Source organism: Coregonus lavaretus (assembly GCF_964263955.1).
Source record: "Coregonus lavaretus genome assembly, chromosome: 17".
Taxonomy (NCBI): Eukaryota; Metazoa; Chordata; class Actinopteri; order Salmoniformes; family Salmonidae; genus Coregonus; species Coregonus lavaretus.
The window spans coordinates 9769811-9885239 of NC_140004.1; the positions used below are offsets into that span (position 1 = coordinate 9769811).

The 115429-nt window shown below is 42.8% G+C and overlaps 3 protein-coding genes across 4 annotated transcripts; all 3 read left to right on the top strand.

Annotated features, from left to right (window-relative positions):
• Positions 1 to 2397: 2397 nt before the first annotated feature.
• On the top strand, positions 2398 to 59839 carry LOC311144657 (rap guanine nucleotide exchange factor 1-like). Its single transcript, XM_084180708.1, has 24 exons — positions 2398 to 2535; positions 29727 to 29869; positions 30082 to 30260; positions 30473 to 30629; positions 30825 to 30913; positions 31038 to 31193; positions 37835 to 37961; positions 38088 to 38265; positions 39256 to 39816; positions 42769 to 42971; positions 46692 to 46784; positions 50387 to 50469; positions 50657 to 50762; positions 51279 to 51354; positions 51715 to 51799; positions 52868 to 52960; positions 53228 to 53413; positions 53640 to 53724; positions 53813 to 53907; positions 54026 to 54104; positions 54227 to 54328; positions 54496 to 54593; positions 54749 to 54877; positions 56270 to 59839. Exons 1-24 carry the CDS (start codon positions 2508 to 2510, stop codon positions 56418 to 56420), a joined length of 3282 nt encoding a protein of 1093 aa, XP_084036834.1. The 5' UTR covers positions 2398 to 2507; the 3' UTR covers positions 56421 to 59839.
• On the top strand, positions 36419 to 37175 carry LOC311144658 (large ribosomal subunit protein bL35m-like). The gene has a single exon (XM_084180709.1). The coding sequence runs from the start codon at positions 36429 to 36431 to the stop codon at positions 36954 to 36956; it is 528 nt and encodes a 175-aa protein (XP_084036835.1). The 5' UTR covers positions 36419 to 36428; the 3' UTR covers positions 36957 to 37175.
• A 24961-nt stretch (positions 59840 to 84800) lies between the features above and the next one.
• pomt1 (protein-O-mannosyltransferase 1) lies at positions 84801 to 97431 on the top strand. 2 transcript variants are annotated; one of them, XM_084180521.1, is made up of 20 exons: positions 84801 to 84991; positions 85440 to 85598; positions 86147 to 86253; positions 87728 to 87778; positions 87897 to 88043; positions 88190 to 88298; positions 88508 to 88567; positions 88772 to 88865; positions 88984 to 89139; positions 89301 to 89431; positions 89583 to 89678; positions 89935 to 90027; positions 90200 to 90296; positions 95326 to 95418; positions 95518 to 95638; positions 95878 to 95975; positions 96074 to 96187; positions 96369 to 96495; positions 96605 to 96782; positions 96892 to 97431. In XM_084180521.1, the coding sequence occupies exons 2-20, from the start codon at positions 85477 to 85479 to the stop codon at positions 97064 to 97066; spliced, it is 2169 nt and encodes a 722-aa protein (XP_084036647.1). In that variant the 5' UTR covers positions 84801 to 84991; positions 85440 to 85476; the 3' UTR covers positions 97067 to 97431. The 2 variants fall into 2 exon arrangements, with proteins under 2 accessions (XP_084036647.1, XP_084036648.1); XM_084180522.1 differs by having other exon boundaries at positions 84914 to 84991; positions 85472 to 85598.
• The last annotated feature ends 17998 nt before the right edge of the window (positions 97432 to 115429 follow it).

Below are 115429 nucleotides of genomic sequence, written 5' to 3' on the forward strand. Positions count from 1 at the left end.
ATGTCTCAAGGCTTAAAAATCCATCTTTAACCTGTCTCCTCCCCTTCATCTACAATGATTGAAGCAGATTTAACAGGTGACATCAACAAGGGATTCACCTGGTCAATCTACTGTATGTCATGGAAAGATCAGTTCCTAATGTTTTGTAAAGTCAGTGTATGTTCGCTACATACTTCATTGAGGAGGTAAGGGGTCCACTGCAACAATTAGTCAGTAGCAGTGCATGGGTAAAATCACTGGGGAAGCCAGAAAAAAAGCCAAATAATAATAATTAATTGCATTGTTTGCTCTATAACCTGTTAATTCATGTGACCGTGATATATAGGCCTAAGGCCGAGACAATAAAAAGATAGTGGCAGAATAAATTCAACCACATTAATTTTGTTTCATCACAAAACCGGAGTGCAACGTCTGTCCGATGAAGTCCACGAGGCATATTGCATGTAACAAACAGTTACATGACCTACAGTCAAGCAAGTTAAAGTTTCCGACATTTTCGGACTACTAAAGAGTTACCGTATGTCGCAAAGAAAACAGGAACTGCCTCCACTATTCCAACTAAATTTAAACTTCAACATTTCAACATCATCAAATCACCTATGCTTAGTCTAATACAGTTACAACTAAAAGATACCAAAAACAATTTAGTCCAATCAACGTAGAAAAAACATGTTGACTCACCCTCACATATGCACATATGACTGTAAGTTGCTTTGGATAAAAGCATCTGCTAAATGACTAAAATGTCAAATTAAACGGTCTATGACTGTCATACAGTACACGCTTTTATTTTTTGTTGTCCTAGGCTACCTTGCTAAAATGCTTGCTCGCTAGCCTAAATTCCTTTCATGGGCAACGTTAGCTAGTTAACATTAGACTTCAACATCTAGCTACATATTGAACTTCCAGCATCTCAGTCCAGGGGCACAAAGTATGAATGTATGGTTGGATCAGAATCACCGTTATAATCATTGGCCAGGGTTAAAACCACAAGTCCCTATAATGTCTCCAAAGCCCCATACACTACCCACCACTGTGACCTGTACGCTCTTGCTGGCTGGTCCTCACTACATGTTCGTCGTCAAACCCACTGGCTCCAGGCCATCTATAAAACACTGCTAGGCAAATCCCCGCCTTATCTTAGCTCATTGGTCACCATAGCAGCACCCACCCGTAGTCTGCGCTCCAGCAGGTATATCTCACTGGTCATCCGCAAAGCCAACACCTCCTTTGGCCGCCATTCCTTCCAGTTCTCTGCTGCCAATGACTGGAACGAATTGCAAAAATCTCTGAAGCTGGAGACTCTTATCTCCCTCACTAACTTTAAGCATCAGTTGTCAGAGCACCTTACCGATCACTGCACCTGTACACAGCCCATCTGCAATTAGCCCACCCAACTACCTCATCCCTATATTGTTATTTATTTTGCTCTTTTGCACCCCAGTATCTCTATTTGCACATAATCTCTTGCACATATAGCATTTCAGTGTTAATACTAATTGTAATTATTTTGCACTATAGCCTATTTATTGCCTTACCTCCATAACTTGCTACATTTGCACACACTGTATATATATTTTCTGTTGTATTTTTTGACTTTATGTTTTGTTACCCCATATGTAACTCTGTTGTTGTTTTTATCGCACTGCTTTGCTTTATCTTGGTCAGGTCGCAGTTGTAAATGAGAACTTGTTCTCAACTGGCTTACCTGGTTAAATAAATGTGAAATAAAAAATAAAATAAAATAAAATCTCCATCCATGGCTAATTTAGGAAAGGGCCAATTTTAGCTAGCTAGTTAGCCACCGTAGGACAACAACACAACAAGATGCAACAATTCAAGTTGTTTCTGTCAATGACATATTCCTCTTGATGTGATGGAGTGAAGCCAAATCCAAACTGGCTTCCCTTTACACGTTTTTTTGGTGCGCCAGGACCATTCACAGTTGAGCTGAATCATTTTAGCTCAATGCTGATTGGCTATTATTTTATACTTTTTTTCTCAAGGGAGGCCAAACGCTCGCTGGCTTCCCTTACATTCAATGCTATGGGTGGCAACAATGTCATACTGTTTATGACCAGACGGTATCAGATAGATGGCCTACACATACAGAGACAAGACGGGCTCTATATATTTTCTCTCCTATACTGAACCATGTATGATTACAAAAGAGAGTCAATAACGTCTCTCCATCTCTCTTTTGAATCTGACTAGTCTAGCTAAATCCATCACCTGAGGGCACAAAAAAAAAACTGTTTTCGTCGCGTGCACTCACATTTTAATTCCAGCCGCAAGGGGGAGGTGTTGATTGTGATACAGAACCGAGTTGTCTGCTGCTAGTCTGCCCATCATCATCATCATCATCGGGGTCTGGCTGGCTGTTGTATTTGCGTCGGAACGGTCCGAGCTAAAGTGCTTTGGTTAAAGGATGTGGGATTAAAAGAGAATAAAAGGACAACATACCTCCCTGGAATTCATTTGTTTAACGTTACCGTCTCTGCTTCGAAATGTCGGGGAAAATAGAGAGTAAGCAAGGTAAGCTCGTCTAGACTAGCTAGCTAAATAGCTAACTGTTAGTTTGGGGTTTGTCTGCCTCTTGTAGCCAGAAATGCGGCCAGCCAGTGTGGTTTGGTCTAGCTGTGGATCCAAGGCCGATTCTCACACCAAACTTCTGCATTTTTGCCTTAACGTTAGCTAACGGTAGTTAGCTATCTACTACCTAGTCAATATTTGCGAAACATTCAATCAGTGTTTAACTACATAGAGCTGTTATTGTTGTTGATAGGTAGCTAGCCAGATCATGTTGGATTGCTAGAATTTGATAAATCTGCTATCTACATGCTAGGCTAACTAGCTAACGTTATTGAAATGGAAAACATTAGGTAGCTGTTATCTAGCTATTTTCGTATATTGTGTTTTAGCTAGCAACAATGTTGCAATATAGCTAGCTATATTAGGGTTACATTAGTCAAGCTAGCTAGCTAACGTTAGCTGCCTTTTTTCTGAAAAGATGGTGACGAATTTAACGTTATAGAATGTGACTAGTTAGCTACTGAACTAAGATAACTAGTTACTGTAGGTGGCTAATGTACCTACATCCTAAACTAGTTTGCTAATCCATGTGACTTTTAAGATGCACAGTGACAGTAGTCGTCATTCATTTATTCATTCTAGGATACATGGTAGAGTCTAGCTAGGTAGCGGGCTAACGTTAGTACAGTAAATTTAGTGTTTTCTCCATCCCTACGATTTATAGCCCATAATGGTACTAATCTGGGTTGGTAATATTACAGTACCATCCACACCACCTGCACTGACCTTCCTGATCAGGCACTAACGTTAGTTATTCGAGGAGAATAACAAGTACTTTGTCTAATTCAGTGTTTGAGTCTTGCCGTTCACTTGGGTTCTCGAGAACTATTGTGAGTCATGGCTAGTTCTCTATATCACGGTGCACTGAACCTCCGTTGACTGGAGAGAGTCTCTTCCTCTTCAGTCAAGTGTGTGTTCTAGCTATGTATTTTGTGAGTTGTCACTAGAGAGCTAGTTCAGACTGCTAAGGAATGGAGTCAAGTCAACCCATATTTTTGAATTCGGTATGTTTATGTCACTCATATCTAACTGTAAGTCGCTCTGGATAAGAGCGTCTGCTAAATGACTAAAATGTAAATGTGATACCTGATTTGTCCAAGTACAATGCCTTCGGAAAGTTTTCAGACCCCTTGACTTTTTCCGCATTTTGTTAAGTTACAGCCTTATTCTAAAATAGATTGTTTTTTCCCCTCATCAATCTACACACAATACCCCATAATGACAAAGCAAAAACAGTTTTTAAATAGATTTTATCAAATTTATCAAAAATGTAACTGAAATATCACATTTACATAAGTGTTCAGACCCTTTACTCAGTACTTTGTTGAAGCACCTTTGGCAGCAATTACAGCCTCGAGTCTTCTTGAGTATGACGCTACAAGCTTGGCACATCTGTATTTGGGGAGTTTCTCACATTCTTCTCTGCAGATCCTCTCAAGCTCTGTCAGGTTGGAGGGGAGCGTTGCTGCACAGCTATTTTCAGGTCTCTCCAGAGATGTTTGATCGGGTTCAAGTCCGGGCTCTGGCTCGGCCACTCAAGGACATTCAGAGACTTGTCCCGAAGCCACTCCTGCGTTGTCTTGGCTGTGTACTTAGGGTCGTTGTCCTGTTAGAAGGTGAACCTTGGCCCCAGTCTGAGGTCCTGAGCGCTTTGGAGCAGGTTTTCATCAAGGATCTCTCTGTACTTTGCTCCGTTCATCTTTCCCTCTATCCTGACTAGTCTCCCAGTCCCTGCCGCTGAAAAACATCCCCACAACATGATGCTGCCACCACAATGCTTCACGGTAGGGATGGTGCCAGGTTTCCTCCAGACGTGACGCTTGACATTCACACCAAAGAGTTCAATCTTGGTTTCATCAGACCAGAGAATCTTGTTTCTCATGGTCTGAGTCCTTTAGGTGCCTTTTGGCAAACTCCAAGCAGGCTGTCATGTGCCTTTTACTGCTTCCGTCTGGCCACTCTTCCATAAAGGCCTGATTGGAGAGATGGTTGTCCTTCTGGAAGGTTCTCCCATCTCCACAGAGGAACTCTGGAGCTCTGTCAGAGCCTGACCAAGGCCCTTCTCCCCCGATTGCTCAGTTTGGCCGGGTGGCCAGCTCTAGGAAGAGTCTTGGTGGTTCCAAACTTCTTCCATTTAAGAATGATTGAGGCCACTGTGTTCTTGGGGACCTTCAATGCTGCAGACATTTTCTGGTACCTTTTCCAAGATCTGTGTCTTTGAGCTCTACGGACAATTCCTTCGACCTCGTGGCTTGGTTTTTGCTCTGTGTGCCTTTCCAAATCATGTCCAATCATTTAATTGACCACAGGTGGACTCCAAACAAGTTGTAGAAACATCTCAAGGATGATCAATGGAAACATGATGCACCTGAGCTCAATTTCCAGTCTCATAGCAAAGGGTCTGAATACTTATGTAAATAAGTACGATTTTTATTTGTAATCTATTTGACCAAGAAGGAGAGTGATGGAGTGCTGCATCAGATGACCTGGCCTCCACAATCCCCCGACCTCAACCCAATTGAGATGGTTTGGGATGAGTCAGACGGCAGAGTGAAGGAAAAGCAGCCAACAAGTGCTCAGCATATGTGGGAACTCCTTCAAGACTGTTGGAAAAGCATTCCAGGTGAAGCTGGTTGAGAGAATGCCAAGAGTGTGCAAAGCTGTCATCAAGGCAAAGGGTGGCTTTTGAAGAATCTCACATTTTAAAATATATTTTGATTTGTTTAACACTTTTGATTACTATATGATTCCATATGTGTTATTTCATAGTTTTGATGTCTTCACTATTATTCTACAATGTAGAAAATAGTAAAAAATAAAACCCTTGAATGAGTAGGTATGTCCAAACCTTTGACTGGTAGTGTATGTCTAACTCCTACAGTTGAAGCCAAATACATTTAAACTCAGTGTTTCACAATTCCTGACATTTAATCCTAGTAAACATTCCCTGTCTTAGGTCAGTTAGGATCACCACTTTAGTTTAAGAATGTGAAATGTCAGAATAATAGTAGAGAAAATGATTTATTTCAGCTTTTATTTATTTCATCACATTCCCAGTTGGTCAGAAGTTTACATACACTCAATTAGTATTTGGTAGCTTTGCCTTTAAATTGTTTAACTTGAGTCAAACGTTTTGGGTAGCCTTCCACAAGCTTCCCACAATAAGTTGGGTGAATTTTGGACCATTCCTCCTGACAGAGCTGGTGTAACTGAGTCAGGTTTGTAGGTCTCCTTGCTCGCACACACTTTTTCAGTTCTGCCCACAAACTTTCTATAGGATTGAGGTCAGGGCTTTGTGATGGCCATTCCAATACCTTGACTTTGTTGTCCTTAAGCCATTTTGCCACAACTTTGGAAGTATGCTTGGGGTCATTGTCCATTTTGAAGACCCATTTGTGACCAAGCTTTAACTTCCTGACTGATGTCTTGAGATGTTCCTTCAATATATCCACATAATTTTCCTTCCTCATAATGCCATCTATTTTGTGAAATGCACCAGTCCCTCCTGCAGCAAAGCACCCCCACAGCATGATGCTGCCACCCCTGTGCTTCACGGTTGGGATGGTGTTCCTCGGCTTGCAAGGCACCGCCTTTTTCCTCCAAACATAACGATGGTCATTATGGCCAAACAGTTCTATTTTTGTTTCATCAGACCAGAGGACATTTCTCCAAAAAGCACAATCTTTGTCCCCATGTGCAGTTGCAAACCATAGTCTAGGCTTTTTCATGGCAGTTTAGGAGCAGTGGCTTCTTCCTTGCTGAGAAGCCTTTCAGGTTATGTCGATATAGGACTCGTTTTACTGTGGCTATAGATACTTTTGTACCTATTTCCTCCAGCATCTTCACAAGGTCCTTTGCTGTTGTTCTGGGATTGATTTGGACTTTTCGCACCAAAGTACGTTCATCTCTAGGAGCCAGAAGGCGTCTCCTTCCTGAGCGGTATGACGGCTACGTGGCCCATGGTGTTTATACTTGCGTACTATTGTTTGTACAGATGAACGTGGTACCTTCAGGCGTTTGGAAATTGCTCCCAAGGATTAACCAGACATGTGGAGGTCTACAATGTTTTGTCTGAGGTCTTGGCTGATTTATTTTGATTTTCCCATGATGTCAAGCAAAGAGGCACTGAGTTTGAAGGTAGGCATTGAAATACATCCAGTGGTACACCTCCAATTGACTCAAATGATGTCAATTAGCCTATCAGAAGCTTCTAAAGCCATGACATCATTTTCTGGAATTTTCCAAGCTGTTTAAAGGCACAGTCAACTTAGTGTATGTAAACTTCTGACCCACTGGAATTGTGATACAGTGAATGATACGTGAAATAATCTGACTGTAAACAATTGTTGGAAAAATTATTTGTGTCATGCACAAAGTAGATGTCCTAACCGACTTGCCAGAACTATAGTTTGTTAACAAGAAATGTGTGGAGTGGTTGGAAAACGAGTTTTAATGACTCCAACCTAAGTGTATGTAAACTTCCGACTTCAACTGTAAGTATGTCCAACTTACAGTATGCCCTACTCCTCAGTCTATTTCCCTGGTTTGTTTTTGCACTCAAATGTCTGTCTCTGGTTATGAATGGATTGAAAATGTGCTCCTGGTGTATCTTTTCCATAATTGTTTAGTAGTGAGTGAGAAGTCTTCATGCAGCAATATGCCCAAGTCGAGCCGTGGCCTCCCAATCAAAAGAGATTCTGCTACTACTGTCATTGGAAGCTCAGTTTCCACACTATGCTATAATTTGTGGTTTTGTGGAAACAAGCAAGTAGCATCATGGAATTCTAGAGACATGTTGTCCCAAAATGAGTTTCAAAGGTGCTGTAGCCTAATTAAAATAAACTCTGTGGTGTAGCCTACAGATGGAGTCTGGTTTAGAGAGCTCTGAGGGTTTGGCCAATGGAGGTCGTAACTCATGAGCCATGGGAAAAGGTTTAGGCTAGTGTAAGCAAGTGGAGCAGCAAGTGTCTTTTCTCCCCTATAAGTATCCAGCAGATCCGACCCGCTTGCTTACAGCTGCACTACGGTCGGACAGGCTTCCTGTGAAGTTTAAGACGCCCCCGGAGCCAGCCTGAGATATGGCTCGGAAAACATACCTGTATCCAGGGAGGAGAAATGTTCATTCATTCTCATGCTAGGTAGCAGAAGCCACAATAGCCATTTTGGAATGGCCAAAAGATCATTAGTGAGGTCAAGCACTGATGTTGGTGATTAGGCCTGGCTAGCAGTCAACATTCCAATTCATCCCAAAGGTGTTCGATTGGGGTTGAGGTCAGGGCTCTGTGCAGGCCAGTCAAGTTGTTCCACAAATAATTTCTATATGGACCTCGCTTTGTGCACGGGGGCATTGTCATGCTGAATCACGAAAGGGCCTTTGCCAAACTGTTGCCACAAAGTTGGAAGCACAGAATCATCTACAATGTCATTGTATGCTGTGTTATGTTGAAAGTCACTGAGCTCTTCAGTAAGGCCATTCTACTACCAATGTTTGTCAATGGAGTTTGTGTGGCTGTGTGCTCGATTTTATACACCTGTCCGCAACGGGTGTGGCTGATATATACATTTGTGTATATATAGTGTATCTGCTCCAAATTAAGATTCAAAGATGTCTGCAGAAATAATGACTTGTCAGCTATTACATGGCACCTTGAGTTTGTAAAACAAATATTTTGGTTATTGAACTACACAATCTACACACAATACCCCATAATGACAAAGCGAAAACAGGTTTTTAGAAATGTTTGCAAAAAAGGTATTCAGACCCTTTGCTATGAGACTCGAAATTGAGCTCGGATGCATCCTGTTTCCATTGATCATCCTTAAGATGTTTCTACAACTTGATTTGAGTCCACCTGTGGTAAATTCAATTGATTGGACATAATTTGGGCACACACCTATCTATATAAGGTCCCACAGTTGGCAGTGCATGTCAGAGCAAAAACCAAGCCATGAGGTCGAAGGCATTGTCCATAGAGCTCCGAGACAGGATTGTGTTGAGGCACAGATCTGGGAATGGTACCAAAAAATGTCTGCAGCATTGAAGGTCCCCAAGAACACCGTGGCCTCCATCATTCTTAAATGGAAGAAGTTTGGAACCACCAAGACTCTTCCTAGAGCTGGCCGCCCGGCCAAACTGAGCAATCGGGGGAGAAGGGCCTTGGTCAGGGAGGTAACCAAGAACCCGATGGTCACTCTGACAGAGCTCTAGAGTTCCTCTGTGGAGATGGGAGGACCTTCCAGAGGACAACCATCTCTGCAGCACTCCACCAATCAGGCCTTTATGGTAGAGTGGCCAGATGGAAGCCACTCCTCAGTAAAAGGCACATGACATGACGCTTTGAGTTTGCCAAAAGGCACCTAAAGACTCTCAGACCATGAGAAACAAGATTCTCTGGTCTGATGAAACCAAGATTGAACTCTTTGGCCTGAATGCCAAGCGTCACGTCTTGAGGAAACCTGGCACCATCCCTACGGTGAAGCATGGTGGTGGCAGCATCATGCTGTAGGGTGTTTTTCAGCGGCAGGGACTGGGAGATTAGTCAGTATCGAGGCAAAGATGAATGGAGCAAGTACAGCTTCCAACAGGACAACGACCCTAAGCACACATCCAAGACAACGCAGGAGTGGCTTCGAGACAAGTCTCTGAATGTCCTTCAGTGGACCAGCCAGAGCCCGGACTTGAACCCCATCAAACATCTCTGGTGAGACCTGAAAATAGCTGTGCAGCAACGCTCCCCATCCAACCTGACAGAGCTTGAGAGGATCTGCGGAGAAGAATGGGAGAAATTCCCCAAATACAGGTGTGGCAAGCTTGTAGCGTCATACCCAAGAAGACTCAAGGCTGTAATTGCTGTCAAAGGTGCTTCAACAAAGTACTGAGTAAAGGGTGTGAATACTTATGTAAATGTGATATGTCTGTTTTTGCTTTGTCATTATGGGGTATTGGGTGTAGATTGATGAGGAAAAAATACAATTTAATCAATTTTAGAATAAGGCTGTAACGTAACAATATGGAAAAAGTCAAGGGGTCTGAATACTTTCCAAAGACACTGTATATCATGGGTCCCTGATCTGTACTACACAGAAATGCATGATTATGAATGTTAAGTAAGCGCAACACAGGGTGCATTGGCCAATTCTTTGAAATCTTCGGTTTTGGTTTACTTATATAGAGCGGGTACTACCTTTTTGCTGAAATGGGTGCAAGACTGAAGTTCGTAACATCGCTCGAGCACCTTCTCGAGGCCCAAATGTTCCCAAACGATGATTGAGGATCCTCCAATTCTGGTTTATCGACCCCAGCACTCGGCATGGTACAGAACTAGTTCCCGGCTGTGTCTTACAAAAGGACAGTTTGAAATGCAGCAATTAAGATTAGAATTTTGATTACAATGTGCCCATACGCTCTAATTGTTTTCACGGAATAGGCTGAAATGTTTTTTTTCAGTTCAGATTTACTCAAGAGGCATAGGCCTAGTGTTTTTATTTTGTAAATATACATTTTTTATGTATTCATTCGGGTTCACAGTGCGGACTGAACCGGTATGAATATGTTACACGGTCCTCCCTTCCACTGGCATACTGTTATGATTAGCTCATAACTGTTTTCTTTGTCTTTCTGTGGTCTGGTTGTCAAACCAAGAGTGTTAAAACGCCTCCCTCTCTCTCCATCTCTCTCTCTCTCTCCAGTTAATGTCACCTCTCCCAGCTCTTATTGACACCTACCCATGAGCCCTCTCTCGTTCCATTTACTGTAACCAGCATCCTCACCCACTGAGCGCCGACCAACACCGGATGTCCATGGACGTTGAAAAGTAGTTGAAATTTGGTCAGTCCACCCTGGACTTGGATGTTAACGTCCACAGATAGGTTCAGATTTGGTCCAGTCCATCATAGATGTGTGTTTCAGAAGTTTGGATAGCACAGTAGAGTACAGTACAATACAGTAAAGAAAAGTATAGTACAGTAGATTACAGTATATTGTACTGTACTATACTCTACCATACGCTACTAGACTGTACTAAACACTACCCTACTCTGCTCTTCTTTGCTGTGCATTACAGTGACAGCCCATCACATTGCTCCAGAGTGGGAGATGTACCGTGCTCCAGACACGCCCCCTTTATGAAAGTCACAAGTGCACATCTGGCACTGAAGGAGGCAGTGTCATGCTGTGTTCGTAACCAAGTGGGAAGTGGGAATTTAACATACGACTGGGAAAAATCCACCTGAATGGCCCTCAAACTGGTAATTACTAGTGGGATACTTGTCTATCATCCTGAGCACCCACTTCTCCCACATGGTGACCTCTGACGTCACCTACTAAAGAAATGTCCTCTATAACAGAATTTTCGGCAGTTAAATGCAACAACAAAACATTATTTATTAAAAGCAATCTATTAATGTGCTTTTTGAACTGTAGAATTTGTTTACAAACATGCTGTGCTTTTAGTTTATAGTTGACACAGCTTGTTGGCCATTAGCCAATCAGTGTTTCTCAAAGAGTTAAAATCAATATGAATACATGAATACATCCAACTGGTATTTGCGACTTCACAACTGGTAAATTCCCACCTCCCACATGGTTACAAATGCAGCATCAGAGTGGAAATTTGAGAGCCCCAACATAACAATCATTTACATTTACATTTACATTTTAGTCATTTAGCAGACGCTCTTATCCAGAACAATCTGGTCACAACCGACAATGCAAGGAACATTGTGAATGCTGAACATTGTGAATGACATTACATTTTACCGCTGTACTGAAACCGAACCGTGACCCAAAAAACAATACATACCGAACGTGGGTTTGTTGAACTGTTATACCCCTAGAGGACAGTAGCAGGTGACCCAACTGTGATTTGTGACTATTATGATTTCCCATTGTAGCCAATTCAGTTGCAGTAACTCTGTTACAGATTTTTGGGTAAGAATTACGAGTTTTAATCAGTTAATAATTCATAAACAAAATTGATATCAGTAAATCACTATAACTAATTGGTAGGTATACCATTTACCTGTTACTTCTGTGACCTTTCCTTATTCTCCCTCCTCATGAGGGAGAGAAATTAGAAAATATCTTAAAAGATATGTGGGGTGTTTGGTACCGGAATGACAAGGCAATATTTCTTAAACTTACAGAAGGTAAACCATTTCTCCAAAATGAACTATAAAAGTGTTGACATTAGTTGGCAGGGGTCTTCATGTCAACATTATTGTTTTGATGTATTTCTGATACCTTTTAAAGACTTTTTCTGGTAGATGTTTTCTAAGGTGGTTGAACTGTATCTATGCCTTCATTTCCCAAAAATATAGACTCTTAGCTTTCATTTAACACCCAATTTGATATGTTCTTATGAACTACACATGTTGATGCTCATGGGTCCTTTTAGATGGAAATGCTCTACTACTGCTGTTTCAGGAATAATCAGATTAAAGTTTCAATGTTTCAGAGAAGGTTTAGGGCCTATTGATTTCTTGTCTGTTAGAAATGAGTGTCATGGAAAGCTAACTACATCTGGAATTTGATATGGCAGGGCCAGCGCTGATCTCAGGAGGTGTTGTTCATTGCTAGTGCATGGAGAACTAGAAGTGGTAGGATCAGGATGTCCTTGTGGATTGTGTGCTGTGATTCCCATCTGTGGCAGCTGGTTGGTGTAGGCTGAATGACTGTGGACAAGCTAACTCTTTAATTACAATGTTGATTCATTGGATGTGTAATTAATTACAGTGGTGTTAAAATGAGCTGATTTAGATATAATCTCTTTAAGTCTTTAGCTGCCATTGGAAACACATTCCTTTTAGATTTATACAAAATGAGTGTTTGCTATCTAGCAGTGCTCGTTAGGAGCTTCCAGGGACCAGTGATCTTCTGCACAGCAACAATTTGCAGTCATGATGCATCATTACCTACCATTCCACAAAAGCCATGGCCCTTTGTGGAGCAAGGGAAACAACTAGCCTACTTCATGTCTCAAGGGGAGTGGTGTCACTTGCACAAGGGATGCTACTAGCGCACTGCTAACTAGCTAGCGATTCCACATCAGCTAGGCTACACATTTACATATTAGTCATTTAGCAGACGCTCTTATCCAGATCTACTTACAGTTAATGAGTGCATACATTTTCATACTGGCCCCCCGTGGGAAACGAACCCATAACCCTGGCGTTGCAAGCGCTACACAGTTGGGGGAAATTGGATTTACTGTACTAGGGGGTATACTGTATTTTACTATATACCAGTATTGATGCACGGACCAGTTTGGGTTTTTACTTTACCTTCTATAACGGTATTTCAATGTTTGGTTTGTTAAGTGTGATCCACCGTGTGTAACGTCCATTTTTATAGTTTACTCCACTACTTGAGTCATCTCTCTCCATGCCGCTTTCAACACAGGCCTAGCCCCGCCCCCGTCACCGTCACCGATGGAGCGCATTTGTTGTTGCTTGACCACGAGACACTTGCGTTCGGTCTGCATGGTCATGCAACAATGTTGATGATGACAATGCTATTTCCGCTTTGCTTCTTAATATAAATCCACAAGCGCTCTATAATTACACTATTGGTTTGTTTCTTACATCTGCAAACATCTCGTTTGTCTTTTAAATGGTGTTAGCGCTAATGCTAATCGCTAGTTCATGGTGTCCGCTAATGCTAATTAGCTGGCTAGCTAGCTAATAAATGTACTGAGTCAGAGCAAACGTAGCTAGCTATACAGCCTCATACCAGTGGTGTAGGCCTAAATCAGCATGTTGTTTGTGCAACAGTATCTTCTAAATCAAAGAGGAATAGGCAAAGCATGAATATGTTAGCTACATGAAGTAACTAAGAGAGAACATGTAATGTAGTCAAAGATTATAGGGTCCCCTAGGAAACACTGACCAACACTTAATTAATCCTCCCTGGTATTTCATTAATGGTAATGTCAAACACTGTATTCAGAATTTTTGACCATATCGTGCAGCCCTACGTGGCAGTGTGTTAATGATCTCAAATGAGTGTGTCACGCTCTGGCTCCGGGACTTTGTATGTTGAGCCAGGGTGTGTTCGTTTCGTTGTGTTCTGTTTGGTTGGGTTGTTCTATGTGGTTGTATTTCTTTGTTTGGATGAGTGACTCCCAATCAGAGGTAACGAGTGTCAGCTGTTTGGCTCGTTGTCTCTGATTGGGAGCCATATTTATACTGTCTGTTTTCACCTTGTGTTTGTGGGTTTTTGTTCCTTGTCAGTCATTGTCTGAGGACGTTACGTATCGTTTATTGTTTTGTATTCGTGTGTGCACTTTACTATTAAAGTATGTTCGCTCAACACGCTGCGCCTTGGTCCTCTCTAACCAACGATCGTGACAGAAAAACCCACCTTAACCAGATCAAGCAGCGTGACGAGGAGAGAGGATGGACGTGGGAGGAGATGATTGCGAGTCTGGCAAGAGGGAGAGAGGCCTGGGCCACGGGGAGGAGAGACCCCCAGGAAATTTTTAGGGGGGGGCTCACAACGTCGGGGCAGCAGGTGTACGGGTTAGAGCGGTGCAAAGCGTTGGCAGAGAAGGCCGCCAGGTTAGGGGGGCCACTGGGCACAGAGGAGAGGGAAAGTGTGGAGGCACGGCGAGAGGTACTGGGGTGTGTTACCAGTCCGGTCCGGCCCGTTCCTGATCCCTGCGTGGGGCCAGTGGTGTGTGTCCCCAGTACGGTCCGGCCTGTTCCTGCCATTCCCACCAAGGCAGTGGTGCGTGTCGTCAGCCCAGCCCGGCCTGTTCCTGCCATTCCCACCAAGTCTGTGGTGTGCGTCGACAGCCCGGCCCGGCCTGTTCCTGCCATTCCCACCAAGTCAGTGGTGCGCGTCGTCAGCCCAGCCCGGCCTGTTCCTGCCATTCCCACCAAGTCAGTGGTGCACGTCGTCAGCCCAGCCCGGCCGGTTCCTGCCATTCCCACCAAGTCAGTGGTGTGCGTCGACAGCCCAGCCCGGCCTGTCCCTGCTCCACGCACCAAGCCTACGAGGTGCGTCGCCAGTCCAGCCCGGCCTGTCCCTGCTCCACGCACAAAGCCTACGGTGTGCGTTGCCAGTCCAGCCCGGCCTGTTCCTGCTCCACGCACAAAGCCTACGGTGTGCGTCGCCAGCCCAGCCCGGCCTGTTCCTGCTCCACGCACAAAGCCTACGGTGTGCGTCGCCAGCCCAGCCCGGCCTGTCCCTGCTCCACGCACAAAGCCTACGGTGTGCGTCGCCAGCCCGACCCGGCCTGTTCCTGCCACTCGCACCAAACCAGGGTTGCGAGTCGCCAGCCTGGTCCAACCCGTTCCTGCTACTCGCACCAAGCCAGGGGTGCGAGGCGTCAGCCTGGTCCAGCCCGTTCCTGCTACTCGCACCAAACCAGGGATGCGAGTCGTCAGCCTGGTCCAGCTCGTTCCTGCTACTCGCACCAAACCAGGGAATGGAGTCGTCAGTCCGGTGAGGCCCGTTCCTGTTCCACGCACCAAGCCAGGGGCGCGTGTCGTCAGTCCGGCTCCGACCAGCGGGGCTAGACAGGACCAGGGGTACTTTGGGGGGTTGGAGAGGAGGTGGGGATCAGGGCCGGAGCCAGAACCACCGCCGAGGAGGTATGCCCACCCAGCCCTCCCTTGTTTAGCCCTTATTGAGGCGCGGTCGCAGTCCGCGCCTTTAGGGGGGGGTACTGTCACGCTCTGGCTCCGGGACTTTGTATGTTGAGCCAGGGTGTGTTCGTTTCGTTGTGTTCTGTTTGGTTGGGTTGTTCTATGTGGTTGTATTTCTTTGTTTGGATGAGTGACTCCCAATCAGAGGTAACGAGTGTCAGCTGTTTGGCTCGTTGTCTCTGATTGGGAGCCATATTTATACTGTCTGTTTTCACCTTGTGTTTGTGGGTTTTTGTTCCTTGTCAGTCATTGTCTGAGGACGTTACGTATCGTTTATTGTTTTGTATTCGTGTGTGCACTTTACTATTAAAGTATGTTCGCTCAACACGCTGCGCCTTGGTCCTCTCTAACCAACGATCGTGACAGAGTGCAGGAAAGGCAAAAATTGATGAAAATGTAGACTTTTTTGGGGGGGGATTGAAGTTTTAATTGAACAGTATAAAACAATCAGAATGGAGAAAGACCCATTGAAATCACTTAGAATGTATGTGTTGCCACCCTATGGTTACGCACTACTAAAGCAAATTTTGAACTTTTATTATTCAAAAACATAAAATACCGTCAAAATCTTGAAAAATATAGTAATATGATATTTTGGCCATGTCGCCCCGCTCTACACCTTTACTGTGTTTTATTTTAAAGTAACTGTCCATTGTTTCCCGATTTTCTATTAAATATGACCGATAATTACTTACAATATGAGTTAAATCGTTTTCTTTCCAAAAATAGTAATTAAGTATGTTAAAAAACAGGTTCTGTGTTGGAATGGTGTGGGTGTATACCGGTCATTCAAAATATGCATGCGAGTAGAACGCTGATTGGCCAGCTCACAACATACTCCATGAGGAAATGGCAAGCATTTTTGAAAGCGTCTTTTTGAGTTACAAGTCTGAGGTAAAAAAAAATAATTAACCCCCCCCCCCCTCTTCACAATTTATGCTTTGGCCACAAATACAAGTATAGGAAGTCAACAACATTATTTGGGTGTGAGTGTTACGAAACCCGTGGCTTTAAACGTCTAGGGTGGATGGAGAAGAGACCCGTAACATAATTCATGCAAATTATAAGCGTGACATGGAACAGTGAGAACAAAAACTACACAACAACCATAAACTACCGTCAAACATAAAAGGTTTATTTTTAAACACACGGTAAAGGTTTGGGGAAAAAGGGCTGAGCAGGACCCAAGAAATGAAACAATACTGTAAAACACCCCTAAACTGATCTTGCCTGCCTCAAGAACCGCTAAGCTACTGCTAATCATACAAAAGTACAGTGGGTGGTCCGCTCAGGTCTAACTAGTGTTTTTAGACAGATTTCTTCCTACGGGTAATGTACGCCCAAGGGCAACTTGCTTAAACTCCCCTTTTCCCAGAAACAAACAAATTGACCAAACAGAGTAACCAGCAAATGAGTGAGTACACAAAAACACAGGACACCACAGTATCCATACTCACATACGAAAAGTAGTCTAACAAAGTTACCAAACAGAGTAACCAGCAACTTAGTGAGTAAACAAAACACAGGACACCACAGTATCCATACTCACATACGGAAAATCTCTCTAACAACAAACACAACTGACCGGCTTTTAAACAATGGGATGTGTGATTGAAAAACCAGCAACAGGTGGTGCAATGCAGAGGAATGTTCACTGATTGGTCCAACTTAGCAATCAGCAGACACCTCAACGACCACCAATCAGGAACATACAGGACACCTGTGATTAGGGCAGAAGGAGAGGAAAACACAAAAAGACCCAGGATACCTGTATACGTAACAGTGAGTTCAAAAAATATGTGAGATTTTCACTGGACAGTTACTTTAAGTATGTCTATGTTTTGCAGACAAAATCTTACCAGAGCTGGCAGATCAGTATTGAACACCGTCTGAGGCCCTACATTTCATTGTATGTGTTTTCTCTTGTAGCAGTGTTGCTTGATACTAGCAGTAGGCATATTTTAGGCAGACACTTCTCCCACGGAGCAAGAACTATAGAGGCTATGTCTGTTGTGGCTGCATCTCTAAAATGAACCTTCATCTTCAGTAGTCCTCCCACTAGTTCTCTGCAGTTGGTCTTGGTCAAGAGACCAGATATGTTTTTTTATGCGTGACCTACTTCTGTGGTTGTTTTGGGGTTTATTTAATTGTGAAAAGAGGCTGAGACCTACTAACATAGTGAGAACACTGCTTCAGTCATGGCTGTTCTGGCCTCTCCTTTGTTTACAACCATGGTGGAGAACCTCCCTCTCGGTGGAGAGATTTCCACCCTCACACAGAGACCGAGTAAACAGGCGAGTTTACTGTACCCTCTTCTTGTCAAAAGAGTCATTGAAGAACTAAGTCAACTTCCAGTAGCACTGTGTTTTAGTTCAATTCGTTTTGAAATGGAAAAGGAAGTAGTGAGGAGGACCCTGACTTTATAAAACAGGCTATGTAGGCTGATGTCTGAATGTATCTATTACAGGAAGGGAAATGGTTCAGGCCTGACACAATGTTGGAGACTGATGCCTCAGCCATTTTAGTTTATATTTTGGTTTAATAGTCAGTGTGCATGTTGACCTGAGAGCAAAGTGACTCTTCATAGCTTGCGGAGCAGGGGGAAATAGCCCGTCATCCACACTAGCCAGCTGTTAACATCCTATTCAACGGCAACAGCCAGCTTCCAGGAAGGAGAGCAGTCAGAACACCCACACACACACAGCCTCATTTATTGTTCAATGTCTAGGCCTAGAATGATTAATTCTGTCGCACATGATCGATGTAGACTTAACATTTTTCTCAACTTTAGCACTGCTCAATAGCGGAGGTGCATAAAGATAGCGGCCCCCACGCACTTACCACAAATTCCTTGTTTTGCTAAGTTCACCGTATTGTACATTGCTCTCCATTACTCTTTTCTTGTATGGTCATTAGCAAAGTATACATGATCCCAATTTTAGCTTCAAGACACCAGAAATTTGAAAAACCCAAAAAGTAGATTGTGCTGATTTATTGCCACATTGAACCATATCGCGCCGCATAGTTAAAAAACTATAGTGCTAAAAGAGTGATGTCATATCTGAATTCTGCCATCTTTATGCACGTTCGCCATTGTTTTTGTGCCCTGCTTGCTGTTTAATGACTTGGACTATTGAATTGGAGCAGAGTGTTTCTTACAACTCTTTGTAATAGCCTCTCTGTATTATTTGACCTCTGGGTGTGCCGTGCCGTCACAATGCTGGCAGTAGCTTAGATATGAGCCGCAAACATAGGCTTTTTTGTTTTGCTTCAACCTGTCTACACCACTGAATTCACTGAGCAAGTCAGTGTTTATGCTAGGTGTATAAGCCTATGTGTGAAGATATATCTATTGAAAGTCTTGACTGAAGTAATAGTGGACAGTTTAGTGCTGAGTAATTAGTGTTTTTTGATGTTGGTTCGGTTTCAGGTCGGATTTCAATTCTATAAATGCATTATGTGGGTTCAATGCGGTAACAACACAGAATAAAACAATTGATGGTAGTGACTGCCCATTACTATCACTTATTAGACTCTAACCATCATTTATTCATATTACCTAATTCAAATATTTCAGTTGTTGTGTATATTACATAGGGCTGACCCCAATTAGTCTACTGGTCAACTGTTTGGTCGATAGGCTGTTGGTCGACCAATACTTTTTTTGTCGAACAGTAGCATATACTCTACCAGTCAGAAGTGTGGAAACACCTACTCATTCAAGTGTTTTTCTTTATTTTTACTATTTTTTACATTATAGAATAATAGTGAAGACATCAAAACTATGAAATAACACATATGGAATCATGTAGTAAACAAAAGTGTTAAACAAATATATTTTATATTTGAGATTCTTCAAATAGCCACCCTTTGCCTTGATGACAGCTTTGTACACTCTTGGCATTCTCTCAACCAGCTTCACCTGGAATGCTTTTCCAACGGTCTTGAAGGAGTTCCCACATGCTGAGCACTTGTTGGCTGCTTTTCCTTCAATCTGCGGTCCGACTCGTCCCAAACCATCTCAATTGGGTTGTGGTCGGGGGATTGTGGAGGCCAGGTCATCTGATGCAGCACTCCATAACTCTCCTTCTTGGTCAAAGAGCCCTTACACAGCCTGGAGGTGTGTTGGGTCATTGTCCTGTTGAAAAACAAATTATAGTCCCACTAAGCCCAAACCAGATGGGATGGCGTATCGCTGCAAAATGCTGTGGTAGCCATGCTGGTTAAGTGTGCCTTGAATCCTAAATAAATCACAGACCGTGTCACCAGCAAAGCACCTCCACACCATAACACGTCCTCCTCCATACACATGCATAGATAATCCATCCAGACCAAAGGACACATTTCCACTGGTCTAATGTCCATTGCTCGTGTTTCTTGGCACAAGCAGGTCTCTTCTTATTATTGGTGTCCTTTAGTAGTGGTTTCTTTGCAGCAATTCGACCATGAAGGCCTGATTCACACAGTCCCCTCTGAACAGTTGATGTTGAGATGTGTCTGTTACTTGAACTCTGTGAAGCATTTATTTGTGCTGCAATTTCTGAGGCTGGTAACTCTAATGAACTTATTCTCTGTAGCAGAGATAACTCTGGGTCTTCCATTCCTGTGGCGATCCTCGTGAGAGCCAGTTTCATCATAGGTTTTTGTGACTGCACTTGAAGAAACTTTCAAAGTTCTTGAAATGTTCCATATTGACTGACCATGTCTTAAAGTAATGATGGACTGGGATTTCTCTGCTTATTTGAGCTGTTCTTGGCATAATATGGACTTGGTCTTTTACCAAATAGGGCTATCTTCTGTATACCACCCCTACCTTGGCACAACACAACTGATTGGCTCAAATGCATTAAGAAGGAAATAAATTCCACAAAGTAACTTTTAAGAAGGCACACCTGTTAATTGAAATGCATTCCGGGTGACTACCTCATGAAGCTGGTTGAGAGAATGCCAAGCGTGTGCAAAGCGATCATCAAGGAAAAGGGTGGCTACTTTGAAGAATCTCAAATATAAAATCTATTTGGATTTTTTTAACACGTTTTTGGTTACTACATGATTCCATATGTGTTATTTCATAGTTTTGATGTCTTCACTATTATTCTACAATGTAGAAAATTGTAAAAAATAAAGAAAAACCCTGGAATGAGTAGGTGTGTCCAAACCTTTGACTGGTACTGTATATATAATATATATATTTTTTTTTAATGGCACACGAGACACCTGTCTTATTCGCGCCCATCTCAGTGAACTAATCCATTGCGGAGGCCGAGACTAATCCATTGCGGAGGTTGCTGGGATTGCACAGTCGAAGAAGAAGGGGTGTGTGGCTAAGATGCACAAGGCACGTCTCTCTCCAGAATGCGCTCTCTCCCGCCAATTTGTGCACATTCATTGTTTCATATCTTCATTGTGTGAAATATTGCGTTTGATCGTTAGTGTCTATCAATTCCCCATTACATATATCACCAGTAGTACATTTTACCGTTAATTCCTATATTTATAATCTACAATGTTTGTTACTTTCTTTACGGTAATTTCTGTTAATATATTCAATATATTGTTCCAGTCTTTTACCGTTCTCATTGTCGGAGTGGACACGTTGTTTACTAAGCGCACAACCTATGCTACACTTGTGAAAACAAGTTTTGGTCAATTTAGTCATTGTCTTTTGTTTGGAGCACTCCAGTCAATGTTGAGTAAGGATGCGCACCTGATTTACACATACAGTGCCTTCGGAAAGTATTCAGAGCCCTTGACTTTTTCCACATTTTGTTAGGTTACAGCCTTATTCTAAACTTTACATAAGTATTCAGACCCTTTACTCAGTACTTTGTTGAAGCACCTTTGGCAGCGATTACAGTCTCAAGTCTTATTGGGTATGACGCTACAAGCTTGGCACACCTGTATTTGGGGTGTTTCTCCCATTCTTCTCTGCAGATCCTCTCAAGCTCAGTCAGGTTGGATGGGGAGCATTGCTCACAGCTATTTTCAGGTCTCACCAGAGATGTTTGGTCGGGTTCAAGTCCGGGCTCTGGCTGGGCCCCTCAAGGACATTCAGAGACTTGTCCCGAAGCCACACCTGCGTTGTCTTGGCTGTTTGCTTAGGATCGTTGTCCTTTTGGAAGGTGAACCTTCGCGCTAGTCTGAGGTCCTGAGCTCTATGGAACAGGTTTTCATCAAGGATCTCTCTGTACTTTGCACCATTCATCTTTTCCTCGATCCTGACTAGTCTCCCAGTCCAAGTCTGCCACTGAAAAACATCCCCACAGCATGATGCTGCCACCAACATGCTTCACCGTAGGCATGGTATCAGGTTTCCTCCAGTCGTGACGCTTGGCATTCAGGCCAAGGAGTACAATCTTGGTTTCATCAGACCAGAGAATCTTGTTTCTCATGGTCTGAGAGTCTTTAGGTGCTCTTTGGCTAACTCCAAGCAGATTGTCATCTTCCTTTTACTGAGGAGTGGCTTCCGTCTGGCCACTACCATAAAGGCCTGATTGGTGGAGTGCTGCAGAGATGGTTGTCCTTCTGGAAGGTTCTCCCATCTCCACAGAAGAACTCTAAAGCTCTGTCAGAGTGACCATCGGGTTCTTGGTCACCTCCCTAACCAAGGCCCTTCTCCCCCGATTGCTCAGTTTGGCCCGGCGGCCAGCTCTAGGAAGAGTCTTGGTGGTTCCAAACTTCTTCCATTTAAGAATGATGGAGGCCACGGTGTTCTTGGGGACCTTCAATGCTGCAGACATTTTTGGTACCCTTCCCCAGATATGTGCCTCGACACTATCCTGTCTCGGAGCACTACGGACAATTCCTTCGACCTCATGGCTTGGTTTTTGCTCTGACATGCACTATCAACTGTGGGACCTTATATAGACGTGAGTGCCTTTCCAAATCATGTCCAGTCAATTGAATTTACCACAGGTGGACTCCAAACAAGTTGTAGAAACATCTCAAGGATGATCAATGGAAACAGGATGCACCTGAGCTCAATTTCGAGTCTCATAGCAAACTTTTTCTGAAAACATGTTTTCACTTTGTCATTATGGGGTATTGTGTGTAGATTGCTGAGGAAATGTTTTTATTTAATCAATTTTAGAATAAGGCTGTAACGTAACAAAATGTGGAAAAAGGTCAAGGTTTCTGAATACTTTCCGAAGGCACTGTAGAAGTAGGTTTATAGGCTAACTGGCCTGCGTGCAAATGTAGTCATTTGGGGATCTGATAGTATTTCTGATTGGCTTAAACGCACCACCACTAATGAGCTGTGGAGCTTCTCATAGTAATGGTTTCTTCAGCTCAAACAGCAAGCAAACAAAGTCTGTTTTTACATCCATTTGAGGATGACAATAGTTCCTCAATTTATTTGAAAATCTTTCCAGCTCTCTCCCTTTCGATAACTACTCAGCATGAAAGGGAAAAATGTCATGCTCTGATCCAGTGGAAATGTCATAAAATAAAATCCCTTATCCCTTGCGCAAATGGCCTACAGCTGTATCTGTCCCGAGCTCACTGACTCTGAGGGCACAGAATATTTTTGGCTAGACCCAAGTTAATACTTGATACAATGTTTCACGTTCGTGTAGACAGACCATGTGTAGCCAATGTGATATTTATATTTATCAGGATATTTTCTACCTGCAGACTGCAATTTTTTTAATTGTTGGCTTTATGTTGGCTTTTTACATAGGCCCAAGTTGGCAACAAAAGTTACTTTTTAGGTTTGTATTATTTTCATTTAGATTTGGATAGAATTTTGATTAACCACATGACAATCATTTTGAGATAGGAAGACGTTATTATAAATTAAATGAAACTGTTCCATGAAAATGTGCATATGAAAACCATAACTGGCACACAGACCGGTAGAAATGGTAAGATAAATTGGCATTCCACATGAGAGAGGTTGCCGATTCCTCATGTAGCCTGTTACCGGCAACTTCAGGAGAGTAATGGCAGAATCTGCAAAAGCCAGCAGGAGTGGGAGGAGGATGTTCGGGTCAGGTTAAGTTTTTTTTCTTCTGGTTATCTTGATCTCTGGCTCCCTCTTGAGTCATTTGTGTCTTATTTCATCAAACAGTGTGCTTAAAGCATCAGACAAGCTCAATGTATAAGGTTGATTTTATTAAAACCCATGTTTGTCTATATATGGAAAAATACACGTTTTAAAATGTAAACCAATCGATTAGTCGAAAGAACAAACGACTCTGCTCAGGCAGTAGCAGCCAGCCAGCCATCTATCTCTGTGCTTCCCAAAGAGTCATCATTCAGGCTAGTAGGCTAACCTAGCTGGCTAACTGCCTGCTGTCTGACGAAATCACTATTTCAGTAGTTCTTCAAAGTAGGTAAGGCATACTTTTTAAGACAGCGAAATAACAACTATCAATCAATTATATGTATTGTCGGGGAGAGATACCTAAGCAACCGTTCTCTACCATGTTGTATTGTCATGTTGTGTTGCTGCATGTTGTGTTGTTGTCTTAGGTCTCTCTTTATATAGTGTTGTGGTGTCGCTCTTGTCGTGATGTGTTTCTTGTCTTACATTTTTATTTTTAATCCCAGCCCCCGTCCCCACAGGAGGCATTTTTGCCCCTTGGTAGGCCGTCATTGTAAATAAGAAATTGTTCTTAATGGCCTAGTTAAATAAAGGTTAAATAAAATAAAAATACCTTTCCATGTCTCTATCGCCCTTCCTCTCCGTGTCTGTCTGCCGGCCCTACAGGCTTGTCCGGCAAGAACCAATGAGAACAGGCAGCTGTAGGCACAATGGATTCTGGTCATTGTAGTTAATTACCACGTTTTCTGCGCTTAACTATTATGAGTTGGACAACATGTCCCAGAAGAGATATCTCTAGAGAAATGGCACAAACAGCGGGTTTAGCGCATCGAAAAAAAACCCAGAACTAAATGGAATTCAAATATACTAATTGAACCGATGTGATCAATTAGTTATTTAAAAACCGAAATCGCTCAGCACTTGTACAGTTATTGTAGTGGGACTGGGAGTAGCCTTTATCCATACCCACTATTGTGTCCCCTGAAGATGAATACTCTTATCACTGAATGCAGTGCTAGATTCAGAAATCATATGACACCAATGGATTTCATTGATTTGTTTTGGTGTCCTAGTGTGCAATAGCGAGGTTCACTGTGTCGTCCTTTCTGCATGATGCCTGGCTACCATTGGACTCATGTCCGGACTACTGTGTATGTAAGGCCACTGCTGCTCAGGCAAGACTGAGTTGAGCAGACAAGCTGTTGCCAGGGGTGTCTCCAGGGTCAGACTGTTGCGGTGTGTAGTGTGCAGCTCTCCACATGATCTGCCCTCAGGTCTACACTGAGGTGGAACTAATAGAGCTTTAGTGGGAATCTCAAGTGGAGCACTGCACAGGGAAAGGGAATCATAAAATGCATATGCTTAGTTTTTAAATTGCTATGTGACAAGTGTCTATGAAATTAGCCGGAGACAACACACCCAGTAACAATCATAGTTTTTCTTCATAGTATGTACTGGACCCATGTGCATTGTGTGCGTAACCTGATTAGGGCGTTCACCCACGGTGCTCAGAATGACAGAAATGACATTTAGAAAATGGTAATTCATATTAACAGAACATGCAAGTCGAGGTTGCAATGATGTGGGGTCCTTCTTACCGAATTCTGATGTGCACTTTGAACATGTTAGAATAACTGTCCACATTGACGAGTAATGAACAGCAAAATCACTAGCCTATGTCAATCTACTATAGTAGAAAAGTTAAGGCTACCTATTCTATTGGTCAGCTTGTTGAGAAAGAAATAGCCTATTCCAAACAGACTCTGGGACAGTTGTGGGACGATAGATCCAACCAGTAGGCCTAGGCAACATTTAATTTTGATTTTTTGTAGCAATGAGTGATGCAACAGATCAGACCATTTAACTTAACATGTTGATCAACTATTATTTATTCACATTATAAGGGCAGCAATGCGTACAAGGCAGTAGACTATGTGAAGGTTTGTTCCATAATGCAATTAGCGAGAAAACACCATTGTCAAAAGGGCACCACACATGCCAGCAGTTTCATTTGACAGAGATGAAAATATCCATTTAGAAAGAGAGGAGATCTAATAGGCTACTTTGAAGCAAGGTAAGACATGCCTCATATGTATTAAAACCTTCAGGTTTCAAACAATGAAGTATATGTTTTAAAAATGCATACTGCCTCCAGCTCATTGCAAAGTGGTGTGTGACGCACTGATGAAGCCTGCCTTCCGTTGCCGTTTGATGCAGCGTTCAAAACAACTGGGAACTCGGAAAACGAGCTCCAAGTCCGACTGGGAAAAATCGTTCAACGGTCATCCAACTCGGAACTCCAACTCTGGAACTCGGGCCTCTTTCTAGAGTTTTGACTTTCTGACCTGAAGATCACTGACGTCATGATTTGACCTCCTATTTTTCACAGTTCCCAGTAGTCTTGAAGGCACCACAAGATGCTGCAGCAGCTCTTGCGCTGTTTGACAGATTTTCCACTCAAAGGCTATAGATCCATTTTCCATCTTACAAATTAGGCATAAGTAAAGGCTTTGATTTCTGGATAAACAGATGGAAAAGGGTTCTTGGAAAACTTACATAAAAAATACATAGAAACACAATGCGGCGAGCACACCCCAATCCACTTCGATGGGGCTGCAGTGGAGCAGGTCGAGAGCTTCAAGTTCCTCGGTGTCCAAATCGATAAGAACTTAAAATGGTCCACACACACGCACACAGTCGTGAAGAAGGCGCGACAGCACCTCTTCCCCTCAGGATGTTGAAAAGGTTTGGCATGGGCCCTCAAATCCTCAAAGTTCTACGGTTGTACCATTGAGAGCATCTTGACTGGCTGCATCACTGCTTGGTATGGCAATCGCACCGCCCTTGATCGAATGGCACTACAGAGGGTGGTGCAGACATCCCAGTACATCACTGAGGCCGAGCTCCCTGCCAACCAGGACCTCTATATCAGGCGGTGTTAAATGAAGGGCCGGAAAATCATTAAAGACTCCAACCACCCAAGCCGTAGACTCTCTGCTTCCGCACGGCAAGCGATAACGGTGCATCAAGTCTGACACCAACAGGCTCCTGAACAGCTTCTATCCCCAAGCCATAAGACTGCTAAATAGCTAACTAAATAGCTAACTAAATGGCTACACGGACTATCAGAGTTGACCTTTGTATTTTATTCGTATTTTTGTACTGTCTCTATGCACACTCACAGGGCCCTACACACTACACACACTGATACTCCAACACACATACAAACACTCACTCCACCATTTGCTCACACACGCATAATATGCACATACATTTATACTGACTCTACACACACCCACACATACAATCATCATATGTGCTGCTGCTACTCTGTTTATCATATATCCTGATGCCGAGTCACCTTACCCCTATGCAGATCTACCTCTATCGATCCAGTATCCCTGCACATTGTAAATATGGTGCTGGAACTGACCCTGTATACAGTATGCTTACTTACTTTATCGTGTTCTTCTTGTTTTTATATCTTGTGTTTTTGTTCTACCTTGTTATTTTTAGTATTACTTTGTTATTGAATACTGCATTGTTGGGGTTAGAGCTGGCAAGAAAGGCATTTCAATGTACTTGTCTATGCTTTTGTTCAATTTAGTCTGTAGTCAAAGAAGATTTTACTTCTGTTTAAATAGTCTGGTTTTAAAGGGAAATGGAAATGTTATTAAAACTACCAGAGAGCCCATTCTGGAAGTTTGAAGAGTATATTGTCACAATCAATGTCTAAAAATTAACTAAATCAAAAAGCTTTTGAGATATTCGTATTAATATTTGTAATGTTGAATAAATAAAGTTTTTTAATTTTTTCAGACTAGACATAATCCATACAGTGCCTTCGGAAAGTATTCAGACCCCTTTACTTTTTCCACATTTTATTACGTTACAGCCTTATTCTAAAATGGATTAAATAAATACAAATCCAATCTACACACAATATCCCATAATGACAAAGCAAAAACAGATTTGTAGAAATTTTTGCAAATGTATTAAAAATAAAAAACAGAAAAACCTTATTTACATAAGTATTCAGACCCTTTGCTATGAGACTCAAAATTGAGCTCAGGTGCATCCTGTTTCCATTGATCATCCTTGAGATGTTTCTACAACTTGATTGGTGTCCACCTGTGGTAAATCCAATTGATTGGACATGATTTGGAAAGGCACACACCTGTCTATATAAGGTCCCACAGTTGACAGTGCATGTAAGAGCAAAAACCAAGCCATGAGGTCGAAGTAATTGTCCGTAGAGCTCCGAGACAGGCTTGTGTCGAGGCACAGATCTGGGGAAGGGTACCAAAACATTGCTGCACCATTGAAGATCCCCAAGAAAACAGTGGTTCCATCATTCTTAAATGGTAGAAGTTTGGAACCACCGAGACTCTTCCTAGAGCTGGCCGCCCGGCCAAACTGAGCAATTGGGGGAGAAGGGCCTTGGTCAGGGAGGTGACCAAGAACCCGACACGTCACGTCTGGAAGAAACCTGGCACCATCCCTACGGTGAAGCATGGTGTTGGCAGAATCATGCTGTGGGGATGTTTTTCAGCTTCAGGGACTGGGAGACTAGTCAGGATCGAGGTAAAGGTGAACGGAGCAAAGTACAGAGATCCTTGATGAAAACCTGCTCAGGACCTCAGACTGGGATGAAAGTACACCTTCCAACAGGACAACAACCCTAACCACACAGCCAAGACAATGCAGGAGTGGCTTTGGGACAAGTCTCTGAATGTCATTGATTGGCCCGGACTTGAGCCCAATCGAACATCTCTGGTGAGACCTGAAAATATCTGTGCAGCGACGCTCCCCCTCCAACCTGACAGAGCTTGAGAGGATCTGCAGAGAAGAATGGGAGAAACTCCCCAAATACAGGTGTGCGAAGCTTGTAGCGTCAACATCTCAAGGATGATCAAAAAAAAAAAAAAAAAAAAAAAAAAATACCCAAGAAGACTCTAGGCTGTAATCGCTGCCAAAGGTGCTTCAACAAAGTACTGAATAAAGGGTCTGAATACTTATGTAAATGTGATATTTCCGTTTTTTTTGTTTCATATAAATTTGCTAAAATTGATAAAAAATATGTTTTTGCTTTGTCATTATGGGCTATTATGTGTAGGTTGATGAGGGCGGGAAACAATTTAATCCATTTTAGAATAAGGCTGTAACCTAACAAAATGTAGAAAAAGTCAAGGGGTCTGAATACTTTCCGAATACACTGTATATTGTATTCCGGACTCTGACATTGCTCATTCTAATATTTCAATGTTTCTTAATTCCTTTCTTAAAATGTTTGGGATTTGCGTGTATTGTTTTGTATTGTCAGGTATTACTGCACTGTTGGCGCTAGGAACATAAGCATTTTGCTACACCTGCGATAACATCTGCTAAATATGTGTACGCTACCAATACAATTTGATTTGAAATATTATTTGTTATAGTTGAAAAAATTTATTTAGCAAGCAGTAGGCATTTAGAATAAAATTGGGAGTGGAGCTTTTATAATTACTAGGTCTGTGACGATACCAGTATCGCCCCTTTTTTTAAATGGCAAAAATAGAAATATGAAGCAGACCAAACTCTTTGGTCCTTTTAAAAACCTGCAGTATGTAAAATATTGTGTGCTAATGCTTGGAAAATAAATGTGACTCTGGATGATAACATAATCATATTTGTTTCCAGGGCTGTTTTCCTAAAGAAGTTAAATCCGCTTCGTGTTTTGTTTCCTTGCCATGATACTAACGAGTATCGCGATACTGGTATTGTCCTGGCACTAATAGTTACGTGATGACATCACATGCCCGCGTTCCTTCAGAATTATTAGGCGATGATAATTCATTCAAAAAACACTGTTTCCATCATTTATCATAATAAAGAAAGTTCAACAAAATAAAAATGAACCCCTGTTGAACAGATAAAAATGATCTTTAGAACATTTCTTCTGAAGTTGCCGTTTACATTACCCATGTCACAATGTTTTTTTTTTGTTGCAACATTGCTTTTGTTGAATAAACCAGCGCCTGTGTCTTTACGAGTTGCTAAGTTGCTACAGTCAATGTAGCCTATAAATCATTTCAGGTTTTGTGGGTAACCATTATTTTCATACAGTTGAAGAACAGTACATGGTTTTTGAAATGAGGACAGATCTACAATGCTGTCATTCATACAATGCGGTTTAGACTAATTAGTGTTCATGAGTTTTCTATTATCTCACTCTGACAACACATTTTTACTGGCTTATTTCTTATAAGATCTGAGCAATTGTGAGAGGTTGTGTTTAAGTCCCAACTCATGTAACATTAGATGAAACTACCGTACCTGTGGTGTCTCCGAAAGTGAATTTCTAACATGGGTTCTCTCAATTCACACTCTCTGTAGATTATGAAGATTAGAGGTTCTTCTCTTAATTCTCCCTCTCTCTCTTTCCCTCTCTCCTCCTCAGACTCCCAACGCTCCCATTTGTCTTCCTTCACCATGAAGCTTATGGACAAGTTCCACTCTCCCAAAATCAAAAGGACACCCTCAAAGAAAGTCAGTAAGCCACCTTTAGAACTTAGCGTGAAGACGGAAAAACCTGCTAACAAGGTTTGTTAAATGTCTGATTCTCCCTCCTACATAGGCCTCAAGCTTTTGCTGTGTCCATCTCATAAGTGCAATTAGTTGTTCATTTATATCCTACAAGAAACCAGAGAATGAGACTGTGAAGGCAGTGACAAAGCCTCACAATATGCAATAATCACATAACCAAGATGCACCACCATGTTCACGGTTGCTCTCACGTTGGCTTCCTTTTGCAGAGTCTGAGTCGGTTAGAGGAGCATGAGAAAGAAGTGGTCAGTGCCTTGCGTTACTTCAAGACCGTCATTGACAAGATGGTGGTGGACAAAAAGGTGCTGGAGATGTTACCCGGGTCTGCCAGTAAGGTCCTGGAGGCCATCCTGCCTTTAGTCCAAGTGGATCCAAGGATCCAACACAGGTGAGTCTGGCCCAGGAGGATATCTGGAGCTCACCCATTAAGTGTTTTAAGACAACGCTTCAATCGACATGAGACGAGGTGCAGCCAAATGTCATTTAAGGTTGATTTATTTGTATTATAGGGTTGAAATCATAAGAAACCTTCAAAGCCGAATACAGAATCAGTGTTTTTGTCAGTCTGTTAGCCTAATCTTTCCTCTTGGTTGTTCCCAGCTCAGCGGTGTCCTCTTGTCTGAACCGTGTGTACCAGAGTCTGGGCAATCTCATCCGCTGGTCCGACCAAGTCATGCTGGAGGGGGTCAACCTGGAAGATAAGGAAACCATCGTTACCGTCACCATTGTGATCAAGGCAGTGCTCGACGGTGTTAAGGTAAAGTTGGCATACCAAAAAACAAGCGAACATGAAATATGAGACGTCACAAATGATTTGTAACAATTAACGCATGTTATGTTTTTTGGGGAAACAGTAGCTAGTCGAGTACTTGGTACTTTTTGGGTAAGAGATGTTGAAAGTGGCTGTGAAGTTGGCTAGCATTTATTAACTGCACCCGGTGATTGTCCACAGGAGCTGGTGAAACTGACCATAGAGAAACAGGAGCATCCTTCCCCCACGTCTCCTGTCAAACCAGTGCCACCAGCTGCCCTGACTGAGAGGTGAGTGAGCCACAGAGGATATCAATCACACTCCTCCACTTTAACCTGTACTGAACACATCTTACACTGTGAGGAAATTGTACACAATGTTAACAACACATGTATACAACTCGTATACCCACAGTGCTGCAGAGCCACCTGCCAAGGAGAAGGAGAGTCTGGACAAGAGCGCAGCCACGACCCAATCTACGGAAGTCTTGACTGAACCCACTGAGGAGGAAGCAGAGGAGGTGGCCCCACCAAAACCCCCTCTCCCTGGCGTAAAGATGTCTGAACACAAGTAAGAGCTCATTTGATGGAGATGATGTCCCTTTCATAGTTCCAACAAACAGTAGTTCAGTGGTTCCCAAACTGTGGGGCACGCCTGGGTTGGTGGGGGGAGTAAGTTGAAAGCCTTTTTTTTTTTTATGAACTCAGTTGGCCTTACAACTTACTCTTGAAAGTTGTAATAGTAGAATGCATAAGGTGCAATTTCGAAATTGGGTGGTGCATCGGCATGAGGTTGCATGGGTCGCTAGGTGGGGGTCGTTACTACACCAATAAATGACAATATTCATCTATACCTTTGCCACCTAGGAAATTTGTGTGACCGGGGGGGATTGGAAGTTTAACCCTTCCTAAGATCAGTTTGGGATAATTACCTTTCCGTTCAGTCATTGACTACTCTCAGAACATTGATGTCACAGCACAAGTCAGAGTCAAGTCTGAAGTAAATGCAGTAGAGCTCTAGCCATGTCACAATTCACTGTTTAGCAGAGCTCAGCACACAGCTCTATTGAAGCCTCCGCCAACAACAATTTATCACCAAAAAAAAACGTTCAGCGCCTTCAGGAAGTATTCACACCCATTTTACATTTACATTTTACGTCATTTAGCAGACGCTCTTATCCAGAGCGACTTACAGTTAGTGAGTGCATACATTATTATTATTATTATTATTATTATTATTATTAATTGTGCGCCGCCCCATGGGTCTCCCGGTCGCGGCCAGCTACGACAGAGCCTGACTTTTTCCAGATTTTGTTGTGTTACAAAGTGGAATTAAAATGGATTTGTTCTTTTTGGTCAATGATCTACACAAAATACTCTAATGTCAAAGTGGAACAAAAATGCTAACTTAAAAAAATATATAGGAAAATAAACACCAATATATTTTGATTAGACAAGTATTCAACCCCCTGAGTCAATGAATGTTATATTCACTTTTTGGCAGCAATTACAGCTGTGAGTCTTTTTTGGGTAAGTCTCTAAGACAGGGGTCTCCAACCCTGTTCCTGGAGAGCTACCCTCCTGTAGTTTTTCACTCCAACCCCAGTTGTAACTAACCTGGTTCAGCTTATCAACCAGCTAATTATTAGAATCAGGTGTGCTAGATTAGCTTGGCGTGAAAACCAACAGGACAGTAGCTCTCCAGGAACAGGGTTGGAGAGCCCTGCTCTAAGAGGTTTGCAAACCTGGATTGTACAATATCTGTCAATGTATAATTTTTTTAATTCTTCAAGCTCTGTGTAGTTGGTTGTTGATCATTGTTAGACAGCCATTTTCAAGTCTTTCCATAGATGTTCACGCCGATTTAAGTCATAACTGTACCTAGGCCACTCAGGAATGTTCAATGTCGTCTTAATAAGTAACTCCAGTGAATAATTGGCCTTGCGTTTTAGGTTATTGTCCTGCTGAAAGGTGGATTTGTCTCCAAGTGTCGGTTGGAAAGCAGACTGAACCAGGTTTTCCTCTAGGACTTTTCCTGTGCTTAGCTCTGTTCCTTTTCTTTTTATCCTAAAAAACTCCCTAGTTCTTGTCGATGACAGGCATACCCATAACATGATGCAGCCACCACCATGTTTGAAAATATGAAGAGTGGTATTTGCCCCAAACATAATGCTTTGTATTCAGGACAAAAAGTTAATTTCTTAGCCAAATTTTGTGCAGTATTACTTTAGTGCCGTATTGCAAACAGGTTGCATGTTTTGGAATATATTTATTATGTACAGGCTTCCTTCTTTTCACTCTGTCATTTAGGTTAGTATTGTGGAGTAACTACAATATTGTTGATCCATCCTCAGTTTTCTCCTATCACAGCCATTAAACTTTGTAACTGTTTTAAAGTCACCATTGGCCTCATGGTCAAATCCCTGAGTGGTTTCCTTCCTCTCCTGCAACTGAGTTAGGAAGGACGCCTGTATCTTTGTAATGACTGGGTGTATTGATACACCATCCAAAGTGTAAATAATAACTATACCATGCTCAAAAGGATATTTAATGTCTGCTTCTTTTTATTTTTTGTATTTGTATCAACCAATAAGTGCCCTAATTTGTGAGGCATTGGAAAACCTCTGGTCTTTGTGTTTGAATCTGAAATTTACTGTTTGACTGAGGGACATTACAGATAATTGTGGGTGGGGTACAGATATGGTGTAGTCATTCAAAAATCATGTTAAACACCGTTATTGCACACAGTTAATATGCAACTTATTATCTGACTTGTTAAGCACATTTTTACTCCTGAAGTTATTTAGGCTTGCCATAACAAAGGGGTTGAAAACTTATTGACTGAAGATATTTCAGCTTTTCATTTGTAATTCATTTGTAAAAATAAAAAATTCAAAAAACACAATTCCACTTTGACATTATAGGGTATTGTGTGTAGATCAGTGACACAATCTCAATTTAATCTATTTTAAATTCAGGCTGTAACACAACAAAATGTAGAAAAAGTCAAGGGGTATGAATACTTTCTGAAGGCACTGTTTACCGCTCATAACGTTGAATGTGCAAAGAACAAAGTGCTTGTCGTTCATCTCTTTACAAGAAGAAAAGAGTGGTAGCTGGGTAACTGTGTGTTATAAATAGTCTTGATTTTTTAGAAGGCTTTATAGTCTTTTGAAGGGTGTAGTAAAGAGAGGTGTCAGAAGTTAGACTTCCGCTGGTGAGGAAGCTGTCGCAGCACCGTCTCTGAGGCACTTTTCTGAGAAACTGGGCTCGGTAGAGGCTGGTGAGCTCACAGCCAGAGATGGACGAAAAGGGATGGAAGGTGACCACATTAGATTCTAGAGCCCACCACACACACGCTGGACAGCAGCACATCCAGCCACTTAGAAAATCGGGGTTGGGTTAAATGCGGAAGACACATTTCAGTTGAATGCATTCAGTTGTACAACTGACTAGGTATCCCCTTTCCCTTTCCCTAAATACAAAAGGCTCTCTGCCTTTCCTTGTGCTCCGATCATACAAACACTAACGCTCTGAATTTCACCTTGCCGGCAGCAGGTGCGAGTAGCTCTCTGCACCAGTCTCTGTGTCTTACGCAGCAGCACACTGCAGATTTTGTCTCTTTTTTTTGTTGTTGGTGTAATTCTTTTTTATTTTCCTCTTCCCTGGGGGCTGTGTCATTGACCCTTGCCTTACTAGCATAGAGGATAACCTCCTCCTCCTCCTCACCACCACAGCTGCCTGCTTGCCCTGCATTCTCCACATGCCCTCTTGTCATTGGGCCATCTGTGTGCACTGCGGTGTGGAAACAGTTCAGTAGCTGCTGCTATCTGTTTGGAGGGGAAAAAGCAGCAAGGCAGTGACACACGCACTACACACTTTTCCATTGTGCTGCTACTACAGAAGGCTCTCGGAGAGTGTCAGCTATTGTCCTCCTAATACAGTTGAAGCCGGAAGTTTACATACACTCAGAGGTGGGTAGAGTAGCCAAAAATTGTACTCAAGTAAAAGTACTGTTACTTCAGAATAATATGACTCAAGTAAAAGTAAAAAGTAGTCATCCAAATAATTACTTGAGTAAGAGTAAAAAAGTACTTGGTGAAAAAACTACTCAAGTACTGAGTAACTGTTGAGTAACGTCTGATTTATTTTTTAACACAAGACAACAATCAGACAGACAAAAATACAAAATAATCATCTTTAGGCAAATTATAGTTCATCCAATCAATAAAATTAATTAAAATGAATTACAAAATAGCTTAAATTAAAATAATTCAGGTAAATTCAAGTACTTAAAAAATAAAATAAATAAAATAATAAAAAATAAAAAATAAATAAGCACAAGTAACACACATTTCCAAACCTTTATACTTTTTTTACCAGGCAGAACTAGAACGAGGCAGCCCATAAACTCTCATAAACTGCGTAACGACCTCATTGTAGCCTAATGTAGCGGAGTAAGAGTACAGTTTCTTCTTCACAAATCTACTCAAGTAAAAGTAAAAAGTATAGTGATTTAAAACTACTCCTAGAAGTATAATTTTTTCAAAAACTTACTCAAGTAAATGTAACGGAGTAAATGTAACTCGTTACTACCCACCTCTGCATACACTTAGTTTGGAGTCATTAAAACTCGTTTTTCAACCACTCCACACATTTCTTGTTAACGAACTATAGTTTTGGCAAGTTGGTTAGGACATCTACTTTGTACATGACACAAGTAATTTTTCCAACAATTGTTTACAGACAGATTATTTCACTTATAATTCACTGTATCACAATTCCAGTGGGTCAGAAGTTTACATACACTAAGTTGACTGTGCCTTTAAACAGCTTGGAAGATTCCAGAAAATGATGTCATGGCTTTAGAAGCTTCTGATAGGCTAATTGACATCATTTGAGTCAATTGGAGGTGTACCTGTGGATGTATTTCAAGGCCTACCTTCAAACTCAGTGCCTCTTTGCTTGACATCATGGGAAAATCAAAAGAAATCAGCCAAGACCTCAGAAAAAAGTTGTAGACCTCCACAAGTCTGGCTCATCCTTGGGAGCAATTTCCAAATGCCTGAAGTTACCACGTTCATCTGTACAAACAATATTACGTACAAACATCATGGGACCACACAGCCGTCATACCGCTCAGGAAGGAGACGCGTTCTGTCTCCTAGAGATGAAAGTACTTTGGTGCGAAAAGTGCAAATCAATCCAGGAACAACAGCAAAGGATCTTGTGAAGATGCTGGAGGAAACAGGTACAAAAGTATCTATATCCACAGTAAAACAAGTCCTATATCGACATAACCTGAAAGGTCGCTCAGCTCTGCTCCAAAACCGCCATACAAAAAGCCAGACTACGGTTTGCAACTGCACATGGGGACAAAGATCGTACTTTTTAGAGAAATGTCCTCTGGTCTGATGAAACAAAAATAGAACTGTTTGGCCATAATGACCATCGTTATGTTTGGAGGAAAAGGGGGATGGCTTGCAAGCTGAGGAACACCATCCCAACCTTGAAGCACGGGGGTGGCAGCATCATGCTGTGGGGGTGCTTTGCTGCAGTATGGACTGGTGCACTTCACAAAATAGATGGCATCATGAGGAAGGAAAATTATGTGGATATATTGAAGCAACATCTCAAGACATCAGTCAGGAAGTTAAAGCTTGGTCACAAATGTGTCTTCCAAATGGACAATGACCACAAGCATACTTCCAAAGTTGTGGCAAAATGGCTTAAGGACAACAAAGTCCCGGAAGACCCGGAAGTACTTAGTTATTATTGCCTGCTTCACAGCGGCATCATAAGAAACATGGCAGCCACAATGGCCAGGAACGTCCCTGGCTTGATGAGGCCGTTGACTCTGTTTGCCAGGGGGCAGCAGATATGTCGGTTCTCCACCATAATCCATCGTCAAACCGTCCAGAGGTCTCTGCTCACTACTCCTACATGGGCTTCTCTGTCCGCCAAAGCCTTCCAGACACCCAAACCGAGCATCCTGCAACGGGTTGCGCCTCTCATTCCCAGCCTGGTCCAGCAGCCAATCAGAAACCTCACGTATATCAGCCTGAAAAAGGGGAAGAGGAAGTCTGTGAAGTCAGTGGTGAAGAGGTTCATGCGGCTGCACTGTGGCCTTTGGATTAGACGCAAGGCTGGATACAAGAAAAAACTGTGGAAGAAGTTGCCTGCCAGAAAGAAGCGTTTAAGGGAGCATGTGTTTTGTAACAAAACACAGATTAAGCTCTTGGACAAAATGACCACTAAATTCTGGAAGAGGAGGAACTGGTTTGTCAATGATCCCTACAAGAAATATCATGAACGTGTCAACCTAAAAGTCTAATGGCTTGAAATGGCCTTCCCACCCTGAGACGTATGTAATTTGCAATTGATTAATCAAATTTCATTGTACACAGATGAGATCAAGAACATTGTTCACAGCATCATTTTGGTCAACGTAGAGTGAAACGCAGATTTGGGCAAATTTGCAATTGATAAATCAAATGGAAATATCACTGTCTTTTCAAAGTCGTTGAATAAATTATCGCAAATGCTTCTTGAATTGTATTACAAATTTAAATATAATACAAAAAAAATACATAAGCTATGGCATCACATTGTCTCATGTGGCTCAGTTGGTAGAGCATGGCGCTTGCAACACCAGGGTTGTGGGTTTGATTCCCTACTGTAAGTCGCTCTGGATAAGAGCGTCTGCTAAATGACAAAAAAAAAAAAAAAAAAAAGTCAGTATTGGAGTGGCCATCACAAAGCCCTGACCTCAATCCTATAGAAAATTTGTGGGCAGAACTGAAAAAGCGTGTGCGAGCAAGGAAGCCTACAAACCTGACTCAAGTAACACCAACTCTGTTAGGAGGAATGGGCCAAAATTCACCCAACTTATTGTGGGAAGCTTGTGGAAGGCTACCCGAAACGTTTGACCCAAGTTAAACAATTTAAAGGAAATGCTACCAAATACTAATTGAGTGTATTTACTTTTCTGACCCACTGGGAATGTGATGAAATAAATAAAATCTGAAATAAATCATTCTCTCTACTACATTTCACATTCTTAAAATAAAGTGGTGATCCTAACTGACCTAATACAGGGAATTTTTACTAAGGTTTACTAGAGCTGCATGCTTGGCTTTTGGAATACTGGACAGTGGGAACATTGCACACAGCCTCATATTGAAATTATGCCCCCTTCTCCTCCCCCTCCAGTCCTCCAGCTCTCCCTCCAAAGAAGCGCCAGTCGGCCCCCTCCCCCACCCGGGTGGCAGTGGTGGCCCCCATGAGCCACGCCACCAGTGGCTCCAGTCTTCCCATGGGCATCGGCCTCCACAAACAGGTACAGTAGCTTTGTTGCACTGTTTACTTTTTTTGTGCCATTGTGTCTTTTCAACAAATGCTCTGACAAACGTGTTGACGAACGCCGTGGCTAATAACGGGTCTGGTCCCGCTCTCTGGTCGGCAGGAGTACGAGGTGGACGCGTTGCAGCGGCGCTTCTCAGGGGGCAGCCGTTCGTACGGAGGGGAGTCGCCGCGCCTGTCGCCCTGCAACAGCATGGGCAAGCTGAGCAAGTCGGACGAGCAGCTGTCCTGGACAGTGGACAGTGGACAATGTTCACGCAACACCAGCTGTGAGACTCTGGGTGAGAGCCTGACACACACAAAACCCATACACGGACACACGAAAACAAGAAACACACACGACACAAACACATAAAACGTACAGTACATGTTTCAGCACTGGCTTCAAAGTGGACAGATTAATGTATTGATGGTTAGAGAGGAGCCACTATGAGCCCAGCATGAGAGGGCTGTCTCTTTGATAAGGTGTGTGTGCACCTCGGTCGCAACCGGGTCACCACAGGTTGTCTTAATGTGGCAGCCGCAGTGGAAACAAGCTGCTGCTGATGCGTGTAATGAATCAACAAATGCCGGCAGGGGCTTCCTGTTCCTGCCGCCTCCAGCAGCACAGAGCGAGGCTTACGAGCTGTGACCACAATCCTGTGAGCAAAGAGACAAGACACAGAGGCTGCATCTCAATAGTCTTTAAGCGGCCTCCTCTCCTCGTCTCCTCTCCTTCATCTGCACTGGTCTGGAAATATCGGATAGCAGAGGGGAAAGCAATATGGTGGATGCCCACTAGGAATTTGCCTACTTTTAGCTGTCCAAATTCTTTCACATCTGTGCAGATGAGAGGAAGGAGACGATGAGAGGAAGCCATGTGACGCTATTGAAGTGCAGCCTCAAAAAGTCTAAGCTGTAAAACCATGGCGGTCACATTGTGGGACCAGGGATAAGCAGTGAGAGTTGTCGTGGGGATACCAACGTTGCACCAAGTCATCCAGTGGCACTTTTCTCAGACGAAGGAAAAGCGAGCCGTGTTGTGCCTTCTCCATTGTGCCACGGATCAATTTCACACACGGTGCTCGAACCTCAAAACCAACGCCTTTGTGAAATCCGAATTCTCCCCCCAATTAAATTGGTTTTCGCCAATGTCTTAGTTGTGTTCTTATTGTTCAGAGTGGGGTTTGTAGAGAAAAGTGCTCATTATGCCGAAGTCACAGTGAGGTTTGTTTTCAGTGCTCTGCCCAGTGACTCACCTGTCCCTCTCTGTATCTTCTCCCCCACCACAGACACCACAGACCACTACGACCCGGACTACGACTTCCTCCACCAGGACCTGTCCAGCCTGGAACAGATGCCTTCCCTGCCGGTGGGGGGGTGCCTCAGCCCCCTGCCCGAGTCCCACAGCGAGTCCTCCTCCCCCTCCCCGTGCCCTGGCCCCGTCCCACCACTGGCCCAACCCCACTTCAGCCCTGCTTACCCCTCCCCCTCCCCCCAGCCGTCTCTCCAGGGCTCCTCCATGTCCCCCCTCTACTCCCGCATGACTCCCGCCCTGCCGCCCCCCGCCCTGCCGGAAAAGAAGCGCCGCAGTGGCGCCTGCTCGGGCCTCTCCGACGGCTCCTACTCGGGCTCCTCCTGGCGCGTCTCCTTCGAGCGTCACCCGTCCCAGTATGACAACCTCATGGAAGACGACATGCCGCCTGTGCCTCCCTTCCCCCTGTTCACGCCTGGCGTCTCGCCCATGACCCTGTGCCACGCCGCCGATGGGTTTGTGTCTGAGTTCAGTGCCAGCGAGACGGCAGACGTCCCCCAGAGTCCACCCCCACTCCCAGAGAAGAAGAGCCGCCACAGTGAGTATCTGAATCACAGCAAGTATTACACAAACTCTGCTGATACCAGAGTTTAGAAACCCAGGGTTTAGCCCCAAATACACCGGACTAGGTCGCTTAGTTATGTCTGAAAAACACATGCATGCCTCCTGCTGTACTAGAATGATAAAACCACAGAATGAAATATAACTTATATTTTCTCTCTCTCTTTAACATTGGGGTACCTAGTTTTATCCCAGTATAAGGTGTGGCTGGCTTCAGACTAGACACCTTATTCGCCTGGTGTGTCTGTCTGATACATGCTCGTAATCCCTGGCAGGTCTGCCATACTTATGTTCCAGAAGGATGTGATTTTTCCACCTTGCTCTAAACCCTCTGTCTGCTGCTAGCTGGACCATCACAATGTTGGACGGGACATGCTGCTGCTGAAGAGAGAGCAGTTGGGAGTTCTATGCTCTTCATGTTAGTGCTGCGGGCTGGCCCTCGGGCTCTGTGCATGTGTGTGGATGAGTCCACAGCTGAAAGTCCTGCCATCAGTGTGTTCTCACACACACACAGGCCTGGAGGGAAACACTGATGTCAGCCCTGTGAGCGCACATGGAATAATACCTTTGTTGATGGATTGGGTTGGTGAATAGAGGAGTGGATTCTCCCGGCCTTGCAGAAAATGAGCATGTGCTGAATGACCCTCTCAGCGGAGGTGTTGAGGGGTGGCCTTAATGATGTAATAATCAGCACATTCCCCATATGGAGCATCACTATATAGAGCTTACAGCCAAGACCAGCATGATTGTGCTGCACTTGTGCCTCCACTGTTCTCATAACTAAATGGTGACGGTTTATGCTAGGGCAGAACCCATTTAGTCAACTTGTCGATTGTTTGGTCGACAGGCTATTGGTCGACTGAGATATCTTTAGTTGGGCAGTTGCAATTAATTATATTTTTTTCATGGTGCACAAGACACCTGTCGGATTCGCGCCTGTCTCAGTGGACTAATCCATTGCGGATGGCGCAGTCCATCACTCTGAAATTGTATATGGTTATATTATGTAAATATAATCCGTTACAAGACCATGGTGCTTGCCTATGGAGCAGTGAGGGGAACGGCACCTCCGTACCTTCAGGCTCTGATCAGTCCCTACACCCAAACGAGGGCATTGCGTTCATCCACCTCTGGCCTGCTGGCTCCCCTTCCTCTGCGGAAGCATAGTTCCCGCTCAGCCCAGTCAAAACTGTTCGCTGCTCTGGCACCCCAATGGTGGAACAAGCTCCCTCACGACGCCAGGACAGCGGAGTCACTCACCACCTTCCGGAGACATTTGAAACCCCACCATTTTTTTTTTTTTATTGTAAAGTGGTTAACCCACTGGCTATAGGGTGAATGCACCAATTTGTAAGTCGCTCTGGATAAGAGCGTCTGCTAAATTACGTAAATGTAAATAATGGTGCAACGCTAATAAATCAAATATAATTTTATAACAAATGGTCTTTCTCTCGCGTTGGATACAGTCGCTGTCCGCGGTTCTGAAACATAATCTTCAGTGCGCCTTTCCCTATGTGCATAATAGCAAAGTTAACCAACATATTAGGATTGAGAACAATGCGGCGGAGGCAGTAGCAGCAGAGACGAGGAAACAGCCCTTGCCTAATTGTCTAAGAAAATTGAGGAGAGAGGAAACCCCAACTTAATTAGGTCTATAATCAATAGCCTAACTGTTAAATGTGCCTGGCTTTATAAATCATCCATATATATATACAGAAATAAGACAGACCTTGCTTCTGTTGCCTGTTTGAGTGTTTGTTTAATAGTCTACTGATTCCATGAGCACCAAGCCTCATGCAATGGCAAAATGTTGGATAAAGCAATTTCACAGATTCAGCTGTTTTTAATCTTTGCTATACTGTAATAAAGGCTTTTAAAAATATATATTATTCGTTATAACAATCTGGTATTACATAGAATTTAATTAGCTACACTGTTCCAAACAGGCAGAAAATTATATTGTAATCTAACAGCACCTGTTTGTCACACATAATATGCACTCAGCTCTAACTCCTATACCCTCCTTTTTCTTGATCTCCAGTTTCCACAACTAAGTCAAATGTCTTCCACAGATCTGACTTCCCCTTTCCCTCCTGAGCAACCAGTAAACATTCGCCCGTTTATTTTTCATGTCCTCCGCATCCATTTTGCTGTCACGTGTTAGTGTTCGGAGCTTGTTATAACCAATTTATTGATGTGATTATGATAGGCTATAGGTCAGGCCCTATTGGTCACATGCATGCGATGCTTACATGTTTCACGTAAAGAGAGCAAGGGTTGAGGGAATAGGGAATGTGTTTCCTAAACACATTTTGGATTTCGGTAACAGAACTTTTCAGTAAGAAACTAAATGGCTGAAATGATGTTGCAGCTTCAGCATGGACAGCGCAATAAACACTTGCTGTGCTGTGGTGCCTTTTCGCTGCAGTAGGGAAGAGAGCGAGACAACGTGCGCCAATCACACAGGCCCTTGCTGTCTTTTTTTTTTTTAACACAGTGAGTCTTTCTTGAGTCATTTGTGTGTCTTAATTATTTAATCAAACAGTGTGCTTAAAGCATCAGACAAGCTCAGTTTCAACATTTCGACCAATCGATTATTTTTGGGTCGGGACAGCCCTCATTTCCCCCAAAACACGGTTTTCTTGTTTTCAAATGGAGCTGTTTTGAATTTAATTCACTTAATGAACTCCTAATGCCATTCTTCATTCAACTTTCATTTTCCAATGTTAGAATTTACGTGATAGAGAGAAGTGCTCAGTTTTAAACCAACGTTTGACATGTAGATATGTATATTAAAAACCACTGCTCGCCTAGGCACTTAAACAATGTTATACGGTTTGAGATACTCAGAAGAACACTATCATTATCATCTGCTAGCGCATTGTCATTATTTATTTTTTGTGTGTGTGTGCGCATCTCGCCCCCACAGTACTGAAGTACATGCAGTTTGTGGAGGACTACTCGGAGCCCCAGCCCTCAGTGTTCTACCAAACACCGCAGAGCGAGAGCATCTACGAGCAACGCAACAAGCGCTTCCAGGAAGTCTACGGCTTCAACGACTCGTATAGCAGCAGCGACTCTGTTCACGAGCCCCTCCCACCCCCGGCACTGCCACCCAAACAGAGGCAGCTGGTGAGCTACAGCCCAACAGCTCACCTCACACACTGAAGTCACACCGAGGCCTCACACCCACCAGTAGCACAGCATACAGTACACCAGCCCACCCACACACCTTGAACATGCACATCCATCGCTTACTATGCCTTTTAGCCCAATACATATACATTTAAAGAAACTCATTTTCTCATCATATATTGTTCCAAGTCTGTAGGATGGAGTGGCGAGTGAGTTCATAATGTTTTAGCCCATCCATATATAATAGAAGAAGAAAAGCAGGGTAAATTGGAAGTCCTGAACATCCAAATGACAAGCAATGCTGCAGAGCCCTTGGTAGTGGTAACACATTTCCCAACTCTACTTCTATACATAAAAATCAATTTCAATACTTTTTCAGCATCAGAATTACAATCAGTGCTATGGTAGAATTGAAATTGCTAGAATTTCTGTCACAGAAAAAAAAGTACCCCGATGGCATATGACGATTGGCCTTTTGTACAGACTAGTTCAACACCCTCCATGACGTCCCATCTTACATCCCACCACAGTGCTTGCCTTTGTTTTCATAGTTATTGCCATTGTTGTGATTGTTTGAGACCTCTGCAAGGCTGTATTAGTTCACTTCCCAGATTAAATTCAATGCCATAATCTCTGTACCAGACATTCATGGTTGGAAAAAGTAATTTGCTCTGCAGTTAAAAAAAAATAAAAATGAAACTGATATAAATGAGTAAATCCATGCTCAAGGTTTATCCACGATTACGAATATTTTTTACGTACTGTATCTAAAGCAGATCAAAATGTGAGAAACATTTCTGCAGGTTTTTTCCCTGTTATTTGGTCTTGGGGATTACTGCATCCGAGTACATATTGGGTGTGGATTAAGACTAATCACATCACAGAATTATCTCGGGAGCAGGGAAAGAAAACAAGGATTGGTTTGAAGCTATAGATGTAGCGATGGAGAGGAAAGGGTGTTTGGGTTTCATGTAATCAAAAATGTGTTTCTGGGCTGGCTGTTGATAAGTCATGTGTACTTTCTGATTGCCGGAATGAATAGACTTCTACCTGAGCAGAAAGCCCACCTACGTCTGGTCCAAAACTGAGAAAGTAGCTAGTTATGTACATTTAGGCCAGTCACGTGCTTTGCACAGTATGTAGACATAGCTTGAACTGCAACAGTAATTATTTGGTCAATTATATACACAATATATAGGATATGGAATCCAAGCTAAAGTGGTTAAATTGCTGTCCAATAACCAGCCGAGTGTGAAAATTGTGTGGTCGATGAATCTCATTTAGGCCTAGCTTTCTCTGGTAAAGCTTGTGGTGTTGCTCGCAGTCGGCTACATGTGGTCTCGGGTCTGAAATGTAATGTATGAGGTAGAGAACGTTTCTACGTTTTCCTTTTTGAAATTACATTGTGTTCAAATTTGCTTTTGATTTACTGTCCAATTTCTTCAGTTTTTTTTGCTTAATTTTCCATTGCACTCATCAAATCTCATTCCTTTTTTCTTTCTGGAAGCCCACTCTCCATCATAGCGATTCATAATACTGAGGTAACAGTAGAATATTAGAGAACGCTTAGGACTACTGTGATTCTATTAACACTTTGTCTGCTGTAACATTATTTTAGTCCATCAAGCCTCTTCTTTCCTGCTGCTTCTATTGTGTGCTTAACTATCTACGTAGACCTACGTCTTCTTTTGTTAACTAACATCTCCCACTGCACTTTATCTCTGAGCCTCTCTCCCTCTACTTCCTTTCCCCACGATCTCCTTCCCCCCCCCCCCCCCCCCCTCCAGGCCTCCCATTCAGCGTCTCCCTCTTCCTCGTCCTCATCCTCTCTCTCCTGCCACCTCCAGCAGTCGCAGGCTGCGGTGGTGGAGGAGGCGGGGTCTGCGCTCAGCATGTCCGTCTCTAACTCCTTCCTGAGCCGCCAGGCCTCCTCGACCACCCCCATGGTGAGTGACACTCAATGGGCCTGTGTCTGTCTGTCTGTCTCTATCTCTGCTCACTCTCTACAGTACTTGGCTTCAAATAGTGTTTTTCTTTCTATGACTTTTTCTTTCTATGACCAGGGTTCAACTAGTATAAACCAATACTAGTTGAACCCTGGTCTGCTCCACCACAGACTCTGCTTCTGCTTTAGAACTAATAACAACAATCCAACAAGTTATTTTATTAGCCGTTGTACACAATGTGTTCGGTTACTGATAAGGGAGTATCTTGGGCAAAAAACACACACACACTGACAAACCTACTTTCATTCGCCACCCTCAGCCAGACCTCTCAATGTTTACACACTCCAAATGACAATCTCTGTCAGAGAGAAAGCATGCACTTAACATGGGTTTTTTCATCCAGTGTTTGTGAAATTTGTCACGTACAAAGCATACAAATCAAAGAGTGCATGTTTCAGACCAGTATGAATATTACAGTTATTTGAATCAACTGATGTCGATCCTTTAAAACTAGTGCTTGAACCCCATCCATAATTATTATGATACAAACCTATCAAATGCATGTTCAGTATTATTTTCTGTCTAATTATTTAATTTTGGAGCAATGATGAGGACTTGTTCTTGCTGAATAACGGTTTATCCTTGTTGCACCATTTTGACTTGGTTGCAATTAAATATTGGGATATTCAACAGATCTGAGTTACAACAAGCACATTTTGTGAATATGTAATTTTGAAGAGACTGAGTTGGATTAGGAATTCTAGTCACTGACTAACCAGTCATATACACAATATAGCCTACAGTCATATTGTTCTCTGATGGCAAGAATGACAATGCTTCTTTCTTCAATTCTTTTTTTCCAAATGTTTTACTCTTTAACCTTCTACATCTCTCAAGTAGGTTTGAACCTAATCTCTCTTTCTCTTTCCCTCTTTTCTCGCCCTCGCTCACTCAGCATAAGACAATTATCCGGTCCTATTCTCAGGACTTTGCGCCTCTCTGCCAGTCTTCCATTCCATATCTCCTCTCATCTGTCTCTTCCCACTCTCCCATTGTCCACCAATCGCAGAGCATGGACCTAGCTGCCCCAGGCACTGGCAGCCCTGACCCTGTGCTGGTGGCCAACGGCTCACTGGACAGCTCTGGTGGCTCTCTTGCAGTCTGCCTTCCCACTGACTCTTCTTTCTCTGACACTCGTCAAACCTCTTTGGTGAGCCCTAGCTGTGTGTTGTGACAAGCGTTTGGCACTGTGCGAGAAGAAAATGGGATTGTCTATGAAGCGTTCGATGGGCGGGGAGTGGGGAGGGAGGGTGTTTTCTAAATTTTTACATTTTAGTCATTTAGCAGAAGCTCTTATCCAGAGCGACTTACAGTTAGTGAGTGCATACATTTTTCATACTGGCCCCCCGTGGGAATCGAACCCACAACCCTGGCGTTGCAAGCGCCTTGCTCTACCAACTGAGCTGGAGTAAGAGCAGAGCTGGAGTAAGTTACAAAAATTGTTTCAATGTCAGGAACGTGATGTTCTTATCCTTGAAAATAGGCCAAGCCTTAAGTAAAAAACAGGCTGTAGCCTATGTATGCTGAGGTGATTGGAACAATTCGTTCTTAGTGGTTTCACTTGAGATTATATAGCTACTTGTTTGTTTTGTCCAGCTTACTGCGAGCAGCTTTCACATTCGCAGTATACTTCTTTTTTTTTTTTTTTACCACATTTGCTTTTTCCCTAGCATCTGTCAATCTCTTTGCTGTCCTCCTTTTTCCTCCGTAGAGTGAAAGCGCTAATGAGGAAGTCGGGGAGGGAGAGTACGTCAATCTGTACTCATCCAGCCAAGCCAACGGAGACGGGCCGCTCTCCCGCCGAGTAAGTAGCCTTAGCAGAGAGGCGGCATGGGAGCGAGGAGAGAGCGGAGAGCACGGTGTGCTTTCACAGACACGGTGCACCGTGACTGACAACGGACCTCACTAACTAACCCCGTTTGAACTCGACCTGACTTCTCAGGGTTCACCGTCTCTTCGACCGCTTGGCATGCCCTGCTTCGCTAACTGCCCGTACATTACCATGGGTTCTCCTTTCCCAAACCCCTCCTACCACTGGACTGTCCCCATGCCCTACTGTAAGGGCCTATGTGTAGTTTTAGCTCAAAGGACACCAAATTCACCTCCTGTCATTGTCTGATTTAGTTTTTTTTTTATCACGTTCACATACTTGACATTTGGCCGTTAAGGACATCAGTGGTTGTCCCCGACCATTGGGTCAGGTCCAGAGCGTAGTAACTAATTTCAACTGGAAGTATTAATGGTTTTGTGTTTAGTCCCAGTATTTAACTTCTTCCATCAAGCCTTTTATCAGGGAAGATATAATCCAATAAAACGACTAATCATCCAGTTTATTTCTTCAGCCATTCTCACTCAAAGTTCTCCCCACATTAAAAGAAAATTCTGGCCTCTTAGAGCATCTCCTTTTGGGGTGGAGATGGGTATATACAGTGCCTTCAGAAAGTATTCACACCCCTTGACTTTTTCCACATTTTGTTGTGTTACAGCCTGAATTTAAAATGGATTAAATTCTGATTTTGTGTAACTGGTCTACACACAATAGCCCATAATGTCAGAGTGGCATTATGTTTTTCCAAATGTTTACAAAGTAATTAAAAAGGAAAATCTGAAATGTCTTGAGTCAATAAGTAGTCAACCCCTTTGTTATGGCAAGCCTAAATAAATTCAGGAGTAAACATTTTCTTAACAAGTCAAATAATACGCAAAATGACCAGAAGTATGTGGACACTTGCTCGTCGAACATCTCATTCCAAAACCATGAGCATTAATATGCCAGTCAAGTTCCACACCGATCTCGACAAACCATTTCTGTGTGGACCTCGCTTTGTGCACAGGGGCATTATCATGCTGAAAAAGGAAAGGGCCTTCCCCAAACTGTTGCCACAAAGTTAGAAGCTCAGAATCGTCTGGAATGTCACTGCATGCTGTAGCGTTAAGATTTCCCTTCACTGGAACTAAGGGGCCTATCCCGAACCATGAAAAACAGTCTCAGACCATATTCCTCCTCCACCAAACTTTACAGTTGGCACTATGCATTCGAGCAGGTAGTGTTTTCCTGGCATCCGCCAAACCCATATTTGTCCGTCGGACTGCCAGATGGTGAAGCGTGATTCATCACTCCAGAGAACGCGTTTCCACTGCTCCAGAATCCAATGGCGGCGAGCTTTTCACCACTCCAGCCGACACTTGGCATTGCGCATTGTGATCTTAGGCTTGTGTGCGGCTGCTCGACCATGGAAACCCATTTCATGAAGCTCCCGACTAACAGTTCTTGTGCTGACGTTGCTTACAGAGGCAGTTTGGAACTTGGTAGTGAGTGTTGCAACTGAGGACAGACTATATTTACACGCTTCAGCGGTCCTGTTCTGTGAGCTTGTGTGCCCTACCATTTTGCGGCTGAGCTGTTGTTGCTCCTAGACGTTTCCACTACACAATAACATCACTTACAGTTGACCGGGGCAGCTCTAGCTCTCAGCTCTAGCAGGGCAGAACGAACTGACATTGAATATCCGTTTGATCATGGTGAAGTTATTATTACATTTTGGATGGTGTATCAGTACACCCAGTCACTACAAAGATACAGGAGTCCTTCTTAACTCAGTTGCCAGAGAGGAAGGAAACTGCTCAGGGATTTCACCATGAGGCTAATGGTTACAGAGTTTAATGGCTGTGATAGGAGAAAACTGAGGATGGATCAACAATATTGTAGTTACTCCACAATATTAACCTAATTGACAGAGTGAAAAGAAGGAAGCCTGTACAGAATAACAAATATTCAAAAACATGCATCCTGTTTGCAACAAGGCACTAAAGTAATACTGCAAAAAATGTAGCAAAGCAATTAACTTTTGGTCCTGAGTACAAAGGGTTATGTTTAGGGAAAATCCAATACACACATTACTGAGTACCACTCTCCATATTTTCAAGCATAGTGGTGGCTGCATTATGTTGTGGGTATACTTGTAATTGTTTAAGGACTGGGGAGTTTTTCAGGATAAAAAAGAAACTGAATGGAGCTAAGCACAGGCAAAATCCTAGAGGAAAACCTGGTTCAGTCTGCTTTCCACCAGACACTGGGAGATGAGTTCACCTTTCAGCCGGACAATAACCTAAAACACAAGGCCAAATCTACACTGGAGTTGCTTACCAAGAAGACAGTGTTCCTGAGTAGCCGAGTTACAGTTTTGACTTAAATCTACTTGAAAATCTATGTCTAGATCAACCAATTTGACAGAGCTTGAATAATTTTTAAAAGAATTATGGGCAGATGTTGCAAAATCCAGGTGTGGAAAGCTCTTAAGAGACTTACCCAGAAAGACTCACAACTGTAATTGCTGCAAAAGGTTATTTTAACATGTATTGACTCAGGGTTGAATACTTATCTAACAAAGATATATTAGTGTTTTATTTTTCATACATTTATTGCAAATGTTAGAATTTTTCTTCCACTTTGACATTACAGAGTATTTTGTTTAGATCATTGACAAACAAATACAATTAAATCCATTTTAGTCCCACTTTGTAACACAACAAAATGTGTAAAAAGTGCAGGGCTGTGAATGCTTTCTGAAGGCACTGTATAGAGCCCCACAGTGGTGTCATAATACCCATAACACTTAGCAGTCAAACAGGGAAATGGTTCCAATCTTTTTCCACCATACATTTTTCCCATAGGGAATTTAAGAAAAACTTGTAAAAATGGCTGTGTTTCGTGTAAGCTTACCCTGGCGTGACGTTTAGATAACCATGTAAATCTCTCTTAGCATTTCATTTTTGTTGGGTAAATACAGGCGAATATATTGATAAAAGTCACCTTTTCCTAGAGAGATTTACACAGTTATCAAAACGTCAAGCCAGGGTAAGCCCACACAAAACATTTATTTTAAGTGTTTCTAAAATCCCCTAATGGAAAAACAATTCGAACCATTTCCCTGTTTGACCGCAAGGTTTTACAGGTATTATGACTGAGGTACTCTATTACCTGTATATTTACTGTTACACTAGAGAAGTAAGGCTGGAGTTATGTGTGTATGCATACAGCATTTGATAATGATATTGTGTGTGAACTGCCATTACCTGTCTTACTCAAACCTGACTGAACAACTCACTGAATACTAGGTTGCAACCTCCCATGTCCTTAAACAACGTAACGTACAATTACATCTACCTTAACTAAGAAAGCATTTTCACCTTTAACATGACCTCCAGGTAATGTTAATTAGGCACCGAACAGAAGAACATGTACTGAAACAGGGATTGAAATGTCCAATGAGAATCTCACATTTTAGTTTTCCACTTCAAAACATTTCAAATTGTTTTCCATTGCATGCCCTAATGAACATGACCTCAGGCTGCTGGATTTGGTGCGAGACCTGACCCTGTCCTAACCACGTTGTGTGTCATTAGGACTCGTCCGCCATAGATGACTCGCTGGAGGACACTGCCTCAGATAACCCACTGTGCAATAACAAGGACATGTGCAATGACAGGTAAATGCCCATGCCATGACAGACTGTCCCTTCTGTTAGTTCATCATTCTCCATTGTTCCTACTCTCGATTTGACAATAGGAAGGATTCGACAATTTGAACAAGTGAACCTATAATGATTTTGATGTTGTATCTTAAATCACCTCCACCCCTCCCCTTTTCGTTATAATCTTTTTTTTCTCTCTCAGCCGAAGGCAAAAGTCCTCAGAAGAAGGGCCGAGTAGCGAGGAGACGGATGAGCTTTCCCTCATCGATCACATGGAGATCATGTCCCGGATAACACTGAAGCAAGAGGTAAATGTGCTTCTTAGTTTCTACTATTGATGGTCAGTCCATTTTACCTCGAGGCTCTTTCAGCTCAAGCCGTTTAATCACAGGAGATGCCTCTTTCTGAGGTACTTCATATGAATCTACAAGAAGGATACTCCTAATACTAAATAAGCCTCCACCCCAAAGCTGCTTACAGAGAGCCTGTCCTCTGCTACCCCCTGCCTCTGTAACTCAATGGCAACGTCCCTGTCTGTTACTGTGTATGCGATTACAATCTCACAGTAGGATAAGTATGTGATTATCAGTGAAAAGCTAGAGTTGGCATGGCAAGGTCAGACCAGCTTTAGTAGCACATATCTCCTTATAGATAACCCTCTCACGGCTAACAAGTCTGGCTTTTCCAAAAATATTTTTCTATACTGTCGGTACGGTTTAGTCAGGATAGTCACTCGTAGGGCTACACTGGGACTCATCACGAGGTCAACACTTAGGCTAATCCTCTCTCCCCGTACAACCTTTCATCTGTCCATGTGATACCAGAGCGACGACGGTCCAGATGTCCGAGCCGGAACGGGGGATATTTTATTAGTCCACGCCACAGAAACAGACCGCAAAGGTATTTATGACCTCCGTAGCGCACGCGCACACACACACACACACACACATCCCCCAGAGGAGACTACTACATGCGGTCTGTGTCTGCTCAGTAGGGAGTGTTTCTCCCCACCCTCCTACTTCTATACCTCATACTTACTGGAGTCAACAGGACTGTATGTCATGCTTCTTTCTATATGCCAATGTTTTTATGTTTTCATGATTTCTCTCGTTGATTTTGTGATGACCTACCAAAGTTGAGTATATTACTGTCAATAATAAGGCTTTTTCCGTATTAGACCCAGACTTTCCTTCCCTCAAATGGAGCTCTGGACAAACGAGAGGATATTTAGTTAATCTCCTGTGGGGTCTTCTTTTCCAGATCTTGTCTTATACTGTGAGGCTTTCCTGACAACGTACAGAACATTTATAACCCCCGAGGATCTCATCAAAAAGCTGCACTACAGATATCCTTTCCATGCTTCACATCTCACATGTAGTCCAAGGGCCACCCACGAAAAAAGTTTTCAGAAAAGGCATTCCGTAACCCAGGACTCTAAACTGCAAAGTTTCAACATCATTACGTAGATCATTTTATGAATATGAACACTGTGTGGTTCAAAACGTGTAAAAGTTGCACATTAATTAAATATTATAAATCAAAGGTACAATTTCCAAAGTCATAGCGCATTTTGGGTAATTTCCCCTAGCATGAGGTTGCCATGTTACACCTTGGTTACAATTGTTACACACGTTCCGTTGTCCATGCTTTCAGAAAGCAACGTATGTACTGGACCGGAGAAATCCAGAAATAATACGCGATAAGCTGTTGAAAGGTGGTAAATGGATTTTTCCCAGATGTTAGAACAACGCTTTATGTAACTGTCAGGACCTTGAATGTTTTGAGAGCTGTGTTACCTAGCAAAAGTTGTGCTGTCTTTAGTTTGGCTAGCAGTCTAAAGCAATGATGGCCCTTGTAGGCTAAATACAGCTGCCAAAACATCTTATATTAACTAAGAAAACCACTTAAAACATATTTCCTTGTTTCGGGGTTCATCTGGATCAGTGAAGGACCAGGTAACATGTTGCTTGACCTTATGCAAGGATGAACACACAAATAGTTTTGTGTTCTGTGCGCCAGTGTGCAACAAGTAACCGAGGTGAAACAGAGCAACGTCAGAAACGTTTCTAGGGAAATTATCCAAGATCCGCTATGATTTCGATGCAAAAAATCGTAACTTTTATAAAAAATAACAAATTAATGTGCAACTTTTACAAGTTTTGAACCACAGCATTCATATTCATAACAATATCTACGTAATGTTGTTGAAATTTTGCCGTTTCGTTTTCTGGGTCACGGAGAAACACATTTTTGATGGGTTGCCCTTGGACTAATGTGGACAAAAAGAGATTCCTTCAACAAAGCCTGCTTGGTTGAGACAATAGGGAATGGGAAGCAAAATCCCTACGATAGACGTAAACACTCTGAATACTGTAACATTGGAGACCGTTTGTTTCGCTTAACCCCTCCACACATACACCAGATTTAGTCACAGCCCAGACACCTTCAAGAAGAGAGTCAGCAAAAACACCTTCTTCGTTCTGGTCCGTGTGGTGGACGAGCTGTGGTGAGTTCCCTAGGCTGTCATTTGACTAGAAACATGTCTATCAAAAACCTGCACTCTGCAAAGACCATTTTTCATGTCCTACAATGTCAGTGCAGACTTAAACGATTCTTATTTGCATTTCCTTTTGCGAAAGGGGGGAGGGGTTAGCTAATCATGATTCATTTTCAATTAAACGCCTCCTCGCGTCTTTTTCCTGTCTTTTTTCTCTTTCACCACCCTCATCCCCTCGGCTTTGGAACTGTGTGTGTGTGTGTGTGTGTGTGTCAGTCTGGTGGAGATGACGGAGGATATTCTGAAGCAGCTGATGGACTTGGTGTTCAGGCTGGTGTGTAACGGTGAGCTGAGCCTGGCCCGCGTGCTCCGCAAGAACATCCTGGACAAGGTGGAGCAGAGGAAGTTGCTGCGCTACACCCACTCCCTCAGACCACTGGCCGCGCGAGGTGTCGCTGCCAGGTAGGCCCGCCCACACACAATTAGTGAACGAGAATACCGTGACGGCTAAAACCTCACATTTCCTATTGTTTCAGAGATGTTACCATTTGCAAACGCATTTGGAAATGTTCAGCTCCGCAACAGTAACGGAATTCTTTGTTGTTTTCTGAACACCAATGTATCACAGTGTCTAGTTCTAACTCTGGCCATATTTACTTTTTTCATTCCCCCCTGTGTGCGACTTTAGACCGGGGACCCTGCATGATTTCCGCAGTCACGAGATTGCTGACCAGCTAACTCTCCTGGACGCAGAGCTCTTCTACAAAATTGAGGTAGCGCATCCAAGTCTTTCTCCTCCTGCATATGCTGCCCCCTCCCTAAAAAGTCCTTATTTGTGTGCCTCTGTTTCCCTCTGCACAGATCCCTGAGGTGTTGCTTTGGGCTAAGGAGCAAAATGAGGAGAAGAGTCCCAACCTCACACAATTCACAGAGCACTTTAACAACATGTCCTACTGGTAAGCCTGCGCCCCACATCTTCTCTTACTCACCACCGTGCTTCACTGCTGAAGCAGGCAGGTCCGGAGAACGTGATTGACAAACTGATGCATCTCTCCTCCTTCGTGTCTCCCTCAGGGTACGCTCCATAATCATTCTGCAGGAGAAAGCCCAGGACCGAGAAAAGCTCCTCCTTAAATTCATCAAAATAATGAAGGTACGCCTGTTTTGAAATGTGGATACTTAAGAATGAGCAAACAGTGGTATTGGGAGGGTTTGTTGAAAAAGCAACAAATTCTCAGGTGCATTTTAAGATGGTTTCCCTTCACTGTCTTGCAGCACTTACGGAAGCTAAATAATTTCAACTCGTATTTGGCAATATTATCTGCCTTGGATTCGGCTCCAATCCGAAGACTGGAATGGCAGAAAACAACCTCAGAGGTGAGTTGAACTGTGTTGTCTAATAGATGTCCATAGATTGCTCTGAAACATTAGTTTAATGTTTATCTTTCCTTCACAGCACTTACTCTAAGATGAGAAATCTACACATTTTGGTGTTGTGTTTGAGGTTAACAAGGATGGGTGTCACTGTTCTGTTCTGTTTACAGGGCCTAGAGGAATACTGCACGTTAATAGATAGTTCCTCCTCGTTCAGGGCCTACCGAGCGGCACTGGCAGACGTGGAACCCCCATGTATACCATATCTGTAAGTCAAACTGCTGGGTTGCAAGGTGTACGCACTTTGTTGTCACAAATGACACAAATGTATTTGCAGGTCTCCAAAATGTATTGCTTACTGTGTATTTCTTGTCTTTATTGTACTGACTGTTTTTGTTTTTGTTTTTTGTACACGACACACAGGGGTCTTATCCTCCAGGACTTGACCTTTGTCCATCTGGGCAACCCTGACCTCATCAATGGGAAGGTCAACTTCTCAAAGCGCTGGCAGCAGTTCAATATCCTGGACAGCATGAGGCGCTTCCAGCAAGTGTACGTATATAGTGGCCAAAAGATCTGGGATAACTATATTTTTAAATATTCCTTGTGGAAAGTAACTATTTTTCCAGGGGAACAAATATTTACTTTGGAGGTGACTACACCTATTTGAATACGTCCCAAAAAAAGTACTACTTTTTAAAACTATTTGAATACAGATCTCAGAAAGTGACTACTTTTCAAAACTATTTGAATACAGATCTCAGAAAGTAACTACTTTTTAAAACAATTTGAATACAGATCTCAGGAAGTGACTACTTTTCTGAAACTGTTGGATTGGCTGCCTTCAACTAATGGCAGGGCTGTATCTGGAACTGCATGTTAAAGATAGAAATATAATTAATAGAGGACACAATCTCCTATACTACTCCAATCTATCTTGATCTACACAATACATTTCTATCTTAAAGTAATTCAAAGCCATTTGCAAACATTGCAAACAGCAAGTTGGATGCTTAGCAAAAACAAGTTTGAACCTCTTTGTCCATCTGAGGGTAAGTGTTCTTGTTTCAAACACACACTATACCATCTTTAAAGGGATTTTCCATCTACCTTGGCTATAGTTGATTCAATAAGGCAGTTTTGGGATATTTTGTTTCCTTTCGACACTTAATAGCCCTATTTTGTTACAGTTAGCATTCTCAGTAACACTTAACATTAAACTGTTCTTGTCCCTGTGTAATAAAACTGTAATTACTTTTGGAGCAAAATTGTATTAACATGTTACATAATACTTTGTTAATTGCATTTTAATTACATAGCAATGAGCTGAGTTTTTGTAACTTCTGTACACAGGAATATTGACTGTTCCTTATTCCACGTATGTAATAACTCACTTATTATGCAATTATAAAGCAATTTCCAAAGTCCTATGTAATAACAATGTTGCTATTGTAATAATCACAAAGTTACTACACATTTAGAACTTGATGATCTTATATTTAGGCTAATTCAACTGTTGTAGTTTTTTGTTCATCAAATATTTGGCAGCCATCAAATATTTTAGTTGTTGTTTTCAAATAACTTGCATATATTCAAATACCTTCAAATATTATTTGGTTTTCTGAGAGGTATTCAAAATACTTTCAAATATTATTTGTTTTTCTGAGACCTGTATTTATTTTAAAATCAAAGAAAATAGTTGCCTTTTAGTTGAAACTATATGAACTATATTTGACTACCTTAAGTTGGTATTTTCAAATAAACTATCAAATACAACTATTTTCTGCCCATGTCTGGTGGCCAATCTGGCCGTCGCTCTCATACAGCTTTATGTTCAACGCACATTTCTTTCTCCCCCAAAAAATTAATTGGAATTTTAGGATATTTTCCTTGGACTTTTCCCACCTTTGCAATGTTTTAGATGGTGTTTTCCCTCTCTCCCAGGCATTATGATCTGAAACACAACGACGACATCGTCTCCTTCTTCAATGATTTCAGCGACCACCTGGCAGAGGAGGCTCTGTGGGAGCTGTCTCTGAAGATCAAACCTCGGAACATTACGCGGCGCAAAACAGAACGCGAAGAGAAGACATAGGAACTTGTCCCGTTGTATTGGACCTTTGGCCATTTTACTAAAATCATGGAATTACAAGAGACTACAAACAAGTAGAACTGTGAAGGCAGCTAAAAGACTGGGATGGTTTTGTTTTTGTTTTTTACAGGACCTCTCTGACTTGGGATTCTCTGTTTGGGATTGCACTCAGTCCGTGTGTGAGTAAAGCCAGTGGGAGAGACACTGTGCAGTGTTGGAAGGCTCGCAAAAAGATTCCTCATGTTCACCTTTGTGTCACCAACCTCATCCCCCCAATGCCATATTATGGGTATGGTCCAAGCATTACAGGATACGCTAGGGGTTGTCCTCTCACAACCCGCGACATTGTCTTGACTAAAACCTTATCATACTGATGTGGGCCATGGGAAACACTGCCCAATGTCACTCGGTTTAGACTTTTTTATACAGGACACCAGCCCCTTTTTTGCTGCCACAAACTGTGATGCTGTATCGCCTGACATGGCAGAGAACTGCTATGGGTGGTGCAGAACTTTGAGACAAAGACACTCAAATCACCTGGGTCTGTTTCTAGACTGGTGGAAAAATATATTACTGGTGCACATAAAAGACAGAATTGTGTCATTAAAAAACATGTTTTTTCAAGGAAGTGTTGTATGTATGATACTGTCTGAGTGATGCAATGCAGTTTTTCTGTTTTTCTTTAAAAGGATGTGATAATTATACTTCAGAAATGCGGAGAAGTGATACATGAAGTTCATATACAGTGGGGTCTGGAATTATTGGATTCCTTGATAAAGATGAGCAAAGAAGACTGTATAAAATAAACAATGCAAACACTGAGCTATATTGGATATAAATATATTGTGTATAAATTGTCCTGGTACTTGGTAAAGTTCATGATGCCGTTGACCTTAACAAGGCCTCAGGACCAGTGGAAGCAAAATAGCCCCAAAACATCAAGGATCCACCACCATATTTTACAGTAGGAATTAAGTATTTTCTGCATATGCATTTTTCTTTCGAAGGCCAAACCCACCGTTGGTGTGCATGGCCAAGGAGCTCTAGTTTCATGTCATCTGACCATAGCACTACCTGGAGTTTGCTAAACGGCATTGGCACTTGGATTGGAGCCGGTGCTATGGTCAGATGACATGAAAATAGAGCTCCTTGGGTTTGGCCTTCAAAAGAGCAATGCATATGCAGAAAATACCTCATCCCTACTGTAAGATATGGTGGTGGGTTTTTAAACGTTATGGGGCTATTTTTCTTCCACTGGTCCTGGCGCCATTGTTAAGGTCAATGACATCATGAACTTTACCAAGTGCCTGGTTGCCTCTGCCAGGAGGCTGAAACCTTGCCGCAAGTGAATCTTCCAGCAAGACAATAATATTCATAAAATAATTTGTTAATTGACCACAAAATCAACATTTTGCAATGGCCATCTCAGTCTACAAATATGAACCTCATTGAAAACCTGTGGTTTGAATTGAAGAGGACAGTCCATAAACGCAGATGAAGGATATCAAGGATCTGGAAAGATTCTGTATGGAGGAATGGTCTAAGATCCCTCCCAACGTGTTCTCCAATCTCATAAAGCATTTTAGAAAAAGGCTATCGTTACTATCGCAAGGGGAGGGTGCTGGAGTATTGGAAACGGGATCCAATCATTTTGACCCTTCTTTTATTTATTTTTTAAACAAAATCTAATTCTCTGAGCAATTGTATTAGTATAAAACAATTTTTTATAATTGTTTGGCATTTATACAGTCTTTTTTGCATATCTTTATCAAGGGATCCAATAATTGCAGACCCCACTGTACTTGCACTTAAAAATCAAATGAACAAAAAAGTGATGTATGTGTCAAGGGAGCTGTATATACCAGTGAACATTAGAAACATTACAGCAATCAGAAGTGGACCTGGTTGACATCCCTCTACTGTTTAATCTGGATGGTGAATGAAGGCCTTTTATACTGAACAAAAATATAAACACAACATGTAAAGTGTTGATCCCATGTTTCATGAGCTTAAATAAAAGATCCCAGAAATGTTCCATAGGCACAAAAAACGTATTTCTCACAAATTTGTTTACATCCCCTTTTAGTGAGCATTTCAACTTTGCCAAGATGATCCATCTACCTGATAAGTGTGGCAAATCAAGAAGCTGATTAAACAGCATGATCATTACACAGGTGTACCTTGTGCTGGGGACAATAAAAGGCCACTCTAAAATGTGCAGTTTTGTCTCACAACACAATGCCACAGATGTCTCAAGTTTTGAGGGAGCGTGCAATTTGCATGCTGACTGCAGGAATATCCACCAGAGCTTTTGCCAGAGAATTGAATGTTAATTTCTCTACCATAAGCTGCCTCCAACGTCATTTTAGAGAATTTGGCAGTACGTCCAACCGGACTCACAACCGCAGACCATGTGTAACCACGCCAGCCCAGGACCTCCACATCTGGCTTCTTCACCTGCGGGATCATCTGAGACCAGCCACCCGGACAGCTGATGAAACTGTGAGTTTGCACAACCATAAACCGTCTCAGGGATGCTCGTCTGTGTGCTCGTCGTCCTCACCAGGGTCTTGTCCTGACTGCAGTTTGCTCACCTTCAATGGCCACTAGCACGCTGGAGAAGTGTGCTCTTCACGGATGCATCCCAGTTTCAAATGTACCGGGCAGATGGCATCATGTGGGTGAGCGGTTTGCTTATGAACAGAGTGCCCCATGGTGGCGGTGGGGTTATGGTATGGGCAGGCATAATGAACACAATTGCATTTTATCGATGGCAATTTGAATGCACAGAGATACCGTGACGAGATCCTGAGGCCCATTGTCGTGCCATTCTTTCGCCACCATCACCTCATGTTTCAGCATGATAATGCACGGCCTCATGTCGTAAGGATCTGTACACAGCTGAAAATTCCCAGTTCTTCCATGGCCTGCATACTCACCAGACATGTCACCCATTGAGCATGTTTGGGATGCTCTGGTTCGACGTGTACGACAGCGTTTTCCAGTTCCCGCCAATATCCAGCAACTTCGCACAGCCATTGAGTGGGACAACATTCCACAGGCCACAATCAACAGCCTGATCAACTCGCGCTGCACACTAGGTATTGACTGGTTTTCTGATCCACACCCCTACCTTTTTTTAAAGGTATCTGAGACCAACAGATGCATATCTGTATTCCCAGTCGTGAAATCCATAGATTAGGGCCTATTGAATTCATTTCAATTGACTGATTTCCTTATTTGAACTGTAACTCAGTGAAAAACTGTAACTCATGAAATTGTTTCATGTTGCGTTTTATATTTTTGTTCAGTGTATATCGCAACTACAAGATGGCACATTAGCACTATTATCCCTTGACAGAATCAACCCTACCAGACCACACAGATCCCTGTACAAATAAATAAAACCTGCAGTATTTCTACAGGTTCTGTGGGCATTATTTATTCTCTCTGCCATAGTGTTACCATGCAGTGTGCAATTGCATGTTATCAAGTAAGCATAGAATGAATGAAGGGTCAATGGAGGTTTTCCTTATGAATAAAGCATATTTCTAATCAGGCCTTAAATACGACAGTCAGAAGCTCAGTCAGAACAACGGGGAAAAAATCAGTTCTGCTACATTGGACCATTTTCTCCTCACTTGATTAAAGCTTTTTGAGTCTTGAATTGATTGCACCCTCTAGCGCTGGCGGTAGCGTTATAGGTTTGGAGTGTCAAATATTGTTGCTATTTTCACAACTGGAATTATGGGTGCAGTAGCTGGCGGTGGCGCGAAAGGGCTGGGTTTTGATGAATAAACAAGTTGTGTGTCGAGGCTTGGCCCCTCACTGGCAAATCAGAATGTGCTCCATGGCTAAATATGTAGTTGCTTCAAGTTGTGTATTTACGGTATTTTATGTATTGTGTTGTCATCAACTTTAATTTGAATGTTATTCAGTTTATGGCCTAGTTCGTTAAATAGTCTGCCCCATATTTGCTAAATATGTTGAACATGTTTGCAGTCCACATTGTTCTAATTGCATTGCTTCAATATGGAAATACGTTGCATTCACAATGATATAGGGGCTAGGCCTACAGGAAATTGCAGTATGGACATGCCAAACATCAAGATTAAATCCACTAGACTATTGATAAGTCCTAAAAAGACAGTATATAATTATAAAAAAATCTAATAAAAACGAAACCACTTGTTTTAAATAGGCTATGTCTAAATACAGTTACAGGCACCATCATTTCTACCTGTGGGCGTATAATACAGAAAGGCAACTTAGACTATGGAGGGTTTTACGCACATCCAAACTTTTCACAGGGGCTGGATAAAGATCCAATATAAAGAGAAAGGAGGAATGTCCACTCACCATTATACTGCTCGGAAATGTTTTATAAACATAATGGAACCATCTTACAGGTCATATTTGCACTTCTCAAGAAATGGCGAGGAGAGCCATGTACAGGTGTGTTCTCACCATGAACCCATGGACGGAGAATCTTTCTAATAAGTTTGGTTTTTAATCAAATTAAACAAAATAAAAATGATATTTTTTTAAACCAACAATAATTCTAAATGGGATTGTGTCAGAAGCATGATGATATACAGTACCAGTCAAACTTTTTTACACACCCACTCATTCAAGGGTTTTCTTTATTTTTACTATTTTTTACATTGTAGAATAATAGTGAAGACATCAAAACTTTGAAATAACACATATGGAATCATGTAGTAACCAAAAAAGTGTTAAACAAATCAAAATATATTTTATATTTGACATTCTTCAAATAGCCACCCTTTGCCTTGATGACAGCTTTACACACTTTTGGCATTCCCTCAACCAGCTTCATGAGGTAGTCACCTGGAATGCATTTCAATTAACAGGTGTGCCTTCTTAAAAGTTAATTTGTGGAATTTCTTTCCTTCTTAATGCGTTTGAGCCAATCCGTTGTGTTGTGACAAGGTAGGGGGGTAAACAGAAGATAGCCCTATTTGGTAAAAGACCAAGTCCATATTATGGCAAGAACAGCTCAAATATGAATACGGAAAGTTTCTTCAAGTGCAGTCGCAAAAACCATCAAGCGCTATGATGAAACTGGCTCTCATGAGGACCGCCACAGGAATGGAAGACCCAGAGTTACCTCTGCTGCAGAGGACAAGTTCATTAGAGTTACCAGCCTCAGAAATTGCAGCCCAAATAATTGCTTCACAGAGTTCAAGTCACAGACACATCTCAACCTCAACTGTTCAGAGGGGACTGTGTGAATCAGGCCTTCATGGTCGAATTGCTGCAAAGAAACCACAACTAAAGGACACCAATAAGAAGAAGAGACCTGCTTGGGCCAAGAAACATGAGCAATGGACATTAGACTTGTGGAAATGTGTCCTTTGGTCTGGAGTCCAAATTTTAGATTTTTGGTTCCAACCGCCGTGTCTTTGTGAGACACGGTGTGGGTGAACGGATGATCTCCGCATGTGTAGTTCCCACCGTAAAGCACGGAGGAGGAGGTGTTATGGTGTGGGGGTGCTTTGCTGGTGACACTTTCTGTGATTTATTTAGAATTCAAGGCACACTTAACCAGCATGGCTACCACAGCATTCTACAGCGATACGCCATCCCATCTGGTTTGGGCTTAGTGGGACTATCATTTGTTTTTCAACAGGACAATGACCCAACACTCCTCCATGCTGTGTAAGGGCTATTTTACCAAGAAGGAGATTGATGGACTGCTGCATCAGATGACCTGGCCTCCACAATCCCCTGACCTCAACCCAAATTGAGATGGTTTGGGATGAGTCGGGCGGCAGTGTGAAGGAAAAGCAACCAACAAGTGCTCAGCATACATGAAGTCGGAAGTTAGGTTGGAGTCATTAAAACTCGGTTTTCAACCACTGCACAAATTTCTTGTTAACAAACTATAGCTTTGGCAAGTCGGTTAGGACATTTACTTTGTGCATGACACAAGTAATTTTTCCAACAATTGTTTACAGACAGATTATTTCACTTATAATTCACTGTATCACAATTCCAATGGGTCAGAAGTTTACTAAGTTGACTGTGCCTTTAAACAGCTTGGAAAATTCCAGAAAATGATGTCATGGCTTTAGAAGCTTCTGATAGGCTAATTGACAACATTTGAGTCAATTGGAGGTGTATCTGTGGATGTATTTCAAGGCATACCTTCAAACTCTGTGCCTCTTTGCTTGACATCATGGGAAAATCAAAAGAAATCAGCCAAGACCTCAGAAGAAAAAAATGGTAGACCTCCACAGGTCTGATTCATCCTTGGGAGCAATTTCCAAACGCCTGAAGGTACCACGTTCATCTGTACAAACAATAGTACGCAAGTATAAACACCATGGGACCACGCAGCCGTCATACCGCTCAGGAAGTTAAAGCTTGGTCACAAAAGGGTCTTCCAAATGGACAATGACCCCAAGCATACTTCCAAAGTTGTGGCAAAATGGCTGACGGACAACAAAGTCAAGGTATTGGAGTGACCATCACAAAGCCCTGACCTCAATCCTATAGAAAATCTGTGGGCAGAACTGAAAAAGCGTCTGCGAGCAAAGAGGCATACAAACCTGACTCAGTTACACAAACTCTGTCAGGAGGAATGGGCCAAAATTCACCCAACTTATTGTGGGAAGCTTGTGGAAGGCTACCCGAAACGTTTGACCCAAGTTAAACAATGTAAAGGCAATGCTACCAAATACTAATTTAGTGTATGTAAACTTCTGACCCACTGGGAATGTGATTAAATAAATAAAATATGAAATTAATAATTATCTCTACTATTATTCTGACATTTCACATTCTTAAAATAAAGTGGTGATCCTAACTGACCTAAGACAGGGAATTGTTACTAGGATTAAATGTCAGGAATTGTGAAAAACTGAGTTTAAATGTATTTGGCTAAGGTGTATGTAAACTTCTGACTTCAACTGTATGTGGGAACTCCTTCAAGACTGTTGAAAAAGTATTCCAGGTGAAGCTGGTTGAGAGAATGCCAAGAGTGTGCAAAGCGGTCATCAAGGCAAAGGGTGGCTATTTGAAGAATCTCAAATATAAAATATATCTTTATTTGTTTAACACTTTTTTGATTACTACATGATTCCATATTTGTTATTTCATAGTTTTGATATCTTCACTATTATTCTACAATGTAGAAAATAGTAAAAATTAAAGAAAAACCCTTGAATGAGTGGGTGTGTCCAAACTTTTGACTGGTACTGTAAATAGTTTATCTTGTTCCATTGTAGTTTGCACATGTAGGACTAAATGTCTCTAAGCATAACATTTGCACGTCTATACAAAATACTAGGCTCCTGTCAATTGTATCATTACCTATATGCGAGGCAGATTCTCAAAGAAATCTGCCATTAATATGGCATTATAGGATGACTGGTTTCCATCGCATTTTCAACTCTTTTATGGATGGTTTTGTCACAAAAACTGTTGCGATTATAGCAAACTTGTCCAATCTGGTTTTGGCGCATGCTAGACAACAGTTTCCTAATAAACTGTATAGGGTAGGTTATATGATGAGATATGGATAAGAGCAATATCATTTTTATTTGAGAATTGGCAGCCAAGCATCGATCATCATGTCACCAGCATTCAAATAATACCCTCGATAGAATATTTGCATCATGTAACAAATCTTTCAGTTTAAGAGGTTATCTGAAAGGTCGTATGAAGGTTTACAGTGACACAAGGGATAGGAAGATTCACACAGGGGAGAAACCCTATTCCTGTCATGAATGTGGCAAATGTTTCCCTCGTAGCAGGTCTCTGCAATGGCATATGAGGATCCACACAGGAGACGAACTATGTCATTGATGTCTTTGCAGCAAACTTTTCTACAATAGCGGTAATCTGACAATGCATATGAAGATTCACACGAATGATAAACCGTATCACTGCCAGGATTGCAGCAAATATTTCACTCAGAAAACCAATCTGAATCTCGATATGAGCAGTCACAGAGGGGGAGAAACCACATTACTGCCATAGTAGTGGCAAATCTTTCACCACTGGTTTCCAACTGACATTGTATATGATAATTCACTCAGGGTATACAGTGAGGGAAAAAAGTATTTGATCCCCTGCTGATTTTGTACGTTTGCCCACTGACAAAGAAATGATCAGTCTATAATTTTAATGGTAGGTTTATTTGAACAGTGATAGACAGAATAACAACAACAAAATCCAGAAAAACGCATGTCAAAAATGTTATAAATTGATTTGCATTTTAATGAGGGAAATAAGTATTTGACCCCCTCTCAATCAGAAAGATTTCTGGCTCCCAGGTGTCTTTTATACAGGTAACGAGCTGAGATTAGGAGCACACTCTTAAAGGGAGTGCTCCTAATCTCAGTTTGTTACCTGTATAAAAGACACCTGTCCACAGAAGCAATCAATCAATCAGTTTACAAACTCTCCACCATGGCCAAGAACAAAGAGCTCTCCAAGGATGTCAGGGACAAGATTGTAGACCTACACAAGGCTGGAATGGGGTACAAGACCATCGCCAAGCAGCTTGGTGAGAAGGTGACAACAGTTAGTGCAATTATTCGCAAATGGAAGAAACACAAAATAACTGTCAATCTCCCTCGGCCTGGGGCTCCATGCAAGATCTCACCTCGTGGAGTTGCAATGATCATGAGAAGGGTGAGGAATCAGCCCAGAACTACACGGGAGGATATTGTCAATGATCTCAAGGCAGCTGGGACCATAGTCACCAAGAAAACAATTGGTAACACACTACGCCATGAAGGACTGAAATCCTGCAGCGCCCGCAAGGTCCCCCTGCTCAAGAAAGCACATATACAGGCCCGTCTGAAGTTTGCCAATGAACATCTGAATGATTCAGAGGAGAACTGGGTGAAAGTGTTGTGGTCAGATGAGACCAAAATCGAGCTCTTTGGCATCAACTCAACTCGCTGTGTTTGGAGGAGGCGGAATGCTGCCTATGACCCCAAGAACACCATCCCCACCGTCAAACATGGAGGTGGAAACATTATGCTTTGGGGGTGTTTTTCTGCCAAGGGGACAGGACAACTTCACCGCATCAAAGGGACGATGGACGGGGCCATGTACCGTCAAATCTTGGGTGAGAACCTCCTTCCCTCAGCCAGGGCATTGAAAATGGGTCGTGGATGGGTATTCCAGCATGACAATTACCCAAAACACACGGCCAAGGCAACAAAGGAGTGGCTCAAGAAGAAGCACATTAAGGTCCTGGAGTGGCCTAGCCAGTCTCCAGACCTTAAACTCCCTCCACAGATTTTCTATGGGATTAAGGTTCGAATTGCCAAATGTCAGCCTCGAAACCTTAATGACTTGGAGAAGATCTGCAAAGAGGAGTAGGCAAATCCCTCCTGAGATGTGTGCAAACCTGGTGGCCAACTACAAGAAACGTCTGACCTCTGTGATTGCCAGCAAGGGTTTTGCCACCAAGTACTAAGTCATGTTTTGCAGAGGGGTCAAATACTTATTTCCCTCATTAAAATGCAAATCAATTTATAACATTTTTGACATGCGTTTTTCTGGATTTTTTTGTTGTTATTCTGTCTCTCACTGTTCAAATAAACCTACCATAAAAATTATAGACTGATCATTTCTTTGTCAGTGGGCAAACATACAAAATCAGCAGGGGATCAAATACTTTTTTCCCTCACTGTATGTGTCCTGTATGTAGAAAGTGCTTAGTGATGCAAGTGCATTAAATGCACACTGAGGAAAGGAAAACTATATATTCAGTGCCATTTTGTTAGGTTATAGCCTTATTCTAAAATTGATTTAATTGTTTTTTTCCCCTCATCAATCTACACACAATACCCCATAATGACAAAGCAAAAACTTGTCTTTAGAAATGTTTGCTAATTTATTTAAAATGAAAAAATGAAATATCACATTTACGTAAGTATTCAGACCCTTTACTCAGTACTATGTTGAAGCACCTTTGGCAGCGATTACAGCCTTGAGTCTTCTTGGGTATGACGCTACAAGCTTGTCACACCTGCATTTGGGGAGTTTCTCCCATTCTTCTCTGCACATCCTCTCAAACTATGTCAGGTTGGATGGGGAGCGTTGCTGCACATCTATTTTCAGGTTTCTCCAGAAATGTTAGATCGGGCTCAAGTCCGAACTCTGGCTGGGCCACTCAAGGACATTCAGAGACTTGTCCCGAAGCCACTCCTGCGTTGTCTTGGCTGTGTGCTTAGGGTCGTTGTCCTGTTGGAAGGTGAACCTTCGCCCTAGTCTGAGGTCCTGAGCGCTCTGGAGCAGGTTTCCATCAAGGATCTCTCTGTACTTTGCTCCATTTATCTTTGCCTCGATCTTGACTAGTCTCCCAGTCCCTGCAGCTGAATAACATCCCCACAGCATGATGCTGTGTTATGAGAATTATTTAACAAACTATTTAAATGTCTCTGTGCGTCTCCTAAAAAGGTTGTAATGCTTTTGGATCAAGAAACGGACAGAGTCCCGGTCTGCATAGTCAGAGATGTTTATTCATTGAGAATTCTGCCACAAAATGGTCGTACACTATTTTTATACGCACACGTCATACGAAAATCCCACCCCTCTGTAGGCGGGGTGTAGTTTTCCACTTTAAAACTGCTCTCCTGACCATCAGTTCACACACGCATGTTCTTATCATAGGTTGCATTCCTTAGTTATCGCCGTCCTCACAATATCCTGCACCATATTTCATACTCCTTAAAAAGCCTAACAGTTTCTCTCCTCCCTAAATTGGAAGGCCTCTTTATCTTGGTTTCTCAGTTGTCTGTAGACAGTTCTCCTTGTCCTTTGTTGTCTGGCCTAACTCTTACTCACATTGCTAAATAGTAGCACAATGTCATAATCTTTACTGGTCCTACACTCACACATTACCAGGTAGTAGATTCTAACACATCTCACACAGTTTCAGAGTGTAATAATTAGTCACTACTAAGAAAGTACTAATCATACTTAAAACAAGAACATTTCACAACTATATTTAAGGGTGGAACATTTAGTCATTACTTTTAACGTCCTCTGTAGCTCAGCTGGTAGAGCACGGCGCTTGTACCGCCAGGGTAGTGGGTTCGATCCCCGGGACCACCCATACACAAAAATGTATGCACACATGACTGTAAGTCGCTTTGGATAAAAGCGTCTGCTAAATGGCATATTATTATTTTTATTATTATTTTAATTTCTATATCAATCCACCCTTTGACTAAATTATCCACACTTTAATACACAGAAAATCATTACAATTACTTTTAAACTAGAGATTTATAGTTCTAAGAAAACATCCAGTCTCAAACTATCTGAATCGTCGTCGTCCTCCACCAAGCCTGGTGGGTCATATTCTTCATTCCTTAGGTCGGAGTCCGGGATTGGGCCATATCTCACCATCTGTTGGGAAACTGCATCCTCCAACGCCTTGCTCACCAACCCTCGGACACAGGGAATAAGACAACATCCACAAAGAACAAACATACCCATAGAAGCTATAGCTGCACCCAGAACAGTTGCAACAATAGCTTTCCATTTTCCAAACATGTTATCAAACCAACCAGTCATTGATGTATTCACCCCCCAGTTCTCAGCCCATTCTTTACTTAATGCAGTGAGACCTGCCAGTGCTCTAGTTACTGTACCATCTGGGGCTGTATTGTTGGGGATAAACATACAACAATGACCTCCCAACATCTTGCAAATCCGCCCTTCTCTGCTAAAAGCATTTCGAGAACCAAACTATTCTGCAGGTCATGAGTGAGGTGGCGGATAGTTGGTCTGAAATTCCCTCAACTGCATCCCTTGTCTAATTAACAAACCTTTGTAGATGTAATTAATCCAGTCAACATTTTTCTCAATTGTAACCCACCAGAAAAACGTTGTTGTAAATCCTTCTCCAATTTGATCTGTGATTCGCATTACTTTGGTGTCTATAACATTGATAATCTCCGGGGTTCATGGTGAATTGGGGTGCCTTAGTATTATCCTTTTTAAGAGTGGTTATTTTAATATCAGAACAATTAGGTGAGGTTTGGTTTGATCCCAAATCTATCACACAAGAGAACATGGTCTGAGGCATAGGTGCAGTTAGAAGGGTTGGCCTACCTGTTGAACAGGCATAACAATTAGTTTGACCCAACACCCTAGCTGTGTAGTTCATCCACCTTACCCAGAAGTTCTCATTTGAAATTCCTTCTACTTCTCCTTGGTTCATTTCCTGCAAGAGGAAATATTCTAACCTGGTTTAGTGCTATTTTGGATTCCTTCTGAGGGCCTTCCAAGGGGTATTAGACTAGTTTTTGGTACCTCTGGTGATAACATTAGATCTACTTGCTGTTCTGTCTCTGGGGTGGAAGATTCATTTCTCTCCTGAAAAATGAGCCTCACACATGTATTTCCCCCGACATCATCAACACAGACCCAGTAGTTCCTTGCTATGTCATCTTGCATAATTGACTTTACCGTTATCACCAGTTCCGTTTTACATTTATCATGGGTTTGTTTAATTCCCCATCGGTGTACTGCATCCATTCCATTCTCATAGTATGTTCCCCAGGTATGTTTAAACACCCTTGCCCAAGGACATGAGTGTTCCCCAGTGCAAATGTATTTACCATACCTTCTAGGACCTAACTTTCTTGTACACGCCCCCTTCTTACCAAAGCCCCCAAAACCTCCTATCTCTTCATGGGAGAAGTAGAATGGTATCTTGAATCCCCCATCTTGTCCTAAACTGACTTTAACTATAAAATAATAATTCCCCCAATAGTCTTTCTTGGTTTCAGTATTTCTACGAGATCGAATCAGTGCATAATTTCCCTGTTTAGGTTAACCTGGATTAATCCATAATATGGTTAACACGATGATGTAGCTCAGAGTCCCCCAAAATCCCCAAAACCGCCATCCCAATCCTGTCCCTGACCCACCTGCCTGGTACTTCCCCATACCCACACCTCTATAAACACCCCACAGTGATGAAAGGTCGGGGTAGGGTTTCTTCGTTAACAGAGTTTACCCCCGAACCCTAGTGGGTCAGTTCTTCTCTTTAACTCTGTGTGTGTTCAACGGTGTTGGTATGTGGGTGTCACGCCCTGGCTCTAGGGACTCTTTTATGTTGAGCCAGGGTGTGTAGAGTCTATGTTTTGTGCTCTTTGTTTTCCATTCTAGGTCTTGTATTTCTATGTTGGCCAGAGTGGTTCCCAATCAGAGGCAACGAGTGTCAGCTGTTGCTGGTTGTCTCTGATTGGGAACCATATTTAAACAGTCTGTTTTCCCTCAGGGTTTGTGGGATCTTGTTCTGTGTTCCTAGTAGGTTGTATTTGTCTAAGGACGTCACGTTATCGTTTTGTTCGGTAAATCACTAATAAATATGTTCGCAAATAACGCTGCGCATTGGTCCTCTGTTCCCGACGATCGTGACAGAAGATCCCACCAAAACTGGACCAAGCAGCGTGTCCAGGAGCCATCGCCAGGGGAATCGCTAGCAGATCTCCGTGGCAACCTCGACTGGGTCAAGCCTAGTGAAGAGCAGAGAGGGTGGACTTGGGAACAGTGGAGGAAGAGTCTCGACTGGGTCAAGCCAAATGAAGAGCAGAATGGCTGGAGTTGGAAGCAGAAGAGCGAGAGTTGGGCGAGAACTATAGAGGCCTGGCCCACGGGGAGGAGAGACCCCAATAATTTTTTTAGGGGGGGGCTCACGCCGTGGACGACGGGGCAGCAGGAGGCCGCGATGGAGCGGTCCAGCGGGTGTGCAGAGGAGGCCGCCAGGTTAAGGGGGCCACTGGTCACAGAGGAGAGGGAAAGTGTGGAGGCACGGCGAGAGGTACTGGGGTGTGTTACCAGTCCAGTCCGGCCCGTTCCTGATCCCTGCATAGGGCCAGTGGTGTGTGTCCCCAGTACGGTCCGGCCTGTTCCTGTTCCTCGCATCGAGCCTGTGGTGCGTGTCGTCAGCCCGGCCCGGCCTGTTCCTGCTCCCCGCACCGAGCCTATGGTGCGCGTCGCCAGCCCGGCCCGGCCTGTTCCTGCTCCCCGCACCAAGCCTATGGTGCGCGTCGCCAGCCCGGTCCGGCCTGTTCCTGCTCCCCGCACCGAGCCTATGGTGCGCGTCGCCAGCCCGGTCCGGCCTGTTCCTGCTCCCCGCACCAAGCCGATGGTGCGCGTCGCCAGTCCGGCCCGGTCTGTTCCTGCTCCCCGCTCCAAGCCTATGGTGCGCGTCGCCAGCCCGGCCCGGCCTGTTCCTGCTCCCCGCACCGAGCCTATGGTGCGCGTCGCCAGCCCGGTCCGGCCTGTTCCTGCTCCCCGCACCAAGCCGATGGTTCACGTCGCCAGTCCGGCCCGGTCTGTTCCTGCTCCCCGCACCAAGTCAGTGGTGCGCGTCGCCAGCCCGGCCCGGTCCATTCCTGCTCTCCGCACCAAGTCAGTGGTGCGCTTCGTCAGCCCGGCTCAGTCTGTTCCTACTCCCCACACCACGCCAGTGGTGTGCGTCGTCAGTCCGGCACGGCCCGTGCCTGCTCCACCGGTGCCTGGTCCGGTACCGGTCAGCTGCTCCACGTCGGAGCTAGAGCAATCCGCTCCACCAGTGTTCAGTCCAGCTCCGGCCAGCAGGGCCAGACCGGACCAGGGGTACTGTGGGGGGTTAGAGAGGGAGTGGGGATCATGCCCAGAGCCGGATCCGCCGCCAAGGCGGAGTGCCCACCCGGTCCCTCCCCTGTGGTGTTCTGTTGGCGCGGTCGGAGTCCGCGCCTTTGGGGGGGGGTACTGTCACGCCCTGGCTCTAGGGACTCTTTTATGTTGAGCCAGGGTGTGTAGAGTCTATGTTTTGTGCTCTTTGTTTTCCATTCTAGGTCTTGTATTTCTATGTTGGCCAGAGTGGTTCCCAATCAGAGGCAACGAGTGTCAGCTGTTGCTGGTTGTCTCTGATTGGGAACCATATTTAAACAGTCTGTTTTCCCTCAGTGTTTGTGGGATCTTGTTCCGTGTTCCTAGTAGGTTGTATTTGTCTAAGGACGTCACGTTATCGTTTTGTTGTTTTGTTCGGTAAATCACTAATAAATATGTTCGCAAATAACGCTGCGCATTGGTCCTCTGTTCCCGACGATCGTGACAGTGGGCCTACCTTTTTGCAGTGGGTAACGTGGACCCAAGTGTCTCTCTCAGCTATTCTTATAGCGAAGGCAGTTACCAATAGGACTTGGTATGGTCCCTCCCAGCATGACTGCTTTCAATCCTTTTTCCTCAACGATTGGATCCACACCCAGTCTCCAGGTTATATACTATGAATCACCTTCTCCTTTAATTCTCCTGTAGGACACAAATTCTTAGACATACGGGTATGGTTAACGAACAATGTTCTCATGTGTTCTGCTAGTGTATTCTCTAGTTCTATGTCTGCCTGTTCTGGTCCTGCCAACTGTGGCATTCTGTAAGGTCTTTCAAACACTTTCTCAAAGGGGGACAACCCAATTTATCTGATGTTACCCTAATCGTCATTAATACTATCGGTAGACATTGTACCCAATTTCTTCCTTTCACTCCGTGATAACTCTATAAAATCCATTTACAATTGCTGGACTGGATATTTTGACAGGGGAATATTCCCCCTGGGGTGCTCTCTGTCTATCCTGACCATCAGTTCACACACACATGTTCTTATCATAGGCTGCATTCCTTAGTTATCGCCGTCCTCACAATATCCTGCACCATATTTCATACTCCTTAAAAAGCCTAACAGTTTCTCTCCTCCCTAAATTGGAAGGCCTCTTTATCTTGGTTTCTCAGTTGTCTGTAGACAGTTCTCCTTGTCCTTTGTTGTCTGGCCTAACTCTTACTCACATTGCTAAATAGTAGCACAATGTCATAATCTTTACTGGTCCTACACTCACACATTACCAGGTAGTAGATTCTAACACATGAGTGTAATAATTAGTCACTACTAAGAAAGTACTAATCATACTTAAAACAAGAACATTTCACAACTATATTTAAGGGTGGAATATTTAGTCATTACTTTTAACTTGTATATATTTTAATTTCTATATCATGCTGCCACCACCATGCTTCACCGTAGGGATGGTGCCAGGTATCCTCCAGACGTGACACTTGGCATTCAGGCCAAAGAGTTCAATCTTGGTTTCATCAGACCAGAGATTCTTGTTTCTCATGGTCTGAGAGTTTTTTTTTAGGTGCCTTTTGGCAAACTCCAAGCGGGCTGTCATGTGCCTTTTACTGAGGAGTGGCTTCCATCTGGCCACTCTACCATAAAGGCCTGATTGGTGGAGTGCTGCAGAGATGGTTGTCCTTCTGGAAGGTTCTCCCATCTCTACAGAGGAACTCTAGAGCTTTGTCAGAGTGACCATCGGGTTCTTGCACATTGAAATAAACATAATTGATGTTGTTTATTTGACAGGGCATAAAAACTAAAATCCACACCTGTGCAAATTACAATATGATCAGGGCACACCCCACCACACCCACAAACGGGAGCAAAGATATTTAACATACCTCAGACTGTTGAAGAACTGTGCAAAACATACTTTGAAGTAGGCCTACTACTTAAGTTGTTTTTAGGGGTATCTGTACTTTACTTGAGTATTTATATTTTTACTTTTACTGCACTACATTCCTAAAGAGAATATGTACTTTTTAATCACATTTAGAATGCTCAGGCAGGATGACAAAAAGGTCCAATACATGCACTTATCAAGAGAACACACGGTCATCCCTACTGCCTCTGATCTGGCGGACACACTAAACACAAATACTGAATGGTGTACTAGATTTACATTTACATTTTAGTCATTTAGCAGACGCTCTTATCCAGAGCGATTTACAGGTAGTGAGTGCATACATTAATTTTTATATGTTTTTATTTTATTTCATACTGGCCCCCCGTGGGAATCGAACCCACAACCCACAAACCCATGCTCTACCAACTGAGCTACATTCAGGCCAAAGAGTTCAATCTTGGTTTCATCAGACCAGAGATTCTTGTTTCTCATGTCTCAGTGATGTAGATGTTGTCTCAGTGTTGGAGTGTGCCCCTGGCTGTCCGTAAATTAAAAAAGAAAATTGTGCCGTCTGGTATTCTTAATATAAGGAATTTGATTAATAGTAAAACCATATACTTTTAGAATTAACTGAAGTAGTATTTTACTGGGTGATTCACTTTCATCTTTACTTTTACTGAAGTATGACAACAATTGGGTACTTTTTCCACCTATGACCGTTTTGGAAGGTTTGTTGTTTAGTTCAAACTGTCGCGGAACGTAGTAAAACGTTAAATAAACTGAATGCACCCCAGGTATTTCCTAGGCCTTTTCTCAATTTGATTTTCTCAACTCCTGCTTCCTCTCTGGCCTCATTTTGATAATGGTCAAAGGTAATCAAGGAGATGACCTTTTTCACCCTCTATAACCACTGTGATTATTATTTGACCCTGCTGCTAATCTATGAACGTTTAAACATCTTGAAGAACGATCTGGCCTTAATGGCCATGTACTCTTATAATCTCTACCCGGCACAGCCAGAAGAGGACTGGCCACCCCTCAGAGCCTGGTACCTCTCTAGGTTTCTTTCTAGGTTCCTGCCTTTCAAGGAAGTTTTTCCTAGCCACCGTGCTTCTACATCTGTATTGTTTGCTCTTTGGGGTTTTAGGCTGGGTTTCTGTATAAGCAGTTTGTGACAACAGCTGATGTAAAAGGGGGTTTATAATTTGATTGATTGAGAGGTGGCGAGGAAAGGGAAAGTGGACGAAAAAAATGACACATCAGTCAAATTACCTTTACAGGGTGGAATCCCCAAATAAATATATAAAGTGATCAAAACAAATGTGGCTAGTTATGCTAGACATCTCATAGATAAAAAGATAAGTAGCATATTCAAAGGGGGTGTGGCAGATTTCAAAACTCTTCCGTGAAAGACCCAGGTAGGATACAGTTGTGCTTCCTCGCCAAAAGGAGGCTATCGAGGAGGGGAGGACCATCTTCCGTTTGCCTTCTAATGAATTGACACTCCTCGACAACTTATCGGTTTCCAGGACACGGTGGAGAGAGGACGGAGGAGAGGGCAGAGGATGTAATTTTCCCAAATGAGAAAAGGCCTAAGTCAATCCACCCTCAAGCATACAGTTTTCAGAGGAAAAGGAAAGGTTAGTGCTATCCGGAAACCTTGGGACATCCATACCCTAAACCCTAGCAACCCCTAACCTTAACCACAACCCTTACCTAACCCTAACCTTAACCATTTAAAATGTAAACTTCAATGGGGTAGGGACGTCCCAAAGATCCCGGATAGCAAGGACCGAAAAGGAAGAGAGCCTGTGACACGACTTCCGCTTTTGGGTGTGCGCCTCGCTGTTTACAGTCCCCGGTGAAATGGATTAGAATACTACTGGAAAACATGTAGCCAAAAGGCCGGCAGACTCGCTATAGACTCGCTTCATCTTACCGTCCAAAGGGAATGTATGTAGTCGGCATTCCCCCATGGTACGGTTAGTAAATAAAACATTCTCCAACTCCATTTAATGGGAGAAGGTGGAAAAAACTGGGAAAATATGCGTACTTTCTGTATAAAACTAAGTTTTCCACCACCATGCTACAGTGGCTAATGCTAGTCCCTAATGTTGCATATCACGTCCAGCCAATCAGACCAGGGGTGAAGAAACACAATGCTGCAACCTGATTGGCTGAATGCGATACGCAACATCCGGGACTAATAACATATGATGTGCTTAGCTGATACTTAAAATACCTATCCAGGCGTTGTAAGATCTGGCAACGTGTAAGCACTAGAACGCTACCCATATAATTCGGCAATTTAGTGCCCTACTGCACAGTCGATGATGTGCCAGGAAAACATTCCACTGCCACCAGCCTGTACCATTGACACCAGGCAGGATGGGGCCATGGAATCATGCTGCGTACGCCAAATCCTGACTCTGCCATCAGCATGACCAAACACGAAACCGGGATTCGTCAGACCAGGCGATGTTTTTCCACTCCTCAATTGTCCAGTGTTGGTGATCGCATGCCCACTGGAGCCACTTCTTCTTGTTTTTAGCTAATAGGAGTGGAACCCGGTGTGGTCATCTCCTGCAATAGCCCATCCGTGACAAGGACTGACGAGTTGTGCGTTCCGAGATGCCATTCTGCCACCACTGTTGTACTGTGCCGTTATTTGTCTGTTTGTGGCACGCCTGTTAACTTGCACGATTCTTGCCATTCTCCTTCGACCTCTCTCATCAACAAGCTGTTTTTGCCCACAGGACTGCCGCTGACTGGAAGTTTTTATTTGTCGCATCATTCTCAGTAAACCTTAGACACTGTCGTGCGTGAAAAGCCCAGGAGGCCGGCTGTTTCTGGGATACTGGAACTGGCACCGATGATCATACCACACTCAACGTTGCTTAGGTCACTCATTTTGCCCATTCTAGCCTTCAATCGAACAGTAACTGAATGCCTCGATGCCTGCTTTATATAGCAAGCCATGGCCACGAGACTCAATGTCTGTAGGAGCACACCATTTTTGTGAACAGGATGGTGTACCTAACAAACCGAGAAGGGTGTAATTGCAATTAGGGGAGTTTTCTGATATGGGCGTTTCTTGATATCAAGTTATACACATTGATGCTCACTATTGGACCGCGGCCGATTCTTTTAAGTGCATCTTTTTAATGACGAAAAAAGCTGCGGTCGTTAGATTTTGACATTGTCGGTAAGTTCTTCCACGTAAGCAACCTCTATATCTTTGTTACTTCTCAACGTGTTCAACTGGACACTTTACCTACCCAATTCTTTATATATTTGAAGGCAACATAATTGGATAGCTACAAATAACTGGGAAGCTGTTATGTTAGAAGATAGCTAGCTAGCTAATTAATATTGACATTAACGTTGCCGAAGAGTACAAGTCAAATGCCACGAGGCTGTCGTAGTTGCTAGCCAGCACCAGTCAGTCAGCTGAAGTACGCTTGAATTTTTTAACAGATTTTAACTGTAGCTAATTACACTGAACAAAAATATAAACGCAACATGTAAAGTGTTGGTCCCATGTTTCATGAGCTGAAATGAAAAATCCCTGAATGTTTCCATACCCACAAAAAGCTTATTTCTCTCAAATTTAGTGCACAAATTTGTTAACATCCCTGTTAGTGAGCATTTCTCCTTTGCCAAGATAATCCATCCATGTCTGCCATATATTAAAGACAAAAATTGGCTGAAAAGATTGGCATAAATAGAAAAATATACCAGTTTCATTTGAGGACATAAATATTGCCAGCCGCACCATACAGGTTGCAAAGTAGCTGGGAAGACATTTTCGATGTACCGATTCCATGGCACATTGTATATAAACTGATACAAAAAACAACACTTATTATTTCAATTTAAATTATTATACAAAATTCTTGCCACCAATAGAATGTTATATATATGGGGCATACAACAATCTCAGCTCAGCAGATTTAGCTGCGAAGAGACAGAATCATTAGATCATTTATTCTGGTATTGACCCTATGTAGCTTGTTTCTGGGCAGAGGTTCAGGAATGGTTATAAAATCACAACATTCATTTAAAATTAACCCTACAAATAGCGCTGTTGGGCTATTTGGAAAGCCATAGTCAATCAATCAACAATATAATAATGCTTGTAGAACAGGTTTTCATCTTTAGCTCACAATGTGTGGATACTATGCGCTTAGAAAGGTTAAAAATGCATGTAAAACATCAGAGCACAGTGGAAGAATATATGGCACATGGAAACCAAACAAGAGTGGTCTAAGGTAATAGGTGGAATGGGCTGAGAGTAGCTAAGGGGTGGGATAATCGGTAATGGTATTATTGAAAACAAAGGCATATAATGTATACCGAAGTAAAATCGTATATATGTGTGTATGTACACTACCGTTCAAAAGTTTGGGGTCACGTTCTCCCGAGTGGCGCAGTGGTCTAAGGCACTGCATTGCAGTGCTAGCTGTGCCACTAGATCCTGGTTCGAATCCAGGCTCTGTCGTAGCCGGCCGTGACCGGGAGACCCATGGGGCGGCGCACAATTGGCCCAGCGTCGTCCTGGGTAGGGGAGGGAATGGCCGGCAGGGATGTAGCTCAGTTGGTAGAACATGGCGTTTGCAACGCCAGGGTTGTGGGTTCGATTCCCACGGGGGGCCAGTATGCAAAGTAAAAAATAAATAAAAAATTAATGTATGCACTCACTAACTGTAAGTCGCTCTGGATAAGAGCGTCTGCTAAATGACTAAAATGTAAATGTAAATAGAAATGTCCTTGTTTTCAAAAGAAAAGCAATTTTTTTGTCCATTAAAATAACATCAAATTGATCAGAAATACAGTGTAGACATTGTTAATGTTGTAAATGGCTATTGTAGCTGGAAACGGCTGATTTGTTTTAAATGGAATATCTACATAGGCGTACAGAGGCCCATTATCAGCAACCATCAGTCCTGTGTTCCAATGGCACGTTGTGTTTGCTAATACAAGTTTATTAATTTAAAAGGCTAATTGATCATTAGAAAACCCTTTTGCAATTATGTTAGCACAGCTGAAAACTGTTGTGCTGATTAAGAAGCAATAAAACTGGCCTTCTTAGACTAGTTGTGTATCTGGCGCATCAGCAATTGTGGGTTCGATTACAGGCTCAAAATGGCCAGAAACAAATAACTTTCTTCTGAAACTCGTCAGTCTATTATTGTTCTGAGAAATTAAGACTATTCCATGCAAGAAATTGTCAAGAAACTGAAGATCTTATACAACGCTGTGTACTACTCCCTTCACAGAACGGCGCAAACTGACACATGCAGAGATCATCCGTTCACCCACACCGCATCTCACAAAGACATGGCGGTTGAAACCAAAATTCTCCAATTTGGACTCCAGACCAAAGAACACATTTCCACCGGTCTAATGTCCATTGCTCGTGTTTCTTGGCCCAAGCAGGTCTCTTCTTATTATTGGTGTCCTTTAGTAGTGGTTTCTTTGCAGCAATTTGACCATGAAGGCCTGATACACACAGTCCCCTCTGAACAGTTGATGTTGAGATGTGTCTGTTACTTAAACTCTGTGAAGCATTTCTTTGGGCTGCAATTTCTGAGGCTGGTAACTCTAATGAACTTATCCTCTGCAGCAGAGGTAACTCTGGGTCTTTCATTCCTGTGGCGGTCCTCATGAGAGCAAGTTTCATCACAGCGCTTGATGGTTTTTGCGACTGCACTTGAAGAAACGTTTAAAGTTCTAAATGTCTTAAAGTAATAATGAACTGTCGTTTCTCTTTGCTTATTTGAGCTGTTCTTGCCATAATATGGACTTGGTCTTTTACCAAATAGGGCTATCTTTGGTATATCACCCCTACCTTGTCACAACACAACTGGTTTGCTCTAACACATTAAGAAGGAAAGAAATTCCACAAATTCACTTTTAAAAAGGCACACCTGTTAATTGAAATGCATTCCAGGTGACTACCTCATGAAGCTGGTTGAGAGAATGCCAAGAGTGTGCAAAGCTGTCAAGGCAAAGGGTGGCTACTTTGAAGAATCTAAAATATGAAACACTTATTTGGTTACTATATGATTCCGTATGTGTTATTTCAGTTTTGATGTCTTCACTATTATTCTACAATGTAAAAAAACATGTAAATAAAGAAAACCCTTGAATGAGTAGGTGTGTCCAAATTTTTGACTGGTAGTGTATTTATATTCTGGACTCTGACATTGCTAATTCTAATATTTCAACGTTTCTTAATTGCGTTTCTTAAAATGTTTGGAATTTGCGTGTATTGTTTTGTATTGTCAGGTATTACTGCACTGTTGGAGCTAGGAAAATAAGCATTTCGCTACACCCACAATAACATCTGCTAAATATGTGTAGTTGTACAAATCGATTTAGCAAGCAGATATTTCCGTTTTTTATTTTCAAAAAATTTGCTAAAATTTCTAAAAAACTGTTTTTCTTTGTCATTATAGGGTATTGTGTGTAGATTGATGAGGAAAATCTATTTTAGAATAAGGCGGTAACGTAACAAAATGTGGAAAAAGTAAAGGGGTTGAATACTTTCCGAAAGCACTGTATATATGTGTATGTATGTATGTGTGTATATACAGTGCATTCAGAAAGTATTCAGACCCCTTCACTTTTTCCACATTTTGTTACGTTACAGCCTTATTCTAAAATGTATTAAATTATTTAATTTTTTATCAATCTACACACAATACCCCATAATGACAAAGCGAAAACAGGTTTTTAGACATTTTAGCAAATGTATTAAAAATAACAAAAATGAAATACCTTATTTACATAAGTATTCAGATCCTTTCCTATGTGACTCGAAATTGAGCTCAGGTGCATCCTGTTTCCATTGATCATCCTTCAGATGTTTGTACAACTTGATTGGAGTCCACCTGTGGTAAATGCAATTGATCAGACATGATTTGGAAAAGTCTATATAAGTCTATATAAGGTCCCACAGTTGACAGTGCATGTCAAAGCAAAAACCAAGCCATGAGGTCGAAGGAATTGTCCGTAGAGCTCAGAGACTGGATTGTGTCAAGGCACAGATCTGGGGATGGGTACCAAAACATTTCTGCAGCATTGAATGTCCCCAAGAACACAGTGGCCTCCATTATTCTTAAATGGAAGAAGTTTGGAACCACCAAGACTCTTTCTAGAGCTGGTCGCCCGGCCAAACTGAACAATCGGGAGAGAAGGGCCTTGGTCAGGGAGGTGACCAAGAACCCGATGGTCACTCTGACAGAGCACCAGAGTTCCTTTGTGGAGATGGGAGTACCTTCCAGAAGAACAACCATCTCTGCAGCACTCCACCAATCAGGCCTTTATGGTAGAGTGGCCAGACGGAAGCCACTCCTCAGTAAAAGGCACAAGACAGCCCGCTTGGAGTTTGCCAAAAGGCACCTAAAGGACTCTCAGACCATGAGAAACAAGATTCTCTGGTCTGATGAAACCAAGATTGAACTCTTTGGCCTGAATGCCAAGCGTCACGTCTGGACTAGTCAGGATCGAGGAAAAGATTAACGGAGCAAAGTACAGAGAGATCCTTGATGAAAACCTGCTCCAGAGCGTATCCTCCTACATGCTTTACGGTCAGGCCAAAGAACACATTTCCACCTGTTTAATGTCCATTGCTTGTGTTTCTTGGCTCAAGCAGGTCTCTTCTTCTTATTGGTGTCCTTTAGTAGTGGTTTCTTTACAGCAATTCGACCATGAAGGCCTGATTCACACAGTCCCCTCTGAACAGTTGATGTTGAGTTTGAATTCCACAAATTAACTTTAAAGGCACACCTGTTAATTGAAATGCATTCCAGGTGACTACCTCATGAAGCTGGTTGAGACAATGCCAATAGTGTGCAAAGCTGTCATCAAGGCGAAGGGTAGCTTTTTTGAAGAATCTCAAATATAAAATATATTTTGATTTGTTTAACACTTTTTTGGTTACTACATGATTCCATATGTGTTATTTCATAGTTTTGATGTCTTCACTATTATTCTACAATGTAGAACATAGTAAAAATAAAGAAAAACCCTTGAATAAGTAGGTGTCCAAACTTTTGACTGGTATGTGTGTGTATCTTTGTCAGGTGAATGCTGTATTTAAAAGTACAATTTATGTAGTATGTAAACCGTATGTATATGTAAAAAAAAAAAACTGAAAAAGCTATTTTGTCCTCCAGAGGGTGGATGGGTTAATTCAAATAAAATAAAATATAATCCATCCACCTGACAGATATGGCATATCAAAAAGCTAATTAAACAGCATGATCATTACACAGGTGCTGGTGACAATAAAATGCCACTATAAAATGTGCAGTTTTGTCACACAACACAATGCCACAGATGTCTCAAGTTTTGAGGGAGCATGCAATTGGCATGCTGACTGCAGAAATGTCTACGAGAGCTGTTGCCAGATAATTGAATGTTCATTTCTCTACCATAAGCCGCCTCCAACGTCGTTTTAGAGAATTTGGCAGTTCGTCCAACTGGCCTAACAACAGCAGACTACGTGTAACCACGCCAGCCCAGGACTTCCACATCTGGCTTCTTCACCTGCGGGATTGTCTGAGACGAGCCACCCGGACAGCTGATGAAACTGTGTGTTTGCAAAACTGATGTATTTCTGCACAAACTATATGAAACCGTCTAAGGGAAGCTCATCTGCGTGCTCGTCGTCCTCACCAGGGTTTTGACGTGACTGCATTTTGCCGTTGTAACTGACTTCATTGGACAAATGCTCACTTTCGATGGCTACTGGCATGCTGGAGAAGTGTGCTCTTCAACTGTAGATGGCAGACAGCATGTATGGCGTTGTGTTGCGAGCTGTTTGCTGATGTCAACATTGTGAACAGAGTGCCCCATGGTGGTGGTGGGTTTATGGTATTGACAGGCATAAGCTACGGACAACGAACACAATTGCATTTTATCGATGGAAATTTGAATGCACAGAGATACCGTGACGAGATCCTGAAGGCCACCGCCATCACCTCATAATGCACGGCCCCATGTCGCAAGGATCTGTACACAATTCCTGGAATCTGAAAATGTCCCAGTTCTTCCATGGCCTGCATACTCACCAGACATGTCACCCATTTAGCATGTTTGGGATGCTCTGGTTTTCTGATCCACGCCCCTACTTTATTTTTAAAGGTATCTGTGACCAACAGATGCATATCTGTATTCCCAGTCATGTGAAATCCATAGATTAGGGCGTAATGAATTTATTTCAATTGACTGATTTCCTTATATGAACTGTAACTCAGTATAATCTTTGAAATTGTTGGATGTTGCATTTATATTCTGTTCAGCATTTTGTGCCGACTGTATTTTGTATTTGCTACAAGATTAACTTATGGAATAGGAAGTCATTTGTTGTATGCATAATTCTGACAGTGCTTTGATATGTGCGTATAGTGATAATGTAAACGTACAAACGCTTGCACACCCTATAGCTCTCCAGGACCAGGGTTGGCCACCCCTGGTTTGGGGAGTGTGTTTGGGGGGGTCTGGGTTAAACCAAGTACGTCTCTCTGTTTTTAAGGTTTATGACTGTTTGTATGTACTACATTCCTCTGACCCAGATGCTATTGTTGTACCTTGACTAGAGACACCAGTAATAACGTCATCATAGGAAAAGGGAACGGAAATGTTAGTCTATTTGTCTCTCCTGCTCTCTCCGTGAGGAGAGGATACTGATCCAAGCAACTGAAGCTTCTGTGTGAACTGAAAGATGATAATACAGTTTGACGTGATTTGACTGAAGCGATAAAGTCGGTTGAGACTTTGGTGTTAAGTGACTTTGGGCATCTTGAAAAGCGCTTAAAATAAAATGTATTATTTATTATTATTATAATAATATTGTGTTTTTTTTTTTTTTTTCTGATGACTCTGAAGAGGTCTGTGTGCTTGAGAGCTAATAATATACCATACCAGGTAGGTGAGTGCATTTTCCTGCTCCCTTTGTCACCACACATCTCAGTATTAGTCATAACTAGTGTTTATATATGTATATTTATATATGTATATTTATATACAGTAGAGATCAGTGGTGTAGTGGAGGGTAAATGCAGTTTACGCAAAAAATTTATTTTGTGAGAGGGTTTATCCACCTTTTGTGGAAAAAAGCATTGAAAGTATAGGGAGAGTTACTTTATTCAATCAATCACATTTTACTTATAAAGCCCTTTTTACATCAGAAGATGTCACAAAGTGCTATACAGAAACCCAGCCTAAAACCCCAAACAGCAAGCATTGCAGATGTAGAAGCACGGTGGCTAGGAAAAACTCAGATCCGAGTTTACCGCGACATCACTTTTAAGATTGTGAGGTTTCTAGCTGAGGATAGCTGAAGGCACCAGAGTTATAACCTCTCACTTTGCCAGAAATTCACACACACACAGCCTAATTTTAGTTTAGTTTTGTCAGTGTTAGACTGTGGTAATGTTTTCAACTTTGAATGGTCATTCAATCAACTTTATTACTGTTAACTCTGTAACTGACTCTTTTTACAGTCTAATATGTTTGTTGTAGGCTATACAATACGACTTTGAAGGGTTGGACAAGAGTAGGCCTAAATGTCAAGTTTATTAGTGCTGTTTCATAACGGTACAAAATGAATTGTTGGAAAGGTGGCATCCTATGAAGGTGCCACGTTGAAAGTCACCGAGCTCTTCAGTAAGGCCATTCTACTGCCAATGCTTGTCTATGGAGATTGCATGGCTGTGTGCTCGTAAAAAAATTAATATATATATATATTATTTTTTTTACATTCACATTTTAGTCATTTAGCAGACACTCCTATCCAGAGCAACTTACAGTTAGTGAGTGCATATATATATATTTTTTTCATACTGGTCCCCCGTGGGAATCGAACCCACAACCCTGGCTTTGCAAGCGCCATGCTCTACCAACTGAGCTACATGGGTCATACATATATCATACTGTATCTAAAGCATTCATTTAAAACAAGTACTTTTTTCGACATCTGTGGACTAGAAGAGAAAGAGGAGAGAGCACCATTGTTGTGTATTTTATTCCTCTCATGTTACTATTTTAAACTCTGCATCATTGGGAAGTGCTCATAAGCAAGCAATTCATGTAAAGCCCACACAAGTTGTATTTGGCGCATGTGACAAATAACATTTGATTTGATTTGAAATCCGGAAGCTCCTTGATATAAACAGCGTGGAACTGACCAATGTCAGGTATCAATGGACCGACCAATGGCGGGCACCAATGGTCTGACATTAATTATTATTATTAATTAATTATCTGACATCAAGGAACGCCCATATCAAGAAATGCCCTGAATTGCTGTCTGCAATTACACCATATTGAACAAACTGGCCACTGAGTGTATATCTTGTCATAAGCACAACGTGACTGCAAAAGAGATAGTTTGGAGCGTCTATTCTCATCAAATTAATAGGAAGTCTGACTGAAAGCGACATGATTGTTTGGTTGCGGGACAAAGGGCCAAAATCCGGGACATGTGGTTCCCATATTACCGCGTTCAAGACAACTGGGCCCTCTGACAAAAAAACAGCTAAGGATGGGGAAAATCGTTTGAACGGTCATCCAACTCGCAATTCCAAGTCGGAAACTCGGGCAACTTTCGAGAGCTCCGACTTTCCGACCTGAAGATCGCTGACATCATGATTTGACCTCGTTTATTTTTTGTTCCCAGTTGTCTTGAACGCACTGAAGTTGGAAGTCAGAGATTTCCAAGGACCGAGATCCCGGTTGTCTTCTTCTTCGTTAAGGTTTTATGGCGGTGTGCATATCAGTATTAAGTACATTACCGCGACTTACCGAGCTGGAGTGTGATAAGACTATGGAGGTGTTCCCAATTGTTTTGAACGCGGCATTAGTTATAGTCGAAGACACAGTCAATGAGGCAGCACGCAAGCATTGGTTGATGCGTGCAACCTCTGAGCAGGGGAACGCGACCATTGTCTCCACTGCAGCAGACCCTCAAGTCGACTACCGATTTATGGTCTCACTGATGGAAAACCCTGCGGGCAGCGAAATGTTGAGACATTCCGAAACCGTGCCAAATTAAAGGTAATTGTATGGCCATCGTACCTAGCTAGTTAGTAATATACATTCGGGTCCTCAAATTTTGCTAGAAGACTAAAGGCTAAGGTTAGCTTGCTAAGAGTGGGTGGAATGGGGTGAATAAAGGTTAGCTAGTCGGTTAGCTAGCTATAATTAGCTAGCTAGTTAGGGGAAACCACTGGAATCAGTCTGAATTATGGGTTTACAACAGAAAAATTGTTCTGTATGTAATTCAATGGGTAACCTATTTGCCTATAGGTGATATTATTTGCTCCATATTTGTTAGCGAGCAGTAGCTGGCTACGTTCTGTACAGAGACTTATGGCCATGCAAGCATCATGGATCCAATCAGTCTCTAGCCTCATCTTTTTATTCGATTGTTAACTAGCTAACTAGATTGTAATGTGGGAACAATTGGCTAATTGTGTCATTGGTTATGATTGAATCCTTGTAGTTAATGCTGACAACCAAACCCTGGGCACACAGGAGCCATGCTGACGTCTATCAAGCTGCCTATTGTGATCAGAGCCGAAATCAATTTGGTTTTGGTGGTAGTGACAGCCCTTGGACTTTTGTCCAGACTGTATGGAATTAACTTCCCTAAAGCTGTTGTGTAAGTAGCTCACATTTACATTTCACATGTTTTCATTTTGCAGACGCTCTTATCCAGAGCGACTTACAGGAGCAATTAGGGGTTAAGTGCCTTGCTCAAGGGCACATCGACAGATTTTTCACCTAGTCGGCTCGGGGATTAGAACCAGCGATCTTTCAGTTACTGGCACAATGCTCTTAACCACTAAGCTACCTGCCGCTACTGTATATCCAACCTCTGTTATATTCTTCACTCCTGGTTCGGATCCCACTGACACCCAGGCTTTTGTTCCAACCCAGTGTGAAACACGGAACACACCCATTTAGCCACTGATTAGTTGAATCAATCTGTGTTAGGCCAAGAACTGTACTGGAACAAAAGTCTGAAAATCCTAGCCTGATGGTCCCCTGGACCAGAGTTGAAGGACCCACATTAAACAACAGTAGCCCATACTATACTGGACCGCCCTTGGTAGATAAGACAAATATCGTTTTTTTTAATAAGACATGTTTTTATTTTTATTTAGCAAGACAGTAGTTTACCCTGACACCCCCATTGATGTTTTACAGGTTTGATGAGGTGTACTATGGACAGTTTGTATCTCTCTACACAAAACAGGTCTTCTTTGTTGATGAGAGTGGACCACCTCTTGGTCACATGATTCTAGCATTTGGAGGTAAGTACTGAACCCTTACAATACGATACAATATACACTACATGATCAAAAGTATGTGCTCAAACACCTGCTCGTCGAACATCTTATTCCAAAATCATGGGCATTAATATGAAGTTGGTCCCCCTTTGCTGCTATAAAAGCCTCCACTCTTCTGGGAAGGCTTTCCACTAGATGTTGGAACATTGCTGTGGGGACTTCCATTCAGCCACAAGCATTAGTGAGGTAGGGCACTGATGTTGGGCGATTAGGACTGGCTCGCAGTCGGCGTTCCAATTCAAAGGTGTTCATTTCTGTATGGACCTCGCTTCGTGCACGGGGGCATTGTTATGCTGAAACAGGAAAGGGCCTTTCCCAAACTGTTGCCATAAAGTTGGAAGCACAGAATTGTCTAGAATGTCATTGTTTGCTGTAGCGTTAAGATTTCCCTTCACTGGAACTAAGGGGCTTAGCCTGAACCATGAAAAACAACCCCAGACCATTATTCCTCCTCCACCAAACTTTACAGTTGGCACTTTGAATTGGGGCAGGTAGCGTTCTCCTGGCAGTCCCGTGTAGCTCAGTTGGTAGAGCATGGTGTTGTTGCATGGCGCCAGGGTTGTGGGTTCGATTCCCACGGGGGGCCAGTATGAAAATGTATGCACTCACTAAAAAACTGTAAGTCGCTCTGGATAAGAGCGTCTGCTAAATGACGTAAATGTAATCCGCCAAACCCAGATTTGTCCATCGGACTGCCAGATGGTGAATCGTGATTCATCACTCCAGAGAACGCGTTTCCACTACTCCAGAGTCCAATGGCGGCGAGCTTTACACCACTCCAGCCGACGCTTGGCATTGCGCATGGTGATCTTAGGCTTGTGTGCGGCTGCTCGGCCATGGAAACGTATTTCATGAAGCTCCCGACGAACAGTTATTGTGCTGAAGTTGCTTCCAGAGGCAGTTTGGAACTCGGTAGTCAGTGTTGCAACCGAGGACAGACGATTTTTACACGCTATGTGCTTCAGCACTCGCCGGTCCCATTCTGTGAGCTTGTGTGGCCTACCACTTCGTGGCTGAGCCGTTGTTGATCCTAGACGTTTCCACTTCACAATAACAGCGCTTACTGTTGACCGGGGCAGCTCTAGCAGGGCAGACATTTGACGAACTGACTCGTTGGAAAGGTGGCCCAGTGCCACGTTGAAAGTCACTGAGCTCTTCAGTAAGGCCATTCTACTGCCAATGCTTGTCTATGGAGATTGCATGGCTGTGTGCTCGGTTTTATACACGTCAACAATGGGTGTGGCTGAAATAGCCGAATCCACTATTTTGAAGGGGTGTCCACATACTTTTGTGTGTGTGTGTATATATATATATATATATATATATATATATATATGTATGTGTGTGTGTACTTTCCATTTACATAGAAATTCATTTTGTGATGAACCTTTAATCCCTTCACTTAGAATAATGCTCATTGTTTCTCTAATTTATACAGCTCATCTTGGTGGATTTGATGGTAACTTTATCTGGAACAGGATTGGAGCAGGTAGGCAATCTAATTACTACAGTGCCAATGCATCTTTAGATCTAATGCCCAACATCCGAATGTATGTGCTTTTCTCAAGTTGTTTAATCAAGTTGTTGTTTCTTACAATTCTTTGCAGAGTACTCCAGTAATGTGCCTGTATGGAGTTTAAGACTGATACCGGCCCTGGCCGGGTCACTGTGTGTACCCCTGTGTTACCTTCTGGTAGTGGAGCTCGGGTACTCACACCTCACAGCACTGGGGGCTGCATTGCTCTTCCTCATGGGTAATGTTGTCCTATACTTCCTCTTATACAGTCAAAGTTGTATTTGGATTTGCATAATCGATTTTTGACTCCATTGTTGCTCATTCTTTTCCATTTCCATTGAGTGTAATAAGAGGAACCGTGTATTTTCTGTTTTTGTGAAACAGAGAATTCCTTGATTGTTCAGTCACGCTTTATGCTGCTGGAATCTGTACTGATCTTCTTCCTGCTTCTCGCTGTCGTATCCTACCTCCGGTTTCACAATGCACAAAGCAGGTGAGTGTCACAATTCCTCTGTACCTACTAGGAAGGGGTTGTCATTCCATGATCACCAACACATCTAACACACACCAACACAAACAATGTTCAATGGCGATTAGCAGAAATGTACCCCACTTCCTTGATTTTGGTTGATGTGTAGTGTCCGCTCGGCATGCTCTCAGCCTGTGTCCGTGCCAGCTGATGTTTCTCTTCATCCTTTTTAGCTCACCAGTCAGATTGGCGTGGCTGGTGCTGACTGGAGTCACATGTGCCTGTGCTGTGGGGTTAGTTCAATCAATCAGCAACATTTTAAAACGAATTGGATGGAAATGAATCTATTGAAAAATCGAAGTTTAAACAGTTGTCCACAATCATCCCATGGTCATGTTTGTGATGACTGAGGGTGTTTTACCTCTTTAGGTGTCACTCATGAAGGTTTGGGTTTGTTTGCATGCATGTCTAAACGGTCTGCTTCTCCCATTCATCAGAGTGAAGTACATGGGTCTATTCACCTACTTTCTGCTGCTGGGCTTGGCGACCGTGCACACGTGGCAGCTTATTGGGGACAGAGCACTGAGCAATGTGAGTTCATTAGTTTTTTTTTTTTTGTTTGTCTATGAATATATCCATTAATTCAAATGGACAGCTTGACCTCCCAGAAGCATCCTGCTAATGTTTGAAGTGTCTCCCAACCGTGCAGAGTGTGGTGCTGATGCAGGTAGTGACCCGCTTCCTGGCCCTCGTGGTCCTACCCCTACTACTCTACTTGGGCTTCTTCTATGTCCATTTAACCCTGCTCTACCGCAGTGGCCCACACGACCAGATGATGAGCAGTGCCTTCCAGGCCAGCCTAGAGGTCAGTATTCCTCTCTCTGAGACCCAGTTGAGATGGCAAGCAACCCACCGAAATTGTCTATTGGATCTATGAAGTGTTTTTAAAAGACTTTACATTGGGTAGTGGTGCTGCTCTGCTGCATGTTATTTGAGTTTATATCCAGTGTGTTTGGCTGGATTCAGGGAGGATTGGCCAGGATCACTCAGGGCCAGCCTCTGGATGTGGCCTATGGCTCTCAGGTGACCCTCCGCAGTGTGTCCAGTAAACCCATCCCCTGCTGGCTACACTCCCATAAGGCCAACTATCCCATCAGGTGAGGGGGGTGTTTCTGGTTAGCAATTATTTATATTTGGTTACCGTCAGCCTTTTATCAGATCTGGACCATGCACATGACACAACACTAGTATGTAGTGTATTTGTGTTCTCGCAGCATGACCCGTTTCTTATTCTTTGGTGCTCTGAAGGTATGAAAATGGGCGTGGTAGCTCTCACCAGCAGCAAGTGACCTGTTATCCATTCAAAGATGTCAACAATTGGTGGATAATCAAAGATCCAGGAAGGTATGTGCAGGCCAGCTTTAATTTGGATGTCTATAACACCCCCCCATTGTGATGCAGTGTTTATCCACTAAACCGTGTAGCTCAGTTGGTAGAGCATGGCGCTTGCAACGCCAGAGTTGTGGGTTCGATTCCCACGGGGGGCCAGTATGAGAAAAAATAATGTATGCACTCACTAACTGTAAGTCGCTCTGGATAAGAGCGTCTGCTAAAATGACAATTTTTTAAAATGTATATTGTTTATCTGATTCTCTTCCAGACAAGACCTTGTTGTGAGCAGCCCTCCCCGCCCTGTTCGCCATGGTGATGTTGTCCAGCTTCTTCACGGCATGACCTCCCGCCTCCTCAACACGTACTGTAGAGCCACCATTTTGCTCACTGCCTTTTCCATCTGCACCCCAGACAACATGTCTGTTTATTTAAAGAAGCTACTTTAATTTAGCATTTGTAACCAATATATTAGTTGTGTTACTGTGCTTAGCTGCAGCCTAACCTCATTATTAATAGTATCTATGGTCTCTCAGGCACGACGTTGCAGCTCCCATGAGTCCTCACGCACAGGAAGTGTCTGGCTACATTGACTTCAATGTGTCAATGCCAGCCCAGAATCTCTGGAAAGTGGTGAGACACACACACACGCACACACTCCCACCACCTCATACGTCACCTTTTGTTTTACATGCATTTAATCACAATAACTTATACACTCATTTTATGCTCATTATTTTGTATTGTGATAAATCCACTGTCCTCAAAGGAGTTATACACTTTATTAGGTACACCCATCTACTACCTCATCGGACCCTCCTTTACCTCCAGAACAGCCTGAATTCTTCAGGGCATGGAAACGTTGCTCAATTGGTCAGTGTTGGTGATGGCGTGCCCACTGGAGCCGCCCATCCATGACAAGGAACGATGAGTTGTGCGTTCCGAGATGCCTTCTGCACACCACTGTTGTACTGCGCCGTTTGCTTGTTTGTGGCCCGCCTGTTAGCTTGCGCGATTCTTGCCATTCTCCTTCGACTTCTCATAAGCGAGCTGTTTTCGCCCACAGGACTGCCTCTGACATTCTCGGTAAACTCTAGACAATGTTGTGTGAAAAGCCCAGGAGGCCGGCCGTTTCTGAGATACTGGAACCGGCGCCATTGTGTGTGTGTATATACAGTACCAGTCAAAAGTTTGGACACACCTACTCATTCAAGGGTTTTTCTTTATTTTACTATTTTCTGCATTGTAGAATAATTGTGAAGACATCAAAACTATGAAATAACATATGGAATCATGTAGTAACCAAAAAAGTGTTAAACAAATCAAAGTATATTTTAAATTTGAGATTCTTCAAATAGCCACTCTTTGCCTTGATGACAGCTTTGCACACTCTTGGCATTCTCTCAACCAGCTTCATGAGATAGTCACCTGGAATGCATTTCAATGAATAGGTATGCCTTGTTAATTTGTGGAATTTCTTTCCTTCTTAATGTGTTTGAGCCAATCAGTCGTGTTGTGACAAGGTAGGGGGGTAAACAGAAGATAGCCCTATTTGGTAAAAGACCAAGTCCATATTATGGCAAGAACAGCTCAAATAAGCAAAGAGAAACGACAGTCCATCATTACTTTAAGACATGAAGCTCAGTCAATATGGAACATTTCCAGAACTTTGAAAGTTTCAAGTGCAGTCGCAAAAAACATGAAGTGCTATGATGAAACTGGCTCTCATGAGGACCACCACAGGAATGGAAGACCCAGAGTTACCTCTGCTGCAGAGGATAAGTTCAGTAGAGTTACCAGCCTCAGAAATTGCAGCCCAAATAAATGCTTCACAGAGTTCAAGTAACAGACACATCTCAACATCAACTGTTCAGAGGAGACTGTGTGAATCAGACCTTCATGGTCGAATTGCTGCAAAGAAACCACTACTAAAGGACACCAATAAGAAGAAGAGACCTGCTTGGGCCAAGAAACACGAGCAATGGACATTAGACCGGTGGAAATTTGTCCTTTTGGTCTGGAGTCCAAATTGGAGATTTTTGGTTCCAACCGCTGTGTTTTTGTGAGACGCGTTGTGGGTGAACGGATGATCTCCGCATGTGTAGTTCCCACCGTAAAGAATGAAAGAGGAGGTGTTATGGTGTGGGGGTGCTTTGCTTGTGACACTGTCTGTGATTTATTTAGAATTCTAGGCACACTTAACCAGCATGGCTACCACAGCAATCTGCAGAGATATGCCATCCCATCTGGTTTGGGCTGAGTGGGACTTTCATTGGTTTTTCAACAGGACAATGACCCAACACACCTACAGGCTGTGTAAGGGCTATTTTACCAAGTAGTAGAGTGATGGAGTGCTGCATCGGCCTCCATAATACCCCAACCTCAACCCAATTGAGATGGTTTGGGATGAGTCGGACCGCAGAGTGAAGGAAAAGCAGCCAACAAGTGCTCAGCATATGTGGGAACTCCTTCAAGACTGTTGGAAAAGCATTCCAGGTGAAGCTGGTTGAGAGAATGCCAAGAATTTTTCCTTTACACGACGACCGTGACAGAGCAAAGCTGTCATCAAGGCAAAGGGTGGCTATTTGAGAATCTCAAATATAAAATATATTTTGATTTGTTTAACACTTTATTTGGTTACTACATGATTCCATATGTGTTATTTCATAGTTTTGATGTCTTCACTATTCTACAATGTAAAAAATAGTTTAAAAAAAAAACTTGAATGAGTGTGTGTGTCCAAACTTTTGACTGGTAGTGTGTGTATATGTTATATATATATATATATATATATATATATATATATATATATATATCTCACACACACTACCGTTCAAAAGTTTGGGGTCACTTAGAAATGTCCTTGTTTTTGAAAGAAACACAATTTCTTTGTCCATTAAAATAATATCAAATTGATCAGAAATACAGTGTAGACATTGTTAATGTTGTAAATGGCTTTTGTAGCTGGAAACGGCTGATTTTTAATGGAATATCTACATAGGCATACAGAGGCTCATTATCAGCATCAGTCCTGTGTTCCAATGGCACGTTGTGTTTGCTAATCCAAGTTTATCATTTTAAAAGGCTAATTGATCATTAGAAAAACCTTTTGCAATTATGTTAGCACAGCTGAACATTTTTGTGCTGATTTAAAGAAGCAATAAAACTGGCCTTCTTGAGACTAGTTGAGTGTCTGGAGCATCAGCAATTGTGGGTTCGATTACAGGCTCAAAATGGCCAGAAACAAATAACTTTCTTCTGAAACTTGTCAGTCTATTCTTGTTCTGAGAAATGAAGTCTATTCCATGCGAGAAATTGCCAAGAAACTGAATATGTCGTGCAACGCTGTGTACTACTCCCTTCACAGAACAGCGCAAACTGGCTCTAACCAGAATAGAAAGAGGAGTGGGAGGCCCCGATGCACAAATAAGCAAGAGGACAAATACATTAGTGTCTAGTTTGAGAAAGACACCTCACAGGTCCTCAACTGGCAGCTTCATTAAATAGTACCCGCAAAACAACAGTCTCAACGTCAACAGTGAAGAGGCGACTCCGGGATGCTGACCTTCTAGGCAGAGTTGCAAAGAAAAAGCCATATCTCAGACTGGCCAATAAAAAGAAAAGATTAAGATGGGCAGTCTGAGATATGGCTTATGATCAAAAGTATGTGGACACCTGCTGGTCGAACATCTCATTCCAAAATCATGGGCATTAATATGGAGTTGGTCCCACTTTGCTGCTATAATGGCCTCCACTCTTCTTGGAAGGCTTTCCCCCTAGAAGTTGGAACATCACTGTGGGGACTTGCTTCCATTCAGCCACGAGCATTCATGAGGTCGGGGACTGATGTTGGCCGATTATGCCTGGCTCGCAGTCGGCGTTCCAATTCATTCCAAAGGTGTTCGATGAGGTCAGGACTGTGCAGGCCAGTCAAGTCTTCCACACCGATCTCGACAAACCATTTCTGTATGGACCTCGCTTTGTGCACGGGGGAATTATCATGCTGAAACAGGAAAGGGCCTTCCCCAAATTGTTGCCACAAAGTTGGAAGCACAGAATCATCTAGAATGTCATTGTATGCTGTAGCGTTAAGATTTCCCATCACTGGAACTAAGGTGCCTAGACCGAACCATAAAAAATTGCCCCAGACCATTATTCCTCGTCCACCCAGATTTACAGTTGGCACTATGCATTGGGGCAGGTAACGTTCTCCTGGCTACCGCCAAACCCAGATTCGTCCATCGGACTTCCAGATGGTGAATCGGATTCGTCACGCCACAGAACGCGTTTCTACTGCTCCGGAATCCAATGGCGGCGAGCTTTACACCATTCCAGCCGACGATTTGCATTGTGCATGGTGATCTTAGGCTTGTGTGCGGCCATGGAAACGTATTTATGAAGCTCCCGACGAACAGTTCTTGTGCTGACATTGCTTCCAGAGGCAGTTTGGAACTCGGTAGTGAGTGTTGCAACCGAGGACAGACAATTTTTACACGGTACGTGCGTCAGCACTCGATGCTCCTGTGAGCTTGTGTTGCCTATCACTTTGTGGCTGAGCCGTTGTTGCTCCTAGACGTTTCCGCTTCACAATAACAGCACTTACAGTTGACTGGGGCAGCTCTAGCTCTCATCTCTAACAGGGCAGAACGAACTGACTTGTTGGAAATGTTGGAAAGGTGGCATCCTATGACAGTGCCACGATCAAAGTCACTGAGCTCTTCAGTAAGGCCATTCTACTGCCATGTTTGTCTATGGAGATTGCATGGCTGTGTGCTCGATTTTATACACCTGCCAACAACGGTTATGGCTGAAATAGCCGAATCCACTAATTTTGAAGGGATGTTCACATACCTTTGTGTCTGTACACACACACTCAGTGGCCAGTTTATTAGGTACAACACGCCATTCACTAAAATAGGTTGCTCCTACAGACATTGAGCTGTGGCTTGCTATATAAAGCAGGTATAGAGGCATTAAGTTACTGTTTGATTGAACGTTTGAATGGTTCCAGTATCTCAGAAACGGCCGGCATCCTGTACTTTTCACGCATGACAGTGTCTAGGGTTTACCGAGAATGGTGCTACAAACAAAAAACATCTGTCAGCGGCAGTCCTGTGGGCAAAAACCGGTTCTTGATGAGAGGTCGAAGGAGAATGGCAAGACTCGTGCAAGCTATCAGGCGGGCCACAATTGGGCAAATAACGGCGCAGTACAACAGTGGTGTGCAGAACGAGTCGTCGGTCTTTGTCACAGATGGGCTATTGCAGCAGACGTCCACACCAGGTTCCTATCAGCTAAAAACAAGAAGTGGCTCCAGTGGGCACGAGATCACCAACACTGGACAATTGAGGAGTGGAAAAACATCGCCTGGTCCGCCAAATCCCGGATTTAGCGTAGGCAGCATGAGTCCATGGCCCCGTCCTGCCTGTTGTCAACTGTACAGGCTGGTGGTGTAATGGTATGGGGAATGTTTTCCTGGCACACGATAGGTCCCTTGATACCAATTGAGCAATGCTTCCATGCCCCAAAGAATTCAGGCTGTTCTTGAGGCAAAGGGGGGTCCGACCCATTACTAGATAAACTGCCCACTGAGTGTGTACATATACAGTATATTAGACCGCAAGAGAAACATACTAACGTTGTTCTTAACTCTATTCTGTAGGACATTGCGAACAGGGAGGCGGAACAAGAGGTCTGGAAGACTATTCTGTCTGAAGTACGTTTGATTCACGTCAACACCTCGGCTGTGCTCAAGGTATGCTCAGGGAGCCCGGGGGATATCTTAAAACTATTTGTCTTACTGTCTTATCTGTTTTAACATTGAAGCCCTCTTTCTCATGTTGTGGCTGTGCAGCTGAGTGGGTCCTCCCTTCCAGAGTGGGGATACAGACAGCTGGAAGTAGTGGGAGATAAGATCTACAAGGGCTACCAGCCCAGCGGGGTGTGGACTGTAGAGGAGCACCGATACGGCAGGAGTAAGTTGTCCTAACACTAATCAAGTACATTCAGTAACACTTTACTTAAAGGGGCTATACATAAGGCATTCATAAAACCTTTATGAAACCAGTCATAACATCTTTGAGTGTTGCAGTGTCATTCATAACAACCTTCATAACACATTTATTCAACTCATTCATCAGGCTTCTTAACTGAATCGCTACACCTTGTGTAATTGTTACTGTGTTCTGATGAGAGCATGGCTTCCTTTTTTTAGGTCAGGAGCAGAAAGAGAGAGAGCTGGAGCTACACTCCCCCACACACATTGACATCAACCGCAGCCTCACCTTCATTGCAAAATTCCTGGAGCTACAGGTAAGAATAGGATAGCGTACCTATGAGAATGTGATTCCTTTCGATGCTGTTTCATTGGTGGACTCCACATGTTCTCTCCTTTTGTGTTGGTCTGACAGTGGAAGATGCTGACGGTAAAGCATGAGGAGTCTGAACACAAGTACAGCTCTTCACCTCTAGAATGGATCACTATGAATACCAACATTGCATACTGGCTCCACCCCGCAAGCAATGTAGGTTTGCTTCAACCTTTGTGTCTGTCAGTCACTCAAGTGTGCTGTGTTTTTTATATTCTAATATCTCTACTGTACTCCAGCCAAGATTTGAACAGTTGTGTGTATTCATGAATTCTTACATTGAAATGTAATAGTGCTACCATGTGTTAGCTTGATTAGCCTTTACTCTCTGTTTCAGGCCCAGATCCACCTGATTGGGAACTTTGTCACTTGGACCCTGGCAAACCTCGCCCTTGCTGTGTACGTTCTTCTTTTCCTATCGTATCTATTAAGGAGGCGACGGAACATTGAAGACATTCCAGAAGGTACACGCGCCTCTCGTACATACAATTATGTTAACGCTAACAGAATGTTGACACATTGCAAAGTGGCATGTTAAAAACAGTCATGTAATGTTTTGACTTTGTTGTCCAGCCACCTGGTGCCAGCTGCTTCAGGCAGGAGTGGTGTGTGCTGGTGGCTGGGCCGTCAACTACCTGCCCTTCTTCATGATGGAGAAGACGCTGTTCCTGTATCACTACCTGCCAGCGCTCACCTTCCAGATCCTTCTGATCCCTGTGGTTCTGGAGCACCTGCACACACACATGCTGCGGTGGGCACCAATGGCTCGTCTCGGGTTGGGATTGAATCCGGTCACACTGTTGCCTTTCTCCTGACAGGTCTTAATCATTCCATTTTTAAAACATTCTCCCTCTCTCTAGGTGTGCTTCTCACCGGCGTGCTCTTCATGGAGTTGTATTGGCGGGGCTGTCCTCAGTATATCTGTCCTTCCGGACCTTCAGTCCTCTCACCTATGGTCAACCAGAGCTGAGCGCTGAGCAGCTGGCCTCGCTGCGCTGGAGGGACAGTTGGGACATCTTGTTTCGCAGACGTTAAGTCTTAACCATACACCCCCACTGACTGGGGAGAGGCGACGCTGTACATTTGCACAGGGCAGGAAGCGCCTAAGGGAACCGTTCTAGGGAAGGCCTTTGTCTTATTAACATGTATATTTTTTTTGGTAGAATGGATTACCTTAATTTTATCAGTGAGTGCATCTACATGGGATCAGAGAACTTTGGGTCCAGAAACAGTTTAAATCTACAGCTATGGTCAATGTGAAAACCATGAAATGTTTACAAGTATTTTTCACTATCATTTACAGAGGAAAAGGGAATATGTTTATCCAAAAATGTGTCACTGTGATGAACCACTTTTTAACAATTTCTTCATGTGGAATTATGAAGGCTGCATAACACTTGAAATAAAAAAACAATGAATAACAACAATGTTGCATCATTGTAAAGAAAAAAAATAAATAATGTAAATGTAATTAGGCCGGGATTCTATCTGTAGCGCTGGACTGCTAACATACGTATTTTGTCCTGATTCTGATTCTGCCCAAATATTAGCCATCACATCTACACATGGTATTAATGTGTCTCTGATCTGTCCACTGTGTCTGCATTGAGACCAGATTTCCTGGTCCCTCCCTGTATGCAAATATTTAACATATTTCGTCTAAATAGGTATTTCTTTAAGAGACATCTTGATGCCAAAAGTAAATGGTGGCACCTGTCAATGATTTTAGAGGGTGGGATAATGTTTTCACTGTCCAGATCCATCTACACCTGTAAATATCTGGACATAATGCATCCCAACTACCTCCAGAGTTGGCTAGGAAGATCAGGGCCATGTTCAGTACGAAAACGTTTTTGGAACGTTGCTGGTAGAAATGCGATGAATAGAGCCGATGTGATTCTTTACTCTACATGTTAGAAAGGCATGTTTGTTCTACATAGCATATTTTTATCTGAACGTAACTAAATGTTGCATTCTGCTGAACGCGCCCTAGATCACAATTAATATTTTAATCGTCTACACCTGTCTAAAAATGTGGGCACAATCAGAATGTGGACAAGATCAGGACCAAGGACGCATGTAAGCATCCGGTATAAATGGGGCTTCTGTGTTTCTGCTCACAGTTCTGAGGTTACCTGGTACATAGTCACAGACCTCCACTGCTTTCAGGTGATCTTGGCAGTGATAAGAGGCTGTTTCCTTGCATGGTTGCTCCAATGGAACATCAATAGATTCCTGGCCACGGTCTAGCACATAAAAGGTTATATATGGTCACACATTTGTAAGACTGTATAAATCATATACAGTATATATATATATATATATAAGATGTGCCGAATATGAAAATATTACTGCAGTCCTGTATTTGAGGTCCACTGTGCTTCTCTAGCAGAGTGCCAGCTTCTTTTTGGCAAATGAGGGTGGTGACATTTTCCCTCTTAATTACAGCTTCTACAATTCCAGATCAAATCAAATGTAAGGCTGTATATTGACATTTAAATCAACAAGGCTTTGGAGGATGGATGGAGACTTACAGCCAACTTGGACCTCATCTACAGTCAGGATGTTGTCCATCTGGAAAAGCAGGTTCTCTGTCAGAGAGGTGAGTGGCTTTCACAAACACCTCCCCATGTTTCCTCTCACATGCCGGAAATCCACAAAATGAGCATTCTAATAAAAAAAGAATGTGCATCCATGAAGTTCAAAGTCACCGAACCACCAACTCCCTATTACTGATTAGTTGAAAAGTTGTGGATTTGGTCGAACCCCTGTCAGTGCTTACCTGTAGCTCTTGCTGTGTGTTTGTGTATTGTGTGTGTGTGTGTATATACAGTGGGGAGAACAAGTATTTGATACACTGCCGATTTTGCAGGTTTTCCTACTTACAAAGCATGTAGAGGTCTGTAATTTTTATCATAGGTACACTTCAACTGTGAGAGACGGAATCTAAAACAAAAATCCAGAAAATCACATTGTATGATTTTTAAGTAATTAATTTGCATTTTATTGCACTAACAGGGAGCAAAATGTGTATGGCAAAGCTCAGCACAAATATGCAACACTGAAATAATTAATCTGGGTCAAAACAAAAGCATGTAATGTAACTTCTCTTTGGGTTTTAGTTACAGGGCTGTTTCTGAGGAAACATAGAAATGGAAAACACAGTGCAAGAACAGAACGTAGGAAAATGAACATAATAGTAAGATACATTAGTATAGAATGTGGATTTGCTCACCAATTTACTTCTTGACAGATGATAGAGAGTTATAACACTTAGTGATAAGAGCCTTACAGCATCTTGGAGGTATCATGGCACTATAGATAAACCCACACACAACATATCAATAATTGTCGTCATATATAGGCCTATCTGTCTAATGTATCCCTAACTAAATGTGACACCCTGACTTGTCACACAATAGGGGAAATCGCCTGCTCACCCACGTGAGTGACTGAAGAATTTTGAAGCGTCATTCTCGAAAAGATTGCTGAGCTGCAAGCATGTTGTCCAGATTAGCTTGTACATCTTTGGGACATTGGATTGGAGGGCTGCCCATGAAATCTCTAATGTCAAAAGGTTAATGGGATTTAGAAGTTGGTCAGCAATTATCATGGGTGGGCGGACTGGCCATCAGGCAATTCTGGCAAATGTTGGGTGGGCTGGTCGAAATTGTCAACAACAAAAGTATTCAGAAATTTTTTTTTTCTTCTCTTTTGTCATTATTGTATACAGCTCCAAAAGAATTGTGACAGTGACAAATGTTTTGTTGTCTTGGCTCTGTACTCCAACACATTGGATTTGAAATTATACAATTTAGAACCATTTAGAAATTACAGCCCTTTTTGTACATAGTCTCCCCATTTTAGGGGACCAAAAGTATTGGGCCAAATTAGTAAAAAGTTAAGTATTTGGTCCCATATTTATAGCACGCAATGACTACATCAAGCTTGTGACTCCACAAATTTGTTGGATGCATTTGCTGTTTGTTTTGGTTGTGTTTCAGATTATTTTGAGCCCAATAGAAATGAAAGGTAAATAATGTATTGTGTCATTTTGGAGTTACTTTTATTGTAAATAAGAATAGAATATGTTTCTGAACACTTCTACATTAATGTGGATGCTACCATGATTACGGATAATCCTGAATTAATGGTGAATAATGATGAGTGAGAAAGTTACAGACGCACAAATATCATACCCCCAAGACATGCTAACCTCTCACCATTACAATAACAGGGATTTTTGGGGATATGATATTTGTGCATCTGTAACTTTCTCACTTATCATTATTCACGATTCATTCAAACAGCAAATACATCCAACAAATGTGTAGGCACACACTTGATGTAGTCATTGTTTGCTACATTTTAAACTTTTGACTACTTTAAAACACATAAGTGAATTTTGTCCCAATACTTTTGGTCATATAAATTGGGGGGACTATATACAAAAAGTTATGTAATTTTGAAACGGTTCACAAGATATGGATGGAAATACACTCAAATTAAAGCTGACAGTCTGCACTCTAACCTCACAGTCTGTATCATTTCAGAGACAAAACAACAAAAAATGTGTCACTGTCCCAATACTTTTGGAGCTCGTTGCATATTTGAGCATTTGCCTGATCAGTGGACAACGGCGGGCCCCGTTTTCTGATTGGCTGAGCTGAGGTTGTGCAAAAATTCACATTCAAAGCCAAAAACACGCATCAGCAAAGAGACCTGCTTTGACTCACTGTCATCAGTCAGCCCAGATCAAGGATCGTAAAAAACTGAAAGATGGTACCAAAAAAGTTAGAGACTAAAAAAAGGCTCTTGATGCCGATGCTGCTAAATGTGTGAAATTAACCAACTTATTTTGTAAAAGTTCTGGTTCTGCTGGTCCAAGTTCTGTGACTGTGTCTGTGCTTAGAAATGATGCTAGGCTTAGCACTGACAGACCAGCAGCTGCTGCAGAAGACAGTGCAGTCGAGGTAGGGAGAAAACCAGGGGCGCAACTTTGGTTTTAGAAGTGGGGGGGACATAATCAAAATAATCAAAACATATTTATATATACAGAGCCTTCGGAAAGTATTCAGACCTCTTGACTTTTTTACAGCTTTATTCTAAAGTTGATTAAATCGTTTTTTCCCCTCATCAATCTACACACAATACCTGTAATGACAAAGCAAAAACTGGTTTTTAGACATTTTTGCTCATTTATAAAAATAAAAAAAAACTGAAATATCACATTACATAAGTATTCAGACCCTTTTACGTTGGTGAAGCACCTTTGGCTGCGATTACAGCATTGAGTCATCTTGGGGTATGACGCTACAAGCTTGGCACATCTGTATTTGGGGAGTTTCTCCCATTCTTCTCTGCAGATCCTCTCAAGCTCTGTCAGGTTGAATGGGGAGCGTTGCTGCACAGCTATTTTCAGGTCTCTCCAGAGATGTTCGATCGGGTTCAAGTCTGGGCTCTGGCTGGGCCACTCAAGGTCATTCAGAGACTTGTCCCAAAAACACTTCTGCGTTGTCTTGGCTGTGTTCTTAGGCCTGATTGGTGGAGTGCTGCAGAGATGGTTGTCCTTCTGGAAGGTTCTCTCATCTACACAGAGGAACTCTAGAGCTCTGTCAGAGTAACCATCGGGTTCTTGGTCACCTCCCTGACCAAGGCCTTTCTCCCTCGATTGCTCAGTTTGGCCAGGTGGCCAACTCTAGGAAGAGTCTTGGTGGTTCCAAACTTCTTCCATTTAAGAATGATGGAGGCCACTGTGTTCTTGGGGACCTTCAATGCTGCAGAAATGTTGTGGTATCGTTCTCCAGATCTGTGCCTCGAAACAATCCTGTCTCGGACCTCTACGGACAATTCCTTCGACCTCATGGCTTGATTTTTGCTCTGACATGCACTGTCAACTGTGGGACCTTATATAGACAGGTGTGTGCCTTTCCAAATCATGTCCAATCAATTGAATTTACCACAAGTGGACTCCAATCAAGTTGTAGAAACATCTCAAGGATGATCAATGGAAACAGGATGCACCTGAGCTCAATTTCGAGTCTGATAGCAAAGGGTCTGAATACTTATGTAAATAAGGTATTTCAGTTTTTTATTTTTAATACATTTGCAAACATTTCTAAAAAAAAGTTTTGCTTTGTCATTATTGGGTATTGTGTGTAGATTGCTGAGGATTTGTATGTATTTAATCCATTTTAGATGTAACAAAATGTGGAAAAAGGGGTCTGAATACTTTCCGAAGGCACTATATATATATATATATATATATATATAGCACCAGTAAAAAGTTTGGACACACCTACTCATTCAAGGATTTTTCTTTATTTTTTACAATTTTCTACATTGTAGAATAACAGTGAAGACATCAAAACTTTGAAATAACACACATGGAATCATGTAGTAACCAAAAAAGGGTTAAACAAATATATTATATTTGAGATTCTTCAAATAGCCACCCCCTACCTTGTCACAACACAACTGATTGTCTCAAACGCATTAAGAAGGAAATAAATTCCTTCGACCTCATACAGAAGATAGCCCTATTTGGTAAAAGACCATGTCCATATTATGGCAAGAACAGCTCAAATAAGCAAAGATAAATGACAGTCCATCATTACTTTAAGACATAAAGGTCAGTCAATCCGGAAAACTTCAACTTTGAATGTTTCTTCAAGTGCAGTCGCATAAACCATGAAGTGCTATGATGAAACTGGCTCTCATGAGGACCACCACAAGAAAGGAAGACCCAGAGTTACCTCTGCTGCAGAGGATAAGTTAATTAGAGTTACCAGCCTCAGAAATCGCAGCCCAAATAAATGCTTCACAGAGTTCAAGTAACAAACACATCTCAACATCAACTGTTCAGAGGAGACTGCGTGAATCAGGCCTTTATGGTCGAATTGCTGCAAAGAAACCACTACTAAAGGACACCAATAAGAAGAAGAGACTTGCTTGGTTCAAGAAACACGAGCAATGGACAATAGACCGGTGGATATCTATCCTTCGGTCTGATGAGTCCAAATTTGAGATTTTTGGTTCCAACCGCCATGTCTTTGTGAGACTCAGAGTAGGTGAACGGATGATCTCCGCATGTGTGGTTCCCACCGTGAAGCATGGAGGAGGAGGTGTGATGGTGTGAGGGTGCTTTGCTGGTGACACTGTCAGTGATTTATTTAGAATTCAAGGCACACTTAACCAGCATGGCTACCACAGCATTCTGCAGCGATATGCCATCCCATCTGGTTTGCGCTTAGTGGGACTATCATTTGTTTTTCAACAGGACAATGACCCAAAACACACCTCCAGGCTGTGTAAGGGCTATTTGACCAAGAAGGAGAGTGATGGAGTGCTGCATCAGATGACCTGGCCTCCAAATCACCCGACCTCAACCCAATTCAGATGGTTTGGGATGAGTTGGACCACAGAGTGAAGGAAGAGCAGCCAAGAAGTGCTCAGCATATGTGGGAACTCATTCAAGGCGGTTGGAAAAGCATTCCAGGTGAAGCTGGTTGAGAGAATGCCAAGAATGTGCAAAGCTGTCATCAAGGCAAAGGGTGGTGTGATGGGTGATTTGAAGGAGTCAGGCGCAGGAGAGTAAATCACAGAATAACATAATTTATTCCGGAACACAGAGTTACACAGTAAGGCGCACTGGAACCAACAAGGCACACGGGGAAAATAACCTGGCAATACAAAATACAAGGAGCTCAACCGAGCTTCACTCTCCTCACAATAAACAATCACACACAAAGACAAGGGGGCAGAGGGAACACTTATACAGGTACTGATGATGGGATATGAACCAGGTGTGTGTAATAAACAAGACAAAACAAATGGAATGATGAGATGAATAGCGGCAGTGGCTAGAAGGCCGGTGACGACGAATGCCGAAGCCTGCCCGAACCAGGAGAGGAGGCAGCTTCGGAGGAAGTCGTGACAGGTGGCTACTTTGAAGAATCTCAAATATAAAATACATTTTGATTTGTTTAGCACTTTTTTGGTTACTACATGATTCCATATATGTTATTTCATAGTTTTGATGTCTTCACTGTTATTCTACAATGTAGAAAATAGAAAAACTCTTGAATGTGTCCAAGCTTTTGACTGGTTCTGTATATACTGTATATGTCATCATGAAGTGCTTTGAGAGACGGCGGGATATACACTACATCGTCAGGATAGAACGGCTGACTCCGGTAAGACAAGGGGTGGCGGTCTGTGTATATTTGTAAACAACAGCTGGTGCATAAAATATAATACTAAGGAGATCTCGAGGTTTTGCTCGCCTAAGGTAGAGTATCTCATGATAAGCTGTAGATCACACTATTTACCAAGAGAGTTTTCATCTATATTTTTCGTAACTGTCTATTTACCACCACAAACCGATGCAGGCACTACGATTGCACTCAATGAGCTGTATAAGGCCATAAGTAAACAGGAAAATGCTCATCCAGAGGCAGTGCTCCTAGTGGCCGGGGACATTAATGAAGGGAAACTTAAATTCGTTCTACCTAATTTCTACCAGCATGTTAAATGTGCAACCAGAGGGGAAAAAAACTCTAGAGCACCTTTACTCCACACACAGAGACGCATACAAAGCTCTCCCTCACCCTCCAATTGGCAAATTGGACCATAACTTTATCCTCCTGATTCCTGCTTATAAGCAAAAACCAAATCAGGAAGCACCAGTGACTCGGTTAATAAGGAAGTGGTCAGATGACGCAGATGCTAAGCTACAGGACTGTTTTGCTAGCACAGACTGCAATATGTTCCGGGATTCCACATCAGTCACTGGCTTCATCAATAAGTGCATCGATGACGTCGTCCCCACAGTGACCGTACGTACATACCCCAACCAGAAGCCATGGATTACAGGCAACATCTGCACTGAGCTAAAGGGTAGAGCTGCCCCTTTCAAGGAGCGGGACTCTAACCCGGACGCTTATAAGAAATCCCGCTATGCCCTCCGACGAACTATCAAAAAGGCAAAGAGTCAATACAGGACTAACATTGAATCGTACTATACCGGCTCTGACGCTCGTCGGATGTGGCAGGGCTTGAAAACTATTACAGACTACAAAGGGAAGCACAGCTGCGAGCTGCCCAGTGACACAAGCCTACCAGACGAGCTAAATCACTTCTATGCTCGCATCGAGGCAAGCAACACTGAAGCATGCATGAGAGCATCAGCTGTTCCGGAAGACTATGTGATCACGCTCTCCGTAGCCGAATGTGAGTAAGACTTTTAAACAGGTCAACATTCACAAGGCCGCAGGGCCAGGCGGATTACCAGGACGTGTACTCCGAGCATGCGCTGACCAACTGGCAAGTGTCTTCACTGACATTTTCAACATGCCCCTGATGGAGTTTGTAATACCATGTTTCAAGCAGACCAACAGAGTCCCTGTGCCCAAGAACACTAAGATAACCTGCCTAAATGACTACAGACCCGTAGCGCTCATGTTTGTAGCCATGAAGTGCTTTGAAAGGCTGGTCATGGCTCACATCAACACCATTATCTCAGAAACCCTAGACCCACTCCAACATGCATACCCCCCCAACAGATCCACAGATGATGCAATCTCTATTGCACTCCACACTGCCCTTTCCCACCTGGACAAGAGGAACACCTACGTGAGAATGCTATTCATTGACTACAGCTCAGCGTTCAACACCATAGTGCCCTCAAAGCTCATCACTAAGCTAAGGACCCTGGGACTAAACACCTCCCTCTGCAACTGGATCCTGGAATTCCTGACGGGCCGCCCCCAGGTGGTAAGGGTAGGTAACAACTCATCTGCCACGCTGATTCTCAACACGGGGGCCCCTCAAGGGTGCGTGCTCAGTCCCCTCCTGTACTCCCTGTTCACCCATGACTGCATGGCCAGGCACGACTCCAACACCATCATTAAGTTTGCCAACGACACAACAGTGGTAGGCCTGATCACCGACAACGATGAGACAGCCTATAGGCCGTGTGGTGCCAGGATAACAACCTCTCCCTCAATGTGTAGCAAAGTAGCAAAATGGACAGTTTCTCTCAGTCCTGGGGAGCTGGTCCACAGTCATGAACATTGACGGTTTGAATCTGACCTGGGATTTTGTAGTCGCTAGCGACACAGACTTCCTGGTAAAATACGGGGCTGTACTTGATTTGAGAAAGAAAACATGTTGTGTTTTGGGGAAGCAGATTCCGTTGATTTTCAAGGGAGGGGCAGGGGGAGTGTGTAAAGTGGTGGTGATGAATGACACGATTATCCCCTCCAGAAGTGAAATGTTTATAACTGGCAAAGGTGAGGGTACAGTAAACAATAACAAAACTGAGGATCTTCTTGAGCCCTGTGTTAAAGTCACTGATACAAGTAAGCTGTTGGTAGCATGTAGCATTTGCTGCTCAGTGAAGGGGAAACTGCCAGTGTGTGTGATGAATGTAACTCCGGAATCACAGTTACTGAGGGAGGTCACTAAACTGGGGGGTTTCTCTATCTGGGAGAAGGGTAGTGAAGACACTATCGTTGCTAGCCTACAGGCTAATCAGCCGCCATACTCTCCCACCACAGCAAAGTGGGACGTAGAACAGTTAATGCAAGAGCTGGACATAGATTGCAGCCAGCTGAGGTGCAGCTGAGAGCTGTAAAGGAAATGGTGGGAAGGTATGTGGGAGTGTTTAGCACTGGTGATTTTGACATAGGCTGCACAAAACTAGTCCAGCATAGGATTGACACAGGGGACACCAGGCCTATCAAACAAGCGTTGAGGCGGGTGCCTGTTCATCTGCAAGCAGAGTTTGACAAGCATTTGCAGGACATGTTAGAAAGGGGAATAGTTAACCCATCCAGCAGTCCATGGGCAGCACCAGTGGTGTTAGTAAGAAAGAAGGACGGCTCAGTCAGGTTCTGTGTGGATTACAGAAGGTTAAACGAGAATACTGTTAAAGACTAAATAGCCTTGGTTTCTCAAATGACTGCCTCGCCTGGTTCACCAACTACTTCTCAGATAGAGTTCAGTGTGTCAAATCGGAGGGCCTGTTGTCTGGACCTATGGCAGTCTCTATGGGGGTGCCACAGGGTTCAATTCTTGGGCCGACACTTTTCTCCGTGTATATCAATGATGTCGCTCTTGCTGCTGGTGACTCTCAGATCCACCTCTACGCAGACGACACCATTTTGTATACATCTGGCCCTTCATTGGACACTGTGTTAACAAACCTCCAAACGAGCTTCAATGCCATACAACAATCCTTCAGTAGCCTTCAACTGCTCTTAAACACTAGTAAAACTAAATGCATGCTTTTCAATCGAACGCTGCTAGCACCCGCCCACCCGACTAGAATCACCACTCTCGACGGGTCTGACCTAGAGTATGTGGACAACTACAAATATCTAGGTGTCTGGTTAGACTGTAAACTCAACTTCCAGACTCACATAAAGAATCTCCAATCCAAAGTTAAATCTAGAATCGGCTTCCTATTTCGCAACAAAGCCTCCTTCACTCATGCTGCCAAACATGCCCTCGTAAAACTGACTATCCTACCGATCCCTAACTTCGGCGATGTCATTTACAAAATAGCCTCCAACACTCTACTCAGCAAATTGGATGTAGTCTATCACAGTGCCATCCGTTTTGTCTCCAAAGCCCCATACACTACCCACCACTGTGACCTGTACGCTCTTGTTGGCTGGTCCTCACTACATGTTCCTCGTCAAACCCACTGGCTCCAGGCCATCTATAAATCACTGCTAGGCAAATCCCCGCCTTATCTAAGCTCATTGGTCACCATAGCAGCACCCACCCGTAGTCTGCGCTCCAGCAGGTATATCTCACTGGTCATTCCCAAAGCCAACACCTCCTTTGGCCGCCATTCCTTCCAGTTCTCTGCTGCCAATGACTGGAACGAATTGCAAAAATCTCTGAAGCTGGAGACTCTTATCTCCCTCAATAACTTTAAGCATCAGTTGTCAGAGCACCTTACCGATCACTGCACCTGTACACAGCCCATCTGAAATTAGCCCACCCAACTACCTCATCCCTATATTGTTATTTATTTTGCTCTTTTGCACCCCAGTATCTCTATTTGCACATCATCTCTTGCACATCTAGCATTCCAGTGTTAATACTATTGTAATTATTCTGCACTATAGCCTATTTATTGCCTTACCTCCATAACTTGCTACATTTGCACACACTGTATATATATTTTCTGTTGTATTTCTGACTATGTTTTTTTACCCCATTTGTAACTCTGTGTTGTTTTTATTGCACTACTTTGCTTTATCTTGGCCAGGTCGCAGTTGTAAATGAGAACCTGTTCTCAACTGGCTTACCTGGTTAAATAAAGGTGAAAAAAAAAAAAAAAAAAAAAAAAAGATGCTTATCCACTTCTTAGGACTGACGGGACCTTGGACTCGCTTGCCGGTGCTCAGTGGTTTTCCACTTTAGACTTAGTCAGTGGGTACTAGCAAGTCGAGATGAACCCCGAGGATTGTTGCAAAACTGCTTTTGTGACAAATAGAGGGCTTTTCGAATTCCAGGTCATGGGGTTTGGGTTGACAAATGCTCCAAGCAGCTTCCAGCGTCTCATGGACCTGGTTTTGGCTGATTTACAGTGGACAACATGTTTGGTGTACTTAGACAACATCGTAGTGTTTGGTCGTACATTCCAATAGCATTTGAAGCGTTTAGACAAGGTTTTCAGCAGATTGGAGCAGGCAGGACTTAAGGTGAAGCCATCTAAGTGCCATTTGTTCAGGTTGCAGGTGAGCTACCTGGGACACAGCATCTCGGCTGAGGGAGTGTCCACTGACCCCATAAAAACAGAGACAGTCAGGTCATGGCCTAGCCCCAAGTCACTGACAGAGACAAGAAGCTTTATAGGCCTGGCGTCATACTACACAAGGTTTATACCAGATTTTGCAGCTAAGGCGGAGCTGTTGTACAGATTGACAGATAAGGGGAAAAGGTTTGAGTGGAACGCAGCGTGTGAAGTGGCCTTAAATGAATTAAAGTCCAAGCTTACCACATCCACCATACTTGCTTTCCCGGACCCAAATCTAGATTTCATAATAGATAGTGACGCATGTGACACAGGCATAGGGGCAGTCCTCTCCCAGAAACACTAGGGTAGAGAGACAGTAGTAGCATATGCCAGGGGGGCACTGTCAAAACAGGAGAGGAAGTATTCAACTACCAAGAAGGAGCTTCTTGCTGTGGTAGTGTTTCTTAAACATTTCAGACACTTTTTGCTGGGGATGAAATGTCTACTGAGAACTGATCACAGCTCACTGAGGTGGCTGAGTAACTTCGAACAACCTGAGGGACAGTTGGCTAGAGAAACTGGATCGGTTTGACTATGATATTGTCCACAGGCCAGGGAGACTGCACAGTAATGCAGATGGTGTGTCACGCCGTCACACACAGACAGAGAGTGTAGACACAGCCGTCTCACAGGAGGCCACTGTCAATCTGAGAGCCATCGTAAACAAGCCTCAGGATGTCACTATTGAGCCTGTAATTGGAGCTCAAACAAGCCAGGCAGTACCCAAAAATGCAGCTTTCCTTCTCCCAGTTAAAGAAATGTAAAAAAGAGGGTAGAGTTGCAATCGGAGCCAAAGTCCAGACCTTTCAAACAAGTGTGGGGGGATTTACATGTGAAGAATGGAGTGTTATGCCTTAAGAGTCAAACTATGAGACAGATGACACCATCTGGAGAGGGGTATTACCAGATGAGCTCGTACATGAGATACTTACCTTTATCCACAATGACAGAACAGGAGGCCATTAAGGAGATCAGAACAAGATTTGATTAGCCAGGCTGGCAGAGAGCCATAAAGCAGTGGTGTAAGGGCTTACAAGTTACAGGGTCCAGCCCCCAGAGCGCCCATGACAAGTTCGGTCACAGGCCGCCCTTTTGAAAGGATAGCTGTAAACTTAATGGGTCCGTTTACAGAGACGGGACAAGGTAACAAACACATTATGGTAGTGTCCGATTCCTTTATTAGGTGGTCAGAGGCATATGCCATACCCAATCAGGAAACAGTGGCCAAGAAACTGGTAGAGGAATTTGAGTTGAAGCTTGACGTTCCTCACTCTATCCATAGCAACCAGGGGCGAAATGTTGAATCTAGTCTTTTTAGAGAAATGTGCAATCTTTTACAAATGGACAAAACACGAACCACTCCGTACATCCCACAATGAACAGAACTCTGAACAATATGCTGTCACTTTTTGTTGATGACAATCAAAGAAATTTGGATGAGATACTCCCATATGTGATGATGGCATACAGGAGTAGTGTTCAATCTTCCACGGGGTTCACACCATACAGGGTGCTGTTCGGTACTGAAATTACTTTACCGGTTGATGTGGTTATGGGAACACAACAAAATGAAGGGAAACAGTATGTTTCTCAGTATGTGCAAAAGGTGCAAGGGTATTTAAGCACTGTAAGGGAAGCTGTAAAGAGAAATCACCTAAAAGCCACAGGTAAACAAAAGCAATACTTTGATCTAAAGGTGACACCCCAGAGGTATGAGGAAAATGAATATGTGTGGCTTAGAGACTACCAGAGGAAAAAGGGGTTGTCACCCAAACTGAGAAAGAAATTCAAGGGTCCTTTCAAAATTGCAAAGAAACTGTCAGAGGTGCTGTATGAAGTAGTACAGTGTAATGGACCTTATCATGCCGTGGTACATTACAACAGGCTCAATCCTTACTTTGGGGTTGTTTCAGAGCATGAGGTCACTGGCATGGGACAAGAGACTGAGTTGAGCACTGACTCATTTGTGCCTAGTCAGACATATTACCTATCAAGGAAACAGGGTGCTCTGAGGAAAAAGCAACCAATGTTGCCTAGGTTACCCTTCAGGAGAAGGGTGGGGGACATTGTGAGCTCCAAGGGATGTTAATGTTTCAGTGGAACGGAAACTGGACACTGTCAGGACAGGTCAAGCACCTGAGTCAATTGCAGCAGAAGATCACATGGGTCAGGGGGGTAGACCCCAAATAACTATTAGGAGGCCTGTTTGGCAAGAGGGTTTTGGGTTGAACTTGGTCAATTCATTCTGAATGTGTTTGGTTACTGTACACTTCTCAGAGGTTATTTTGTGTGTGTTTACCCAGGTTATTAAACACAGGGTGTTTTCAGCTTAAGAAGGGGGTAATGTAATGTTTACACATTCGAAAGTCTCTCAGCCTATCACACAATGTTATGCAAATGAGTTCCTGTATGTGAGGACGCGGGAGGCATGCTGGGGGAGAGTTTTTGGGAAGGCGTTTTGTGCAGCGGGTCAGTGCACTGTCTGTTCATCCAAATAAAATACAACTTGATTATTTCATGGGAAATCAGTGTCCTAGACTGTTTACGCTAGTCAACAAACAATGTGCGAGTTTCGGTGGCCTTACAGTTTCGTTACAATAGTAATAATAGCCACTTCATATCGCTATCTGACAGATAACTAGTGGCTAGAGCTGACCTGGCTGTGGTAGCTACTCACTAGTGTAGCTTTTTCATTCACCTCAGTCGAGAGCGAACGTTACATGTCAGTTACAATACTAGCTCAGCACTGCGAATAAACAGAAAACAGAGAAAGACACACGCAATGGCACAGATTAAGCCTACTGATGCCAGTTAATATTTTGGTTGTATATCATATGAAATAGTAGGCTACCTAACACTTCGGCCTAATAAGGGAAGGGGGGATTCAGGGGAACACATATGACAGGCACTAACTTGCAATAGCCTAAAAAGTTGTTCGATTGACTTTTATAACACATAAGCGAATATCCATCTATTAGACATTAATACAGTGCTACTGCTTTTTGTTAAGTGCAATTCATGATGTTTTACAATGAAACGTCCATAGATTTAGAAAAAAAGGACAACTCTGGCAACCAAACTGATAGAACGAACGACCACCCGGTTTGGGTAGCAACCCTAGATTTGTGTTGGGACTATATCTTGTAGAAGGATGAAGTAGTATGAATAAATCCATCAAAATAAGGTTTTTACTGAAAATGTGTCAATCATTATTTCTATATGTTGTTAACCCATTGTATAAAAGTGATATTGCCCTCGAAGCCAGTGTTTGGAGGATAGATATATTGGCACGGTTTGCCAGCCCTCGACTTTGTCTCGGGCCTAACAACACCGTGCCAATATATCCTCCAAACACTGGCTTCTCGGGCATTATCACTTAAGTGATTTTCTTCTTTGTCTGATATATGTGTTTATTCATTCACAACCAGGATGGGTAACGCTTTATTTTAAGGGTCCGTTATAAACCATTTAATTAAAAGGCATTTCTAAATTGTGTGTTCACCATTTATTAATCATTACTCCCACATTAATAAACCATTTACTAATCATTACTACAGTATTTTTGCAGTCCCTCATCTAAAGTGAGTGCTATTTATACTTTATGATGTTTTGAGTGACCAGTGTAATTTCTCACAAAAAGATGTGCATGCCGTTGGTAGATATTCCTGCTGTACCTGGTAAAAGAATAAGCACACAACACAGGATGTTTAAGGAAATATATGGTCCGCTTTAAATGACATGCAGCTTATAAAGGCTTCATAAAGCCTTCATAAAGCTTTAATAAACACTACATAAATCTGTTATAAATCATCTATAACCGTATGTCATGCTTTATAAAAGGTTCATAAATGTGGCATAACTGTGTGACACAACCACCAATGTCAAATGTGACATAACCCACTATGTCAAATATGGCATAAACCTGTGCTTTACAAAGGGTGGCATAAGCACCGCTTAATAAAGGCCTTATGAATCATATTACATTGAGGCTTCACAAAGCATTTATAACTCTGTCATGCATCTTGGTAGAGCATTGCAATGCCAGGATATTGGGTTCGATTCCCAGGACCAGCTATACGTAAAAATTTATTCACGCATGACTGTAAGTCGCTTTGGATAAAAGCGTCTGCTAAATTCTATATATTATATTATATGTCACTAAAAAAATTCTAGGATAGCCCAACGTCTTTCCCTCTTGGGTGCATAGTCAATATAGGCCCTGAGCTCAACTTCCCCCAAAATGCCGTGCTGCAAGATGACACACATTCTAATGTGCAGTCATGCACAGCAAAAAAAAACGTTGGATGGGCATTTTAAAATCCGCATTAATCGTTTGCCTACAGCTGTTTTTCTTCCAAATTCCGTTTTCTTGGTTTTTCCAGATTTCGGATGTCCACCATTTTTTTCATACTTTTTTCTATAGAAAAACAACCAAATTTGATTTTCTGTGTTCACAGCAATCCTTAAACCACATCAGGGGAGGACTTTTGAGGTCTGTAAAAAATCAAAGAAACTTTGATTTTTGAGTGTAGTTGCCGTTAAATTCAGTGAGCATGCCCTGCACTGTTGTTTGGTTAGCGGATTTTCTGTAGTGCAGTAAGCACACATGATGTGATTCGGCCGCCAATGGAATGGGTGGAGTAAAAGGCCAGCAACACTCCATATTATTCAGAGACCCATGAAATGACACCATATAATATACTGTATATACGGTGCATACGGAAAGTATTCAGACCCCTTGACTTTTTCCACATTTTGTTACGTTACAGCCTACATAAGTATTCAGTACTTTGTTGAAGCACCTTTGGCAGCGATTACAGCCTCGAGTCTTCTTCGGTATGACACTACAAACTTGGCACAGCTGTATTTGGGGAGTTTCTCCTATTCTTCTCTGCAGATCCTCTCAAGCTCTGTAATGTTGGATGGGGAGCGTCCGGGTTCTGGCTGGGCCACTCAAGGTCATTCAGAGACTTGTCCCGAAGCCACTCCTGCGTTGTCTTGGCTGTGTGCTTAGGGTAGTTGTCCTGTTGGAAGGGGAAACTTCGCCCAAGTCTGAGGTCCTGAGCGCTCTGGAACAGGTTTTCATCAAGGATCTCTCTGTACTTTGCTCCATTCGTCTTTCCCTCGATACTGACTAGTCTCTCTCCCAATCCCTGCCGCTGAAAAACATCCCCACCACATGATGCTTTCACCACCGTGCTTCACCGTAGGGATGTTGCCAGGTTTCCTCCAGACGTGACGATTGGCATTCAGGCCAAAGAGTTCAATCTAGGTTTCATCAGACCAGAGAATCTTGTTTTTCATGGTCTGAGAGTCTTTACGTACCTTTTGGCAAACTCTAAGCAGGCTGTCCGTCTGGCCACTCTACATTTAAGGCCTGATTGGTAGAGCACTGCAGAGATGGAAGGTTCTCCCATCTCCACAGAGGAACTCTGGAGCTCTGTCAGAGTGACCATCGGGTTCTTGGTCACCTCCCTGCCCAAGGCCCTTTTCCCCTGATTGCTCAGTTTTGCCGGGCGGCCAGCTCTAGGAAGAGTTGGTGGTTCCAAACTTCTTCCATTTAAGAATGATTGAGGCCACTGTGTTCTTGGGGACCTTCAATGCTGCATACATTTTTTGGTACCCTTCCCCAGATCGGTGCCATGACACAATCCTGTCTCAGCACTCTACGTACAATTCCTTTGACCTCAAGGCTTGGTGTTTTCTCTGACATGCATTGTCAACTGTGGGACCTTATATAGACAGGTGTGTGCCTTTCCAAATTTTACATTTACATTTTAGTCATTTAGCAGACGCTCTTATCCAGAGCGACTTACAGTTAGTGAGTGCATACATGTTTTTTTTTCATACTGGCCCCCCATACTGGCCAGTATCAATTGAATTTACCACAGGTGGACTCCAATCAAGTTGTACAAACATCTCAATGATGATCAATGGAAACATTTACATTTACATTTTAGTCATTTAGCAGACACTCTTATCCAGAGCGACTTACAGTTAGTGCATACAATATTTTTATTTTTTCATACCCCCTGTGGGAATCGAATCCACAACCCTGGCGTTGCTAGTGGCACAGCTAGCACTGCGATGCAGTGCCTTAGACCACTGCGCCACTCGGGAGATAACTCGGGAGAAACAGGATGCACCTGAGCTCAATTTCGAGTCTCATAGCAAAGGGTCTGAATACTTAATGTAAATAAGGTATTTCAGTTTTTTCTTTTTATAAACTTGCAAGAAAAATTTTAAACCTGTTTTCGCTTTGTCATTATGGGGTATTGTGGGTAGATAGATGAGGAAAAACATTTATTTAATCAATTTTAGAATAAGGCTGTAACGTAACAAAATGTGGAAAAAGTGAAGGGGTCTGAATACTTTCCGAATGCACTGTATATACAGTAAAAGTCAAAAGTTTGGACACACCTACTCATTCAAAGGTTTTTCTTTATTTTTACTACTTTCAACATTGTAGAATAATAGTGAAGACATCAAAACTATGAAATAACACATATGGAATCATGTAGTAACCAGAAAAGTGTTAAACAAATACAATTATATTTAATATTTGAGATTCTTCAAAGTAGCCA

Bases quoted from the DNA above. Each gene is read 5' to 3' on its own strand.
- LOC311144657 (XM_084180708.1), top strand. From the start codon at position 2,508: ATGTCGGGGAAAATAGAGAGTAAGCAAG. The intron at 2,536-29,726 runs GTAAGCTCGTCT...TCTCCTCCTCAG, and splicing joins GAAAATAGAGAGTAAGCAAG to ACTCCCAACGCTCCCATTTG. The intron at 37,962-38,087 runs GTACAGTAGCTT...TCTGGTCGGCAG, and splicing joins GCATCGGCCTCCACAAACAG to GAGTACGAGGTGGACGCGTT.
- LOC311144658 (XM_084180709.1), top strand. From the start codon at position 36,429: ATGGCAGCCACAATGGCCAGGAACGTCCCTGGCTTGATGAGGCCGTTG.
- pomt1 (XM_084180521.1), top strand. From the start codon at position 85,477: ATGCTGACGTCTATCAAGCTGCCTATTGTGATCAGAGCCGAAATCAAT. The intron at 88,299-88,507 runs GTGAGTGTCACA...CATCCTTTTTAG, and splicing joins TTTCACAATGCACAAAGCAG to CTCACCAGTCAGATTGGCGT. The intron at 89,679-89,934 runs GTATGTGCAGGC...ATTCTCTTCCAG, and splicing joins ATAATCAAAGATCCAGGAAG to ACAAGACCTTGTTGTGAGCA.